A 144,179-nucleotide genomic window follows, 5' to 3' on the forward strand; every position below is an offset into this window, starting at 1 on the left:
TGCTAGCAACATGTTTCACTTGTTTTTAGATCCATTTGAAGGCCCTGGTTCTAATCTTTGAAATCCTTATAGCTATTTTGGAGACTACCTCTCCCATTACACATACTCTGAGGTAGCTGAACTCAACGGGATGTTGCAGTTGATGGAATAAAACTTTCAGGAGTTGATTGTTTTCAGAAGAGGGTGTCCAGTTGTGGAATTCCTTATTTAGCGTATGTATAATTCACTTGTGTGGTGCTAATCGGCCTTACATTATGGAAATCAAAATCACCCCCAGCCTGACTGTTTGAATGAATGGGGTTTCACAGTGTACTCTCATACATCCTTCTCTAATGAATGCTCAAAAATATCCTCGCATTGTTAGCACACTAGAACCACCACTACTGTAATTAAAACATTTTCAGAAAGCATTGAGTCCTCCATCCCTTTCACAATCAGGTCCCTTTAAAGGTGCCTCTCACTAAACGCCTAAAGATTGAGGCATCCAAAACACTAGTTTCTCAACAATCTTGGCTGACATATTTCTTCTAACACACACAACTCTCTTTAAATATTTCCTTTTAAAAAAAATGGCAGCCCATCACAGATCTGCCTTACCCCTTTCCAACACCAGCTCTGACTAAATAAAATGAAATAGTGGAGATAAAAAGCCAATGTCCAAAAAGCTTCATTAAAATATTATCTTCAGCATACTTATTGCAGGAAAAATACTTCATCTTCTGCCTGCCAGGACTATGCTTGCTCTAAATATCATTTTTAGTCCAAAGACTTGTCTCCCTCCTCTACACTTAACCCCTTTAATTCAGAGCTTACAGCAACCAATTTTAGAGGTTTATGTAACTCAGCAACTGTAAAACTATATAGTTCAGCCTTGGAAAAAGACGACAATCTTAATTGATCTACTTTTCAATTATTGCTTTTTTGCAGTCACTTTCAACCTAGCTTTCGGACCATTTTAACTCTATTTAAAAATGATTTAAACAATCTCATTGAACTACATAGAAGGCATTATAAATGAACTTGTAATTATATCAATTTCACAAGCCTTCAAAAAAGCATAATTGGCATTTGTTATTAGCAGTTTATAAAGGCAAGATAGCATCTTCCCTAACTTTCAAAATTATTTTTCTTAACAGCATGAAAATTTTTATATTCGGCAAGAGCCCTGGATCTCTGGAGAACATAAGTCTGTTGAATAATCTTTAAAAACTTACTAGAGAACACTGCATGCTAAGGAAATGCTGGTTGCTTCCCTATAACTGGAGGTTTTTCGAGATGAACCTCCGCATATTGACATTTGTGGGATCAAGACGCCTACGCCACAAGCTTCTGGAACCTTCTGGAAAGTGGTGTCCATTGTGCCCACTCACCCTCCTTCCCCTTCCCATCCTGGAGGGTTCTGGTGTATGAATTTAGATGGAGTGTATGTGCCCAGAGAGTAAAAGATGTTAACATGACTGTGTCATTGTCCAACATTAAGCAGTTTTAAACAAGGGTCAGGGTCAAGAAACTTCAACCTACTTAATAACATGGCAAACACACCATTAAATACCTTTTTAACCTTTTACTAAACATACAAAAAAGGAAAAACAGTCAAAGCATTTGAAATGTAAAGTATCAAGTAATGTTTTAATTTTAACAACATCCCTTGCTCCCCCTTTCCTGGAGTTTTTAAGAAGGGAAAAATACCCTTTGTCTGACAGTCTCTAACATGGCATTAAAGATGGCAATAACTGTCCTTTGGGGGGCGGGGGTGAGGGGTGGGGGAGAGAAGTTAGCTGAGATGGGTTGGAGCCGTCGATATTGCTGTTAAAAGCCCAATCCCATTTCCTAGAAGACAAAACAAGACCAACAAGGGAAAGAAAAGAACAGCAAAGACAGAAAATGAAGCTTCTGTCTCTGGCGTTGACTCTCACTTACAATCCCAAAAAGAAAAGGAGTACTTGTGGCACCTTAGAGACTAACCAATTTATTTGAGCATGAGCTTTCGTGAGCTACAGCTCACTTCATCGGATGCATACCGTGGAAACTGCAGCAGACTTTATATTCACACAGAGATCATAAAACAATACCTCCTCCCACCCCACTGTCCTGCTGGTAATAGCTTATCTAAAGTGATCATCAAGTTGGGCCATTTCCAGCACAAATCCAGGTTTTCTCACCCTCCACCCCCCCACACAAATTCACTCTCCTGCTGGTAATAGCCCATCCAAAGTGACAACTCTCAATGTGCATGATAATCAAGGTGGGCCATTTCCTGCACAAATCCAGGTTCTCTCACCCCCTCCAAAAAACACACACACAAACTCACTATCCTGCTGGTAACTCTGAAACTTACAATCCCACTGCTTGAGAAACAGAGGCATAGCTCAGGATTTTATCACCACCCTGAAACCTGGCAAACTTGTACCAGCATCAGGCTGCTTAGGGCACTGACATTTTAATGAAAGGGTTTCACAAGTTGTTGAAGTTTGGGAACCACTGGGTTAGACATCAGTAAAAACTCTTAACTGTAAGAGTAGTTAAGCACTGTAACAACTTACCTCTGCCAAAGACATTTGATTGTCATCTCCATTTCAACTTCTGATACACAGATTGACATCCTTTCATCCATTCAGCTGCCTCTTTCTGGTCACAGGCTTACAACAGTTTTGCAAAATATGCAGTCTTCTCTAATTACACAGAAGGCAAAAGAAGAGGGAAAGAAAAGAAGAAATAAGCTGGGGAAGGAAAAGGGCACATGGTGGGTGGATAGAGAGATGGGAGGAGGGGGAGAGACATGTCACATGACAGGTGATGTTTAAGATTCAGCCAGAGCTGGCAGTATTAGCTGGGTCCTTCTCTCTGGCCTGGACTGGTCAGGACATCTTTCAGAATTAAGACAAAGATCCAGGGTCTCAGGAGATGATGGGGGTGGCAGCTAAGATCGTGACGCTTGCTCCCATGGCCAATATTTCTCCCCAAAGTCTTTCTTTAAAAAGACTCCAAAAAGTGGTGATAGGTGAAATAGCCCATCCGCTCATTATTTTGTCCACCAATTAGGCCTAATATCTGAAATGCCAATTTTGGTTTGTTAGTCCTCAACTCCTTTGGTTTATCAGGCATGGTTTTAAACACAGTCCTTGAGTTATATCAGTAGGCCTTTTTCTTTGGACTAATTCAGTCCCCCTTTCCCATCAATGTTTGTTATAGGTTATTGTGACATCTTGTGAACTTTCACTTACTTTTTACTGTTGAGCTCACAATTATGGTAAATGTGTAGCATCAATTGTTACAACACTTCCAAGGATATAAAAGAGGAAGTGGCCCCTACGACCCCTCAGTTCCTTCCACTAACTGAAGAATTCCTAACCTGAGACTCTGAAGTGGGGAAGGTGGACAGGGAGTGTAAACATGCAGAGGTTCATCTCAAAGAACTCTGTTTACAGATATATTTTAATGTTTTCCTTTGAATGGCCTTTGCATATTTCTACTTGTGGGAGTTTAATTGTGGGAATTTAATTAGTACAACTCCCAAAGAGATAGACTGAGAAGTTCTAGGTAAATAAGGACAGAACTCTGAAAAGAAGCATTGGTTCTGGATGCCAGGTCATGACTGAACGAAGGCAACTAAAAGTCTCATTCTCCCCAAATCAAATTTTAACAAGGAAGAATTTTTGCTAAAACCATATAGTTATTGTAACAGTACCACAATAATGCAATGAAGATAGCATGAGGGGATGCCACAGAACCTGAACGAGGAGTGACATTTCCAGGCAGCTGACCCTGTTGGGTCATAGTTGTAAAACATATAGTGCATTTTACATAGATAACCTTTAGACCATGACTGACTGACTCCTCTTGCATTAGCTCCATTTCTCCAAGAGCTTGGGGAAACTTATAGATATGCTTCAGACCCATATAGATATTCAAGCAAAAATTCAAAAATGCTAGTGAGGCTCAGGGACATTCAGACAGGCTACTGGCTGAAAGAGATGAAAATCAAGGCATCTTAGACAGTTGGGAGGCAGATACAGACAAGACCACCTGTTCTGTAAAAATGTAACTTAAAAGGAAATAGTCATTAGGCTTGTATCTCAGTAAATCTCTAAGCTATCAAGAATGGCATCTTCCTAGAGATATAGTACAGAGAACAACCTGACCAGTGTTTAATAGAAGCCTATGAGCTTGATGTGGATAAAAATTACAATCCCTTAGGTTCATGCGAGAAGGGAACACCCCTAGAGCGTGACCAATGCACCTATTCTGCCGTATTGGCAGTACATCTCAAGCGTTACACTCGTGAATTTGGTCTATTTTTTTTAAACTCTCAAAGAAAAGTAACTACCCCCAAACACTTTAGTTACACAGAACAATCCTGTCATTCATAAGGTGCAGAAAGGATGTCAAACAGAGATGACCATCAAATGTCTTTGGCAGAGGTAAATTGTTACAGTGCTTAACTACTCTTACAGTTAGGAGTTTTTACTAAGGTCTAACCCAGTGGTTCCCAAACTTTAACGACTTGTGAACCCCTTTCATTAAAATGTCAAGTTTTCCAAACCCCCTCCTAAAAATGAATATTTCCAGGGATTTTCTCCTTTACCTGAGTATAAATTATAAAAGCAGTGATCTTGGAAATGTAAAATTTGTTTTTAATGACATGCTTATTACACACTATTATTATGTATCATTACAGTATTTTTATTACATTAATAAAACAGCAACACCCTTCTAAGATCTCACTTTTGTAACATATATCACTTTGAATAAGCCTGTTATATGACAAGGCTCCTATGTTTCATCAAGGAGTATCAGATGTGAAACAGCATGAAGGTTTTTAAGAAGCCAACTCAGAGTTCCTCCGGCACAAGCATTCAGGCCTCGAGCAGTCCAGGCAAACAACGCAGGTTACAACCAAGCTTAAGCTTGTTCTTCATAATAATTTTAAAAACAAATACTAGTTACCTATTTAATTTTAAAAACAGAAAAAAATATCCACCTCCCTTTCTATTTCGTATAAGGAGTCTTGAAGTTTAAATCTCCTCAGTGTGATAGATATGCTTGCTTTGATCTGCTTAGCTCTTGGAAGTCCAGGGGATCCAGGCTGCAGACCCCATGCTGCCTGGGGACCCTAGAGACAGCTCTGTTCACCATTAGGGAATTTTTTCCCCCGAGAACACCGTAACATTTTGTGAACCCCAGTTTGGGAACCACTGGTCTAACCTAAATCTCCCTTAAATTGCAGCAAAAGAGATTTAGGATCTAATGAGGGATCCAAGGAAATCCGTGGTAAGGTAAGGATGGGCACCCCTCTTTGTTTGTACTACTCGTACAGGGTTGCTACCCAAGTCACTACCCAAACCTAAACATTGCATACTACATGGTGGACTGAGACCTGGACCTGAAAAGTTTGGAGCTAGTTATAATTAGAGACAGGTAGCCCACAGTGTCAATAAAATTAGCTCCTATGAGAGGAGTCACCTGGATCTGTCAGTGTATTTTTGATGTTGGATATCAGAATGGTTCTCAGTCCCACATATACAGTTCTAAATCTAAATAGGATCGTCAGCACTCTATTCTCTGAAGAACCTTAGCAATGTGCCTTTAATTCCCTGAAGAAACAGCAACCCTTGAATGCAAAAGCAAAAAAGAGGCTCTGAAGTCAATAGGCAGGACTTTCTGAAGCAGACTGATTCTATGACACAGGAACCTGTTTTTCCTATGGAGGCTGCATAGCAGAGAAATCTTTGGGTCCATGAGATCTCAGAACTGATAGAACTGTGGTGAGTATATGACCCTCAAATCCTAAGGGAGCCTCTGATCCAAGCACCAGTTCTCAGCAGCTGTATTCTCGTAAACCTGGTCCGGGGCAGCTGAATTTCTACTAGACTTACCCATCATGGACTTGCTGGAAACCCAAGAGAACCGGAAAATGTCCTACCCAGAACTAAGGGAACTGACAATTTCAGAACCAAGTAAACTGGTATCCAAGACTTCAGACAGTATGGGGCATGGTACTTCAGTCTGCATTAGAGGGGTGTAAATTTTAATCCATACCAATTAGCCTGCTTGGACCCTGCAGGTGTGCACTAAAAGTTCCCTAGGAGCATTAATGTAGTACTGGTTTGAAACTGGACTTACAAGAGTCTAAGAAGGGATCTAGACCTTTCTTTTTGCCTAGAAGGAAGGGCCAGACAGATGGGGCACCAGAAGGGGAAAATCCCTCTCCCAGACAAGCAGGGCATCTGACAATGGCCACAGAGGAAGCACAACATTAAAACTCTGCACTGTAACAGAATCTAGCATTCCAGGTCTGATCAGAAGCTTTTAACGTACTTTCCCTTATCCGTGTTGTGAGGACTGCCACAGAGGATCTGCTTCCTAACGCTGCTATGTTGGGCATAGAACCAGAAAGGCAAACAATTCTGCAAAGATTCTGGAACTTGCAGTAGCGGACCACACCAACCTGGGTAGATTCGAGGGGGGGTCTCAGTGATAAAGAATCACTAGACAAATTGCTCACAGAGATATCAGATCCTCACGATGTCTGGATCCTGGACAAACTGATTCATTCTTGGCAGTCCTTCAAGTTTGGCTGTTGAATCTGAACTCAAGCAATGACCCTGGATTCATGTTCACCTGCTAGATCCAAATGCAGGATTGCTCTTGGCTCTGAATGCAGATCCATACTCGGCAGCCAGATATCCATACTCAGCATTTTTGTTGTTTTTCCTCTGGATCCATATCTGGGTTTTGCATCCCTGTATCTATCCTCCGTAGCAGGATCCACTCTCTGCAGATCTAACTCCTTTGGAGCACAGATCTAACAGCCAAAGAATCACTTTCAGTGTATAGCTAGGTCTCAAAGTCAACATGGATAAACTCAGGGACCTGACAAAGCTTGTGCCAGAGGGGAATATTTTTTTAAATATTTTTTAATTTTGCCAGATTGACTAAGTGGAAACAAAATTTTCTCTAAAAAGCCAGAAAGATTTTAAAAAAAACAAACTAACAAAGAAAGCAACAAGGACACCGTTTGTATGTAATCCGAGCTCACTGCACCTTTGGTTGTTAGAAGCAACTGAGGAGTGGTCACTCCTCTTTTTACTACCGGGGAACCTTCCAGGATGGGAGGTAGAGAGAGGGGCGAGTGGCCCCACTGGCCCAGGTTCCAGATGCTCACAAGCCAGGAACAGTTATCCCTTAAGAGGGAAAATGCAGAGACTCATCTTGAAGAAGGAAGGGGGCTGTTACTGAAAACAACAGATATTTCCGATGTGCTCTGCACACTGGAGTTTAACAAAGGATAAAAAAAATTCTGTAGTCCGTGTGAAAACCAACTGTGGTGTAACATGCTGAGCAATGTATGTGTTTAGATCATCTGATGCACAAAAGAAACTGAAAGGTGTTTTTCAGTTCAACTTAGCAACAGCGTTGCCTGAGGAACTGCTTTAAAAGACAGTAAAGAAAAAAACCACTCAAACAATTAAGCACCCGCCAACAAGTGTGTTGCTAATAAAAGGTGTTTCTCTCCTCTTTTATTGTGTAATACTTTATCACAGAAACATGATATTTACATATATACAGACTGCTGATCATAAAATCTTACTGAAGAATTAGTCAAAAAAATCAATTTACAAAAACCAAAAGCTGTCAAGAGAGATTCTGGGTGCAAAAAGTCATTGAAGTTCCTAGGGAACAGTTCTGTACAGATAAGGTTTTTAGTTCTTCAGGTTTTGATAACTTTAGACAAAAGAGATCTGAACCAAAATGAGCTAAATTTGTCGGCTGTACATTTGAGATGAGGCAGTTTTTTAAAGTGTTCCTCTTCACACCGTTTTCTTGATGGTCAATTCAACAAGTCTCAGGAGGCACTAGTTTGTATGTTTTTGGAAGCCGCAAGCATCGCTCTCACTTTGGCCATTAGATCCTATAGGGAGTAGAGAGGAAAAATCGTCAGAAGTTTCCTTAGTTTTTAATCAAGAGTTTGAAATGGAGAACTGTCTGCACTAAAGTCAGCAGTCCTACTGGTAAGTTTCCCAGAGGGTGAATACACTCAGTCAGGACTTAAAAGCACTGGCCTCTTGATTTCACAAAACCACATACTATAATTTTAAACTAATATATATATATATATATATATATATATATATATAACAAAAGGAAACTTTTTAAATAGCTAAGAATTAAATCTCACTGTAAAAAATTTCAATAGGAAAGAGAAATGAAACAACAAATGATAGGGTAGAACATGTGTGAGCTGAGTAGGTGGAAAGAATGGAACTGAGGCAGTGGCTATACACAATACAACACAAGATGAAGGGCATACATTGCAGCATGAACTTTCATTTTCATGATACGCTGATTCCAATGGTACCAAGCCGCCCTCCCCCCCACCCCAAAAAAGAGAATTTGGAGAAGACTCTTGCTGCAGCAATTAAAATTCACCTTTAGAACACTAGTATACAGTATTTTAAACAAGTACTTCCACAAAGTCAGAATGAAATATAAGAGAGCTCCTGTCCAGAGTCACAGCACTTAATTCGGTCCTGCCAATATCCAGTAGAGGCAGTTCCTCACAAAAGAAATGTAATTTTATGTACGTTGAGCCTGATGGCTTCTGTGAAGCTTTATGACTACAAAATATTTTAAAAAAGCTTCTGAATACCAAATGCAAAATTACTAAAAATGTGTTTACTTTGAAAGAGTAATATCCATCTTCCATAATGCATGTCAGAAGATGACTTGCTATACATAGGCTAAAAGATAATATCTAGCACTTAGACTGCTTTTCATCTGTAGATCTAAAAACACTTTACAAAGTATGTCAATATCATTATTGTCACTTTATAGACGGGGAAACTGAGGCCAGGAAGGGCCACCACTTGCTCAAAGTTACCCAGCAGGTAACACAGCTTTTCCGAGTCCCAATAAAGTGCTCTATCCACTGGCAAAATTAATTTACTTGTGTTTCAGAAATCTGTGAGACCTGAATGTAAGTCTGATTTGGAGAAACAGCACAGAAATTCCACTAACAAAAGCACACTCCTCCTCTTTTTGCAAACAGTAACTGTTTTAACTACTATTGAAAATGTTGGAGCTGTCCTTCAGACATATTTTAACATTTACTGCGGCTGAGAAGCCGACATCAAAGGCTGCAGATAATACCTTTTCTCTTGTTACGATTGTGTTTTGAGCAAAAGCTCAAATACAAACTGCTTGTCACAGAAACAATTTAGTCTATCTAGGAGCTATTTGTAACAATAAAAACCTGTCTCAATTATGCTTTTCTAACTGATACTTAATTCACTCCAAGGACCCTAGCACCTCTTATAGCTAACTAATAATTAGTTACTTGGCAGATTACTAAGAGCTATGTACTAAGAAAACTGTCTCTATTTTCCCCCTCTGGTTGCTATATTTCTGATTCCTTTTCTTGGTTTTTCTTTCTGCAGCAAAAAGTAAAAAAGTATTTTGGAAGTGTGTTCCTTTGACAGAGCAATGGGTAAAGTACTAGCCACTTGTGTATAAAGGAATTACATTTAAGAACAGTTTTCATTTTCCGGAAGAATCATCAATTTCTACAAAATGGGAAAAACGAATAGCGTGCGCGCACACACACAAAAGTCATCAAGGGCCAAATTTCTCCATAGCAATTGTGCTTCTGAAAATGATAAAAACTGTAATTAAGGCATTATAACAGTCTTCCTCAAAACTGACATATACAAAGGAAGTTAAATACTCTCATTTAGAAACTAAGCTACTGAATCAAATTAAAATTTTATGTGGATTATCTTTTTTAAAAGAAATGGAATATAGTTTGAATATCAACTAAATATTTTCTTAATATTAATTGTGTTAAAGGAAATGAATGTATTAAATAGCTTTAAAACATCATTTTGATTAGCATAAGAAACAAGCCTTTGATGAAACCATTCATGATGTTAAAGTCATGAAGTGATCCACAGCAAAATAACGTACATCTATATTATGCCTAAATGGGAAATAAGTCTTACTACATCTGTTTAAAAAAAAAAAAGTGGTTCTTGTGGTACTATTATATTTAAGGGACTTCCTGTTACAAATAACCTATTTTTACATTTATAATTCAGTACCAGAAGAAAAACTTTAGAAAGTATTATTTGTCTATTTTCAGCCAAAATTTTAATAGGATGTGTAGCATCCACAGACACAGTAGTAAAAAAAAACAACCACCACCCTAATCTATAAAAATTAGAGATGCAAAGAGATAAGCATGCCCCTGCAGACATGAAGGCCCCATTACCTACTAGGACTTCTTGTTTTACATACCCCTCTGTATACACATCTCTCACACACACACGGAGAATGAAGTCTGTTAACACAAAACAAAACCCTACAGCAAACCGTGGGGTAAATGGGGCGAGGGAAGCATGGTCAGCTGAAAACTCCTCCCTAGAGCTCAGAATGAAATGTTTCCTATTTCCAAGCACCACACTCACATCTCTTACACCTCTACATTCCATCTATATTTCTTGTGAAATGCAGTACAGAATGCACTTCAATTGGAAGTCCATTTCAACTCTTTTTAACTCTTCCATTATGCCTACGCATTGCAATGATGATTTTCCAAAAACTGGGTGATCCTATTACTGTTGAAATTCACTCATCTGGATAGTACAGTATGATACTAGATCAGTGTCCCAGCATTCACTCAAATTTTCTAGCTGTAGCTGGCAGATATTTTTATGCAGAACAATATTGCCAATGACTGAACAGTTTCTAGAAATAGTCTTTTCTACTTTTATTTTATCACCCCTATGCCTGGTTAAGCCTTCCCCACCAATGACAACTGTTTAAGCAAAAGTAAAGAATATTTAATATAACAGAAGCAGTTCTGCTCTGAAAAAGGTCTCAGTAAAAATGGCATCCATGTTTATTAGGTCTCAGTGACATAAATATTAAATATTGACAGTTTACAAGAAAAATGATTTTGCCCCCACATGAGCTTTGCAAACTTAACCTGGTGTCAAGATAGGTTCTTCAATAAAAGATGCTGCATGGCAAATTAAGACTCTCAGTAATTTTTGCCACTGATGACTGAATTGCACAGTCTCATTCAAAGCATAATTCAGCCTGTTGTACTTTTATTACTGGTTATGGTGTAATATAAGGCCAGGTAAAGTTTGCAAGCATAGCAGTTGGAAAAACTATTTTATTGTACAATGAACTATTTTAATATTAAAACAAAGAGCATGGACTCCCACCATACTTAAAGTTCGACATCACACAATTATACAAAATACCTAAAGGAGCATGCTACAATGATGGTAATACACTTCATTAAATAATAAAGAACGTCTTAATTTATACCTGAGTTATTTTACTTTGCACTGAAGACACGATTGCTGAAGAGATCTGGCCATCTTTTTCCTGAGAAACGCCCCTAAAAATTAAAACTTAAGAATTAGAAATGTATATATTTTCTAGCTATATCTCAGGCAACAATTCTGTCTTGTATGTGCATAAGCCTCCCTCATATTGCTCAATAGTTTTTATGTTTCACTGGACTATAATCAATACAGGTCACTGTCACAGAGGTCATCTCTCACACACCTGTGGCCAATGCTATAGAGCTGGGGTTCTCAAACTGGGGGTTGGGACCCCTCAGGAGGTCGCGAGGTAATTACATTGGGGGGAGGGGAGGCAGGTTTTGCAAGCTGTCAGCCTCTACCCAAAACCCTGCTTTGCCTTCAGCATTTATAATGGTGTTAACTATATAAAAAAAGTGTTTTTAATTGGGGGGGAGGGGGTCCACACTCAAAGGCTTGCTGTGTGAAAGGGGTCACCAGCACAAAAGTTTGAGAACTACTGCTATAGAGAGCTCTGAGTATCAGTGCAGAAACTGTGAACAGACTCTACTCAATGGGTAATTCAGTTACGAATCCTCAACAACAATTACAATCAAAAGGAAAAACAAAGAAATCCATCCCAACAAAGTGTTATGATTTTTAGTAACTTTAACCACCTTTTAACTGTATGATTATGGCGGTCTCAGTAGCATCACTTTGGTTCAAGTTGCACTGAGATGTCTATATGGAAAAGGAGCGCTATTCCTGTTGTGTCTCCCTTAAATGACTGTTTCATCTCTCACATTTTACACTCACTCTTCCCTGGGCAATTGAGTTCTCTAGCATTTCCTCCCGCCTGAAATATTTTTTTAGAAAATTCACCCTTTTTGAAAGTTGGCCCTGAGAGTCTCATAGGGTTCCCCACAATCTCAGGTCCCCAGCACAGTTCTAGTACCCCCTCGCCCCCCGCAACCACACTGACTCACAGCCCTAACTTCTTGGAGCTCTGCATAACTTGTATTACAACTCTCCATGCACAAATCCAATCAAAAGGTACATTCATGGTCAAAAGCTGTCAGTATCACCATATGCCCTTGTGAAAGTGTTACCTGGAGCGTTCTTGGCTGGATTCCCTACTCTCCACAGGAGACACACTAGTTGAATGTACAGAGTTCTTCTGTGTGGACTGTTTGCCTGGTGACATGGATGGTGAATGAGACCTAGCTTTGGACTTGGTACATGATCTAGACCGTCGTTTCTTCTTCTTTTCATGTGGGCTTCTGAAAAAGGAAGCATTTTATTGGAGGAGATTTAAAATTATATGTTGTTAACCAGTTTAAGCAGAAATCATATTAGACATTTCTAACAGATTTTCTAGGCCTCCTGGATGAGGTGCTCCTTGTGCATCGAGTACGCACTGTAACCATCATACCATGGGTAGCTATAGTCCTATGATAGTAGGAAGGAAAAACTCACAGGAGTCCTCATACTTAACCTATACATTATGATTCCCAGACTTCAACCCAGTACCTGAGCATTAAGAGTACTTGCGCCTCAGCCCTTACTTGACCTTCACAGAAACACAGGAATTAACATACCAGTCAGGAATCAGATGTTTCAGAGGAAGGTGCAAGAAAATCCTGTAATGGACAATTATAAAATAACCTGGCTGTAGGGAAAGTTTGATTCTAACTCCCTAATGACCTGAAGCATGAGTGTTCACAGTCTTTATTTTTTAATTCATTCTAGAAGAACTATGGACAGTCTCATCTAAAAGTCAAACTGATACCTTATATTTTCCTTCTAAGCTAACGAATCTGCTTCTGTGACCAAACCTACTGCATGACAAACTTCAGTCCGAAACAAAATTACAACTGAGCTACTGTATATCTACAATAGTCCTACCCAAAGCAATATGCTTGGGATTGCTTTGAGTAGACAATATGACCGTTCGCTATAACTGACAATCACTACTATAAAAACAGGAACAAAGTAGACTTATGGATACATAAAATTATTTTTATTGTTGACAAAACAAGGGGACTACACAAATATTCTAAAACTATATCCAGCACTGAACTCTAGTGTTGAATTCTCCAGGTAAAACTGGAGACTGAGTAATCTAGATCTTTATAGCTGGCTATGAATTTACAGACTAACATCTCAGTTGTGTAATTAAGATTACTGAATCAACCTCCATGCAACAATTCATTGTATTCCTGTCCCCCTACTCTCCTACTTTACATTCTCTCTATTTTTAAAAGCTTAACAAAAAACAAACTATTAATGTCCACTAAGGAATCCACAAAGTTTTGCTATAACTTTTACAGTCTACCATTGGAAGTAGCTTATGAGTTGCTTGATGCTTCTACTGTGCCTTAACATTTCAAGCCACATTCTAAATGTCACAGTTATTAACTCACTCCAATTTCCGTGGAATTTTTCACCCCTGAATAGCCCAATTAATGTACTTTTTAGTGTATTTACTAGCCTAAAAGAGTATCTTTAATCAGAAAGTTATAATAATGTATGGAATGAAGTTCTTGAAAATTTATGATTTCCTAAAAAAGCCTAGCACATCTCTGGAAGATGAGAAAAGAAAAAAGTGTCTTACATTTCTGTGCTTAGTATTTTTCAGGATAAATGGTGGTAAAGTTGTAAAAGTACAGTCTTTAAAGCACTATATATACCCCACATCATTCTCTACATCTTATTCTTTTGGGTAAGATTTCCAGCGAGTTAACATTAGTAACCAAAAGGTATTGTTCAGAGCAGTCAGTGGAATAATTATTATGTTTTAGATGATTACTTTCGGACTGCACATAGTACTTAATACATTCTATAAAATGAAGAATTGATAACATTAAACACTAACTTGCTTAGGGAATAAAACTTCAATTTTGTTGTATCAATATAATATGAAAAATGGCAAACAAGTACTGTACACAGCTTAAGACTTAATCCAGGCAGATACTTCACCTTTGAAATATCAGTTAACATTCAGAAGTAAAAAAACCCCCAATCTTATAATTACAAAACTCTTACACTTTTACTTGCATTTTAAAACAGAAAACAATATTCATGACAAAAACAAATACATTAATTACTTATACTTACCAAGTGATACTGAACATCAGACAAGTTCACGGACCTATTTAAGCTCTCCATTACCATAAGGAGCAAAGCCATAGGAATCAGCTATCCCTTGACTAGTAAACTCTGTATTTTAATTGCTGTGTTTCTTAAGCAGCAAACTATAATTTTGTGCTATGAAAATATTTCATAGAGCATGAGTATTTATTAAGTTTTGAATAGTGCTTTTCTAAAAGTAAAAATATGTTTCACTGTAAGCTTTTTTATTTTATAAGTTTTTATTCTAACAACATGTAATGACACACTGGTAGTAAAATATCAAACAATATTATACTAATCACATCTCAATTTTCCATGGCTTATTTTTCAACAGCACATACCATAAACAGGATGTACTTATAAACAGTGTCCCAAATCTCTCTCTCTATCTGGAGTGGACGTACCATACACATTCTTAAACTAAGGCCATTTCTTGTTGTCACTTTTTGACTTGAACATACTCTACTTTTTTCACCAAGCTCTTTGTAGGTTGATTATTACATGCAATTTAGAAATACAGAAAGAGGACCTACACTGGAAAAGGCAATCAGATGTACTCTAGAAATATGTCCTACTATACTTAATGAACAAGAGGTCGCTAATTCATTGAAGTTGACACAAGGAAAGCTGGCTTCTGGGTCCTTGCAGGTAGTATGTTTTCCATTCATAAAAATCCTACAGGCCAGCTTCACTCATGATTTTTTGCCTAGAAATCCTTCGCTGAACCCTAGCAATATGACTAGCAAGCTCCCAGAACTGGCTGCATGTTTGTTTCTGTCTAATACTGTTTCCCCAGTTGTTTGAATTTTTGGCATTTACTGCCAGTTTTTATTATGCATTGTTCAGTGAACTATACCCATAAGACCTTAGTTTCAGCTTTGTGCTGGAGATCTGCTATATGGTTTCTAGCCATATTAAGAGTATAATGCTATTTAAAATAATTTTAAAGGATAAAAACAGATTTCCTTCTTGAATCATGGAGCCCTTCAAACCAAGCAGCCACAATTCAGCACCCCTAGTAGTGTAGCAACTGTAAGAATCCTCTATTCATTTAAACTACTGAATGGTCAGCCACTCATACCACTAAATACTGAACTTAAGTGTATACACACCTAGTGCATGACTTGGGGGAAAGGATTCATTTTACTTGACATTCTGGTTTTTCAGGGAAAGGGAGAAGATTAGACTTATGAATGTTGAGTCTTCTGATCTACTTGACCTAATCCACCAGGAGTCTGCAACAGGGTCTTTTGTTATTATGAGGCAATAAATATGGAAAACGAATTCACCGGATGAAGTAAACTGGTGAGGTTTCCTTTAAACCAGGGGTTCTCAACCTTTTTCTTTTTGAGCCCCCCTCCCGCTCCAACATGCTATAAAAACTCCAGGGTCCAGAGGAGAGGGGGTGTTGAGGGGGCCTCAGGGCTTTAGCCCTGTGGGGTGCCAGAGCTCTGGCCAGGCCCCATAGGCGTAGTTTGACTTTTATTTTGCTGGGGCAGGGCCCGGTGGGGCTTGGGCCAGCTCTGCACAGCAGAGCCAGGGGAGAGAGCACCACCTCCACCCTGACTCACCTCAGCAGGCCACGCAGGCGGTCTGAGTTGGGTTAGGGTGCAACCAAAAATTATAACTCAAAGGGAAGGGTGTGGTCAGCTCAAAAAGTATGAAAACTGCTCAGGGTGCAGGCAGGGTGCAGCTAGGAACGGTATGCACACAGGGGGGTAGCTCAGGGTGTAGAAAGCAGGGGTGGGGGTGGGGGTGGGAAGGGAATCTAGGGGCTGTGTGCCGGCAGGGGCACTCTGTGGTTCCTGCTCCCAGGGGCTCTGCTGGTCTCCCAGGTCCCCCCACCCAGGTGGCTCCTACTGGTTGCATAAGCAGTCAAAGGGGGCTGGGGAGCTTCGCGCACCAGCAGCAGGAGATGGGGGTGTGCTGCCCGCCCAATGGTACCAGCGAAAGCAGCAGCTGCCCTGCATTGCCTGGCTCCAAATTCCTGCTTCCAAGTTGGCCAGGAGGCAGGGGAGAGGAGGAGGTGGGGTATGCGTCTGTGCCTCCGGACTGCTCCACTTTGGTTAAGGAACTGCAACTTAACTCATGGGCTCAGGGCTTCTCCTCATGGATCCATACAGGCCCATGGACCCCTGGTTGAGAACCGCTGCTTTGAACTGTGCGATCACCCCCTTTATTAATAAGTTGCAGGAGTATGCAACTTGGATTCTACCAGGTTTTTAATTTTTGCTATCAGTACGAGAGTAAAAGGACGTATTATTCCTCAACTTGGATGCACTGCTGCTCTGCAATGGGATACATGATAGGAGGGAGGCAGGGAGGCATAGCTCAGTGGTTTGTGCATTGGCCTGTTAAACCCAGGGTTGTGAGTTCAATCCTTGAGGGGGCCATTTAGGGATCTGGGGCAAAAACTGGGGATTGGTCCTGCTTTCAGCAGGGGGTTGGACTAGATGACCTCCAGAGGTCCCTTCCACCCTGATATTCTATGATTCTATAGGGATTATTCTCATTTTTTAAAAAATAAGACAAGTGGAGACCAAGTACTTTTTTTTAACCAAACATGGACAACAATGAAAACAACTTGCTCCTTTCCCACCCCACAACAGAGGGGCAACCTAAATTTGGGACTGAATAGGATTCAGAGACAGGCATATGAAATTGTGACATGCACACTTTAGATGCAGTTACCCCAAAGAGCACATCTAATTTAGCTTTGTGAGTGCATATGCATGTGTGTGCTCCCAAGCTGATGACTACACACATTGCACAAATATCTGCACATCTAAACTGAGAGTGCATGGTCTCCCATGGGGGAAGGATGGTAGCCAGACACTGGGAATTCCAAGTACAAATCTGAACGGTTTCCAATATTTGCAGGAAGGAAAGCACAGCAAAGATGTTTCAGACTGGGAAAGGGTTAGAATACTCTAACTACAGTGCATCAAGCAGCAAGCATGAACTGTAAAATAACCTGTCACTGTACTAGATACATCCAAAGCATGTACATGCTCATCACTTTATGATGTAGACCTGTACATACATTCTATACAGGAGGGACCAGTGTTTCTACTGCAAACTGTTTTTTCACAGGTTGGCTTGTTACTCATTATATAATGCATGGCTGAACCAAAGCCTCAGCTCACAAAAGAAACAAGCTTTACATAAACAGTACACACAAAGCAACACACAATATTTAAAACTCCAAATAGGGCATTTGTCATGACTGGTGCACATACCTGGAACGTGTGCGTTTCCTACTCATTCCAGGACTGTTACTAATGCGATAAGCCGTTGGAACAGCCCTTTCCTCTCTTCGCCTTTCAGGTGAGTGGACCCTTCTCCGTGGAGATCTCGATCGTGACCTGACCGGGAGGGAAAAAAGTTTTATTTTTTGTTGTTGTTATTGCCGTAATTTGTTGTATTATTTTTATTTCAGTGGAATATGTTGTCATCAAACCCAACTATGGTGCCATTCAAATGCTTATTTGTTTTCATATCAACATGGGATATTCCCAGTCTCTAAGGCTTGCCAGGGTCACGAGGGTTTCTCACCATCAAAATATTTTATTTATATTTATGAGAATGAATTACTTGCTTTTCACTCTCAACAGGGGAAGAGGTGCCACGTGAACCACTCTCAACTCATATTAGCACTGGGATGTCAGTGCAGTTAGTCAGTTACCTCTCATGGGAGACAGTTTGCTAACTGTTATGCTTAAGTCCATTTTGGTTTAAAGCCTAGAATCTTAAAGTTAGACTTGACTTTGCCTTTCCAAATTAGCAGCATGCTCTAGTGTTGCTGCATCATGCAGGTAAATTGAAAACAAACAGTGAAGAGACTGAGTTAAAAAGATCATTTTGTTTTGAAATTTGTAAGTTTCCTCTGAATATTGACAAGTCAAAGAAATTCTGTTCCTTATGCTGCAGGAAAATCCTGATTATTCAATACTTTCAACCTATGCAACTGACTAACTCCTGACCAAGACTGTTTAGCATTAGCACTTCAACTTGAAATGTCTGCCCTACAGAGAGAAACAGAGCGCGCCCAGTTAAGATCAGAGATCAATGTAAGAGCGCACGCTTATCTCAAAGATTTAAGGCTAAATGTTTGTAAAAGTAAAACCTGAGCATTTCCCAGTAGAGAATACATACAATAAGAAAAAAGCAAAAATCTTTCCTTTATTTAGCTCTGTTCCCAATAAGATATGTAGATCTAATCATTTTGCTTAGGGATTTTGAATTTTTACTCCACTCTCCTTTATACAAGACACTTTACCCTATGTACCTCAAGCATTCATTTTCTTCAGAAAACCTAACTTTGCAATGACTAAGAGACAAGCCATTTGTAAATCATAGATCCTATTACAGTCAAACAGACCTACTGAAAGGAAAATCGCAACAGCAGTTAAGTACTGTATTGCTATTTAACTGCTTTTTCACTTAGAAATCTGACCTTTACCAGGCCTTTCAGAAGGATTAAAGGAAAAAACAGATTATAAAGTTTGAGGTCAGTCAGACACCTTGACGTTTTACCAGGATTTCCCTCTAAAGAGCTCCAGCAGTCAAATCTTTTCGTTGTCGAAGCTGCCTGATAATTTTCTCGCTCTGTTGCTGCTGCCATTGATGAGTTGCTGAGACTCGGCTCCATGCTCAGTGTCCCTGTGGATGCTGTGAGTCTGTGATATGGAGGCACACACTTCACATTGAGAATAAATGTGCTAGTTTTGGTATTAACTAGAATCCTGAAAAGACTTAATCCCTTAACCAAAGCTGAACCTTAGTGAAAGCATGCTTATATGGACCAGCCTACAAAAGTCCAAACAATCAGAAAAATGCATTAGCTTAAAATATTTATGAATTGGGTATGATTGTTTTGGTTCTATAACATTTTTGCAATCACTTCAACCTGAAGAGATTTAGCCACTAGCCTTCAAATGATTAAAAAATGGCTTAACTTTCTCATTGGAATATATGGAATTATTATTTTAACTAGAATTCATGAGACATTCATAAGGCATTGTACTCCTTTAAATAAAGTAAGTTAATACCAGTCATATTGTTTAATAGGCTCTCTTAGAAGTTCATTATTCTATAAAGTTGTCAAGTCACATTATATCTGAAGAAAGCGGAAGTATTTGAATAGATATTGCCTCCAAGATGAATAGATGAATTCTGGAGCAACAGGAAACACCCATTTTACAAATTAGGTGAGGGATTGCTATTTTGAGGTAAATTTTAGTTCCATTTTTGAAACCGGGCCAATGAAAAACATAGCACACATTTACCTATTCCATCCAACTTGGTTTACAAACTAACCCTTTAATGATGCATCCTGCTCCTAATTACTACCCATGGTTCATTAAGTGGATAAATGGAGTAGGTGGCTTAGCAGTAAGCTATTACTAAAGTACACCAGGAAAGTGATTAACATCAAATGGAAGTTTAGAGCTTCCAATTCTACTCACAAGTTCAAAATGCAGACTTACATTTTATCTGCAAAATCATTAAATCATTCACTACGTAATGAGTTGCTTTGCAGCCCCTTTTCTCCTCCCTTCTTCCCACTCATGCCCCATGCATTATCCTAGATTTTGTTCTATGATGATCTATTTCATACAAAATAGGGAGATTCAGACTCTCATTAATATGGTCATTATTTACATTTACTGGTCATCAACTGTGAAATCTGAAACTTCTCAGCCAGAATATCATGCGCAAAACTTCAGTGATTGACATTCTATGCTACTAAAACAGAGCACCACTATCAGACACAATTTACGTCAAATTTGTTATGGTGCTTTGAAGTTTATTAGAAAAAAAGGGCATTGATGGAGTGTTGACTACAGATAAACAAGAGGGTCCCAAAACTTACTTGTTTTCCAAAATAGTTCTAACAAATTCACCCACATCTGTTTGGATTGACTTTAATTATTAATTTGTGAATTTGAGGAAATATCTTTATGGAGCTAAAATGTCCACAGGAAGCAGGGCTGCAACACACTATGGGGCAATTGAGCATACTTTATTGCTTTCTAAAACTCTAGATGCATCTTCTTGGTCTGCAATCAAATCCTTGGTATATCAAGAGCTTTAGGAACTAGTTTCAGGATACACATTTGGGAAGCGTAATGGAAGGAATACATATTTATGTAGAAGAGTCATTGTTAACATGACAAGGCCTGCAATAAAATTGATACAGCTGGGTTCCTCACATATCTACAGTTTTTTACCTTGTCTAGGAGAATTGCTTTGATCACATGTTTAAGCAATACCTAGTTAAATATCTTACATCAGCCTGAATCAGTGATGTTATTTGAACAGGAAGTGAATTCTGCAACTTCAACTGTAAGGTACAAGATTAAATTAAGTAAACTATTTAAAAATTAAGCTGTATTAACATCAATGGTGCATCATGTATATTTACTAAGCTGTGACTCTAGTATGTTAACAGTGTAAGAACAAAAAAATATATTGCACTCTTAGTCTCATTTATACCAAATAGCAAATTGCACTGACAAATTGCTATCCTTCTAAAAATAAAATACCACACAAGGATTTTTTTAAAGTTATGTAAAAGCCTCTAAAAATCACTTGCTTGTGAGGCAAATTTGGCCTATCACTCGTACAAGAAAAAAGGCAAAACAAAAATTAAATATGCTCTGAAAAGTTAAACAAACATATTTTTAGCTTCACTTCCCACAGCTCATCCCCTATTAACTTGCTCCAACAAATTAACTACAATTATTATGCTGTACCAAATTATCCCTTGAGGATGTTATGCCCCAATGTATTTTTACAACTACATAAGCAATAGCAACCCAGGAGCCTGTAATTCAAATATCAAGGTACATGGAAAGTCAAATCAACCCCTATACACACATTCTTTAACATCTGAAAAGATCTAAACCAAAACAAATAATAGTTTTCCAAATGAAGTGAAATGTGTGCCAATAGGTCATTATTTGTTTACACATTTCACAACATAGAGTTCATTACTGTCCAATTAAAACATATCCTAATCAGTAATTTTGGAAAAAGTACAGCTTCTCTTTTGGCTGTCACAATTAATTTAAACTACTAATTTAAACAGCTTCAGACCCAAGACACAAATCTCTCCTGTGTAGATACATCAAGTTTAATGTGCTGGTCTGTCAAAAAGCTATGAAATTTTGGTAATTCTGAAAAGATATCCGCATTCTGGAGTGCTTTATTGAACAGGCTCATAAGTCAAACTTAAAAAAAAAAGTTAAACAGGAAGTCTCTCTCTCCGTAATTACTATCATTCTAATCTGCTCCAAGTGCAAAGTAATCACTGACAACTGCTGTTAAAATCTGAAGGTTAGGAACTGCTGCCTGCACAGCACAAAATAAGATTACAAAAGCATAACACACCTGTTTAAAATAGTTTTAAGGTTGACACAGACAAATAAAGCAACTGAGGGTATGGCTACACTATGGACCTTACAGCAGCACAGCTGTGCCACTGTAAGGTCTCCTGTGTGGCGGATCTATCCTGGAGGGAGAGAGTTCTCCCACCAGCATAATTAAACCACCCCCAACGAGCGGCGGTAGGTAAGTTGGTGGGAGAGCATCTCCCACTGACATAGCCCTGTCCACACCAGCACTTTTGTCAGCGAAACTTATGTCAGTTGGGGTGTGTTTTTTTCACACCTCTGACGAATAAAAGTTTTGTTGACAAATCTGCTAGTGTAGACAGAGCCTAAGGCTGTTAGAATTTATGTAATTTAATACCAGTGTCCAGGCATTATACGAAAGCCCTTTATCCCAGGTCACTGAGTGGGGCTACTCATCATAGATCAATCTTTACAAATAGTTTTGAGTAATGGATTACAAGTGGGAAACAATATACTTCTAATTAGTCTCTACATCTAAATAAGGTATGGTATGGTAGGAAGTCATAACACTGGGTCTTGTGGGAATCTAAAGACTGAGCAACATGCTTATTGCTACAAAACAAGGCATACAAAACAAGAAAGATGTGTGAGAAGCCACATTTTGTATGCAACATGACAATGCAATGCTTTAACAGCTCAATTGAAATGATTCCGACTTATCTACCAATTCAATTGCAAAGGTGTTAAACTTGCTTTAGTATTAGGTCACAGACCGTGAGTTACTTCAATTTAATTTTTTTCCATTTCACATTGGTGTCGAAGCTCATATTTAACATTTTGACACAGGAACATCTCCATAAACTTACGCTGAAATCATTTTGTAGTATTGTCCATTGTAATATTGTCTTGAGAAACTTTCAGCTAAATTGTTTTACCAGTGTGGTCATGTCATCATTATCTTTACAGGCTTGCATTGATAACGATTTGCCATTGTCCTGATACTGTAAAATTGTAGCCACAAGCATTCCAACATGACACAAAAGCCTTGGTTTTTACCCAGATTTCTGGGGAGTGATGAACATCAGGGCAATCTGATAGGTCTGGATTGGATTGCCATTTCTGACTGGTTATTCTGTTCTAGGGAGCTGTTATTTTTGTCAGTGTACTTTTACAGTTACGTCAAGGGTACAAAGACCTAAAGTAGGCACTTCCCTCTTTTTGTTGTGTATCTAAATCATTGTCTTCCCAACATATTGGGATCACAGCATCTATAAACACACAATTACAGTTACGGTTGAAATGTTTTGTTTCAACATTGCAGTGTCATGCATGCAGAGCCTATCCGCATGTTATGGGAGCTATTTTTACAAAAAAGATTTTATGAAGGTGACAAGTACCAAGCATATTCAACAAGATTTATAAAATTTTGATGTCAGTTGGTTCTAAACTTAAACGAAAAAAAACCAGCAATGCCTACTTAAAGGATTCTTGTCTTTCAATTAATCCTTTTCTGTCTAGAACTTGGCAAAGAAAGGGAAGACACTGTACCCAGAAGATTTTTTTTTAAAAAATATCTTCTTACTAAATACTCTGTAAAGATAAATGAATTCCTCTTTGTAAGCAAACGAGCCTGGAAAAATAAACCTTATGCTTATATTAGCCTGAAAGTGACAAGGAAAGCAAGCCAAGGCCTGTTCAGAGTTGCATGAGGAAAGCTGAAGTTATGTACACTCATATGTGCGTTTAAATAGGTACATAGCATACATGTAAAACCCTACGATCAACATTAGAAAATACATGAGACACAGCAAAACACTGTTTTGAGACCCATTCACTTGAGATCAGATTCTTCTATGTTCACTGGAGCTGCATCTGTACCCTCTGTCCCAAAGATACAAGGGATGAAGTGGGGCCAACTGCCACAGTTCCTTTGCCAATACTGTTTCCTACAGGAGTAGGTCTCCACATTAGCAGGGAAGGATGGTGAACCAGGGGACCCGTGTGGGCAACACATTTTGAAGAATCAGTTACTGTAGGATAAGTAACTGTTCTTTTTTCTTCAAGTGATTGTCTACACAGATTCCACTGTTGGTGACTAACAAGTACTTGTCTACTTGCTTGGCAGTGGGTATGTAGAGTCCAGCCTAAAGGCCAATGCAGGACTGATCTACTGAAATTGGCAACCAGTTTGGAGGCCTGTACTAGGGAATGCATAGTAAATGTGTGGATCAAGTTCCATTCTTCTGTTCTATACACCTCAGGTATGGGTATATTACCCGAACAGGCACCTAAGTCTGAGCCCTTGTGGAATGAGCTCTAATATGGCTGATGGCTCTTTCCTGGTTAACTTGTAGTAAGTTCTTATACTGTCTGAGACCCACTAGGATAACAGTCGAGGATATAGGTTGCCCTGGGCCCATCAGCAAATGCAACACAAAGTTTATGGGTGTTCCTAAATTTCTTAATACTATCTGAATAAAAAGATAATGTTGTCACTACATCAAGCTTCCCACAGGGTAGGGAGAGACTGAGGAAAGAATACCAGAAGATGAAAACTCATTTACGTGGAATTCCAAGACCACCGTGGGGAGAAACTTAGGGTAAGGTCTAAGAGTAACCATCTCTTTATGAAATGTATATGGAGAACCTGGCATAACAGTCTGACTCTCCCAGCTTTACTTCCTTACCCTGGCTACAATTGAGAGGGTAGGGAGGGAGTGCACAACCCATCAGCCTTGGGTTCCAAGGATATGGGGCTTTTGAACTGGGGGAAAGACATATATGAGCTGCTTCAGGAATTCTGTCACTGTAATGTGGGAAGATACAGTGTGGCCCTTAATAGAGAGATGATACTGCTGCCAGATGGATTCTTATTAATGGATGGAGTCCAGACTGCTTCAAGGTGACAGTCCAAAACTGACACTGGTGCTGTGAGGGAAGAAAACTGGTGCTGAGATTCCCAAATAGAAAACCTTCTCCATTTAGCTCTGCAAATAAGTCTAGTTGAAGGTTTCCTGCTCTGGAGCACAATGTTCTGAACTGCAGCAAAATAGCTTTGCTTTATAGGTAGGGTCCTACCAAATTCAGTGTCAATTTTCATAAATTTCACGGTCACAGCATTTAAAAAATCCTGAATTACACAGTTTCAGATATTTAAATCTTAAATTTCACGGTGTTGTAACAAAACATGAGCGTGTATTTAAAAACGGTAAAATACAAACCCCAAAGGGGGGTTGCAAGGCTAGCCTTACTTCTGCACAGCTGCTGGCTGGGTGCCCAGCTCTAAAGGCAGCGCTGCTGCCAGCAGCACAGACGTATGGGTGGCAATACCGTGACCGCCTTCTATAATAGTCTTGCAACACCCTTTTTGGATCAGGACCCCCAGTTTGAGAAACACTGTGTACTTTTGTACACTTTTACACTATAATATAGGATAAAAGTACACAAAAGATCAAATTTCACGGTCCATTACACATTTTTCACAGCCACAAATATGGTAGGGTCCTATTTATGGGATTCATTCAACCAGCATCCAGGCTGTCTAGTGCCAGGATGCTGGGTGTGGGTGCAGGATCTAACCATTGTTCTAGGAGACCTGAATAGAACAGGTAAGATGGTTGTGCTAACAGTCACCTAATCTGAATCTGAAGAACAGCTTGGCCCATGCTGAGGCTACTATGATTATGCATCTTGCGTTCTGCCTCAATTTCTTCACGGAACTTGATATCATGGGGTTTGGTGAAAGGCATATTATCCTCAGGGATTAAGAAATGAAGCCGCCATCTGACAGGGAACTTGGGACTTGTGCCTCCTCTGAAGCAGAAATGCTGACACTTCTTGTGGTTTGTTGCGAACAGATCTACTACCTGCAAAAGACACTGTGCAGAACTGACTCCTTGACAGACCATTTTTATTTCTTGGAAAAGTCCCTGCTAAGCGGGTCTGCTAGAGTATTTGAAGACCCAGAAGGTGCAGAGCTACTGGCATTATCTGGTGCTGAATGCACCACTCCAACAGGCATACAGCATATTGACACGGTAGGGATGATCATGTTGCCCCTTGCCTGTTGATACAGTGAATTGCTGCAGAGTTGTCCACCAGCACTCTGAAGGTAGGATTTCACTGATCTGGAGTCTAACAATGCTTCTGTTAGTGCTATGGTGTCAGAGAATTTCTCCCTGTTTATATTGAGAACTACCAAGGTGAAAATTTTCAGGACTGTCTGTACTGAATTAATTACCTGTAGTGATCACCCTTGAATTAGACAGTCATCTAGGTAAGAGTATTGCTGGATTCCCTGTCTCCTTGGATGACTTGCCACAACCAAAAGGTATGTGATAAAAACTTGGCAAGGTAAAGAAGATGAAGGGCAGAACTCTATTAGCGGTAGGATGTTCCTAGAAGGAATTTGTTACTTCCTGTGAGCTGGATATATGGTGATATGGAAACTAGGTACCTTGGTGGTCAAGAACTGTGGGAATCAGTCCATAGGATCTAATGAAGGAATTTATAAAAAAAAAGTCAGAAATAAGTCACCATTCTAAATTTGAAAATTGCAGATGAAGGTGTTGAGATGTTGAGGATTGAGGATGAGCCTTCAGAAGCCTTGTTCTTCTTTGAGAGTAAGAGGTAGTGGGAATAAAAGCCATTGCTCCTTGTTAGCAGATGAATCAGACTCCCAGAGGCCTTTATAGATTAAGCAAAGTCCCACAATGCTTTGCATCTAAATCTTAGTGTTGTTGTTGACTGACAGATTGTGCGTCCTCTTGCTTTGACCTGTTGACACTTAGAAAATTGTGTCCAGATGTCCAGAAAACCAAGAAAGGGAATACCTATTGTTAGAGATCCCTTCTGTGATACTGTCTTTAGCTTATATATTATGTAAATTAACAGGCCATGAAGGGAATTCCATGGCTCAACAGAACATGAGAATGGAATTCTGTCTCTTTCGTAGACATATATGTTATATACAAGGATAAATTTCTGAACACTAGTTGGAATAGACCAGGCAGCAGGACTGCTTCCCCAGATCAGTATTGTATTTGCTTTTCTTCATCATGCTGATTAACCTTTGACTAATAAACTTTGATTAATAAATTGATTGGGCCTGGATTATCTGACATCTCATCAATAATCTAAATTGAATTTTAACACATTGAACTCCAAGGGGATCCTCTTACATTGTTCCCAGTTGTAAGAGGCAGTTTACCTCTTGCTTCTTGTGGGGGTGGGGGGAAGGTAAGGGAGTTTCTTGTGAGAGGTTAAAAAAAGAAAACAGATCCCATGCTGGTCCAAGCAGGCTCCTAACAATAGCATTGACTCTTCGGCCTATTTGAAGCCCCAAACTGTGGAGCAGCTGAGGAGAGCAGAGGGTTGCCTCCACTTTAATATCTGCCTCTTCCTTTGAGGCTGTGAGGATCCTAGTGATAAATGTATCAAAGAACGCTGCCTGAAGCATGGCTTGTCTTGGCAGCTTTCTTTTTGGAGCAGAGACAGAACCCCACGTTGCACAAAGCTGCCCTGAAATCTGAGCGCCTCATCAGTGCCACTATTAAAGGGACTGTTGCCCTCAAATGAGGAGGTCTTGACAACTTGAGCCCTGACAATCTCCTCATAGCAGCTGCAGTGGCCTTTGTTCAGATGAGTGACAGACACATCCAGCACAGTCTGCAGAGATGTTCTGGCAGTTAGGCAGCCCTCAGTCATAAGAGATTTCAGTTGGTGCTCATTGGATAATTTATCCACCGCATTGGATAGTTTGCACCAATTCAAAAAATCATATTTTGAGGGTATCACATGGCAGTCTGCTTCCCTCCTTTATAGGTTCGCAGACAAATACACCTTTTGACCAGAAAATTCTAGTTTTTTGGGGTCTGTCTCACGAGCTGTAGACTAGTTCTTTTATCCTCTCCTGTAAGCTTCTACCTGCAGAGAGCCAGATATAGGATATTTGGTACAAGTATTCAAACCCCTTAGCAGGAATCCAACATCTTCTCTGTGCTTTTTTGAGATAGCAGCATCCATCTTTGCTGTGGGCCAAACTGATTTGGTGGGTTCCAACAGATCGAATGGCATGGCCAATCTCTCTGGAGTTGCACATCAGAGATCATCAAAGCAAAGCATTTATGCTCCTTCTCTTGTATAATGATGATTCTGCTTAGGAGATTGCTGTTTTTTTCCACTCTCCTCTTGACTTTGCAGCAGCCATGGATGGAGTTGCCTATGGAGGCTAAATTTGCTTCTTCAGTGAGACGACCTTTCTCTAAACACAGTGGAAGACACTAGTTTTCTATAGTAGGGTTGAAAACCCCAGAAAGCAGGGGATAGTGGCACAGTGAAGGATGCTAAGTGGAGTGCTCTTCCTAGCTCCCCTTATTGTTTTCTGGATTCTCTCCCTGATTCATAGAATCATAGAATATCAGGGTTGGAAGGGACCTCAGGAGGTCATCTAGTCCAACCCCCTGCTCAAAGCAGGACCAATCCCAATTAAATCATCTCAGCCAGGGCTTTGTCAAGCCTGACCTTAAAAACTCCTAAGGAAGGAGATTCTACCACCTCCCTAGGTAACGCATTCCAGTGTTTCACCACCCTCCTAGTGAAAAAGTTTTTCCTAATATCCAACCTAAACCTCCCCCCACTGCAACTTGAGACCATTACTCCTTGTCCTGTCCTCTTCTACCACTGAGAATAGTCTAGAACCATCCTCTCTGGAACCACCTCTCAGGTAGTTGAAAGCAGCTATCAAATCCCCCCTCATTCTTCTCTTCTGCAGACTAAACAATCCCAGTTCCCTCAGCCTCTCCTCATAAGTTACGTGTTCCAGACCCCTAATCATTTTTGTTGCCCTTCGCTGGACTCTCTCCAATTTATCCACATCCTTCTTGTAGTGTGGGGCCCAAAACTGGACACAGTACTCCAGATGAGGCCTCACCAATGTCGAATAGAGGGGGACGATCACGTCCCTCGATCTGCTCGCTATGCCCCTACTTATACATCCCCAAATGCCATTGGCCTTCTTGGCAACAAGGGCACACTGCTGACTCATATCCAGCTTCTCGTCCACTGTCACCCCTAGGTCCTTTTCCGCAGAACTGCTGCCTAGCCATTCGGTCCCTAGTCTGTAGCTGTGCATTGGGTTCTTCCGTCCTAAGTGCAGGACCCTGCACTTATCCTTATTGAACCTCATCAGATTTCTTTTGGGCCAATCCTCCAATTTGTCTAGGTCCCTCTGTATCCTATCCCTGCCCTCCAGCGTATCTACCATTCCTCCCAGTTTAGATTCCCATTGAGCTACTTGGGAGGAGATGAAGGATAGATACGGGATATTTCATTGGTATGTTCATAGAAGGAGGAGAAGGAACATATCTCCTCTAAGAAAGGGGCAGTCCTATGAGGAGTGCCTATGAACCAGTGGGTTAGAATACAGAACACTTCACTGGCCAGGTGTGGAAACTCTACAGTAGGCAGGTTTGTAATAACCTCCCCAAATCTTTCTGGAACTCCAGAACTGAGCCAACCAACACATCACTTGGCAGCTTATATTGCTTCAGTGCCAAATAAGTTGATACTAATGCCTCAGGTCCCAAGGAGATAGTCTGTACTGATGTACTGGATACAGTCACCACCAAGAATGTGGGAGTCAATGAGGACATGCTGGGTACCGAAGTCTGTGCTGAGGCGCCAGTACTGGAGGCAGTGCAATCTTTAGCTTTCAACAGTCTCACGTGAGCTGCCATAGATGTCACTACTGACCTAGTGGCAAAGGTATTCTCTTACTTATGACTCTTGACTGAGCCTGGGGCCAAGTCATGACGACTCATGTGCCTCCTGCTAGGTCCTGAGAAAGGCAACCTGTACTTTGGGGCTGGTCACTTCTTGCCTCTACTGGATGTCATTGCTGATGTAGTCGGGGATGAATAAGGGCTAAGAAGTGGCCTGTGAGTTCAGAATGGAGTCATGGCTCACCAGGACACTGACCAATCCACAGATTGAGGCTTCTCCCAAGACTTCTCAGAGTCTGAGAAGATCTGCACTGACTTCTCCACAAGGAGAAGTTTTATTCTCAACTCCCTCACTCTCTGGATACACCTGGAGAAGAAATGATACATGGAACAATGCTGCAGAATGTGTCCTTCCCCAAGGCATATCAGGCACCAAGAATGTCCACTGTTGACTGGCCCAGCAGAGTTAGATGGGGGACATGTCTGACAGACATGTTTAATACCCTAGTGATTTAGCCTCTGCCGTGGTCATAGCACCGCTATATAGAGTGCAGGGGGACTGTCCTCAACAAAATGAAACTCAAGTGACTGAAAGAGGATCAAATTCAGGGTTTTATATACATGTCAACAAGCAACGGAAACTTAACTACACTAACACTATCCGAAATCTAAGGTGAACTGCAGAGTGAGCAATGATGCCAGGAGTTCCACCTCACAGCCAGAGGCAGTAAAGAAGGGCCTGAGAGGTTGTTGGGCCTGCTCTGCCCTTTATGCCCTCAGACGAGTGAGTTGAGAGGGCATGGCATCAGGGCACCTAGGATGCAAGCATCCCCCAAGGTAAACAGCTAGCCAAGAGAATCCGATGAAGTGCATAGGACACATGAGCACTAAGAGTGGAATCTGCGTGGAAAATCACCCAAAGAACTCTAAGGTACTAAAAGGGTTTGGGGACTTTTTCACAGTGTGGACCACATCTCAAGTGTCTCATGGACACGCCTCTCCCATTTGCAATCACGCAACTTTCCTGTGTTGACTGCAATATTTGCTTATGTGGTAATATAACAGGAATGTAGTTCTGTATTTTTAACTGACTGTAATGGGCTTTTTTAACCAAGTTAGTTACACAGTTTTTTTGCTCCCTTTCCAGTCTAATCTGTTTCTCTCCCTTTCTCTGATCCCCTGCCCAACTGCTTAGTTTCATTCTCTACTCTCCTGAGTGTGTTGCTCAACCACCTGTTCCTCTCTTTTCCACTGCTTATCTGGACATGACACCTTGTTTCCTTACTCTGCTCTACTTCTCTATCCCAGTACTAGCTGCAAAGCCATGGGTAGCTCCTGACACTCTTGCTTGCAGTTTGTCCTGCTGGTGGCCCTGGTCACGGAGGACAGCTCATACTTCTTCCTCTGCCGATGTAGCTGCAGACGCCCCTCCCCATTGGCTCCCCACCTTTGTTCCCAGCTATTTTACAGGTGTCCAGGCTCCTCTTTGAAATGAATAAAAACACCTGTAGAAATAGTTGGAAATAGAGGGAGTCATCGCCCTATGACTTAACACAACCACAGACCATCAACAAGTGTTTAATGGACCAGTTAGAATCATTTAGTAGATTCACTCTAAAATTGTGCTTAGAAACTATCTTGGAAATACTTAAATGAAATTTTTCATAACATTATCAAATATAAAGATTATATATTGACTCAAATGTTTTCCAGTTCTCTTATCTACATTATACAAGCGGATTTTCTTTCTAATGTGTATAGAAAAAGGTGCAGAGGCAAATTAAATACTAGCCCAAATAGAATAGTAAAGCATACTTTCCACTTCCAAACCCACCTTGAGTGCCTGACAGTTCTATAGGCAGTGGGAAGTGAATGCTTTGCTTTTGAATGTGATCTAGACCTGGACTTAGACGACGAATGATATTTGGAAGGTGACCGAGATCTCGTCCGAGATCTTTTCTTGTGTTTCTTTTTTTTCTTTTCCTTTTCTTCATCTTTGGGAGGATCTTTGTTTTGGATTGAAGGCCTTTCTGATGATTTCACTTCTACGGTGGGTAAAGTTCTGACTCCAGTCAATAAAGGATATGGCATGTTACTGACAGCCTGAAATAAGAAATAAATCAATTATTAACATGACTTTCAGTTTTCAGCAAAGATTACGAAGATTTTCAATGTGAGGAAATCTATCAGATCTCACACATATGCATGTTAGAAACAGACTGGCCTAGAGTACACTGAGCAAAGAGCTAGGAGCCAGATATTCAGGTCTAATCCTGGGACTGCCACTTACTTGCAGTGTAGCCTTGATAAAGTCACTTAGCATCTCCGTGTAATGGTTTTGCTATATGTACTTTACTGATCTTTGAGGGAAGGAATACTGGAGGAGTCTATCAGCAATCATATTAAAAATTAACACTCATTTATTTTACTAAATATTTCTTTTGAGTTATGAAAATATAAACTGAAGCATCAAGCAAAAGCCCTGGGCACCCCAACATAAATTAGATCAAAATTAGCTGCTAACTCCACAAGAGCTACCAAAACATAACCCCATCAACACTTTACATTTTCAAATGCTGCAGAAACATTATATAAAACAGTCTGGAGAGGTAAGGCTGAAATCTTTCAAAATGTATGCATGCTTCGGCCAGAGCTTAACATAGGCCGACATTGCCCCCCATACTCTCATGCAAACAGGTTTGTGCGAGCCTAATCTGGGCACAATTTTGAAGATTTCAACCTCGGTTTTAAAAGATTAATGATGGTTCTGAAGAATCTGGTAGTATCAGATAGACAGGTTCTCCTCAGTTTATGCCCTCAATTTAAAGGGATAAACTGGACACATATACTCTAAAAAAGGAATCCCTGTATACATTCAACATTCAGTATTAATGCAACAAGGCAACCTTTCATCCAACACTGTATTAGTTTGATTGCAATGTACACAAAAGTAGCAAAACGAAGAAAAAATACCATTACAAATCACTTCTCTAGTTTGTAAAGTAAACATTTTGTATAAAAAGGGTTCTAAGTCCATAAAACTACCTTTACCCTAAGGATCAAAAGGGTGATTGCTGAATTCATGCTAAATTAATAATTTAGTCTGCAGTCAATTAAACACTGCACACTCCAAGAAAATTTCAATTGATCATTTTTTGCCTCAGAACTCTGCTGAAATGGCTTGTTGACAACAAATCAAGTCAGACACTGTACGTTTGCTCCTTATTTCAAATTCTGTCAATCCTCAAACTGCTGTTTCAAGGCACCTGGAGAAATCAGATTAATCCCACCGTAATTTCCACTCTGCTTGGTCTGACAACTCCACCATTTGATACTGTGATACCTGCTGTGACTTGAACAGCAACTAATATGTTAAAACTTAGAATAAGCAAATCAGAAATTGGTAATCTTTTTTGCTCTCCTCCTTTCTCTACTGTGATTATGTCAAGTCAACACTTCAAGACATTTGGACGCTCTGTTTCAGGTCAAATATTACGCCAAAGTCAGTTTCCTCTCTGAACTTTAATTGACAGTAGCTATTTTACAACGATATTTACAAAAAACATGGCAATAAAGCTGTATTGTAGTAGTATGCTTCAAAGACCATAAAGACGACAGCATCAACACTTGAACTAAAATGAGACTGCTCCTCTTATTTCAAGATGATTAGTTTACTAGAAACCTGTTTCAAATAAAGCTACCCTTACAATTTATGCGCTACTTCAGACAGCTTTATCATCTCTAATCTTTAAGGTTTCCAAGCAGACTACTATGGCCTATTTTTGTTCTCCGGACATGTTTCATACATCAGCAAGTGCAGTACCCCAATTTTCTTTTTGAACATAAACCATTATGTAAGAGACTCTCCTAGCGTCTCTCCCTCCTACAATGTCACCTTTCTTCATTTCAGCTTCCCAAGGCTTATGTCTAAGCTCTCTAAAGCACCAAATCAATAAGCAATTGTGATCTATAAACTGTAGGAGTGCATGAGAATTGCTGTGTGTATTAAACAAAACCAACTGACTCTGCCAAGGTTTTAATCCCAGACTAAAACAACCCCAAAAAACCAGCGCAGCAAATAAGCATTAAAAACATAAGATACAAAACGCCTTTCCAAAAGGAGGGATGAGAAAAACTTTGGGAAACTAACAGAAGCTGAAAAAAGTGAAGAAAACCTGAGAAAAAGAACAGCAGAAAATAGCTTAATATCCCCTTAATAATGGGTACAATTCAACTGTACAACTCCGAATTACTAAAAAAAGTTCTTGTAAACTAAAAATATAAACACAGCTCAGTTAATCATTTAAACACTTAAACTATCTGCTTCATTTTGATGCTATCAGGCACATAACATTGTTATGCAATCTTTTACTAGCTTTATGCAAGAGTCATTTCAGTGTTTATGAGAAAGCTCCCCTGGTCTGAGAATAATGGGCGGCTCCTCGCTCTCCTTCATGGTTTTAGAATACATTATAATTTCCAATATTGTAATATATTTCACAAAGGCATTTTCAGAACGTTGTATCATAATTTTAAATAGGAGCTGAGTGAGAAAGCAGATGCCAAAAGGACGAAGCAACCAAGATTGTAACTGTAATTAAACAGGATGTGAATGCAGGTATTAGTATTAAATACTATGTCATTATTCCAAATGGCCCTATCACTAGTATGGCTTAAATTAATTTACCTTGCTACAGTACTCATGGCAGAGCCTTCTGACTCTTTTCCCTGGTTGATGACACTTCCCCTCTTGGCATTTCTGAAATAAAGAATTCCAAGTTTTTGGCTGACAATCCAGGAGGGCAATTGTTCCCCTCTTGTGACAAGGAACACCACTTACTTATGATCACCATGGCTGCCTCAGGTCTGGGTGACATGTTCTGGTGGTTTGCATGAGGTAGATATCCACAGACTAAGCAATCAACACCAACAACTCATTTCACAGAATGGAAATAGAGTAGCTGTCCGATGGCATATCAAAGCAGTGACATGTGGGCAAAAAAGCCGCGAACCAAACACTACCCAGAGCAACAAAATCCTAGATGCAGTTTAAATTTAGCTATTGAAAAAGGCAATGTATCTTGGGAACAAAATGTACATATAAACTTAAACATTAAAAACCAGACAATGTTAAGTAGCTCCTCATGTTACAAAAAAGAAAAAGAAAAAGAAGCAGCAAATGACATGCATCAGGTAAACCCTTAAAAGTAATTTTCAGGTGAGTGAATTAGTTTTCAAACAACATTAATGTAGCACCCCCTTTGCTGAGATTCTACAGATTTAAGTTTGACAGTCTGTGTAAGTTTTATACATTTGCGATAGTGGGGAAATCCTGTTGGAAGTTAAAAGCATTCACAACTCAAAACACTGTTTGAAGAATAGTTGGGAGAAACAGCTCTAATGTAATTTGCCACAAGAACTTAAACTTGTCTTTTATTGTATCAAGAGGAGTATGACTATGCTATTTAATGCAGTTCCCTTGTAGACAAGAACTGCTGAATTTTTAAGGCTAATTTCTTTAGTCATTTTTCAGAACAGAGAGAATGTCTTTCATATATATGAGCTTATGCACACTATGGACCTGAATATCCAGAACAGTTATCACTGTTTATATATCAGTTACACTAGCATAATACTGGTGTAGAAGAAAGGAAATTCAGGCCCTATATTATATAATTAAAGCTTTTCATTTAATACTTGCACACTCAGTAGAAAGCTTGCTGGTGTGTGATGGCTGGTCAGAAACATTTATGACAAATTATGTTTTTAAATGTATTATTTAAGCAACCCTGAAAAATTAGAGAATTTTAAAGAATCACCTTTCCAACTACCTAAAGTTATACACAGAAATCCCAAATCTAATATATATATGAACCAAAAAACAAGAGTAAGCTCTGCATAATACCATAATAAAACACCATTCAACAATGTAACAAACAGCCTGTTATTCTTAAACAGAGATAACTTTGAAATTAAATTTACATTTGCAGAAAATGTTTAACATAAAACAAGTTGAAACTGTGATACCCACACTTAACACCTAGCACAGCCCTAGTAATCTGTTAGAGCTTGAGGGGTGTATCTAATTTACATATCAATTCTCATTCACCACAAATTAATGCACACAACCATGATATATACTCGATTTATCTTTCGCCTTAATAGATTAACTCAAGCAACCAATTTTTGTTGATCAGCAATAAACCCACAATTTATCAACTCTCTACAACAGCAAAATAAGAACAAAAAGGGTTAACACTTGCTACATTTCAAGGCAACACAGATCATAATTTGGATATTTAAAAAACAAAATATTTCCAGAGAAAATAGGACCAATTAGCTGGCCTCTCACTACTCTGTAGATGATATTTTACACAGCAGATGAGTAGGATTATACAACTAGGCAACTTGACATGCCTTTGCCTTAAATTATACACAAATTTAAAAATATATAAACAAGCACTGCAGCTGGAACAGAAAAATCAAACAATACACTTATTAACTACAGTATCGAAACATCCAACTCATGAAGAAATGCTGTCATAAGCAAACATTTTCCATCAGTGCAACTCAGACATCTCTTTGGATCACTTAATTTTTTCATGCAGCTACCACAATTCAGAGGTGTAAACACAACACTGCTCTAAAAATCTATGTAACAAGATTTTAGCTGTCAGAGGCAGGTGGGAAAATGAATGTATTACTTATTGCACACCTTAGGTCTGCACAGTACATCATATGCAGGATTAATGGTCTGAAGTCAACCTTTCATTGGAAGTGTAAATGAAACTGCTAAATTCAAAATAATCCAGAGAGTAGACCAAACTGCTGTACAGAGATTCAAATGTGGCTGTGGGTTGAGGTTATTAAAATGGAGATATGAAAAGTGACTAACATTATATTGGCACATTCCCTGGTTACAATATCCTGGTCCAAAGCCATTAACAGTAAAAAGTTTGGAATTATAAATTATATATCTTGTACATAAAGATGCATCAACTGAGTTTAACCGTCCTGTTTATTTCATTAAAGAGCAAAGATCTACAGTGGTAGTTGTAGTAAATTTCCCCTCCAGTAAATATTTGTAGAGACCACTTTAAAGTATTCCTAAATTCAATAATTATATGATATGATGATCACTATGCAGCTGACAACTTTCACTGGTTTCATTAGAGCCTTAAAACAGGTTTCACTACACAGTACACTATGCACCGTCTAAATTTAGATCTTCATAGGGTGGAGATGAGTATCGTCATGTTCAACAGAGCTATCTTGTAGCAAGTACATTTTATGGTGTTTTTTAAAGAGAACCTTTTGTCGTCAATAAATTCCATAATATGGCATTATCTGAAGTTTCATCTCCATCCAATAAACAAAAGTAAAACACCTGAAGAAAACTATCATGATGGGTTTTCGGGGGGAAACTTTATCAAGGCAAAGTTTTGTGTATTTTGTATATGTAATTGTATGTGTTTGTATTTTGACATCCTCTAGCAAAATGAGTGAGGTTTCACTGAAGTGCTGTTTTAACTATATATAAAGACAAAAAATACTACTGATGAATGAGTGCTTCTGTTTTTTAAAGTATCATTTACCTAATTTCATGTTTCCTCACCATTGAATTATTGTATAAATACAAGCCAGTAGCCAAACATGTGGGAAAAAAAATCTGAAATCCATGAAAACAAAATCTGAAAGATATTCTAGCACAAAAAAATCCAAAAAACACAGCAGCTTGAGAAAGAGCACACACTTGACTTCAGTACTGACCGTTCAGCAAAACTGTCAAGCAATTTTTTTTGCCATAAGGCCCCAAATTACAGCCATTTCTTACAGTGAGAACAAACATGTGGGATCTTCTCAGAAGGACAGACTATGAGACAAATTAACTTTGAAATGAAGGGACAAAATACTGGTCATAAGTATATGACCACAACTGGAATGACATATTGGAAATCACAAAGGGCAGAAGGGTGTCAAAAACAGGAATCAGAGACAAAGCAGTTAAGTTACAGGATTTATGAAAGGAATAGAAAGACTGACCCTCATTTTGAACAGTAGCTTCTGATGTTTTACAGCTAAATTCCAAGAAGGGCTAGGATAAAACCAATGAATCCCCATGGGAGCCTCATCTAGCAGACTAGATGAGAGCTCTTCGTAATAAACAGTCAAACGTTTTCCCAAGGTGCAGATAATCAAGGCTATACAAAAGTTGTGGTTTTGATACAGTCACACCAAAACCACAAAACTGCCCCACATCCAGTCCTACTCCCCACCACTAGGGTCCCCAGAAAAGAGTTGCTATCACAGCCCAGAATGGGCAGCGGCACACGGACCGGGCACTGCTACCACAGTGACAGCTCAGGTTCTCCCTCCACAGTGCCTCCCCGGCGCCTCTGCTCCCTAATGGCGGCTCATTTCAGCATGGTCATCCCTTGGATGCTACTGCCAGTGGCAAGGACCAGACTCTCCACAGTTGGCTCTGTGTGCCTCTGCTCCCCACCAATAAGGAGAACCACCTGGCTTGAAACAGCATCTCACCTCATGTGCCAGGTCAGAATGCCACTTACTCAAATTTGGCGCGGCCTCTCCTCCGTCATGTGGTTACCACAACAAAACTGCTGTGTGTGACTTTCTTACAGCTCTACAGTTGATGGAATCACAGAGGAGACATGTCATCGCAGAAGGAACAGAGAAAGGTTTTGGAACTGAAGAGAAGGCTACCAAAAAACGTTTAACATCTGGGTACATTGTGAAGCTTTTGAACTATTACTAGGGCCAAAAGACCACGACTCAAAATGTTAATTTGTAGATTTTATTTACATTTTTTCTCCACAGAAACCTGTCACTAAGTAAGTAAATATATTTTATGCTTTTCATTTTTTTTTTTTTTAAAAGAATGGCTGAGGATTAAGTCCCTGATACTGCTTGTATGGCAAAACTTTAATGGACTTCCACAGGATGGAATCAGTGCTTAAAGAAGAATGTTTTGAAAAATGCATTAGTTACAAGGTGAAACAGAAGACCCTGAAAAGACTCACATTTTACCTGAGGCGATGGATATTATGTGATCAGTTATGACACTAAAGTCCATTCCACAACCAAAGCAGGTGACAACATCTAATTTATGTTTTTTAAATTATCCATTTAATAAAAAACTGAAATGAATAGCAGCATACAAAAATCCAAGCAACCCCCAACTGTATATTATTTAATTGTCATACTCCTGACTATATTAGTAAATATGAAAAATGTGTGCAAGACATTGATTTAGATCTCCCTCTTAGGCTTGACAAATTTTGAATAGCTTTCTACTTTTAGACTGCATTATGAATTTTCATTTCAATTGTTAACATGTTACCCTCCATAGAGTTAAAAATATTGTCATACACAGCACAAAAACAACAAACATCTAAAAGAAAAGAACAAAGAACAGATCTTCAAGCCTAAGACAATGAAAGACCAAAAGAGATATTGCTTTTGCTATAGAACCCTTTATTCCCACTGGCTACCAGCGTCACTCAGAGCTCTCGGTAACTTTTGGTACTGGGTCTCTACTCACAAAGTCCTAAATTGTTTCTGGTGTTAATTGCCTCAAGAGATGTGCATGTATATTGTAGTCATAAGTCAAGATAAAACTTTTTAAAAAAATTACACTGCTTTGCATTCCACCTGTAAGGTTCAGTTTTCTGTTTCTCTTATTTTTATAGCTGTTAGAGGCTACAAGAGAACCATACAAACAGGAGTAAAAATGCAACTACAGCAGAAACCAATTTGACTATTTTCAAGGTACAGTTTAATGCAAAAAAGCTTAAAAACATCAGTTAGATTTGATAGCGTCACACATCCTACACATGTGGTACTAGAGGAATCAATTTTGAAGGTATAAAATAAAATGCAGCACTAGCATTACTTCAAAAACCATTTGATAGAGGTAAAATGGGTTTGCTCATTCTTTGAATCTATCTACATAGTCAGCCAGCATGATCAGGGACACAACTCCATGGTCTGGGAGTGCCCAAACCTCTGACTGCCAGAAGCTGGGAGTAGACAACAGGGATGGATAACTTGATAAATTGTCTGTTTATTCCCTCTGAAGCATCTGGCACTAGCCACTGTCGGAAGACAGGACACTGGGCTAGACGAACCATAGGTCTGACCCAGTATGGCCATCCTTATGTACTTCTCCAGCTTTTCCCCTAAGGCTTTAGCTTTCACTTTCAATCACAGTTCATCAACAAGGTAGATAGGTCTATATCTAGACACTAGAGGATTGTTGCCTATGTCAGGAACTAAAGCAAAGCAGTGTTGTTGTAGCCGGGTCGGTCCCAGGATATTAGAGCGACAAGGTGAGTGAGGCAATATGATATTCTGTTTTATTACCTATCCCTTCCCTAATGGTTCCTAACATTATGTTAGCTTTCTTGATGGCTGCTGCACATTGAACAGATGTTTTCAGAGAACTATCCACAATGACTCTACGATCTCTTTCTTGAGAGGTAACAGCTAATTTAGACCTCAACATTTTGTATGTATAACTGGGATTATTTTTGCAAATGTGCATTACTTTGTATTTTTCAACACTGAATTTCATCAGCCATTTTGTTGCCCAGTCACCCAATTTTTTAACTCTTTGCCGACATCTTTGGACTTAACTATTTTGAGTAATTTTGTATTGACTGCAAATTTTGCACCTAACTGTTCACTACCATTTCCAGATTATTTATGACTGTTGAACAGCACTGGTCCCAGGACAGATCCTTGGGGACCCTACTGTGAAAACTGACCATTTACTCTTGCCCTTTGTTTCCTATCTTTTAAGCAGTTACTGATCCTTGCCTACTTTGCTCAACAGCCTTTGGTGAAGGACCTTGTCAAAGCCTTTCTGAAACTCCAAGTACGCTATGTTCACTGGCTCACCTTTGTCCACATGTTTGTTGACCAGCCCCCAAAGAATTCTAATAGATTGGTGAGGCATGATTTTTCTTTACAAAAGCCATGCTGACTCTTTCACAACATGTCATGTTCATCTATGTGTCTGATAATTCTGCTCTTTACTACAGTTTCAACCAGTTTGCCCGGTAGTGATGTTAAGCCTACTGGCCTGTAATTGCCAGGATCGCCTCTGGAGTCTTTTTTGAAAAAATCAGCATTACCTTAGCTATCCACCAGTTATCTGGTGGAGAGGCTGATTTAAGCAATAGGTTTCATACCACAGTTGTTAGTTCTGCACTTTCATATCTGAGCTCCTTCAGAACTCTTAGGTGAATACCATATGGTCCTGGTCACTTATTACTGTTGATTTGTTCCAAAACCACCTCTATTGACACCTCAATCTGGGACAGTTCCTCAGCTTTGGCACCAAAAAAGAATGGCTCAGGTGTGGGAATCTCCCTCACATCCCCTGCAACGAAGACCGATGCAAAATATTCATTTAGCTTCTCTACAATGGAATGGTCTTCCCTGAGTACTCCTTTAGCTTCTCGATTATCCAGTGCCATCACTGATGGTTTGGCAGGCTTCCTACTTCTGATGTACTTAAAAAAAAAATGTTGCTGTTAGTTTGTGTCTCTTTTGCTAATTGCTCTTCAAGTTATTTTTTAGCCTGTCTAAATATACTCCTACACTTGACTTGCCAAACATTATGTTCCCTTCTATTTTACTCAGTTGGATTTGACTTCCAATTTTTAAAATACATGTTTTTTGTCTCTAACTGCCTTTTTTACTCTGTTTAGCCATCATGGCATTTTTTCAGTCCTGTTATTCTTTTTTATTTGGACTATACATGTACTTTAAGCCTGTATTATTGCGTAGAAATGAAAATCAATTAAAAATTAAATTAAAGATACTCCTAGAGTAAAAAGAAAGCTACAGTTAGCCTGGTAAAATTTTAGCTGTCATTTATGTTATAAGATGTAACATACATTGTGATCAGTATTTCATGATTTAATTATGAACCAAAGATTGATGACTACTGTTGTCTATGATAATTATACCATGCAGTGACAGAGCAAATACATTTTCACTCAAAAGACAGTTACATGGCTGTAATAAAAATGCAAGATTCTGTAAAATGAGAGAGATTCCTGTTATTTAATTTAGTCCATTTCCTTAAAAAAAAAGGAAATCAATCGGCTAGTCTCCTGATAATTAAAAACAAATATACTTTTAGAACGTGTTAACATTTAACTTCTTTTGATCTATGCTGCTTCTTTAAAAGCTTGGCTACTTAAAATGCAAATCTTATAAAAAAGGATTTATATAATTCTTAAAGCTACAGGCTTTAAGAAGCCAGTAAGATACTGTTATGCTCATCTGTTATCAGTAGACTAACGTGTAATAGTTTTATACTAGTGATAAATTAGTTGGCCGTTCTACTGTCTGCTGAAAAAAACTGGTTAATGATTCAGTAATCTTTAATCCAGATATAGTTAATTCCAGTAACCTGCTCACACTTACAAGACAATTGCCCTTAATTTCTTTGGTGACAATGATCCAGAGAGGCATTTAGGGCAGTGAGGGGACACTACTGCTAGTTCTATTATTCCCCAGAACCAGATCTTAAATTATCAACATTCAAGCAACTTTCAGCCTTTACCTGTATGAGAACAATACTGTACAGACTCAAACAAAGATTTTTGAAAACTCCCCAACTGATTCTTGCCTTGTATTAGATCTAGTGAGGTTGACAACCATATCAGCAGACAAGTATTTTAGTGGTACGAGAGAGAGGCGGGAAAGCAGCCTCTCACAGGTCACATGTCTAAGGCTATGTCTACATTTAAAACACTACTATGGAATATCTACAGCTACTATGCTGTAGCACTTCAGTGTAGACACCACAGCAATGGGAGGGATTCTCCAGTTGCTGTATGTAATCCACCTCCATGAGAGGCAACAGCAAGGTTGACCAAAGAATTCTTCTGTTGACCAAGTGTCTATCCCAGGGGTTAGGTCGGCTTAACTATGTCTCTTTTTCACACCCATGAGATGTAGCTATGCTGATTAACTTTTCAGCGTAGACCAACCATAATCTTCTTGCTGGCATTCTAGACAGGCAGTAAGAGGTAATCATCCCCACCGATCAAAGACTGAGCATTATAAGAAATATGCAACCTGATACTCCAAACCAACTTGTTACAGATATGTAGCTGCTTTAAAGTTCCTCCAGTACCAAAAATACAGGTTCCTTACACTATATAAAGACTCAGTGGAAAAGAGAAAGCAAAAATAAAACACAAGGGACCATGTGATCCCATTAGATCCCATTAGTTGTGCTTGTGCAACTTCCACTGAAGTCAACCGATACACAACTGACAGCATGATTAGACCCCTGGGTTCTCTCACTGTTAGCCTTTCACTATAACTCAGTGTCCAATTGCCCGTGGCTTATTGTGCACACACCTTGTTTGGGTCTTGTATTAGAATTTCCAGCAGCGTAGTTTTACACTAAATTTAACTCAATTTTCAGTTCAGTTCAGTTCTCTAAATAAACCACATATATGCAAACCACAGGTGAAACCTCAAAATGCCTCTTCTAAAACCCAAATATAGATTAATAAGCAATAAAGTGAAAATGAAAAATACTATAATATTGTACTTCAATCTTGAGTGGGTCGGATACTGATCCATGGATTTTCAATGCGTTAGATTTAAATCACACCATGCTTTTTTTTTTATTTGATTGTATAGAACATACAAACTGACAAATCTGAGAAATATTATTACCAATATCTACCAATTGTGATCAATAAATTTCTGTTGATCTAAAAAATATACAAGACATCTGAAAAGACTAACACATCTAAACTGAGGTGCCTGTTATCCAGGAAGAGCTCGTAACTTCTAAGTCAGCTTAATTAAAAAATAACGTAGTCAAAGAATTTCTGTGCATAGGTTCTCTCGATTAACTACTACGGTACATGGAATTTACTTTTAATTTACCTCCATATTAAAGGAATTCTCCTCAATTTTCTCAACTTCTGCTTCTGCCAGAGGATTCTTCAGGGTCTGCAAGAACAATGCAGCTTTCCGTTTGCGTTCCGCTTGAAGCTGCTTTTCTTTTGATTCCTTGGAGGCCTGTGCTAGCTTCTCTCTTGCTGCAGCTGCCAGTCTGTCCTCTAGTTTTTGCTTTGCTGATGGGGGGAACATACAAAGATGCAAGGAATTTACAAAAAATTACTGTGTCTAACTCAAGTATCTTCACATTTCTTTTGGGAACGATGTATTGGTACACAATATGAAGCCACATTAGTCTGTGAAACTGTTAGCCTATAGAAAGAATGGCTGTTTTTCTTCAAACATTATTTATTGTGGATTATTAGGGTCTTCTCAACAAGGACAGAGGTCGACCTAAAACCACCAAACCTGCATAGGGATACTAATCCTTTTCCTGCCCCTCACTCCATTAACATACATATTCAGTGACAGCACAAGGCTTTGTGTTGCTGCTACCATTTTCAATGTAGACTGCTTTTTATACTAAATGGTTAAACTCAGATAAAAACCCTTCCCACACTTCCAAATGCAAGATTTGCAGAGTTGTCCTAGGGAGTGAAAGCCTACCATTTCCTTCCTTCCCCAAAGCGACTCAAGCTGGAGACAGAAGGGGTACTGATGCTCACAGCCCAGCACAGCCACCTTGGGGAAGGGAGAGCGGGAAAGAGGGAATTTTTCTTCTTGTGCATGAAGTTTTTATTAGATTTTTTTTTCTTTTTAAGAAGTGTGTTTCTTATCTACTCAGAAGATATTCCCAGGAGTTCAACTTCATTCTCATTTACATCATTTCCTGTCCTGAAAGATCCCCAACAGCACTTCTCTGAGGTACAACCATTGTAACTGTGCAGTTTAGGACATGACCCCAGAGAATAATTTTTCTGTAGCATTATGAAAGTGGCTCCCTTTGACGATCAACTAGTTACACACTCTTAATATAGAATGCCACTAAATATGATGTGTTTCACACCTAACAAAATACAGACATGTCCCCACATTTAACTGCAAATATACCATCAATTTACTTTCAAGTGCAGATGTATCATCTTTAATATTCTAGGAGTGAAGGGCAAGATATATATTCTTTCAATTGTTTTTTGGATAAACTTTTGGATAAAAGGAAAATCTGAACAGCATTTTTTCATCTACAATAGATTAATTATTGTATAAAAACACTCTCCTCTACATCAAGATATTTTCAAATGTTGTCCTATAAATGAACTGGATTATTTCAACTCTGTACAGTATTTTGTCAAGTTTCTGACTAGACATTAAAAACACAAAGAAACGAGCTAATTTCACAATAACTGAACATTTAAATAAAATCTCTTCAGTAGACCTGAAGACCACAGGGAATTCCTAGAGAAAAAAATACTTTGAGAGTTAAAACTGGAAATGTATACATGTTAAACAACTAGAAGATAGTATTTTCTGAATTAACATTTAGTGTTCTGACAGTTAATTTCAAACTAATGTTCCAAAACAAAATTAATTCAACTTGTATTCCTGCTCATTGTCAACCTAACTGGGATATGTATAGCTACAACTTTCAGAAACTTTTGATATCACTGATGTTTGAAAGAAATGAAAATCTAACATTCTACACATATGCTGCCATCCATGGGGAAGAAGCAAGGTCCCAAACCTGTTCCAACAGATGTAGTATTCTCACATTTGCACCAAGTATATGAAGAGCGAATGGAGTAAAGATGTGTATATCTGGCACGTATATGGAGAGAAAAAAAAATCTCTGAACCTTATCAGGTGCATGTGAGATTTCTAGTCTGTATAAAGAAGGTAGATAAGGATATGTAAGTTATCCAATTTATAGAATGGTAAAAGGGGTGTTTTTTCTCCTCAGGACTTTATCTAAAGGTTGAGGTACAAGAATGGCATCATGATCTTTACATCACAGCAGTAAGATGAGCAATGGGAAGACGTTACCTCTAATCTCTGTGGAGACAAAGATGTGAGAAGAAATTGATATCTCTGGCTCTTGATGGCCTGTAAGTCCAAAAGGAATTGGGTCTGTAGCCAATATGTGAAAGTTGATTATTAGTCACAGCAAGCGAAGAGACAGGGAAATGTACATGGCGTAAAGTCGATATGTAGGTTAATCAGGTCAGAACTGAATTTACCATTGAACTTTAAATATTTGGATCTCAGAAGATTTAGAATTAAGTGTTTTTGTTCAACTAAAAAGAAAAGGAGTACTTGTGGCACCTTAGAGACTAACCATGCTCTTATGAGGATCTTTTTGTTTATAATATATTTATCTTGAAAGAGAACTCTAGTTTAATGATCTCTGCTGGTGAAGGTACTTAAGACTTTTTTAGTGGATACATTATTATGAAGGCAATATATAAAATATTTTGTCAATACGCAACTAAATGTTGTTTCTATTTTATATTATAAATTAGTGATGCAAGGTAGTTCATATTGTAGTGTATACGTGTTTTCTGAACGATTCTCTGCAGGTTTATTCTTGCATAAAAAGTTCTGTCCAGCTATTTGATGTTGTAATTCCTAAATTAAGCATAAGCATAATTAAGCATTAAAATAAGCAGCTATTTGATGTTGTAATTCCTAAATTAATCAGGAAAACATGAGAGTTCTTCCGAGCAGACACAGTGATGACTTTACAAGCTCCACCAGGAGTGTCAGCAGTCCCTCTAAATCCCTTGAACCAGAGCTATATGGCATTTGGCCCTTTCAAGCTCCATTGACTTGACCAGTCAAGCTATAAATATCAGCCAAGACCTGATGGAGCTTCTAAGAAATTTAGCTTCTAATGCTAGATGTTTCTGCCTACCTTTATAGCTGTTTTCAATATGCAGTAGTTCCTATTGATGCTTGGTGAGAAAAAAAATATTTTAAATAATTTTTTTTCCTTTAGATTAGCTTTTTAAATACTACTTTGAAAAAAAAAGAGTTTTTTGAAAACTACTTTGAAAACTACTTTGAAAAAAAAGTAGTTAAATACTACTTTGAAAAAAAAAGAGAAAATGGGAAAAGCATAACTTTTTTTTTAATAAAATCTCGTATCTCCAAAATACCTTTTCAAAATAGCATCAGTTTGCCATAAAACTGTCTTTTGGCTAGAGACCATAGGAGAAATTTCACGTCCATATGCCCATGAGGAAATTAAATTGGAGAGAGGAAGGGGGAAAGACATCACAAAAGAGGTTTTTTAATGAAAATTAAGTTACAATGTTTACTACAGAATTGATACTTTCACTAAGAATTCTTAAGTATTATTGAGCAACTATTCTTCAAAGAACTCTTGTTTACTACCTTCAGGAAAACAAAGTACTTCTGACTATTAGGAATTATAGATTATTATTATTTCTTCAAGGAAATTAAGCAAAGCATACTATGATAATGTGCTATGATTACAAAAGCATCCTGAGTAAAAAAACAGATTTATTTGGTTAATTCTGTTTAAGTAACCTTAAAATTATTAAATACATACTTTTAAACTGGATAATAGACAAATTGCAAATGACAACTAATTAAAACCTGCAATGTAATTTATATTGCCACTACCTCTTTAGTGAGGTTTGAGTGATACATTTCTCTATTTCACATTTTATAAACATGGATATCCCAGCTATAAATTTCACTGTCTCAAAATATGAAAGTCAGATACCTTCAAACTCTGGCAAAATTAATTCTACAGGATTCAGAACAATTAGTTTTTATTAGCAGAAAAACCGATTTAGGTATTTAAACCAAAAACTCGTACTGATTTAGAAATCTTACAAAAAACCCTCTTTATAATGTAACACGTAACCAGCAGAGTTTGAGCACATAGGCTGCTTCTAACAAAATATCAATACCTATTAGCTGTAGAATAATTCCCGTTTTAAAATTTGTTTCAATTAAAAAATACTAGCTAGAGGGTCCCAAGAAAGATGATCATAATTCCTTAAATTCAGACTGCTGCTCCTTTAAATGAAATTTACTCTCTCCAAACTTATATGTTTACTAATGTTAGTAAATATATTAAAAATATATTTTATCTGTCCAAAAGATAGGCAAAGAAAAACTCCCCTGGAATATGACAACGTCTTGCAACTTTCCCTCACCTAAAAGTAGGAAATAGTTTAGCCTCTACTCATTTCATTAACGTGCCACTCCAAAAATATTCACCTGGAGTTTAATTGGGAAGATTTCATATAAATACTTCTGATAAATAATTTTACTGAAAACAATAAGTTTTTTTCAAAAATACTTAGGTTGAGCCTTTGCATCTCACTGCCATAGTAACAAAGCACGTTCAGGCAAAGGGAAAGCAACACACATATTCTATAGTTTCTAGTGTTATGCATTTAAGATACAGTCTTTGGCAAATTACAATTCCAGATTTCACTGTATTATGGAAATATGTAAGTTTTAAATTGATTAAACTGTTAACATGTATTTATATAAGTGGTCTATATTTTTTTCATGTTGTGACAAAGCTCTGTCCTTGCCTCCGTGGGTCCCGCGTTTCCTGGCGGATTTCGCTAGCCTCAGAGGCTCACTGTGACCCTCCATGTAACCCTTCTCTCTCTAGAGACAAGGGTCACAGTCTACTGAGCCATTTTCATCATAAGCCAGCAAGGGAAGTGAGGAGAAGTTATCCTTCCTTGCACAGTCTCTTGTCTCCCAGTCTCAGTGATTAATCAGGGGCCAAAGGTGGTGGTGGGGGAGCCTGGACCCACCCTCTACTCCGGGCTCCAGCCCAGGGACCCTAATAGTATCAGCTATGGTAGCTGACTTTTTAGAAACATGACATGTACAATTCCCTGGGCCACTTCCTCCACAGCAGCCCTCACTTCCTCAAGCTCCACTTCACCCTTACCTCAGGGCCGCCTTCCTTGTGCCTGATATGGTGTGTACTACTCAATCTCTCCAACAGCACAACTTCCTCCCACAGCTCCTGACATGCACCCCCACCTGACTGACTGGGAGGCTTTTAACTAGTTTCAGCCAGCCCCTGATTGGCTTCAGGTGTCCCAATCAACCTAGCCTTCTGGAAAGTTCTTAATTGGCCCCAGGTGTCTTAATTGACCTGGAGCAGCTTCCATTTCACTTAACCTGGTACCAGGGATTTGTTTAGCCTGGAGCTAATATATCTATCTCCCACTACTTTTCTATAGCCATCTGGCCTTGCCCCATCATAATATATATACACATGGTTTTTATGTATATGGCTGTCAGAAGTTTAGTAACATCCTCCTTTCCAACCCTCCCCAACTCCTTTCAACCATCCAAAATAATGTTAATTTCACGGCCCTGACCATGTCACACCCCTATTGTGTCTGTTCACTGACTTTTGGTATAGAGTTCCAACCCTTCACCTTCACTTTTAAAGGCCTTAATAAGACTGCATCTGCTTACAATTCTTCCCTTGTTTCTTCCTAGTCCCTGTCTTGTGGTCTGTTGACTCTTCTAGGCTTTTTGTTCCCTTTGTCTTTCTTCTGCTATCCCATGCTTTCCCCAGAGGTCTCTCTGCTTGTAACAGCCTCCCTCTTCTCACCAAGCATACCCACTCTCTTTGTAATATAGCCTCAAAACTCACCCTCTTGCACAGCCAGTGACCTCCACTAGTGAAATATGGCTTTACCTTTCTAGTCTTACCAAAAAGCAAACTTCCCATGCACACCTTTACTGTTGTAATATTTATCCCGCTCCTTTTTTATTTCCTATGTTTTTCTCATTTATATTATAAATTTTGTGGTTTGTACTATAAATCACAAAGAATTTCTGTAAATCACAATGCAAAATCATACTGAGGTATACATAGAGAAAATGTAGTGACACTTTTCAAATTTTTCTTCATGGGGAATAATTTATAATTTTTATTTAATGTTAGTTTAGATCAGGAATATTGTCTATAAAGTGTGTGGGATCAAAGTGCACAATATAGCTGTAGTTTGAAAAAAACAAAAACAAATTATATATCCGGGGTGGCCAAACTGTAGCTTGTGAGCCACATGCAGCTCTTTTACTGTTAAAGTGTGGCTCGCGGAGCCCTGCCTTCCTCCCTCCACCCCCTCTCCACTTACTAGATTGGGGGGAGCTTGGGACCTCGGCCTTGCAGCGGGGTGGTGGCGTTGGGGCTTCTGCCCAGCAAGGAGGGGGGTCTCAAGGCAGGCATGCTCCAGCTCTCGAACTTCTGAAGATTGTCATATGTGGCTCAGAGGGCCAGTAAAGTTTGGTCACCCGTTATATACTTAAATCAAAGTTGGTCTGGACGAAAGTTTTATTTACATTTACTGATAAGCAGTTGAAAAAGAACAGCAGGAAAACTATTCACTTGTATACACTGCTCTCATATTGTCAATATCTCAAAAAGGATCAATTTAATAAGGTCAGCACCATAAAAAATTCCAAACTATTTAATTCTGTTAATTTTGAGCATTATTAAGTGCACTCCACAGTTTGTTCATTTTCAGATATTTTTGATTTAAAAATATGTTAGAGTAGCCCTTTAACGTGCACTGTATAACAAAAGGCATGATAGTTTTTCAAATGATTGTCATAATAACTTGAGGGCAAAACACAAAAACGGTCAAAATGCAAATAATCCTCTCAGAAGGAGAAGTCTACTTGTCTAAAGTCTTTCTGAAATTTTATTTTTAATGAACAAGTATATTTTGTATTTTCATGCTACAAATGACTTCCTAATAAGATTTATATCCCCACTGGAAATATAATGACAACAGACCTCTGCTCTGATGGACGTATTAATTAAAACCTCTTCCAGTGTAGCCTAGCACAGGGATTTTGCCCATATTTTTATGTTGGAAAAGAAAAAGGTAGTAATCCCTTAATATTTAAATTGTTTTGCCTTTGCTGCAGGAATCAATGCCGCACTGTTGCCATTTAACTGATATTCAATTGGACATGTAAGCGAAGAAGCTATAATGTTTGTTTTCTATAGCTGTAGCTATGAAGGGAAGGCAATACTGCACTCTATACTAGCAAGTGCAAAAAGCAGTTCTAACTCCAAGTCAGCGAAGCTATATACTCACATCTAAAAGCAGATTTTTAGAAGTTAACTCGTGCAAGTGAGTGTGTTATGTTCTTCTCCTAACCAAGGGTTCAAAACTTCTAAAGCACTATGAAGGGCATCAGTCCTAGCCCTGAAAAGAGAACCTGGCTTTGAGAGAGAAAAGGGTATAAATGAATTTCCTTCCCTCCTAACACAGGGACAAATTTTATGTGCAAATGTACAAGTACAATGCATATGCATATTGCAGGGCAAATATTAGCCCAAAGCTCAGCTGTCTGCTTGTAATACCTTCAAATGCAAAGGCATTGAATTCTCAAGCAGATCGTCAAATAACTCCTTATTCAACTGGGTGCTTCTGCAGTAGTTAGCTTTTTCCTGATGGATAACAGACTTGTAGACTTTAACGTCAGAAGGAACTAACATGATCATCTATCTGACCTCCTGCACATCACAGCCCACAGAATCTCACCCATCCACTCTTGTAGCAGGCCCATAACCTTTGGCTGAGGTACTGAAGTCCTCAAATCTTGAGGACGTGATGGCTGGAAATGTCAAATATACCAGTAATAAACCTGAGTTCTGTATTTGTAACCTACCACATTATGAAGTTTTTACTCTTGCAATAATTCTCCTTTAATAGTCACTCATTTTTATGAGAGTTGAACTAGGCTAACTCAGTAATATTTTTATTGTTTAATCCTTTACTTAACTTGATCTGATTACACACAGTCTTCACAAAAACGACAAATTATTTTGTAAAATACTGTATGTTCCAATACTTTTAGCTCAAAAGACCAATCTCTAAGTCAATTTTGCTTCCATCATTTGTACACTAAGATCTCACTTCTTACAATAAGAATAAATTCAGCACTTCTGTAATCCAAATTCCCCTGTGGTACAGGAATGGAAGGGAGGAGGAATCAAATAGTCTCAATGCATGCCTCAAAGATGAAAATAGTTACAAAATGTAAATACAATGGGTTAAAATATTAATTTTTATATTATTTTTGGCTAAATTTAAAGTGGGGAGGGGATTTCAGGAAAGAGATTAGGCAGAAGGAAAAAAAGAAAATGTGGTATCATCATTCTTTAGCGGAAAGTCCTCCATATAATGCATATACAGGAACGCCAAATGGTGTCTGGGAATATCCTGTACACTTGAAATGTTTAATTGAAAAGCTTTATATTAATATGTTCTGACAAGCTTTTAAAGTAGCCAAATGCAAGTCTGAGCTATCATCTTCATTACTATTATATATTCAAGGATATTCTACAAATGAAATGGTAATTTAACTGCATTTGTCCATTATGAGATTACAAAATAGAAGTGATTTTTAGTTTAGAAATGTAGTTGCTTAATCACTAATAATAGATACTTTGAAACTTTTTATAAGGGGCGAAACCCATTTCTTGAAAGACTTTACAGTCCTTTGCTTCTACGGAGACATTTTCCTTAGATCAAAACCTAATAAGCCTTGGTAGAAAGAAAAAAGCTAGATGAAAAGAATTCATTCCTATAAGTGAAAATAGTCTTCATATCCACAAAAAGTAAATACCCTTTTTCTCATGCACATTAAAGCTGATCACTGACTTTTTTCAATTAAAATTAAATACATTCAAAGATAAGGATTAGACTACTGCAGATTCAACAACAGAAGATGCATTGAAATAGGTTGTTGAAATAGAGACAAACTTTGTTTGTACAAAAGCAAATTAAGATTTAAAATATATATTTTAAATATCATGACCTGTAACATATGGCATAAATATTTACATGCTGGGGGTTTGTACTAGAAGCCACAGCAGTTAGACCACCTGCCATAAGAAACTTTTCTCTTTCAGATTGCACCATATCTTCTGGAGTTTATGCTGGGGAAAGATACATCATTCCATAACACTATTTTAAATTATATTTTTGCAGTTACAAATACAGAATTTATAAAAGAACACCTATCACATTCTCCAACTACCTTTGCCAGCCATGAAAAATGAAACATGCCAATATAAATACAGTAGTTTATTCTCAGATAAAAGTAATAATCCAAGCAAAAAACAAAAGCAAACCACACTCCATGTTACTCTCACAGCACTGACTCTCACCCCTCTTTATACCCAACACTCCTCAAAGTTTGTGTAAACATATGTTCTGCAGCTTGCCACTTTTTTTTTTAAACATACGACTGTTACAAGCAACATTCACTGATGATGAGAGAAAAAAGTTTTAATGTATTGTGTGAATCTGATAACTGTTTGTATAGTTATTTTCAGTTTCCACTATCATTTCCTGCATTCTACACAGATGCTGGATGGATATTTTTGCTGTGCCAAGTTTTTGGTATGCATTTTCTTTTAATGGCTGACTAACATTTTCTATGTGGTACACAATTCTTGTTGTTAAACAACTGTATTCCACGTTTATATTTATTAGTTACTATATCAAAAGCCTAGTATCTGTGACAGATATGCATCATTGCAGTAGAGTATAATGCATACTGCAAAAAGGACACGCTATTAAGCGATTCCAGGATACATTTTCTGAAGCAACAATATTCATTTGCATGATAAAAAGATGAGACACCACGAATACTGACATGTATATAAAAGCAAGGTTTTAAAAACAAGCTTCATCAGTGTTTTGTTCATACACATTGTCAGCATTCACTTGTTAAAATTAACATCTAATGTGAAATAGCTTGAGGGTGGCTGATCCCCTTAAACGATCACTTCATTCAAATCTTCTCTGCCCCCAAACACACAAAATAAACAGAGCAACAGACAAAAGCTTATAGCAATGCACTACACCAGTAAGAAAAGAGCAACACATTGTCTTTAGAGACTATGAGTATGATACATAACTGAAAGAAAGCTGGAAGCATTAAGGGTTCTACAGAGAAAGCCTACAAAGAAAGGCATGTCCATACATGTTAATACAGCCTTAAAACTAAAAGTTTAACATTTCACTCAGGAGCTGTAACCAAAACAAAGAAATATCATATGGACTAATAAAGTCACTCTGCTCCAGTGTATTAATTTGTGGCTGGTAGGGATGCCAGCTTGATTCCTTACATTCTAAACTGACAACAGCAATGTATGGGAAGTCTATGTGAGGAGATTAGCAGGGAAGTGGAGAGAACAGTGATTCAAAACATTTTCAAAAACAGAAAACATAGTTAAGATCTAAAATAAGTAAAACCAAGTCTTGTTTACAATGCTTTTGAGGTCTGAAAAATTCAGACTCCTTTCGGCAATTTATCATTTTCAGTATTATACAGCATACCTTGTTTGGCTTCCAACTCCTCTTGGGTAAGCTGAGGTTTTTTCTCTTCAGCAGCAGTACAGGGAGTGGCGAGTGTTGGATTATTATTTGAAGAGTTGCTAGCATTCTCTTGGCCTTCCTTGCCCTCTTCCTCCTCCTCATCACTGTCATCATCTAGTTTAACACGGTTTTTCTCCAAGGGAAGGAGGTCATTTTCTTTGGCCTTGATTGCAAAGCTTATTGGAGCAAATGATGCTGTTGGATAAAGGAACAACAACACTTTTACATATCACTAGCACTACTGTGGAAAGCAGGTTAAATTCTTCTGCTTAGTTAATTACCACCTCTGCAGATTAACTTCTGAAAGATGAAACATGACTCCCCAATTTTTACAATCCTCTCGCTCAAAACACAGTGTGCTGTTCGCAGTACACTCTACTCTGGGGAAAGGGAAAATAGCTGATCATTCTCCCCCCACCAATGTTTTCTAGCTGCTTCTATAAATTGCTCAGCCTTCTCATTAGAGATGCATTTACATTTTGTTTTCAGTATTCATCACAAAAAAAGTTAAATAGAACTAAAATTAATTTTTATATCTGGTCCAAAATAAAAAGACCTCATTGTTTATATAATCTCTTCCTCACAAAACTTAGTATGCAGCATTTGAGTGCTTAAGACCAGCACATGCTAACGTTTTCTACACTCATATAATGCTATTGTTTAAGGTTAGGCATGATTTATACATTGTGTGCTACAGTTGAAATAAGGAGAACTTTAAGAATACATTCATGAAGTTTGCAGTCTGGAAATGGACATCTAGATTTGTAGTATTAAGCTGTGCTTTTTTACTTTACATCTTAAAACCCTTGCTGCGTGGGGTAAAAATACATTCCTCCTCCGCCTTTCATACAACTTGACACTTTAAAACTGAAGCAAATAAGTGGTTACCAAAATTTCAATCTCATTACAAAAATAGCCTGTATAAGGCAATAACTACACTACACCACTGTTAAATCATTATGAAAGCAGATTAAAAAGACTGGGACTTTTCAGCTTGGAAAAGCGACAACTAAGACGTCTGTACAATCATGAATGGTGTAGAGAAAATGAGCAAGAGTAATTTACTCCTTCACACAAGAAATAAATAGGCAGCATGTTTAAAACAAACATAAGGAAGTAATCCTTCACACAGGGCACAGTCAAGTTGTGGAACTCATTTCCAGAGGAAGATGTGAAGGCCAAAACTATAATAGGGTTCAAAAAAGAATTAGATAAGTTCTTGGAGAACAGGTCCATCAATGGCCATTAGCAAAGATAGTCAGGGATACACCCCTAAACTCTGGGTGTCCCTAGCCTATAACTGCCAGAAGCTGGGAGTTGACAACAGAGGATGGATCACTCAATGATTGCCTGTTCTATTCATTTCCTCTAAAGCACCTGGCACTGACCACTGTCAGAAGACAGGATACTGGGCTAGATGAAACATGGGTTTGAACCAACATGGCCTGTCTTATGTTCATTTAGCTCAAACTTCAATGAAAAGACATCAGTTTAGTATTTATCTGCTAGTTGTTGAGCTGCCTTTTCTGACCTGCCACCAGGTTTGACAGAAAGACCACGCTCAGTCCATTGGATCAATTGTATAAAAACAGTTACAAGTCACAGGTTGAAAAAATATGATAAAATCACATGGACATGAGGCCAATGGAACACACAAGCTTTTAATAACCCTTTGGTATCAGCTGCTGGAATTTCCCAATGAAAATTACTGAGAAATAAACAAGCAAGTTATAAACAGAAAACTCTTTTTTCTAAAAGATAAGGCAAAGTTTTTCAGATGCTTAGATTTGTTATAAAAAGAATCTAACTGATGAGCTGAAAAAGGATGAAATTCCAAGGCAAATGAAAAAGTTCACATGAAATAGTTGTTTCCATAACAGTATAGCACTCTACAAATAGAATAATACTGAAAATACCTTTAGTATACTCAAAATACTGAAATGGAAATAGCATGCAATTTCTACTTGTCATTTGGACAAAACAGGACATTTTATAAAACAGAATGCTGAAGTTTAGAATGGTATCGATAATGGGACAGAAATATCTGCCAAATAGGGTCAGTCTTAACATCAGATCTGGAAGACCCTGATTCTTCAGAAACATGAGCTGACCTTACCACAATCTGAACTTTTCTTACCCTTCCAAGAAATGTAAGTAGAGTTCTGCGCAGGTCATTCTGTGGGTCTTTTGGATCAGACATTATTTAGGTCCTATCTTCTCTATGTGTTTTTGTTTTAAACAAGAGTTTACCCCAGACGGGGAATGAGTTACAGTTGCTCACACAATCCTAACTGTAACAGTCCCTGATTTAAATCCTTAATTGTACAACCTTAATATTAAGATGTAGATGTCCTAGGGGGAAAAAAAACTTATTTATTGATATCTGTGTGTGTATTTTATATATAAAAATAAAATATATATATATATATAAAAATAAAATAAATCTGCGTGTGTATATACAAATAGGTAAAATAAATAAAAGGACTGGGAAAAATACAAAAAAAGCTACATTCTGGAATAAATGGCTAGATACCACTAGAATGCACCTTGTGAAGACCCCAGGGGAAAAAACCTCCCACTCCTGTCTGAATGTCCATGAGAGCAGTATTGCCTCTTACTAAGCAAACAGCCTTAGTCACTTCCAACCTGTGCATTTTTCACCTGGCTAAATAAGCAATGCACACATTTGTAATACAGCCTTCATTAGCTGTATACCTTACAAACTTAGCAAAAAGCTGTGCAAAATTTATTATCTATGCGTAAGGCTGCACATTTATCACAGAGGCCACGGATTCTGTGACTTCTGCAGCAGCCCAGTGCGGCTGGCCCGGGAACCACCTGAGCAACTTGGGCAGCCTCTGCGCCAGTCACACTAGCTGCTGCTGTTGCAGTCTCAGCCCTCCCCACCCCCCAGTATCAGGAGTTTGGGTGTGGGGGAGCTCAGGGCGGAGGACTGGGGTGCAAGGCGGCGCTTACCGGGGCTGGGGAGCGGGGGGGAGAGAGTCTCATCTCCCTGGAAGGGCAACAGCAACTCCCCTCCCTCAGCTCCTAGCTCCTTGTGCTGCCTCTGCCCGCAGGCACCAGGGCTTGATATTTTGTGCATGAATCAAAGTATTTTGTATCTATAAGTCTACTTATTAGGTCTACAATTCTAGGGACTCTATACTTAGGTTAAATTTAGTGTGTGACCAAATGGTGGAATGTACTGGTACAGCTGTGCCACTGTAAAATTGTAAGCGTAGACATAGCCTTAGTTTTCCTAAGGGGGTATGTAGTCCAGTCCAGGACTCTCTCTTGGAATATGTCTATACTGCAATTGGGAGCATGCTTCCCAGCATGGGGAGGCAGACACAGTTTAGCTGTGCTCAAGCTAGTGCATTAAAAATAGCAGTGTGGCCACAGCAGCTCAGGTGGTGGATTGGGCTAGTCATCCGAGTATGTACCAGATAGTCTGCCTGAGCTACTATCTGTGCTGCCATGGCTACGCTGCTATTTTTAGTGCACTAACTCAAGCACAGCTAACCTGTGTCTGTCTACCCATGCTGGGAAGCACACTCCCAGCTGTTCTGTAGACATACTCCAAAATAAATTCCTGGACTAGGCTACAGCTGGCAGTAAGTACCATCTCTTGCAGAATGGCAGAGGCTTTAACAATGACAAATAACTGTGCAGACCATAGGCTGAAGTTTGAGAACCACTTCTCTGTTAGTCTGTGATCTATGCTATAAAACAGTTTCAGAATGTCTAGTTTGGAAAAATCTGCTAGACTTGGCTCTGAATGGAAAAGGGAAACAGCTGCTGATTGAAAGGACAGGACCTAGATAAAGGGGGTGGGTTGGTCCCGTCAGTGGGGTAGGAGAGGCTAGTCATTCCTCACTGGAGGGAACGGGGCCAAATGATGGTCTTTGGACCACATGGACATCTTTTTGTCTTTTTCCTGAAGCCACTTTCGGTCTTAAGTGGATCTGCTAAGGGAGGCAGACAGTGGCAGAGGTGCTCTCTGGGTAGTTGGACAGGAACTCAGCCATACTTGGGGTCTGGGGTAAAAGACCCAGACCTGAATTAGTTAGTTCTGGGGCAGGCCTGGAGTGGAGGTGACTGTGGCTCCTTGAAAAGACCAAGGGATCTAGGATCCCAATGGGAGCTCAAAAAGCTCTGGGAGTGAAGCAGCGCTAGAAGAGGAAGGGCACAGGTCAATAGGAATAATTACCTGGAGCCTCTGAAAGAAAGGGGGTTGTCTGCATGGGTCCATTGCTCACTACCTGTTAAAAGACCGTGGTATGGAGATGGAAGGTGTTCACTGCCATACAGTGCTTCTATTCCCTCTAGCCCCCAGAAGGTTCTATGGTTTGGGTCTGATATCTGCCCTTTGGCATCTAGTGGAAGAGAAATTTTCAAAAGCCCAGGTCTTCCAAATACAATTGTGTAAGGCCTTCAATTATCCCAATAAAAAAAGGACTTCAGATTTCTGAAGACACCTGTGGTTCATGATCTGCTCTCTACTCTCGGATTAACATTTTTTCTTTAAGGATACTAGATGTCATTGACAGAAATTTAGTTGTTCTATTTGCCCATTTGTTTAGCATAAATCATGCGGAGGCTCAAGGATCCTGTCTAAACAAGATTACTAAATTGTACATTAGAAATAATTCATATGTTAAACAATTTAAGAGTCATGTCAACAAAACAAGAACAATTATGACCTAATGTGTTTTTATCACTGCAGCAAGCTGTAAAAAGAGGGGGGAAATAATTTTTTGTTTCCTTTCCCAATAAATCAAGGAAATAGATGGCAACAGCACAGGAAACAGGCCCTTCAAAGGAAATATGTCTACCACACAGACTTGGTGCATTTCAACTCCATTAGCTGACTTTGCAAGGTTGGTCTTAAACATATTTTCCCCATTGTTCTCAAACTGCTAAAATTTCACATGCAGAAAATTCATCTAGCATTAAATAGACCTCTCCTTCAGCAAGGCTTTTTCTTCCAGCAAAGGAAGAGATAAGTTATTGTGGAAAGTGACCTCTATATACTTCAAATATTTGCAGTTTGAACTAGACTACAGCATTTTCCAGATGAAATAATCAAGCAGAAGTCTTAAAGATTCCATTTTATCCACAACCCTATTTTGCCCAATGTTTTCAATTATTAGTTTAAACAAAACAGACTTATGTCCTGATATTTTAAAATTAGTTAGCAATGGCAAAAATAAGGTTCCACTAAGTTAAAACACTTACCATATAAAAATATGGTCTAGTGCTCAATAACTCAATTTACTAAAAATTCTATGCTATTTATGGTCAAAGAGTAGACATCTGAAATAGACTAATCCTGAGAGATACAAACTGTTTCAATCACTAGAAATTTTGAGGCTAGTTGTAGTTTCTTATTGTTCATAAAACAATACAGCACAGTTTCTTGACCAGAAGACAAGGGAGACAAACAGGCTTTCTGATTCTGCCCCACAAACATGCCGCTTTTATGAGGAGCTGCATGTGAATCTTGGTGGCAACCCCACCACTACCCCAAAATGCTCTGTGGATATCTCCCAGGAGCCTTAGTGACTTGCTCAGCTTATGGTTGAATGGGTCCTTACTGCAGTTCAGGCTGCCTGCGTACAGCTTCATGAACCACGGAAGCAAGGAGTAGGCTGGGTTCCCAAGATAGCGACTGGCATTTCAACATCACCAATGGTTATTTTGCAGTCTGGAAAGAAAGTACCTGCTTGCAGCTTTTTGAATAGACCGGTGTTCCTAAAGATGTACACGTCCTGTCCTGCACCTTTCACCGACATCAACATTGGATGGTCAGGAAACGGCCCGTGATACACTAGCGCTTGCAACATCATTGAGAAGTACCCCTTTTGGCTTATGTACTCTTTGGCAAGGGGATCTTGATCCCAAGATAGACAGAATGGATATCACTATTGCCCCACCACAGTGGGGCGATATCCATGGCAAAACCATCCACTATGTCCTGCAGGTTACCTGGAGTCACTACCCTTCTTAGCAGAAGTCTGTTGATGGCCCTGCAAACTTGGATCACAACAGATCCCACGATAGATCTACCCACTCCAAATAGATGCCCCACTGACTGGCAGCAGTCTGGCGTTGCAAGCTTCCACAGAGCTATTGCCACTCACTTCTTCACTGTCAGAACAGCTCTAATTTTAGTACTGCTGCACTTCAAAGCTGGGGAAAGCTTCACAGTTCCTGGAAAGTGGCCTTAAGAATTCAAAAATTCTGCAGCCATTGCTCATCATCCCATAACTGCATAACGATGTCCCACCAGTCAGTGCTTGTTCCACTGTTTCAAGGTGATGCATGACTGTCGCCAGCAACTGTGAATTGCTCTGTTCTGTGTCTTCCAGCAGGGCTGCTTGCGTGGCATCACATTGTTCTGTGTGGCAGCTCCTGTGTTGGCTGTGTAGATAGTGCAGGATAAGGCGCAAGGTGTTTGTAATGCTCACAAACAGTGTACAGCTGAGCGGGGTCCATGCTTATCATGCTGTGGTGTCTGCGCGGGTAACTCAGGCTTACGAAAAAGGCTTGGGTTGTTTGCTGTTGATTTCAGGGAGGTAAGTGCATCATGGGAGACTAACTCCATGTTCCCATAACCACCCGTGCCAATGTTTTGGTCCCATAAGGCATTGCAAGCCCAACCCAAAATTCCTCTTGGCTCTGTACACTCTGGGATAGCTACCCACGGTGCAGTGCTTCGTGCGTCAATGCAAGCCCTACTAGTGAGGATAAACTCCGCCGACACGAAGAGTGTAGTGTGGACACGCAAGATCAACTTGCTTAAATCAGAGACTCGATGTTGACTTACATGAAGTCGACTTAACTTTGTAGCGTAGACATGGCCTTAAACCTAGCATTAGTTTTGAAAACAAAGAAGGCCTACAAATATGGAGGCTAGGACTTTGCCCATCTGAAAATTTATACCATGATTTCTAAATGTAAGAGTGAGCCAGAACATACCATTTGTTAACATTTAGAAATTATACTTTATGGAAGTGCAGTATAGATATGTAAAATTATGAAGATCCACAAATATTAAGTAACTGGTCTATAGATATCAGTTCATTTTACATACTACTTTTCAGCCATATAAAAGTCTGCTTTCTTCTAACTTTTTGACATTCAAGTTATTATCCTCTTGGGTTTCAAACTCAAAGTTTGACACACTGAAATATGAAAGTAATCAAATTATTCAGTTTGGTGCTTTTGGATGCCTTTACACCGAAGTCCTTTCCTTGCTAATTATAGATTTGTTTTTAATGTATGCCTACAAAGACTTCATCTTCCAACTGTCTCAACATACCTTTCACCAATTTACCATCGCTGATAGTTTTATTGACAGGTGAATCCTTTATAATTCCAGGAGCACTCATCTCAGATGCATCTTCAGAAGTGTCATCATCCAGAAACTGAGTTTCACCCTGTGTGTCAGAAGCAGCATCTGCTGGAACATCTTCTGGTAAAGATACACCCTTTTCAAAGAGAAATTCAAAATGTTAATGACCACAGTTAATTGCTGAAAGTAACAATGTCTGACATGCAATCCATTTACAATAAAGTTGACTTTCCAAATGGCTTCATCCTCTGATACAACATTTTAAAGACAAGTTCAGTGTTTTCTAGAAAACAACAAGAAAGTGTTGCAAGAGGAACAGAATATACTCTTTCGTTTGACCTTATGTACAGCTTTCATGACTCCAGCATCTTTCCTCTGGGTAAGGACACACGCAACTACTTTTACTATTGTTGCTTTATTTATTTCTTTGAAAGATCTATTAAAATGAACTATTTTATTTTAGTCTTCTTCCTCAATCCACTCCCACCCTATTAACTAACCCGCACAGGAAAAGCCGAGGAAATCAGTGCTCAGGATTGTTGGTCTTCAGAGCACTTGTTTAAAGAGGGAGAGAAGTGCAAGTTCTAGCACATCCATCACTAAAAATGCTCTACCACAAGTTGGCTGTGATGGTAAAAAGATCCAATTTGGAAACCCCAAGGTTAGAAATATTTTGAGGAATTGCGAATCCACCTCCTATTTACAACTCTAGGAGACACGTCTGCTGAGGTCATCAGTCATGGTGTTCTGTATATGCAGAACATAAGAAGCTGAAATGACTATCTGGTCAGCTATGTCTCAATTCCAGGGAGAGAGAGAGAGAGAGAGAGAGAGAGAGACCGAGCGCACCCCACTCTGACTACTGATGAAAAACAAAGGCCACATTGTCATGATCTTGACAGATTTGGCTGTGATCAGGGGAAGAAAGTGGAAGGGAGCATAGAAGGGAGGTGACTTCTTGTCTCAGCAACTGATCGTGAGATGGGTCCCTGAACAGGGAATATGAGAAAGGAATGGAGATGAAAGACAGAATAACCAGATATTATGACCTCCAATATCCATATATCAGATGCTGTTCTTCCCCATGAAGACTGAAAACAAGGAAGCGTCCCGGGGAGGGGAGGCAGGTTGAAGAATGGTATCAAGCAGAGAGTTCAGACTCTCGACCAAACCATCAAATGCAAAACGTTTAGATAACATGGGTGGCTGAGATGAATTGGTGGTGGCAGCAGCTTTTTTGAATAGCTTGTCGCTTAGCTGGTGTTTCAGGTGGTCTACAGAAATCAGGAAAGGGAACTGGGTGAGATCGCTGTGCTGTTTGAGACCTGCTACATTCTCTTTTATCTACAGGTGTAAAAAATCTGAGGGACCAATGTATGGCCCTCAAATCCTTCAAGATGTCAAGTGAGCCATCTGTACATTCTGAAAACTAGTGACCATCAAAGGGAAGGTCCTCTACAGTTCTCTGTACACCTCCCTAATGCAGATGGACAACTGGAGCCAAGATGCTTTCGCATCATGATCGCAGTGGAAACGGTCCAGGCTGCAGTCCAGGCTACATCTAAGGAGGCCTGCAATAGTGTTTTCGCTAATAGTTGCACATCATGGTCTTTAATTGTTCATGCTGATTCTCTAGCAAAAGTTCAATAAAGCTGTTAAACTCATTGTAATTCAGAGAGTCATATTTTGACATAAGCGCTTAATGATTCACTGTTCTGAACTGTAACGTTGCAGAGGAATAACTCTTATGACCAAAGAAGTCAAGCTTAATATTGGGTCATCTACCATGTTCATTAACCTGCATCGACTACCTGGGAATTCGATGTTGGATGTGAAAATAAAACTCTAAATCCTGAGCTGACACTGTTTTTTGCCAGCAAGTTTACAAGTCGGAGGTAATGTAGGTAGAATCTGCTCGATGGTATTGGCAGGCTCTAGCAAAAGTTTTATTGACAGGGAGGGCCATATGTACAGAAGTATGGAAAACATCCAGTTTACGAAATGAATCCTGGACCTCTACTAAGGGATCTGAAGCATATCAGCTATGTGTTTCATCAGCTTCTGTAACTGCCTGAAGTCTCAGAAGATGACAAGATATTAGTATGAGGTGTCACCTCCTTATAGGTAGGGCCCTACCAAATTCAGGGTCCATTTTCATCAATTTCAGGGCCAGAGGGCATTAAAATTAGTCAATTTAATGTTTTCAGATGTTTACACCTGAATATTCAGTGTTGTAACCATGGGGGTCCCCCACCCAAAGAAAGGTCATGGTGGGTCACAAAGCTGTTGTAGGGGGGCTGCGTGATTGCCACCCTCACTTCTGTGCTGCCTTCAGATCTGGACTCTGAAGGCAGCAGCTGCAGAGCTTCTGCAGCTGGGTCTGATCCCCCCCATGCTGCTGGGAGCGCCCCCGCCAGGAGCTCCTAGCTGCTCGTCCTGGTTGGTCTAGGAAGGGACAGGACTTCCGATGAACGGCCACTCTCAGGGGGAAATCAGACCCACCTCCAGCTACCTCCCCCAGTGCTCAGTGACCGGGACCCAGAGGTAGACAGGGCACGAAGTGTGCTCAGAAGCTGATGTACAAGGAAGTTCTTGGATCCAGGGTCAGAAGCTGGTCTTAGAGCTTGATTCGTCATCAAGAGCTCGAATTTTATTTCCTTGCTCTCACAAGATCTACTTTTGAATGAGGAGCAGATCTTATATTTTGCCGGTATATGGGATCTCCCAAACACTGAAGATCCAAAAATGTCCACCTCTAACTGGGATAGCTTCCCCATAGGAAAGACAACTTTTAAAGCCTGAGGATCTTGGCATACCCCAGATGACAAAAAGTCCAAAATAACCCCTCAAATGATGAAACACAAACAGACATGACAACCCCAAACTAAAACTATCTAAACTATGCTAAGTAAACGTGAAGCTGGCAGTCTCAACCCTCCGTATCAAGCTGAAGGCAGTTGAGAAGAAACCAAGGGTGGTTTGCCTGTGCAATCCTACATATCCATAGTATGGGTCACTTGGACAGGGGGAATGGATACTACCACCAAAAGACTCCGATCAAAAATGCAGGGGATGCATGCACCACTGAAGTAGAGCACCCATAGGGACAATATTCAGAAGAACATGAGCTTTTTGATTTGAGTCTCTCACTCTCTAGAATTCACCAGAGAGCTCTGAACCAAAAAAGCTTCCCAATGAAAATCACCACAACTAATACCTCTCAGCTTTGATGAAACAGCACATTTCAACAAAACTGAATTTAACTGAAATTATCCTCACCAGCTGTCTTAAATGTAAACAAATTATAGCAATTTGTCAATAGATATGCAGTAGCAGACCCGGTTCCTGATATGTACAAAAACTTAAACAGGTTGATGCCTGTTCTATTCCACTTATTTTTCATGCAGTTTCAGTTTATTTACCTTTATTAGTTATCAGATTTTCTCTCCAAGTAAAAGTGAGTTTTCCAGAAAATTATGGAAATATTTTATTCAAGTTACTGTTTACAATATTATAAAATGAAAGCTGAAGGTAAACATTTGACAGTGCCATAAAATAGCAGTGTTAACATTTTTATGATGACATAAAATAAATATAATTTTTCGTATTTTCTAAATATAAAGAAAGCTGAAGGATAAAAATCATTTGATTTTATATTGACATTTCAGAAATGAAAGATCTGCAAATTCAGTTTCTCTTTTATCTGATACCGTTAGTGACATTATTAGAATTTACGTTGGTTTATGGCATGCAGCTCCATGAGATAAATCAGGTGTAAATAACTTTATACCTGTTGCAAGAATAAAGAAAAACACAGCCAGAGATATGACCTTAGATTATTTGTTAAGAATGCCTTCCCATGAAGTAGAGAAGGGTAGAATTAATTATTCAGGGAAGACAACTGATTTGAGATAGAACTGATTGGTGAATGAAGAAATTTAAATACACATGGTCTTCAGGAAACCTGAGAACAAAGGTCATTTTAAATGTTAATGCTAACAGGCACTGGGGAAAGTTTCCAAGCTTTGGTTCCTCTCATCATACTGGAGTGATCTGGAAGACTTGACAAGCAGATGCTTGGTTTCCACCTTCCAATGAACTAGATCAATCCCTTTATCTCTAACTCTGATGGAATCTAGAGGCTGTTACTGCATTAAAACAGCTGCATAACTTAATATAGGGGGGAAAAGGCTTGGATTCATTCTTTGCTTATTTATGCATAAAAATCCCAAAAAAACACTCATGGAGGGGGAACTTCCATTATCTATCTTGTTGCCAATTACTTGTCCCTAGTGAATTTTGTGGACCTAACAGCTATTCAGTTTGCTTAACCACTGACAATGACTGGAATCAGATGCACCATCCTGAGACTGAGTTGGCATTACAGACAGTACATGCCAAGTTGACGGATTTAAGATAAGGGAGCCTACAGTCCACATTGTAGAACTGTGTTACATTTGGTGCTTAGGCCAATCCTTGGTTATTCCTGTTCTAGAGGACTATAAAGCCAAACCTAAAAACTGGTCAAGTTGACCAAGAAAGAAGTTATTTGTACCATTTTATTTTTAAATAGTAAAACTCAGTCAATATTTTTCACTCTAATACTAATCCTGTGAGAGTGTGAGAACTGAAAAAGCAACACAGTATAAGTTCATGTAACTTATTTAAAATCAAACACCTTTAATGTTTTCCCATTTCAGGTTCCCACGTTTGGTTTTAAGTTTAAACTAGAAAACAACTGTAAGGTAAACATTAGCAAAGAAAACCCAATAATTTTATATTCATTGATTTAAAAGTCTGATAATACACAGTTGTAGCATTGTCCAAGATACCTGAATAAACTTTGAAATTAATATAAATTTTGTTCTGTCATGACTATTGATATTCTGACTTGTAAATAAAAATATATTTCTCAAACGATATCTAAACTACTTAAAAAATTTGTTAAGCCTCACAATGCTAAACAGGCAGGTCAAGTCTTCATAATGTATCAGTTTGAATAGCAACATAAACTTTGTAATTTACTTTTGCCCACACCTTGAATGAAATTAATAGCAAGTATTTAGCATTCTCTTGTTGTCCCACTGCAATAACTAGAGTGAAAAATCAGGTCAACATATTTTTCTTCACCAGTTCCAGAGAAGCTACCCAGGAACACTAGAGAAATGGAAGAAAAAACCCAAATACACATAACCCCAAATGTCTCATAACCCCCACATGTATTTAGTTTCTTAGAATGACAGGCAAGGGCTTTATAACCCGTTTCCTTTAAATACAGATATTCAAAGATAGCAAATTAATGTGACTCATTAACTATGCAAGGTGGTCAAAAACGTTTCATATTAAGTCTCTTGTTGAAGCAGACTTATTCTGTTCATGTACATTGCCCCTTTCTTGACCCTTTCACTTAGACAGTGTGCTTTACTATATAATACAAGGATACAGGACAAATTATATATGAAAATCCACCTAACCTTTTGGAAAAAGGAAACAAACATTTTTGAGAGAGTTGAACTTTTCAATACAAAAATCAATTAAAGTGGAAAAAACGTGTTTTCTCTAAGTATTTCTTTGAAACAATGGATGCACGCTGTGTAAGATTTTCCCTCAACTAGAGAAACTGCACTCGAACATTTTATCTATTTTTTTTAAACATTTTATCAAGTACAACTGCTATAAAATATAAGCTCTTCGCTGATTTAACAGAACAAAAACTAGATTTCCGTGTCTTAATTGTAAGGTATTACCTAAAACCCATTCCTTCACTCTTCAATAAATATGTAAATTAGAATAACTATATAAGTCAATTCACCAACAATTTTGCATAGATGATACCCAACATATAACTTATTTGTTATACATATAACCCTTCATGCTGTCCAATAGACTGCATTTTATATTAACTCCTCCGCCCAAAACGGCTGTAATATGATGGAGCTCGAAATCTTCCAGCCATTTCAAGAGTAGTTTGATTAGCTGCACTATATATCAGTAACCCTGGTGGTAATAACCAGATCTAATGTCTCTTTTGCTTCTTTTGAATTTAAAGTAAATCTAAATAACTTAATAACCAAAAACAATGCATTAAAATGTATGAAAAAATATGAGTGAAAATAGAGGCAAGGCTGTCACAATTCTTAAATCATTCTGTTGTTCCTGATCAATTCTGAATATATCAGATATTAAATTACACATGTAAAGCCACAAATTACACATACAAATTGCCTGCAATGCCTAAGTAATATGGGATGATGTAAAAGAATAATGGTTTTCCATTAATTTGTTTTGCCAGTAGCATTACTTCAGCTATTTCTTTAAGGAGGTACAGTTTCAAAATTAATGCCCAAAGCTGCCCTCCCTCCAATTTGTATTATTCTTGGTCTCAAGCTCCTTGGGGGGCCTTCAGCAGAATCAATGAAGACTATTTACAGTGATCAGAATGAAAGATCATGCCACTTCTAACATACAATATCCTGTTTAGTAATTCTTAATTTGTCATTCTTTGACAAAGAGCAGGGTGGAGCTAATTAGTGACTTTAAACTACTCCAAGCTGCTCCTGCTGCTATAGGGAAAACAATTTATTTCCCTATCAGCAGCAGCACCACATCATTACCACTTCTTGCTCTGAAGCCCCCTGAAGGGAGAAGGAGAGAGGTGAGGTTGTTACTAACCAGAAGTGGGTTAAGGAGTGAACTCCTTGCTTTTAGCAATAATTGAGGGCAGACTGGAAGTATTCACAAACCATCTCTCAAGAAGAGGGCTGGTTTTCATGCACTCCTGGACCCTCTTCCATAATAGCAATGGCAGCATCAGAAGCACCTCTTCTTCATCCCATCACTGGCTTGAAACCTCCTTTGTTCATTACTTTTTGCCATAACTCCCACAAAAGTTACTGGGATGCAAAAAAGAGAAAAGGCAGGTAGGAGGGGAGATAAGGGATACCACCTGAGTGGCTTCTTGCTTGATTCAGGGAGGAGACATCTGTGTAGGGTCACAGCACATAAGCTGGGACTTTGCTTGTTGTCAGGCCTCCCGTCTGACAGCCTCCTGTCTGAGTCTCAAAGATCACCCAGCCCTTCCCCTCAATCAGAAAGTGAACACAGGGTTATTAAGAAACCAACTCAGGGTAAAAAGTAACTCATAAATGGAAATTAAAAACACAGATTGGGGCTTAATTATTTAAGAGCTTTCCACATTAGAGCACAATTGTTTTGGCTGTGTGCAACACTTTAAGCTAACGATGCATGTGAAATAATCAGCTACAGACTTCAATAAGGAGAGAGAAACAGGAATCCTCTTTCTTACTATGGATATTTTGAGCTGCCATTGGTATTTGTGAACTAAACTGTGAGAACGAAACTCCCTAGATGCTTTGAAATCCGCAACAGGGATGATACTATTAGAAGCATAAGTCATAAGATTCAATTATTCGGGTATGGGAAAATGCCAAGGTAAGAAATATATATTAAATGAAGGCTATTTGGAGTATTCTCCATAAAAAAAAAAGAGCTGAAAGACTTAAGGATCTGAAAATTACATAAGCAAAAACAAACTATTTCAATAACCCTTCCCTAATAGATTATTCTGAATATACTTCTTGTTTAAAGATTTTAGATGTTAAGGAGGGACCCATTCCATATTTTATATCTCAGTCATCAGAGGTTTTCATCCCTCCCTCCCTCTGCAGCCATTCATTGGCCAAGCATGAACTAATCTAACAGTTTAGAGTGATAAAATATAACAAAATAGCATTGAGGACTTGATCCTGTACCTACTGAAGTCAATGGTAAAAGCTGATTTAAAATGATGCAGAAGCAGGTATCAAAGGCTTTATATTTGGTTATATCAATAAACTATGCAAAGAAAACACTGTTATCCGTATTACTAAAAGCACAAATAGCTTTCATCTTTTAGAAAAGTAAGGGAATTATCTGTACAACTACACAGGGAAAAGTTCGCATAGTTACACAAAATCTCAAGGAACTTATTTAATCATGTTCTGTTGGCTTCTTCGCTATACTCATCACCAGGTCTGAAAGTTACAATACTTCAACTTTAAATGGGAATCCTTAATATCATTTTTCTTTGACACATCATTTCCTCAAAATTTTTTTTAATTAATGCTTATTAATCTAGGCAACTAATATAGAATGTAAGCCCACTGAAGAATAGCTGGATATTAAAAAAAAGAAACTTACATAAAAATTATTAGTTTCTATTGAAATCTTGTAGTTTTAATAGTCTATGAATAATTTACAAATAAATTGTTTTCAAAAGCACTTCATTACTGAAATCCAGTAGAAGTGAAAATACTACACAAAATAAAATCTTACTAAGTATAACAACTGATACAATTTCCTAGAAAATTGTTTCAATTTCACAAATTTTCTGGAGTACAGAAATTATGCCTTATAAATACTAGCACACAATAACTCAGGGATCAGCAACCTTTGGCATGCGACCCACCAGGAAAAGCCACCAGCGGGCCAGGCCGGTTTGTTTACCTGCCGTGTCCGCAGGTTCAGCCGATTGCAGCTCCCACTGACTATGGTTCACTACTCCAGGCCAATGGGGGCTGCGGGAAGTGGTGTGGGCTGAGGGATGTGCTGGCTGCCCTTCCCACAGACCCCAGTGGCCTAGGATGGCGAACCGTGGCCAGTGGGAGCCGCAATCGGCCGAACCTGTGGGATGCTGCAGGTAAACAAACCGGCCCGGCCAGCCAGCTACTTTCCCTGGCGTGCTGCGTGCCAAAGGTTGCCAATCCCTGAGCTAGCTAATAAATTAAACTGGACTAAGTTAGAACTATATTAAGAATTTGATCTATATCCATGAAAGGGAGGAAATTGCTAGTAAAGAGCAACACTGCCCATTACTCACCATTAGCGGCAGATCTTCAAACTGTGAATGGTTTTATGTACTAATGAACTAATTATATGCCAAAGTTAATTGTTTAAACCAGAACTACTGTGCAGCACATTCATTCCAACAAAGTCTACTAATTTAAGAGCAGCCTACACTGTGTAATGGAAAGTCTGTTAGTAAGAACAGTCCTTAGCTGCAATACAGCCACAGCTCACATACCCTTGAATTTGCACTGTAAACTCTCTAAAATAGTTTAAAATAGAAATGCATATATTTAATCCTTACATGTGCTTCACCGAGTTATGTACAAAGTTACTGTCACTTTAAGAGAAGCTTCTGGTTAGAAGATATCTGAAGACAAAGTTCTGAAAGATTCTATAGCAGTTGTAGATGGCTAATGAGAGGAAAAACCAGGCATCTGTTGAGAGCCATGAGACCAAACTGCTCGGCCAGATGCTCTAAAGAAAGGGTTTGGGTTTAATTACTGATCTGTAATTCATTTATATGGATGTCATCACTGCTTCTAAGAAGGGTCCTCCTGCTGCTGCCATTGCTCTACGGACAGCTTACTAAGAGCCTGACAGGCAAAGTTGTTTTTCACTGGGTAGTTCGGTAAGAGCAATTTAAAAGTCCTTTTTGGAAGCACTTTCAACATGCTGCTCTGTCCTATTATATCCACAGCCTGTGAGAATACTGAACCTGGTTATGGTGGCAATTTGCTACTTAGCCAAAAAGCTTCATAAATCCACAAAAACTGTAATTTTCTTGCCTTCTGCCACTTTGCTTCTCTATCTTCAATCATGTGGGTTCTGCGTTTTCTCCAAAAGCAGAAATTCAGTGGGACGCAGAAAGAAGTGCGTCTTCTCAATTCAGAACAGTCAGGACAGCTGCCGGATTACACTGACCTTCTCAGTTAAAGTTTCTCTGAAAGGCAGTGGATCAGAAAAACAAAGAGCTGCCTTAAGGACAGCAGGCTGAGACATGCAGGAGGTGGTAACTGCTACTGCCATGCTCCTAAGCCTCATGGGAGCAGAGCGCCACTCTGGGTTTTGGATCTCCACATAGCAGCTGCGTAATTTGTGAGGAAAATAGAAAGGAGCATAAACACTGGCAAATGAAGTGTAAAAATACAATTAGGAAGGCCAAAAAAGAATTTGAGGAACAGTTAACCAAAGACTCAAAAAGTAATAGCAAATTTTTTTTTTTTTTTGAAGTACATCAGAAGCAGGAAGCCTGCTAAACAACCAGTGGGGCCACTGGACGATCGAGGTGCTAAAGAAGCACTCAAGGACGATAAGGCCATTGCGGAGAAACTAAATGAATTCTTTGCATCGGACTTCACAGCTGAGGACGTGAGGGACATTCCCAAACCTGAGCCATTCTTTTTAGGTGACAGATCTGAGGAACTGTCCCAGATTGAGGTATCATCAGAGGAGATTTTGGAACAAATTGATAAATTAAACAACAATAAGTCACCAGGACCAGATGGTATTCACCCAAGAGTTCTGAAGGAACTCAAATGTGAAATTGCAGAACTGCTAACTGTAGTCTGTAACCTATCATTTAAATTAGCTTCTGTACCAAATGACTGGAGGATAGCTAGTGTGACTCCGATTTTTAAAAAGGGCTCCAGAGGTGATCCCGGCAATTACAGGCTGGTAAGCCTGACTTCAGTATTGGGCAAACTGGTTGAAACTATAATAAAGAACAATATTGTCAGACATATAGATGAACATAATTTGTTGAGGAAGAGTCAACATGGTTTTAGCAAAGGGAAATCATGCCTCACCAATCTACTAGAATTCTTTGAGGGGGGTCAACAAGCAAGTGGACCAAAGGGATCCAGTGAATATAGTGTACTTAGATTTTCAGAAAGCCTTTTGACAAGGTCCCTCACCAAAGGGTCTTACGCAAAGTAAGCTGTCACAGGATAAGAGGGAAGGTGGTCTCGTGGATTGGTAACTGGAGCTCCTGGCACTGGCCACTGTCAGAAGACAGGATACTGGGCTAGATGGACCCTTGGTCTGACCCAGTGGGGCCGTTCTTATGTTCTTGTTAGACTCCCATATGTGGAGCTCAAAAGGTTCTCAGAATGTTTAACTTTTCACATTGTCACCACAAACATTGTTTGTTTATGATATACTAGAGTAAAGGTACAAATCTGATGACACTTTCTGAATTTATGCTACATGAAATAAAAGGCATCCAAGTCCCTCCCCAGCACAAACGCTCTCTACAGGAATCAGTTTTACATATTCCTCTCTGAATGTAGAATACAAAAGAGAACAAAATGATCTACCTTCCCCACCACCTGTCCTAGCATAAACATACCTGAGAGTTGTCACTGTTCTCTTTTTGAAGGAAGAATTGTTTCTTAAATTCATAGTAGGGATTATATTGGTGCCATGGTTGCAGGAACTCAAACCTGTTAAGAGAGTAGGAAAAGTAATTTGTGAAATATACACATGAACACAACAAATGTCAACAATCATTTACCATCTCACTACCTCAGGCACAGGAACAATATTTGGTATTCTGAAATATAATAGCTTATGCCTAAATTCCCAGGGGATATATACATTCAGAAGCACAGCTTCTGGATTGCGAGTTTTAGTATTAATGTTTTAGCGTTAACTTTAAGTAGTCCCTTGAATTTTAACATAAAAAATTACCAAATACCTTCCTTAAAACACTTTTATTCAGAAATGCATGCATTGCCAATAAAACAAACAGTCAAGCTAATTTTTTTTTTTTTTTTTTAAAGAATATAAAATGAAAGTTAAGAGAAGACTTTCTCACCTCAGATCATTCTTGGCACGAACACTGGTTTCAAACTTAATTCCATTCCTAGCAACATATTCAGCCAGCTTGTCAATAACAGGCTGGATATCTGGAGGTGGGGGGATAATGGCAACCACTGGCGCAATAGTGCTGCAAACATCAGAAGTCCATTATTTATATATAGGCGATATGAACACATTTCTATTTAATTATTGTTTTACCAAAAATTTTATACAGAAGTCCACTCTTTGGGCTGCCCTGTACTTCTACAGATTAAATATTTGCTTTCAAGCAAAAAATTAATTACAATAAACCATAAATTACGAAAAACCATACATTCAATGGATCATTTTGGTTCACCAAGTCTCATAAAAATGAGATATTCTGCACCATGTTATCTGAGGAAACTCTGGAAACAATCACAAATACAGTGATTAATAAAAGTGTTACAAAACATTTTACATTGGTTTATACAGTAGTGGTGCACATAATCCAAGCTACTTTAAACAAAAACAGTTGTTACAAGTGTCTAAACTAATCACAAGCAATCTCACTTCATATGCTTTTAATGTCACACAGCTAAATTAAACATGCCTCAGATATGGATCAATTTTATGCAGGAAAAGAACACATTTAATATTTTAAATGGAATTTATGTGTGGTAATAATTATATTTCTAGGAATTTATAATGCATTTGTAGTGTGTCCCTGACCACATCTGAGTCCAAACTATAAACTAACCATCGCCCCTACATACTGTCAATAAGAGGCATTCCATTACATTGGTGAAACTAAAATTAAACCTTCATTGCTTAAAAAAAAATATTTTTTTACGCCGAATATAGGAAATATACATGTAACATGGAAGTATGGTACCTTGCAGCAGGTGTAGTAGATGTCAACCCACTATTGGAATCAGTTGTATCTGGGGGAGGTGGAGGCGTAGTACCAGGAGGTGGAGGCATTGATGTTACTCCTGTGGTGCTTGACACAGTCATCCCTGCAGGCAGTGCACTGTAATAGGTGGCAACATCTATTCCTGGTGGTGGAGGTGCCAGGCAATAGGTTCCATCGGGTAGCATATAGTAACTGTAATACATGGCTGCCACTGTTGCTATAAATAAATTAAAAAAAAAAACCCTCAAACATTTGTTTTAAGATCAACAGTTCAGGAAGTCTGAAGAAAAAACACATGGTAAAAAAAAATACATTTTCTGCACTGCTACCGTAACTAGAATGTCACTGATTCACATTTCAAATCAAGTAATGTTTTATTCCTTTTCTTACACCAGAAAATAGATATGGTTCACATCAACACAGCTAGGTTAAATGAGGCAGACATATTGAAGGTGGTATCGGAGCACATCCAAGGCCAAATAGAAACCAAATAGGCATGAGCAGTGAAGTGAACCACTAAAGGCACATGAAAAGAATGCTAACATGTAATTTTTCTTCATGGAAGTTAATACTTAAGGTATTAGCTAAATTAAAACCATGTGTACACTGTAAATATTAGGAAAAATAATTTGTATTTTATACTCAAAATCAGCTTCTTTAATTTGAGGAAAGATAATTAGAACATTAATCTGAGAGGTACTATGAGAGTAAAATTAATTTTAAATACAGAAAAGTTCTAGCAAAGGTTTACTTAATTCTAAATACTTTTAGAAAAAAGATTAATGAATCTTTCCAGGTTACCCAGGACAAGTAAAATGTCAGTTTACATAAATTGCCAAAAATCCAGGTTGCCTGGTTAAGCAATTTTCCCCTTTTTAATATTAAAGATATAGTTGCAGTACAAACGTTCGGACTTAAAGTTACAATTTAATCTGTATCCAGTCATGTAGAATAAGAAACAATTAGCCCAATTAATTAGCTTTAAAACTATACATTCATGCACAAAACCTGAAACATTAAAGTTTGCAAGGGTTTTTGGTTGTAGCTGGAACATGCCTTACAGAGGCATGTCTATTTAGAACACTTCAGCAGTAGCTGAGAGCCTCACTGTCATGGGCTGCAAAAGCCTGCATAATTCATAGGCGCTACTAGCTCAACAAAATTAAGATTTTACCCTCAAGAGACAAAAAATACAAAATTCACAGCTGTTAATGTGTTATTCTATTAATTATAGATGTACGAATCCCTCATTTATGAAACACCAGCTGAACATGCCACTGGTGTTCAGTTATGAGCAGCATAATTTTCAGTTGTGAAAATAAGTTGGTCTCATCCGATTGCCAGTGGATTTTTCTCTACAGCAGAGAGGACAAACTCCAAAAAGTTCAGAGATGTTTACACCTGGAGAGAGGGTTTAAGCTTATCTCAAGTCTCTATCCATAGCAAACTGCATGACGGCTTGGGTGAAGGGCAGGTCTCGAAAGGCTCAGGACTCAAAAAGCAGTGACACTGTACACTAAGCTTGACATGCATTGATAGACCTGTGTAGAAAGCCTGAATGGCCCATACTTGTAAAGCCAGGTCTTTAAATCCTTCACTTTCATGAGCCCTGTATTTCACCCATATTTAAAATCTAACAGTGGAATTACTACACCTGTCCCTTGCATTCTGTCTTGTACCAAGGAATAAACAAACGGGTATTGGGAAAGAAATGACATCCAGTGGAAGCCAAATATTCTCAAAAGAGAACTGCAGGGGTAAACATGGCAACTCAAGATGCAAGCTCCATAATGAAACAGCATAGGAATGGTAATAGATGAGCTAGACTTGTATCTCAGATCAAAGAGGTTATCTTCTAAGTAACAGAAGAGAGAACCAGGGCTTGAAGTTGAGTGAGATGCCTACAGGTAAATGCACATGGGATCAGAATGAGGAACCTTCAATTCAGCAGGCCTCCTGCAATTCCCATTTTTGACAACAGGAAACCCCCACACAGTTGATTTCACTTCCATGCACAGAGCGTATCAGGCTCCTCAAACACTGCCCCTTGCCTGTGAAGGAGAACTGCCCTGGTTCTTCTATAAAGTGGTATTCCAAAAATGCAGGAGAAAATGAACTACCTCCATCTAGCTCAACAGGGTTTTAATTCAGAGGTTCCTGTCATTCCGTGAGGTTCTTGATTTTAGCACAGAAAATTGCAATGTCTAGTTTTTGGAATTCTACAATCCTTCCCCTATCGTTTACCCCAAACTTTACTTATGATATGCGCAACATAGTAAGAACAATACACCTTTTAGCTAGTGATTTATCAAAGGCTGGTTACATTGCTCAACAGATTTAGAAACCAAGGAAATTCAGTGCAATGATTTCACATTCCCAAAGTTCAAAATTTTAGTTTAATCTTTATCTGACTTTAAACATGCATTCTATCAATTATTATGCAGCAGTGTTTGTATAATTTAAACAAGACTGGAACAGAAAAAAAAATCCATGCAACAATTTCAAATGCAACTTCAGTAAGAACTTTTCAAAATACAAATAGGATTGTGCATAAATTTTTAGAACTTGATACAGATTTGAAAATTATGACCAACCTTTAGCATCCAATACTCTGTATTTGGAAAGATTGGTGCATTTCTTGATTGTCTAATTATCTGACTTCTCCCAACCATGCTTAAGAGAATGGCTGATTTAGCAGAAAGCCTATCACATCTCCAGATATTCCCTTACAGTAAAAAACAGCATGAGGAAAAAGATTCACTTTCAGCATCTTAAATGCACTGAATTTATTAGCACTAAATCGCCACCGAAGAACTTCACTTCTATAGATGAGCAAAAGGGTGACTACCTGGCCACCGTGTTTAGAAGATTCTGAGACACCAACAATCTACAGGAAAATTTATCGCTGCTACTGCTTTGCTTCTGAGGGATGCGATTCTAAAATTTATCAAATTCATGAATATGTCTTGAAGAAAAACTCATTGCACCGCACTGCAATTTACTAAGCTAAATTACCGATACACAAGATAAAACCCGTCTGTACAGATATAGCCAAACAGATTCAATGCTCATACAAGAAAGGACATAACTGTAATAAAATCCCCCAATTAGTCCTATCGCCCCCTTTTTAACATATAACTTAAGCACAAGCATGTATAATATATTCTCCACCATAATAAAGATGTCATTTAGATGGAAAAAAATATAAACACAAAAATGTTCCTTTTTCCCCCCTCTACATTTACACAAAAGCCACTGCTATGTTCTGATTTTGTTAAGTAGCAATTATGACAGCTGGATCCTGGAAGTACCAAAAACCAATCATAGAAATTTTTTCAGTCTCCTCAAATCACTACCCACTCATGAGAATCTAGGCCACAAGGAATTGGCTCAAGGCAATGAATTTACCAAACACCTAGCTACGCTTGTATTAAAGACTTGAGCCTGACTGCTGCCATCAAAACGAATGTCCAGATTTGGATTCAAGTGTTTTGGATGCTGATTCAGTCCTCTCTAGAAACATCAAACACTAGTCACAGATACAACCCATCCTAAAATTACCATGATGTTACTGTGTAGATAGCATGAAACAATCATGTCATCCATGATATATTCAGATTTATGAAATGGATTGTAGAAGACATCCATAGATTATCTTGAATTATCACATAAATAACCACAAAGAATACTCAAGCTGGACACCATCTGAATTTCTAATGTTAAAAAAACCTCAATATTCCCTCCCCCTCACTTCCCCGATAAGAAAAATTTGCAAGGGCTTTTTTTATGCATCATAAAGGAGAAAGACAGGTGTTCAATTTCTTACCACTGAGTTGTGGAAGCAGACAAATTTCCCTCAAATTTCTAGCCTTTACTTTGCCCTACCTAAATATTTTATACCTCTCTACTTATTACAAAGCAAACATTTTAAATGAAGATTAGCACAACTCTACAATGGATCCTCTATACATGAAGGGGCACATCTCCCTTTCACTTCAGTGAAACCTGTATCCTCTTATGCCAGAGCTTAATTTGGTCCAATGACTGTGCCAATGAATACTGTACAAGAACTGTGGATGATTTTTATATAGGTTTTGTGGGAATCTGAATTTTTCCAACTATCACATGCGGCAAGGTCTCAGAATGTAACTAATTAGTAGCTAATGCCCCAAAAAATTATATATAAATTCATTAACAGCCTACAGATTCACTGTTTAAACGCCGTTTGTGTAGGACTGGCTCAGCTTGCTAAGACATTTATGCAAAAGGTTCTTTACTAAGTGATGGCATCAACAAGCTGAAGGTTTTTCAGCTTCCAAAAGCAGACAAAAATCTAGACAAAATACAACTCGTGAACTTTAAGCAATAAGATAGAAGTACACTGTTTGTGCCAAGTGGTTACAAAACACTTGAAACATTTTAAAGCAAAACACTTAAACGTCAATCCTTAACCGACTTAAATGAATGCTTTGCATGAGCGCAGGGCTGTTGAAAGTTGTCAACTCCAAGATCAGGGTCTGAAAGAATAACCACCAAGAGTTCACTATAAACCCCTTGAAAAAAAATGCACCACTACGGCTTTAGTTATAAAATCTTAATCAAGAAAACAGTCATGTCTTAACAGGCTTTAACATCAGTATGATGTTACAGTAACCCAAATAACCTGAGTTAACAGGACATCACCAGAATGTACTACTAGGATACTGCCAAAAACAGTGGTTAATGACAGTTAAGAAATAACTAACACACATAACTAAACAATACCATGCCATGAAGAGACACCCAAGAGATCATTTTATGGTCAGAATATGAAGATTAAGAGCCCTTTGTAATTTAATTCTAGGTAGTACAACAATTTATGCTATGCCTATTCTTATATGTAATCTTGTTTTCAGATTAAAACTATCCACTTCAACAATATCTTGCAACAGCAAGTTCCACAAGTTAATTTTATATTGCGTCAAACTATTATTCTGTTTTACATATTTTAATTTTGATGCTTTAGTTTCACCATATCCCTTCGTAGTCTTCTATTTATCACAGAAATGCATAATGCTTCCTCTTCAGTTATACAGTTTATACCATTCTGTTTTATCTCCTCCTACTGCTCTGCATTCTAACTTGACCTCACTTTTAAAGTCTCTCCTAGGAGAGAATCACCTTTTGTTGGATCTTTATTTCTGTGCTATTTTGAGATAGAGGAAAAAGCCATTTTGTAAGAAAAAGTTAATGAAGTGCAATCATCCAAAATTACTATTAAGACCTTGCTATTTTCTTTTTTTAATTGGTAGTTTTATTTCTTCCAAATTGCATGGAGATTTATAAATACAAATAATAAAATTATTTGTATCAATAGCTGCAATAAAAAAGCCTTATACTACTATTCAAATGTAAGCTTTATGCCCTTTTTGAACAATTTACCAGATAATTTTTACTACCAAGAAAGCCTAAGAGACATTATGATCACTAAAAAACACTTCAGAAATTATTTAACCCGGGTAAGTGCTTTACTTTGATAAAAGCTTGAAGCCATCTAGACAGCAACTTTGTGCATTTAGTCTATTGAAAAGTAGACTGGAAGATGGAGTCAATTCTCATATACAACCCATGGTTAGAGCTGCTTTCTTTAAATGTATACAATAAATCAAAGAGGGAAACCAAGGACAATGAGCTGAGTATTTAATGAGGCTTATTGGCAATAAAATGCTGCCCGACTGCATTTACAGTAAGTATTTCTTGTGGAGCTACCCTAAAAGAAGCTCAGAGTGAAAGCAAATTATTAACTAATTCTTCTCCAAAGCCATATTTTTGGAGGTTGGGGGTGGGGAGAACCAAGAAACCCCAAGCAAACCCCCAAACCCATAACCAAAATGAAAACAAAGAACCTTATGCAGTGTTTGACACTGGGATTCCTTCAGCAAAATCAATACTCAATCCTCTTCATAACAGTTCAAAAGCATAGCACAAACAACATGGTACACAATAACAAACAGTGTTTATGTGTAAGATAATTACACATGCTGCATGCTCAAAGGTAGACTATTTTGCAGTTTCACTCTAATACATTGAACAACCTTTCAAAAAAGTTTCCCACCTTGCAAACTTGGCAGATCCTAATGGCTGATAGTACACCAAAGGTTTATAAATAAATCATAGTAGCTGAAGATAGTTAACAAGCTGTGTCACATTCACAAATATCTGCACTATTCTGATAAAATGTGACTTCCATAAGGAAGGCCGTGAATGATCGTATTTGTCCTTTCCAAACTAGAATGTTTCTACAGGAGACGAGCAAGAGTTGTTTTTACGGTGGCAAATGAGCTGCACACTGGATAGGTTAAAACTTTACACAGTGCCGATTCTCTGGTTCTCAGCTGATGACATAAACTGGGACCGTATAGATCATTGTTGCAACCAAAGTCCTGTAGTGGCACCAAATCTTGTATAAAGGGGGTCAAATAAGGTGTCTAAGACAAGGTTATGGTTTGCTGGTTATGATTATGCTATCTGTATATGTGTATCATTTTTGTAGTTGAAATTATGAATATTGGCTCTATACTGTCTGTATTTCAAACTTATGCTATGCTTCTGGGTGACACCCCGAACAAGTTGGTGTCAGCTCTGCCTAGCCTGCTTGATGGCCATTAAGGACCATCAGCTATACAACTGACCCATTGAAAGAAGGCAGATGCACCTTGTGACTCAACTATGCAGGGACATGCCTATGGCTAGAACTCTGAGGTTTTTCCATGCCACGTGATGGACAGCTTGTCTTTGGGACTAAGAAAGCAGAGACCACATGGCAAGAACTATAAAAAGCTGCTGCAGCTCCTCCATCTGGTCTTCAATCCTGCTTCTTACCTCTGGAGGGACTTTGCTACTCCAGAGACTTGATTTGAACCTGCAGTTTATTCTATCACTGCTACAAGCCTGAACCAAGAACTTTGCCATTACTGTATGTAATTGATTCCATTTAACCAATTCTAGCTCTCATCTATATCTTTTTCCTTTTATGAATAAACCTTTAGATTTTAGATTCTAAAGGGTTGGCAACAGCATGATTTGTGGGTAATATCGAATTTGTATATTGACCTGGATCTGGGGCTTGGTCCTTTGGGATCGAGAGAACCGTTTTTCTTTTCCTGGGGTATTGGTTTTCATAACCATTTGTCCCCATAACAAGTGGCACTGGTGATGATACTGGGAAACTGGAGCGTCAAAGGGAATTGCTTGAGTGACTTATGGTTAGCTAGTGGTGGGAAAATGAAGTCTTCTCTGTTTGGCTAGTTTGGTTTACCTTGGTGTGCATAGGAACCCCAGCCTTGTGCTGTAACTGCTCAGCTTTAAGCAATTTGTCCTGAACTGGCACTCCCAGTTGGGTCCCACCAGAACCAGCATCGTTACATATCGTATAAAAGAAATTCCATTTTCTCTCAAAATAAAAACAAACTTAATCTCTTCAAGGCTTAATTAAGATACCAGAAAAATAATGTAATTGGTGTAAAACTTACACTGGAAAGTTACCAGTCCTTAGATACAAGGACTATCCATCTTGGAAAAATGGTCTACTGAGAGACCAATACTATCACCTCTCATTACTTTCATCTATAAAGAGGACAGTTCTCATATTTACAATAATCTTAGTATCACAATGTACTTACAATCTGCAGGATAGTCCACTTGTGACGTCTGTATGGCTGCACCATCTGCCGATTGTGGGGTAGATGAGTTATTGTCAGACTGAGCTTTGCGGACAAGTGCTGCAAGTGGATGATCAGGATCCACCACTTTTAAAGGCTGCAGAAATTGTGATGACATCAATTTAACACTTGAGCAACAATTTTAAGTAAGCATTTAGAATTTCTGAATTTGAGGAAGAGTAACAGCAATTTAACTACCCCTTTCCCCCACTGGATTCAGAATGTCTCATCATTGTGCTTTAGAGAAATACCAACAAATTGACACACCGTTTGGAACAGAAGTCTGAATGGATCTCTTACACATTAAAAGTCTATCCTTTATACCTCTCACGTCACCCTGGCTACCAACCCGCTGAAAAGTCTTATATTTATCACAAAAGCATACCTGAAGTGAGCAGTAAGAATGATAAAACAGCATATCTGTATATTTTTAAATAGATCTGTAAGATGAGGAATTCTGTAGTGCCCTACGAGTAACATTCCATCAAAGCTATCATTAAATATCAATGGTGGGTCTTGTGAAAATATGAGGTATCTTATTATAGAATATTAGGGTTGGAAGAGATCTCAGGAGGTCATCTAGTCCAATCCCCTGGTCAAAGCAGGACCAAGACCAACTAAATCATCCCAGCCAGGGCTTTTTATCATTGACCAGTTAGCATTTTTGCCATTCCCCTTGAACACCCTCAAAATATAAATGAAAGATTAGTCTTCATTATGTTCTTTTAGCTGTTTATGTCATTACCATCAGCAAGGTATCTTGAATAAATTCAGGAAACAAAAATGCTTAACAATCTTGTAAAAATAAGACAAATGGATAACATTTAATTGTCGAAATGTTATTCAATTAAACCATCATTAGATACTAGGATTCTATTAAATTGTAAAAAGAAAACTTGAAGTTGAGACAATGTATGAAGGGACAGGATCTCTTAAAGAACTGTTTACCGCTGATAAATAGTTAATATGGAAACAATCCTTTATTGTTATGCAACACAAAAAGGAGTATTCAAAGCCAGAACACCTCAAAGATAAAAGCAGAGTGCTAAAAATAATATGATTTACATGTCAGGGTTCACGTAGGATTTTTTATTCAAGTGATCAGGAAATAAATGTTAAACTATTTTCCTAATAGGGAAAACCTGACTTGAAAATAAAAAGCAAATTTTTCCCTCCAATAATTTTCTAAATCAACTGTGATACTGTAGCAGAGCTGCGATTGAGAAGTTTCTCCTTCACAACCCAGCTTCTTAAGCTTCTAGACCTTGTGCTTAGGACATAAGATTTTGGTCATTAAAAGTATGTCACAATTTCAACACAACTACTTCGCTATAAAGTAACAGAGGAGAAGGCTGGTTGTGAGGGAACAGAACTATTCAAACTACCAATCTTGGCAATTAGCAAGGGTGTCCAGGAAATTAAGAAAGCATAAGGCAGGGAAACTGAAGCACTGAAGTTAGATATTCCAAAGGTTTTACCAATATGTAAGCTCTATTTTTTCTGGTTGTGTCAACAAAGCAAGGGAAGTACGGCATTACAAAGATTGTACTATATACAAATCACAAGTTGCAATTTGAAGCATTACAACCTAGAACAGTAGTTTTAATATGGTCAAACACCTTTTATTATTATTATCATTATTTGTACTACAGTAGCACCTTGGAACCCAAGTCATGGACCAGGACCCCACTGTGATAGGTACACTACAAAGAGAGCAAAAAAGAGAGCCCATTCTCCAGAGGGCTTACCTTCATAAGCTCTTCAAGCCTATTGCACTTTTTTGAGGCAAAGAGACTCGGATGCAGGTAGTTGCCATCTTCATCATCCTCATCATCATCCTCTTCATCAGAATTAACTTTTGAATCTACATAAAAGCAAATGTTGGGGGGGGGGGGGGTTAGTTCGATTTCTCTCTCTCTTTCTCTTTTAAGAGGTGTCAGGTAGGGAGAAAGGAAGCAGGAATAAAGTTAATTTTGAACACCATTAGAAACTACGGCTTTAAGAAACTCAGTCATTCAAGGAATAAGCTACATAAATTCTAACGTGTGAATGAACTTTGACTTCTTTAAATCTGGTATTTTATATCTCCTTTTATTTTCCAACAACAGCTACAGAACAAAACTGAAAAGCCTAATGAATCCTGACAAACTGAACTATTACACAATAAAATTAAAATGTTCTCTTGTGACCATTTAAAAGTTGGCATTATTTACATAACGTCAGATACATACATACATATTTGAACCAAGCATAATTTATAGCAGTTCAAGTTTGAATGAAATTTATGTGTAAAGTAAATTTCCACTCTCACTTGTATACATGGTTGAAGGCTTTACAATGTTTTAAGTTGTTTCAGCAGTGTAGGCCAAGCCCCTGGCTACAGATAATTAAAAACCCTGAAAAAAGGGTTAAAACAGAAGAGTCACAGCAGCATTACTAGCTATCAAATTATTAATCAATCGGACAAACTGAAGCCTTAAAACCCTTTACTGTTTTACAGACAGACTAGTAAAAATAAGAGAGACAAACAAGCATGGTTAGCCATCAAATTAAGACTAATATTTAGTTGCATGGGGTAATTTTCCAATGGACTAATAGAATTTGTAAGCAAATAGAATTTATTATAGGTGCTCCAAGACCACAGCTGCTCTTAGATCTGAATAATATAAAATATTCTCCCTTTAGAGATTTTTTTTGGAATTCTTTTGCTGTAAAAATATACTTCCTTTGTTCTGAGGCACCTTATCAATCTCAATTATAGGATGACAGAGTATTATCATACTAACATGCCAACTCTCCAAAAAAATGAAATATGGTTGTTTTATTTCTTTTCTTCTTTGTAGAGTGTGCATTCCATATTAGAGCAAGGCGGTGTGTGTGTCCGGCAGATTTTTAAATTACTTTATTTTATTTTGACAGTACTAGTTACATATTTAAAATTTTACTTGCAAATATTGCAGCTCACACATACAGGTGCTACATATAAATTGAAGTTGTCAACATTAAGTAAGCCATTAGTTCCTGTGTACTAATTAGCTGAATGCTTTCTCAGTGATTGCCCTGCTCTCCCTCTACCCAATGTATTCCCCTTCTGGGAAACAAAAATCGGTAAATAATTTCAATGAAGACATCACTTCTTTTACATTTGTAAAATATTTATAAAACACAGTATCATGCAATTAATTCTACAAAAAGCAAATGCTACCAGAAGGGTGCAGAAAGAAAGCCAAACAATAGCACTTTTAAAATATGTGGCAACTTCCATCCAAAAGCAGGCTATACACAGTGATCACTTCATGTACCCATGATGTTCAGCCACTTCTGGGGTACAGCCACTGTTAAAGTACATAGCAGCAATGCACAACGGTTTAGGACAGGAAGTGATCACCACCTTACCCAAATGAACCTGCTGGGAGTAATTTACAGAGACAGAATGCAGTAACTTCCATGTGGCCCTGCCTTATTCCAGTTCAGATAATTGCCTCAGTTTTGCAAAATAAACCAGAGAACATTTATAAAACCACACATGATCAAGACACGCATTTTATATCAAACAATAACTTACTCTTTTTTTCTTCCATTTTGTTTTCGGAAGGAGCAGCATATCGTCCCTCCTTCATAGCCTTCTGAATGAGTTTGTAATAGGGGTTGAGGTAGTGATCGAATCGCAAGAAGTCAAACTGAGAATTGCGGGCTTGCTTGGCTTTCAGCATAATCTCAAACTGAACTCCCTGCTTGCACACAAAATTTGCAGTACGCTCTATAATTGCATGCATTTTTGCAGTTGGTGGCTATGGGAACAAAATAAAAATACTTATGAACACATTTTACCAATCAATCCATGAACAATTAAGTAAATTAGCGAGACACCTGGCTAGCGTTAAACAAAGGAAGAGCCTCCAAGCTTCCATATCTGAAGAAACCCTGAAGATTCACTATATTTCCTTCCTGTAAACTTCTCCCACTAGTCTCTCTCAATACAGTTACCATTATTTCTGCTAGGGGAAATTAACATCACTCTCAAAGTATGCAAATAGTGTCCTAGACTGGTAGAGAGATTGATAGTAAGTAGCAAGACTTCCTCCAGGAAACTGTATCTTAGCAGGTTTCAGAGTAGCAGCCGTGTTAGTCTGTATTCACAAAAATATCTTAGCAGTGTCCTCTGAATGGCAATTCCTCTGTGCTGCCACAATCAACCATATCAAAGTTTGAATGCTTTTTTCAAGCAAAAAAGCTAAACAGCACTACACCATTTTCACCCACTACTGGGGACTAATGAAAGCTGCCAACCACCCTTCCAAATAAAACCAAACCATCTGGAGAACAAGAACATAATTTAAGAATTGAAATGCTTCATAAACAATACTGCTCACTGTCTTTATTTAATTCGCTACTCAGCTCAGTCTATTTTTTCTTAACTGCACATGATGAATTTCTACAATTAAAATAATTGATACCCAAGAAGAACTAGATGCCACGATGGTTCATTCTATGTTTTTACATTTTTTGCACTGACAGATACAGAAGTCTGAGTAGAGCATAGCAAGATTCCATTTCAAAACAGCTAAGGCAAACCATATTAAGATTGGTGCCATTTGTTTAAATGTGGAAAAATATTTTTGTTTGAAGGTGATGTAAACACAAAGGACCTTTATTTTGGCAAGTTTATTTCTACTGAAGTCTCTATTAAAATATTAACTTGAAAAATAATCACACTTTTGTCTAATTTTTCCTCTCCCCAACTGTTCCAAGTAACACCTGAGGTTATTATAATTAAAAGTTAGCGAAGAAGTTCTCTCTATAGTATCAGTTTCTTTACTTGTGTATCTGACAGACTTTGTGCACAGCCAATTTCACAATGTAATCATTTAATCAGTTGGTCTCTGGTGGCCCTTTTGAGCAGCAACAGGGGAGAGAAACAGAACAGGAAAATATTACTGAAACCATAAATATCAGCAGGAGAACTCAAAAGGCAGAGGATGTATATGAAACTATTTTTAACTTTCTTCAAATACACTAGATTTAAAATTAATGGTATCCCTTTCATAACAAGCTCCTGAAAAATATATGCCGATCAATTACTCCTATGCTGACAGGGAAACTTATAACTAGATTATTAGTACTACTGGCCTATAAAATAAAATGTATTTTTAAAAATGGGGTTTGGGATTGACAATAACTGTCAAAAATAGAAAACTTGCATTTTGGATAGTAACTTTGGATTTTTTGATAAATGGACTGATGACACTTGGCGCATGTCACAAACTTAACAGAGGACCCTAGCAACTTCTAGAAGGTCCTTGGAGGCACACCATCAGCCATCTGTATGCCCTCATAAATGCAAAGAGCAGTATCACAACTGCAGTCTACCAGATGAGGAAAAAAAGATAATGAGAGGGGAGAGAAATGGAGAGCCCAGAATAAAGAGATTCCACTGTGATCAGAATGGTTCATCTGGATTTATTCTTAATGTACCAATGGGAAAATACAATTGAATAGGGTTCTACCATTGACAGCAACTCAACCTCCAACATTTATAACAAAGAAACCCTACTGCAAAGATAACTGCATTGAAGGAGTATATTTATGGCGCACTCTTATACGTCTACGATAGTTTCGTTACACAAACATTTCACAGAAACCTTTGGAAAAAACAAGAAATCAATAAAACAAAAAATTCAAAATTGTAAAACAAGGATATAAGATCTGTTAAATGAATAGCTCTGATATGTACCACATGATACCAACATTAAACAGGATGAAATCCTTCAATGAATACCTAATGAAGACAAAGCTATGGTATACTGTGTGTTCCAGTATTTACTGCACTAAGAATACAGTGTTTACTCAGAGTTCTCGTAATTTTTGCCAATTAAGAGATCATCAGCAAATTGCTAAGTAATCTGTTGCCTCTGAGATGAGGCAAGTCCACAGAAACATTTTCAAAACATTCTATAATACATTTTTATGATATAAAGAATCCCTGTGTCTTTATATAAAACGAAAGGGAGTACTTGTGGCACCTTAGAGACTAACCAATTAGCCTCTAAGGTGCCACAAGTACTCCTTTTCTTTTTGCGAATACAGACTAACACGGCTGTTACTCTGAAACCTGTCTTTATACAAAACGTGAAACATACTGAATTCCAAACATTCACAAATGGTACCTCACTTCAGTGAAATCAAACTTCCGTGAAGAAGGAAGAGTTGATTGAGCCTACGTTTTTATAGAAAATAGGTAAATTGTATCAAGTTCAAAAATTACATTGCATGGATTGTGGTGACAGCATGGAATGAAAAGAAAACTTCTGTGGTTCTGATATTCCCAAAATAAGGGGATATATTTCTTAGACTTTATTAATTTTTCATCACTCTTTCATAAAAGTCCTCTCTAACATGGCTATAGTTGCTGTTTGCTTACTTAGGGGAAAAAAATTAAAAATAGGGGTTGCACTCTTTTTTGTAAAAAGTTGAACTTTAATATATTTTTGCTCAAGGTTTTGTCTTTGTTCCAAATGAAAAGACAGATAATTATATTAATGTGGTTCTTTATGCTTTTATTTCAAAGAATTTGCAAAAGTTTGCCATTTTATCGGCACATAACCTAGTTTGTTGGCTGATGCGTTTTGGAATTTTAAAAATAAACACTACAAAAAAAATTACGTTTTCTTCCAGAGTACTTTAACCAATACTGTAAGTGATGCTAAAAGCACATTACACTAAAAATTATACCCTTTTCAATGGACCAAGTAAAATATGACAGTTCTAATTCTTTACCACCTTTGTCAGTTGAAATTAACCCACTAATTTTAAAATAGCTGGGTAGACAATGGAAAAATGCAGTTAAAACCTTATGACTGGCTATGAAAGTTTATAACAATAAAGGCAATATTAAATATACACACATACCAGTTCTACATCAGGAGGTACGCTCAATCCCAAGGGAGCAATGAAAGGTTCTTCATTTTCTTCAACATTTTCTGCCTGAGCTGCTTCTACAGTAAATGACAAAGTGAAATGCTACAGTACAGAACTAGTCAAAAAAAATGAGACATACAAAATATGTATTAATATTTTAAATAGAGAATTCTGATTCCTTGAACCACAGATCCTATCAGTATTCCTTAACTGCTGGGCCAGGACAAGTACTGAAAGTATTTGCACTACTCACCATGAAGGGTTTCTAAAGGCACTGGACCTTAAGAATCAAGTTATACTAATTACTATCTTGCTTTTCTCTGCAATATGGAACTTGCTTATATTCAGCACTGGACCAGTGCTTGATTTGTAGGATATTGTACCAATGGCTTATTAAAGGTCCAATATCTGACAAATCATCAACCCCTGACCCAGTAGTGAACAAACAAGTCTGATATTGCAGACAACTTCCATTATATCTTGAACTATTTTATGTCATGTCTATTTTTTTAAATAAGCTTTTCTCTTCCAAAATTAAGGGGCAATTTTTCAATGCAGTGGATAGAGATGTTCCTTTCTGCAACTAGGCAAGTTGTAGAGCTCCTACGTTCCCAATGCCACTAACATTTATTCATATGTGCAAATTACTCACATGAGTAGTCTCATTAACTTCAGTAAGGCTCAGTGTGGGCACAGGTGTCCACCCATATGCAATGCATTGCAGGATCAGTACAAGCATGAATGCGAAAAAAAGTGTTCGTTTTTTGTTTGTTTGTATTACACACAAAGGCGAGTTTCTATTGCTTTCCATTATGTGGAACAATATAAGTATATGTGACTAAAAACGTTTGCCCTCTACTAAATATTTATTTTATTAAAATGTAGTTACTGTTTGCACAGAAAATTTGTATTTTAACTAGTAGTTATTTTAGTAGGCTCCACTTTACTAGTTTAGACTTAAATAGCTTCAACACATGACTGAATCCACTCTCACCTTGACAAACTAGAGAATGCAAACAGTGAGAAAGACTGAATGAGAAAATGGACAACATACACAGCATTCTATTTTTGTACTTCCAAGCAGTTCAACCAGCACAGTGAGGTTCAATATTTTATTATTGGTGTTTAGCTTCAGTGACCTATGAAAAATGATGTGCAATACTGCTAATATGAAGAGATAAACAAAGCAGATATATATAAAAAAGCAACAGTTCTCCTCTGCTAGGGTATGTTAATGCTACACAGTTTCAGACATTAGAGAAAGATGCATGGAGACATGCAGATCTGATTTCAAACAGTTGTAGGCCACACTCGTAACGTTTCCCTCTAGCGGAACATACTTTAAGTGGAAGATTCAAGAAAAGGTATTTAATCTCTTACAATTCAGAGAGGGATGAGAATTGTAAAGGTCTCTTTCCCCTCCGCTCCTTTCATTTCATATCGAGTTTTGGAATAAAACTGTAGATATTTAATAGATTTACATTATACAAACTATTTTGCACAAATATAAAAAAGGAAGCAACAATACAGGAAATATTTATTTTTACTGTATATTTAATAAATGTTTTGTCCATTTGATTATTTTATGTATAATACCATTTTTGAAAATTAACTTCCTTTAAGAAATAAAAGTACAAAGAAGAGCATGACTGCAACATTACAATGCTATTCTATTTAGTAACCTTTAGAACTGAAGCAAGTGTTGCTCCTCCAGATTATCCTGCAGCACACGGGAATCCGTCATTTACTGTACTAGATGTACATCAAAAAAATCCAGAAAGTAAACTGTTGAGGTATTTCATTCTGAATAAAATAACCCTCTGATATAAACTTTAATCCCAATAAAAATAGATTACTTTATGGTGGAAATAACAAAGAAAGTAGGGGCGGGGGAAAAGCCAGAATAGGAAAGTATAACACTTCTGTGAAAATAAGAACCCTCCTTCAGAGGAGGCCCCGAAAGTCCACTTTGTTCAGGCCTCTTGGGAAGACATGTTTGATGGGATGCAGATATGATGGCTTTGACAACTACTTTATTATTTGTGTGGAAAGTCAGCAGGATCGGGGTCTAAGTCTGTTACAGGTTCGTCACCTATAAACTATTTGCTTTATTTGGCATCCATAGTTCAGAACGAGCAATTACCAAAAATCCAAAATAAATTACAGGTTTTTGTTGTTGTTTTTTTTTTAAAAAATCAAGTGGAAAAGTATAGGGGATTTTAGGTCAAATGTTCCACATAAGAAAAACAAGATCCTGAAAGTGGAAGCAAACTTATACTAAATAAGTTTAGGCTACATCTTGACACTAGCAGAGTTGTAAATTTGTAATTGTGATTAACTGGCTTTTTAAAGTAATGAGCATGTTATGTACTTTTCCAAAAGAGAACTACATTAAAATTGCTTTCTTTAAAGTGACTGCTAAAGTTCACATTAACAGGTTACACTGGTGAATACAGTCCAAATCCAATAACTAATTTCTGCTCCACACTGACTTGAAAATATGGCATGTTTACAATTCACAGATCAACATTAAGGGAAATCTTAACTGCACCATTCTGTTGAAAATTCATAGCATGGTAAAATACAGCAAATTACAGAAGATAGATCTTTTCATCTGCTGTAACAACTGTCAGCCCTTTTCCAAGTATAATCAAGCCTTACTAGAAAATCTACTTTGCTACCTCTGTCTGTTTCTACAAAAGCATTTCGTGCAAGGTACATTTAAACAAGTGATTTCACTGTCAGAATTCCATTTTAATGAACTGCCTTAAGAACATCCATTTCCCTTCAGTGGTACTGACTCTGAAAGTGCAGTACAAGATCTGATGCAATGTACTCTAGCATTATAAAATTTTAAAGGTATTTCAACTTAAGAAGAATTCTGGCAGGGGAGGAAGGGAAGTGTTATGTTTTCTTTTTGACAGAAATCATACCACTAGTAAAGAGGGCTTTTTAAAGACTTTAAAAAAAAACAAAAAAACAAAAAAAAACTTGAACACTGAGTAAGAGAATGTAATAGCTCTCTGATGTTTTTTCCATTAGAAAAAATACCAGTTTAAGAGTAAGCCAGATCAACAGCTTTAACCAGGCACAGCTTTTCTACCAAGCAAGATAGAGATTTCTGTTTGTTCCTTACACTAAAACGTCCTACTCAATTGTTGTCATGATGAACTGAAAGTATTCCAAAAAAAAAGTTCAGTTCTGAACAAGCTCAATTATACACTAAATGAAATTAGAGTAATTTGTCTACACGCAACTACAAAGACAAAAGTGTACACCATGAGGAAAAAGTGGATTTTAAGTCTTTATCTATATTAAAGATCAATTTACTGGTATTATGGAGAGAAAAAGAGAATCAAGCATGCTAGAAATAATATTTAGGAAAGCAGGAGTGGAGCTTAAGTGTTTTGTAAAATAGTAAAACATTTTCCAATGACACAGAGTCAACATGCTAAACCACAGTTCCTCGGTTAGAGCTGGGCTCCCTTGAAATACTTGAAAACTATCTATAGTAATTGAAAGTAAAATAAAATTCAGAGTGGCATGATATTAAAATACTAGGAGTTATTCAGAATGTGCACTGAGATTGTATTTGGATGTGCTGTTTTAAAAGTAAAGGATTGGGATTCAAAGGGCTACAAGAATGATTCAGTGATCATATGAAGTAACAATGAAAAGATAGGTAAATAAATCCCATAGAAAAAAGATAAAAGGAGGCAGGATAGAAGTGTACACAATAATGAACTGAACAGAGAAAGCAGATGAGGAGCTTCTGTGTTAACTTTGTCTCATAATACAAAACGAGGGGACATTCAATAAAATTAAAAGGCAGCAAATTCAAAACTGCTAAAAGGAAACACTTTCTCCAAACAATGTGACTGTGGAACTGATTGTCATCACAAGAACTTAGTAAGATTAAAAGAAGCACTGGATATTTTATGACTCTACACATTCTTGTTATCCATAACAGTTTAATATACTTTCCCGTATTATCTTAAATCACTATGGGGCTTCAGCAAATCTCCATTATACATCAGGATCAGATCTAATGTAGTGTGATTACGTCCCACCTGCTGACTGCAGGGTTCTTGCACCTCCCTCTAGAGCAGGGAACGGCAACCTTTGGCACGCAGCCCGCCAGGCCAGTGGGAGCCGTGATCGGCCGAACCTGCGGACATGGCAGGTAAACAAACTGGCCCGGCCCGCCAGGGGGCTTACCCTGGTGGGCCGCATGTCAAAGGTTGCCAATCCTTGCTCTAGAGCAAGGATTCCCTAACTGCAGTACATGTACTATGGTAATGAACTTCAAGTTCCATCCATTCACTTTTTTAAGGTGATATGTGAACCAATAAAGTTTGAGAGCTGCTGCTTTCAAGCATATGACACTGGCCATTGTCAGAGACGGAATACTGGACTAGATGGACCTCATTTCTGAATCAGCATGGCAATTCCTATGGATATTGCACCCCTTTAGTAAAAACAAACAAAGTTTTCATTCTAGCCCAACAACAGCAATGCTACAGCTATGACTGAAATAGCATTTCCATTCAAAACCTCTATTTTGAGGCACTTGCAACCCTAGAATTCATTAGTATTCTTCATGCTACACAGAGGCAACTGAAGCAGAAATGTCAATCAGGGCAGTGTCAGCAGAAACACCCCTTCATCTTCCCAACAGATGGCTAATTCCAAAACTCCAATGATTACTTAACAAAAGAACATTCCAGACTAAAGACTAATTCCAACCTTGGTGTGTTAAAATTGAATTTGCAGGAATGTGAATGTTAATGCAGGTCTATTTAACCTCAAAAAATATTTCAGAATGTGTGAGAGTAGCAAATAGTCCTTATGTGAGGAAAAGAACTTTTACTTTCTTGGGCTTAAGCCCATTTGCCAACAACTAAATGAAAATATTGTAGCTAGCAATGCAGCTAGCTACAGAGAGGCACAGAAGGAAACTGGCTAGTGAACTGATAAAACTTCAGAAATTAATATTATAAGCAGAGCTGGCAGCAAGACCTATTGAGATTGTCTGACATTTCCCATTATAAGACCTTGTTTTCAGTTATTTATAACTTTGCAAAACTAACCATTTGGGCTGAAATTTTTGATACAGGCTCAGGCTGTTTGTTTTTTTTAATTCAGCCAAAATGGTTCAGCCATTTCTGGGAATAAGGCTAGGGAAAAACACATTGTTTTACCCATGTTAAAAACTTCTGGCAACCTTTTCTTTGGAATGTTCTGGTGCCCTCACACTTTTGAGAAGGGACTTGAAATTAGATTCCAGGCCTGCTGGTGACCTATGTAGGTACATCCCCAGAGCAGGTCCACCCTATGCAGTGAATGAAACAAGGGTACTGTGGAAAAGACAGTATGTGAACATGTAATTAAAGACTAATATAATGCACCTGCAGAAAGCGGCCAAATTAATTTGCACCAGTAAGCGGTTTTATGACAAGTTGGCTGGCTTGTCATGGGGTGCAGGCTACAAGTCAAGTTAGTAAAACTTGACAGCTGCTAACATAATCACTCTGTGCAGCCACTGTTATTTTGTAATGTTGGATTTTGTCACTTGAGCTGAGTGAACTTTGCAGTGGAGACATAGCCAGAGATAGATCTCATAATGCTGCTCAGAAGTGAACCGATAATCATGTGGCTTCTTTACAGATTTAATCAAATTGCTGAGGCCTTTTCAGACCATAAAATGTCCACTAAACTTAAAGAATATGTCCTAATTCCCAAGGAGAGTCTAACCTTTTGCCTTTTTTTCCCCAAGATGCATTCATATCTACTTAACAGAATAGGAAGTGTTCCTCCCTGCATCTACAGAGAAAGAGAGAGAGAGAGAGAAAGAAAAGACAACAGCTGAAGATTTCAGATAGCCTGCGACTTCCTTTCTGATGTTCAGTGTAAGCCAGGAATTTTCATTTTTCTGAACACTGGCAAAAAGGATGAATATTTCCTAAGAGGAAATTAATTCCTTATCCACCTTCTGTGAAACTCTGGTCTGCACACACCTTCAAAATTGTCTCTGTGCAGCACATACATTCAATACAGCTACAATAGTTCAGCTAGTCTCTGTGCCGAGTTACATTGATCAGAAAGGCAACAACGTGAAAAATGAATGGAAATGATGGGCTCAAACTGATGTGATATCAGAGTACTGAAAAGCAAGTTACGCTTCAAAGAAGCATACCTTATTTCTACCTCAAAAGGTTCTACTTGATTCACAAGGGGACACTTGGTTAACTTTGGTGGTCCTGCTGACCAAAAGAAACCTGCAAGAGATAGCCTGCAGTGACTGACAGAACTTACATGGAGTACAACTGTGAATCTGTAAGAACTTCAAAATGACTGGTAATGTGACTTTGGTGGCATCTAGATTTCTGCCTTTCTATATATAGATATTCAAAAATATTTTTTTTAAAAAATCCAAATCCTTCTTGATGCTTCCATTACAGATTTTCCTGGTAGTCAAGATAACATCTTTTTCAGCGATTAAAATGACCTTATACTTTGTCTGACTCTCTCAAAAACTCCGCAGCCTACTTGAGAAAGACGGAGTTCTAATAAAGTATTGGATCTTGCACTGAACAATCTTTGCCATTAAGAGTTTGAATATCTAGAAAGGTCTTGAGTTTTCTTGGCCAGTGAGGTACCAGTGGTATCATCTCAGTTGCTTCATCATGGTTTCTCTCCAGGGTACACAGAATGAGTAGACACACAAAGCTGGAATTTCCGTTTGGCTAATTTTGGTTTCCATGTATTTTCCTTCCAATGAACTTCTTCGTTTCTGAACTCTCTTCTGACATAATTCTACCAGTAGTTTTTCCCATAGAACCACTGGCTGGCTAAATACCATTGAGGTTCCATTTCCTTGCATCATGTTGCACCAGCTCAGTCAGCACGTTATATTTCCCTCAGATGTGTATAGGCACTGGGAGACAACAGATGTTTTTCTTCCCATTTAACTGCCAGCCTCGCCCTTCTACTGTACTGGGCATGTTTTATTAAAGTTACTGGAATGAGAAAGCAGGATTGTATCATCATGCGTAAGAAACGTTCCCTGGCAAATGGAAAGGGTCCTAACAGTTGTGAACAAAAACTTTCAAACATGAATAAGTTGTAAATTGCAGTCCTGAAACATTCTGAATCTATACAAATCTCTGATTTAAGGCCTAAATCCTAGCCTCAGTGCACAATCAGCCAAGCTGTGCATCTTTCTGGCTCTGTTCCACCCAACTTGTGGCTGTCTTGTTGTTGACTGGGTTGAGAAACCTTACAAAATAGGACTCTTCTGTGCCAGTATTTTTCTCCTCCACAGTTGTCTATCTTGGTGACATGTTAAGATTCTGCATTTTCTGAATATCTGCTTCTCCATATGCTTTGCAATGGTTCTCACTGAAAAGTTACTTACCTTAAACTTAGCTGACACCATTAGCAGTTTTGAGGCTATCTGCATTCCACGTGTGCATCCTGTGACTGATGTCATAAGCCTTTGCAGAAAATTTTACTTAGTCTACATCTACCTGCTAGGGTAATCTTATATTAGTGAACCTTTGTGTCTGAACTGCTCTATCACATCAGGACATGAAGTCTACTTCAAGCGTATGGCAACTTATCACTGGCATCTGCAGATGATGTTTCAAAGTACTGACACTTTCTTCAGCTTGTTCTTTCAAAAAGAAATCCAAGTTTGAAAGGATTACAATACCTTCAGACAGAGAAGCAACAGCTGTATCCAGTTTAGGTAGCTGGAAAGTTTGCCTTTGGGGACTATAAACGCTTCCTGGGTCTGCCTGCTGATGGGTTCACTACCCCCCCTGCAGCCCTAATAAGCTTTCCAATACAGAAATGACAGCAAATCAAATATTCTTCTCAAATTGGTTGGGTAATATATGCCTTGCCTTTTATTTTGAGTTTCTTTTTGGGATCACGAATAGATCAAAGCAGCAAGTGTTTGTTTAGCATAATCTTATTTTTCAGGTTGCAACATGATCAGTTGCACGGATACCTCTTTTACCTAGAATCCCACTCATTATTTGAGCACGTGTAACAGATCTCCATAGATTTTCAGATAATGACCTTAAGTAGTTGCTGTTCACCTCACTAGGCTGTGCACAGTTCCCCCATGTGAGGCAGAGGATGCAGATGAACCTCAAACTTGCTCTTGATCACCTTGGATTTTTCAAGAGACTTAGGCATACATGTTTTCATCAAGTCACAGTATCACTACAAAGTGCTCACACTGAGAAAAAGTAAAGGTGCCTTTGGAAAAGAGCCTTACTTGAAGCTACTTTTTAACATATACACAAATTTTGATGCTATTTCCTTAGATAGCTGATAGCCCACTTGTCTCATAGTGATTAAAAACTAGTGCTAAATAGGCAGAAGAGTGAGAGAAAGCTCTTGCAGCCTCTGACTTGAAAAACAAAAGAAAAATTTATATTAGAAAATAAGGGGCAGGCAGGCCCTTCAGTGACACTGCCCTGGATTGAGAGTTCAGCCCCAGTCAAGTGTAAGAACATACACAACCTTCTACAGGGATCTGCAAAAAGGATTTAATAGGGGAAACTTTTAAAAACATTACAGACCGAAGTATAAACAGACAAATGACAGGAAATTTACAGATCAAGAGCTCTTTCTTCAGCCCTGATTAATTCTATCATCCCTTTCTATTGCTTGGGTCTCAGAACACCAGACTCTCTCACACGCTGCAATAAGAAATTATTTTTCAAATTGCTAAGTAATGTAGTTACATTCATAGATGCCCCAACAGATGACGGTAAAAATCAGGAGTGTTGAGACACTCAATACAGCAATATTTTTAAAGCACACAGTGGATTTTGTTATAAGTGCAAAGTATTTTTATTGAAAATGAAATAAAAGACTACAACTCTGAATTTTATGGAGTATGCCTGTTACAGGCTCCTGTAATGGCACTTTAAAGAAAAACTTAAAAAAAAAAGTAGGCTGACAAATTTTAAAAAACATTAATAGACTACAAATTATACATCTTAATTTTTCAAAATTCTTCTAATACAATTGTAGGAGGGTTTTTCAGCTGCCCTATTTATGTTTCTAGGGGTCTTTTCGGTTAGTCAGTTTCCTCCTACTGATTATAAACAAACTGCATAAAAAACTAAAATAAGATTTTTTTCTAATTTCTTGAATTCTTGTTCTTAGCTGTAACAATCATGTACAAACTTTTCAGATAAATATGATTTTCAAACTGAATGTAGCCCTTCAACATCATTTTATGTTTAGTTTACATAACTATTTTGCATTTAATTCAGTTGACGTGTTTTTAAAACAGTGAAACATTCTTCCAGCTTTCATATGAAACCCTTGCCAATTAAGGGGGTCTTTGAGGGCTCAATGACATTCCAACATGACAACCATCTTCCCTAAACTACTATCATAACATGAGAAAATGAATGCCAAACGATGACAACTATAGCCCACATTATTACAGTAATGTGCATAAAAGAACTGGGAGACCCATTGTGCATTACTGAATTTTGTGAATAAGAACACAATTAAAAAAAACAAAGATAAAGTATCACCAAATTTATTGTTTCCTTATCTTGACAATTATGGCTTTAATTATAATATTTTGCAGTAAATTGGGAAAAGTAATATTTTGAAAAAAATAATCTAATCTTTTTAAGGTGAGAACTCACTGAAGCATCTCCTATAAGAGCTTTGCTGAGACGTTACCAACTTTTAAAAAAAGCCCTCAAATTATGACATGTACATTGTAATGAAGTATGGATTCACAACTTGCAACTGTAAAAGTAGTAAGGGTAGGTGAAGGTGCTTTTACCTTTCCCTACCAATCCCCAATGTTTATTCTGATTCCTCACCTCTTTCTCTGGAGGCCTGCTGCTCCTCCTCCTCTGTGGGTTCTGAAGGATCATAATAATCACTGCCATAACTGAATCCCACGGCGTTATATGTACCATCTTCTGCTAAAGCTTCACTCAGTCTCTTATATTCTTCCTCTTGAAGAAAAATGAAAATTCTAATTACTACTATGAAATATAATTAAGCTACACTATTTCTAAAAAACAAAACAAAAACCAACCCCCCCCCCCCAGAACTATACCATTGTTTTCAACCTAACTTTTAGATAAAAATTGTATTCTTCACACTTTAGGCATAGTAACTTTTGCCAGCAAGTTTGTGAAAACCAAAGATAACAGAATGCATGTGCCTTTTGTTGACCATTTCCTCCTGCTGAGATAAAGATTTTAGTGGTTATACAGTCTAATATAATTAAGGAAAATGCAAGAGCGTTCAGTTATACAATACTGTTAAAGAAGAACAGTTAAAAGGATGGTGGGGGGTGTTTTGTTTTTTCAAATCCCAGTCTGCCCTCAAAATCTGGGCAATTTCTGTGTGGATCTATATATAAACTATCCTGAGGTCCTCTCAGACAGGCAAAGACTCCTGTTTTTCGAATCCACTGGGTACTGTCAAGATAATATCAGAAAGAATGAGTATAAAATGAGTGGGAGTAAATTTAATGTTTTAATTATTTAAATTTAATTAAATGTGTTCTAACTCAGGAAAGTTTCCTTGAGCAATACCTTGCCTCGCCTCCTCCTCAAGCAAGTCCGTATGCAAGGCTAAATACCTCTCTTCATCACAGAGGGCATCTATTCTAGCCTCCTCTTCAGACAATTGATAATCTCTGTTCCATGTGGAATATTCAGCGTCATATTCAGAGAGGTCATGGAGGTGACCACGTCCATCATACCTGCAAGATGAAAAAGCTGGTCAATGCAGAAAACTTAGGGTTTGGGTTTGTGTGACTACTTAAAAATACTTACCCATTAAAATGAAAAAAACACTAATATGTTAAAACATGCCTCATTTTAGAAGTTACATTTAATTTTGCTACTCACTTCACACCAACTATCAAAATGAAATATTTTAATAGTCTAAATTCCTCTCTAACAGAATAATAAAGAGTACAATTAAAGGCAAAAGTATCCTTTAATAGTTTAAATGGGATCCATTTCCTTAATAGTTCTTACCGTATATGGTTCAACCAACCATTCAATGTCACTTGCAAAATACTTTTTCTGGAAAGTCAAATAGCTTACATTCACACAAACCCGAATACATAAATACCTATCCGTAAGAACCAAACGGTCGAAATTTTCTCGCTTCTTTCTGCTAGTCCCGAACTCTCAGGAGAGATCTTCACCAAAGAAACTTGCGTCCATTGGAGGTAAAATCATGGCTAGGCTCGACCCCTAGCCATTTGGCTGAGGAAATAAGTTCTGGGTTATGTGATAGAGAGACAAACATACATAGGAACAGTAACATATACATGCAATTTAAGGAGGTTCACCATAAAAATGGCACCAATAACCAACGATGTGATTTCATCTCCTAAGCAGAAATGGTTTTGTGTGCAGAAAAAGTGCTGCATTAAGATAACGTTTGACATATTTCTCCTTTATGTGTCAATATTAGAAACCAATAGATAATAAAGAGATAGTAAACTTCACTCCGCTGGTTAGTCCTCACACACACAATTCTTGACTGAGCCATCTTGCTAAATCAAAAACAAAGAAAGTACATATAACTAATAGAAAATGTTATTGAGATATGTTGGTCTTGTTAATCAAAAGTGTTTATCCACAGGCAAATTTCTGCCCCAGTCTTCCCACAGTAATAGGCTTTCTTCAACTGGGGGAAAGGATTTCATGCTGTTGGGGATAAAAATCTGAATTTCCAAAGGAGCTGATAAGGTTAGTGCATAATGTTTCATCTGATTCTAACTTTTGTTCATAAATGCAAACCTCCTTAACTTACAAATGTAGATTGTTATTGGTTTTAAATGTTATGTATACATACATACACATACTTAGAGTTTGCTCCCAACAATTGCTGCAGCTGTTCTATCTCAGGCCATTACTGTATGAAACCACAACGACCTTAATTTACACCACAGAACTGGCTAATGAAATTTTTCATCACAAAAATAAACTACCATCAGATGACAGGCCCCAACACTAAGTTTAAACTTCCATATCAACAATAACGTACAACTATACACTAATTAATTTCTGATCTGTTTTCCAATTTAGGTGTTTGATTTCAATTAGTGAAATCATAAATGGGAAAGACCTGTTAACTACTCCAAACAAGGCATCTGTGAATCTTTTCTGCCAGTCCAGTCTCACATAATGGGGTTCCCCACCACCTCCCTTCAATGAATATTTATTCCAATCAAGTAGATATGGTTGCAAACCTAGGACCTGGAAATCACATGTAACCACTGAAAGAGGCCTAATGAAGTGGGAATTGAGGGAGCAAATGCCTACAGTATGTGATGTGATCCTTTTCAAACCAAAGCCCTTCAGGTTTTCCCATTTGAGTCTTCAGGTCCAACCACAACTGCTTAAAGCACTGTGCTTTTCAAGCCCCCACAAAACACTCCTGACCTGATTCTCCATTCCCCCCCCCACAAGAGCCACTGAAAAGCAGGTTTTGAACTAATATATTCCTCCATCTGATCCTGAGTTGCTGAATCTACTGCAGAGACCAGAGGAAAAAAAATCAAATAGCCAGATCCTGTTAATCCCTCAGACTGTGAACTGCAACAAATCACAAAAACAACCAAAAAAGCAACTCCTAATTGAGGTTAGAAGTCTGAAACTCCTGGGAAGGAAAGCTAAGTGGCCTAACTGCCACAACTCATGGCATGACAAGGGAGCAATCATGCCAGGAACTGCTTTTTAGGGGATCCCATCGGTACTTTATCGTCTGAATTAACTGGAGGAATTCAACTCAGCCTAATTTCCCTCTCTGTGCAAATAACCTCCCCCCTTCTTGTTTATGGACCCCACGATTTAAGTTTATAATTTAGCATTCCCTTATAGCAAGAGCCCCCCTTCTTTTGAGGTGAGAAGCTGCTTGGGGTTTGATTTGAAAAGGAGCAGATTATTCCCACCCCTCCCCACATACACCCACCCTGACAGGGGGAGGGGACCCCAATAAATACCATCTGCCAGAGGAAGGGGAGAGACTCCTAATCCTGCCAGAGAGGGAAACCCCCAATACTCCCTGCCAGAGGAAAGGGTTCCCCAACATCGCCACGGGGACACCCAAACCCACTGCCAGGGAGAAGGGCCTCCCTTAACGCTGCCAGAGACGAAGCACTCCCCCACTCCTCCTGCCAGAGGGAGGCCCCCACACACCCCGCAGCACTGGGGGAGGAGCAGAAAGAGGCTATCACAGGAGATCTCGCAGCAAAGGCTGGGGGTTGGGTTGCACCGACCTATCGATCATGATCTTGGGGTCTCCCATCCAGGGGATGAGGTGCCGGCCCTGCTCCTGGTACTGGGCCTTCTCGTCGTCCCGGAACAGCTTGCAGGCATAGCCGAACACCAGCAGCTCCACGCGGCTGCCCCCACCGCCTCCTCCGGGGGGTCCCGGGGCCGCGCCCCCGCCGGACAACAACATCAGCGGCGGCGGCCCTGCCTCCTCCACAGTCCGGCGCGGCCCGCCAGCGCCTCCGAACATCACGGGAGGGTGCGAGGAGAAGGCCAGGAGCGCGCTAACAGCGAACGAAGCGAGTCAGCCCGGCCACTAAACCCCCCACCCCCACAACGCCGCGGTCGCCATCGCCCGAGACAAAATGGTGGCCGTTCCGCTTCCGGTCACAGGCGGGGTAAACAAACGTCTGGCTTCCGGTAAGCAGCAGATTCGTCATAACGCACCAAGCAGTGGATTAATGTCTCTGCGCGCCCTGGGGCCGAGTGGGAGGAGATGCAGCCAGGCAACGGGCCCGGGGCGGGGAGCGACTGGAGCCAGGCAGGGTAGCTGCGACACGAGAGTGGCGAAACTGTCCACGGGAACTGCGGGGCTGGGCCGCGGGAGAGCCGAACGAAGGGCGGGCAGCTGGAGCGAGGGGTAGGCAGGGCCGCGGGTGCGGGGAGGGGCGCAGGCGGGGCTGTGGGGCGAGGGCATCAGAGGGAGCGATGGGTGGGGGCAGTGGTAGTGGGGGGCAGGTGGGGGCTCTGGAGAGGGGCATCAGAAGGAGCTGTGGGGAGGGGGCCAGTGGCAGGGGGAAACGGGGGGGGGCAGTGGCAGGAGGGGGGCAGACGGGGCTATGGGGGGTTGGGGCAGTGGCGGGGGGGGGCAGACGGGGCCATGGGGGGAGGGGCATCAGAGGGAGCAATGGGGGGTTGGGGCAGTGGCAGGAGGGGGGCAGACGGGGCTATGGGGGGAGGGGCATCAGAGGGAGCAATGGGGGGTTGGGGCAGTGGCAGGAGGGGGGCAGACGGGGCCATGGGGGGAGGGGCATCAGAGGGAACAATGGGGGGTGTGGGCAGTGGGGGGCAGGTGGGGGCTATGAAGAGAAGCATCAGAAGGAGTTGTGGGGAGGGGCGGTGGCGGGGCGGCCGGGGAGAGCTATGGGGAGGGGCATCAGAGGGAGGGGGCGGGACGGGGCAGTGGGGCTATGGGGAGCAGCATTAGTGGGAGCTGGGGGGCAGTGGCAATGAGAGAGACAAGTGAGGACTCTGTGGGGGCATCAGAGGGAGCGGTGGGAGGGTCAGTGACAGTGCGGTGGCAGCCAGAGCCATGGCGGGGGGGGGGGGGGCTGGGCCACATTGAGTGCTGGGTCCCTGGATGCAGTCAGGTGAGGGTGCAGTGGCCATTGGGAGGAAGCTATTTCCCTGTAGCAGAGCAGTGCCCGGGTTCCACTGTTTCTGGGGCATGTGTGATGCCTAGAGACTCCATGACCAGGCTGCTGTGGAAATTGCAAAGTCTAACACTCAATAGTTAGGAAATGCCAGTGGTTGCCCATGCAGCCTGTTTGTCCTCGTTCCTGCCCCAGCCCTGACACCTGTTCCTCTCCTCTGCCCCATATGCACCAGTTTGTCCCTGTCACAGCGCAGTCCTGTCTCTTTCCACCCATGTCCTCATCATAGTCTGCCTGATCTCAGGTTTCTTGTCCCAGTCTTCCTCCTCTATGTTGCCTGGCCCGAGCCCATGGGAACGCATTGAAAGCCCAGGAGAGAGAGTTTCTGTGGTCCCAATTCCTGTGCATAGCAGGGAATACAAACTGCAACAAAAGTCTTGCTCAGTCCTGTATCCCTGGGCAGGGTTATACTTAGTGTAGATGGAGACTGGAAAATTTAGATGCCAAATTCTGATATGTTTCTACTGAGCATATGTAAACTGAGATTTTTCAAAGGTTTGTAACTTGCCCAAATTTGGGTGAATTTTCTTGGATACACCACAAGGCATCCTGACTAGGGTTGCCAGGTATCCGATTTTTGACCGGAACGCCCGGTTGAAAAGGGACCCTGGTGGTTCCAGTCAGCATTGCTGACCGGGCCGTTAAAAGTCCGGTTGGCGGCGCAGCAGGGCAGGCAGGCTCCGTGTGCAGCTCCGGCGAAGCGGACTCATATCCGGCTCCTAGCAGGCAGTGCCCCGAGGGCCAGCTCCGCAGTTCCCATTGGCTGGGAACTGTGGCCTGCGGGCAGGGCTGGTGCAAGGATGTTTTGTGCCCTAGGTGAAACTTCCACCTTGTGCCTCCCCCCCTCTCCCGGAAGCCCTGCGGCAGCTCCCCGCCACCACTGTCCCCCTGCCTGGGGAGCCATGCAGCAGCTCCCCGCCCCAGCTCACCTTTGCTCTGCCTCCTCCCTGAGCACGATGCCACTGCTCCACTTCTCCCACTCCCAGGCTTGCGGCGCCAATCAGCTGTTCAGCGCCGCAAGCTTGGGAGGGAGAGAAGCAGAGTGGGGCGGAGTGCTCAGGGGAGGAGGCGGAGCAGAGGTGAGCTGGGGTGGGGAGCGGTTACTTGCTGCTGGCGGCCTTCCCCGTGCCCCCCCTTCCCTAGCTCACCTCCACTTCACTGCCTCCCCGGAGCGTACTTTTGGCCACCCCCAACCACTTGGCGCTCTAGGCGGCTTCCTAGTTTGTCTAGTGGTTGCACTGGCCCGGCCTGCAGGCAGGGGCAGTGCACGGAGCCCTTGGCTGCCCCTCCACCTAGGAGCCAGAGGGACATGTCGCCGCTTCCCGGCAGCCGCCTGAGGTCAGTGCCGCCCAGAGCCTGCACCCCTCACCACCTCCTGCACCCCAACCCGATACCCCAGTCCTTAGCCCCCTTCCACACCTTGAACCCCTCATTTTTGGCCACAACCCAGAGCCCACACCCACAAACCAGAGCCTGTACCCCCTCCCACACTCCAACCTCCTGCCCCGGTCGAGCCCTCTCCCACACACACAACCCCTCAGCCCCAGCCCGGAACCCTCTCCTGCACCGCAAACCCCTCATCCCTGGCCTGCACTCTCAGCTGGAGTCCTCACCCCCTCCCACACCCCAACCTCCTGCCCCAGCCCAGAGCCCTCTCCTGCACCCCTCATCCCTGTCTCCACCCCAGAGCCTTCACCCCCTCGCACACCCCAATCCCCTGCCCCAGCCTGGTGAAAATGAGTGAGTGAGCAAGGGTGGGGGAGAGCAAGCAACAGAGGGAGAGGGGATAGAGTGAGTGGGGGCAGGGCCTCTGGGCATTGGGACAGGGCAAGGGTGTTTGGTTTTCTGCAATTAGAAAGTTGGCAACCCTAACCCTGACACCAGGGCAATCCAGGCTGCCAAATTTCAAGTCCTTGCACCAAAGCATGTAGGCAGTAGAGCTTCTCAATGAAACAGTTATAAGAATTATTTTAGCATGGCAAAAACAATGTGTTTTTCCTTAATCTCATTTGTGGAAAGAGTTGAACTATTTTTGCTGAAACTTTCAAAAAAAAAAATTCACCTGAATTTTCGAAATGGAAAATGTCAGTCCCAATGATTAAATTTTGGTAAAGTTATAATGTCCTATAATGGGAAGTGTCAGGCAAACTTAATTATAGACGGTGCTACCAGTTCTGCCCATAATGACAACTCATTGACTTCCTTGTACTTACTGTAGCTAAAGGATTTAATATGTTGTTTAAAGATTATGTGGTGCACAAATATTGACACAGAGCTGAGTAGGGCTGCATCTTTGTGTCTGAAGGAAGCCTGCCAAAATGTGAATTTACTTAAGGAGAAATCTAGAAAATCCCTTGGGCATTTCATCTGCTTCTGTAGCTGTGAAATTGAATAATAATACATTGTGTCTCTGTAGTGCCTTTCAAAGTGCACTACAAAAGCTAATTAAGCTTCACAATCCTCCATTTAGTTAAGTAAGACGCGCATATAATTTTATATACACACATAATTTCACCCACCAGTGAAAAGCAGTCACATGGTCGAGTGAGCAGTCAGTCAAACTCCTCCTAACAGGAGCAGGTAGACAGGGATTTGCCAGGATGGCTATTGCCATCCTTAGCCTTGCAGTAGAGCAGGGGTCGGCAACGTTTCCGAAGTGGTGTGCCGAGTCTTCATTGATTCACTTAAATTTAAGGTTTCTCATGCCAGTAATACATTTTAACATTTTTAGAAGGTCTCTATAAGTCCATGTTTTTAGAAGGTCTCTCTCTATAAGTCTATATATTATTATAACTAAACTATTGTCGTATGTAAAGTAAACAAGGTTTTCAAAATGTTTAAGAAGCTTCATTTAAAATTAAATTAAAATGCTGATCTTAGGCCACCAGCCCACTTAGCCCACTGCTAAGGAAGAGACTTTGATACGCTCGGAAGGGGGGAAAACACAGTGACCTAGCCAGAGAGCCAAGCATAAAGACACAGCACCCTGGGTCGCAGAGAGCGACAGAGAGCACAGTGACAGGGCCTGCAGCAAGCAGCAGAGAGGGGTTTTGGACCAGAGTGGAACTTATCCCCAAATGTGGTCAGAAGGAGGTGCCCTAGTGGTGCGCGCACCCCATGACATGGTGATATTAGCATTATAAAATATTTGTATTAGAGTAGCACCCAGAGACCCCAGTCGGGGTAAATGATATTGTTCCCTTTCCCTATCCACCCACCTTTTCTGTCTTCATTCCAAAAACGTCTCCAGGCCTGCTCTTCCATAGCGTGCCTCCAACCCGTCCTCTCCCACCCTGCTGCTGTTTCCCATTTAAAGGCCACAGCTGAGAACCTTTCTAATGTCCAGACCCCTACTCAGAATCTGAATACCTGGGCTGTTCTTTCCAAATGCTGGAATAGACAAGAGCTACAAAGCTGCATTATAAGTCTGTGGCTGGAAGAGAGCCATAGTAGCAAGCTGTTGAAAACCAATGTGTGTTTTTTGTTTTTAACTGCAATTAATATCTTCACTGCTGACATATATGACATCATTCTATGGATGCATGTTTGAAAACAGTGAATTCTAGTTTACACATACCCCTGGGAGTTGATGTTTGGATTTGTTTCTGTGTTGCTTATAACACCAGTTTTCTTGTTTAGTTGTTTTTTCCAAACATGCTTCGCTACTGGACAATATATACTGTGATTAGAGAATTTTCTGTAACATTGCACACAGCACTGGAAATTAACAGTTTTATAATGTATTCAATTTATAATTAAACAAATACTTTATATTCAGCCTTCATCTTCTGGATCTGATTTTATGTTGTTACTATAGAAACACATGGCATTTACATTTTGGCAAAATATCCATCATGAATGTGGGTTTTTTGGTTGTTTTTTTTAAAGTGAGTTATCAATGGATTGCTGCTTACACTCTGACTTTTTTAAGTAATGTTTTGTCTTGCACATACACATTCGTTAATCAGAATTAACTGCCTCTGGTAGGTAACACAGCAATATGTTTAAGGGCACACTTTCAAAGTTGGTAACCCTGCTGTCTTGCCTCAAGGAAATTTTACGCTAAATTCTGTGTGCAACAGAACAGCCAGCCTTGTGTTACAATCTGGCAAACAGTATTTGTGTCTTCATAAACATTAAGAGGAACCCTGTTTGCAAGCGAAGAGAAAGTCGTAGCTCAGCAGGTTTTGTACATCCAGAAAACAAACTTTTTACCTTACGCGAGGCTTGCCCGCTGCCCATGTTAGTTGGTGAATAGTAGTGAGAATCACTGAGTTAGTGATATGACATTACTGAACTAACGAAGTAGGGTGAGATCAATTGTCAAGAAGAAAGTCACTCTTCATACATACAAATACTTGGCATTTATGTAGCACTTGACGACTGTAACAGAGTGTCCTGCCTTTAAGGGCAAGTTTTTTCAACAGTGACAAACCCTATTGGCTCTCTAAACAAACCACCGACAAGTCACTCCTTAACCAACCAATACCGAGCACTGCAGTTCTGTTTAACAGCTGTGGTAACGCACGATAGCAGCAGTGAACTTACTGATTACATATTGAAACGTTACAGAAGGGGAGGATGAACATAAGGACATATTTCACACACACTTTCTGTTGAAGTGGACTGAGATCCCGGGTGCCTTGTTGAACGCCGCAAGGCTCTAACCCTTGGAGCTTTGAACAGCCCAGCTGTTTGAAGACTCCAGGTGGTTAATTGCTTCCTGGTGGTGAGGGGCGGAGCTGAGCTAAGCAGGGAAGACTGGTATAAAAAGCCGACTGGTATAAAAAGCCGACTGGTAGACAAATTCAAGGGTTAGTGAAAAGAGGAGTTTTGGAGGGAGTGTGAGAGAGGCTTCCCTTCCAGGTGCAGCACTACATTGGGTATAAAGATGGTCAGAGATGGAATAGCGATTTGCCTGAAAATCGAAGGGATTTCATGTGCATGAAGTGCAAGTTGGTGGCTGTGCTGGAGGAAAAGATTGTTGGATCGCAGGGGCAAGTTAAGATGCTACTGAAAAGCTGAGGAGTTCGTAGGCAACCATGTTCGGAAAACACCAGTACCCCAGGTTCAAGGAAGAATGGAGCTGGCCACCAGGAATCTGAAAGAAAGCTAGTCAGAGGAGGCCTGATGGTTTGTAATCACCAGAGGCAGGAGGTCATGGCAGCGTTCTAGCTGGCTGGCGACAGATGCAGATGGGCAGGTTGTAGCCATCCGAAAGAAGACCAGGAGGAATTCCATGTCACTAGACTTTTCAAATCGATATCAGGTCCTCTGTGACAAATTTGGAAGATACCTCTCAAGATCCAGCAGGTCTAAGGGAACGGATAGATGTATGGGACACATGTGGATGGCAGCTCGCCCAACCCATAAGAGAATCAAGCTTGCCCACAAAGAATTCTCAAACTGTCCAAGGAGGATAGACAATCCTTGCTGGAGATTTTAGTATTCAGAAGATTGACAAGACTACACTGTAAAGGACAGGCGGACAAATAATCTATTTGTAGCTGAGCAAATAAATCGCTACAAATAAAAAAACTTGTTTTGCCTTTTCATTGTGTTTGCACGTTGTTAGCGAACAGATCACAATAAACAATACTCTCCAACATATTCATATTCATAACTTTCTTCAGATCTGCACATGGCTTGCAAACATTTAGCTGTGAATATTCACAGTTAGCAATTTATCCTGTGTTTGAGCCCCAGTTGTGTTTTCAACTGGAACATCTGGTCAGAAAGGGCCCTTACAAGTCTAGTTGGCAGCACAGGAAGGCTCCCTACTCGGCTCCACGCGACTCGTGAGAAGCCGCTGGTATCTCCCTCTGGAACCTAGGGGGAGGTTGGCCACAGGGGTTCTGCGCACTGCTCCCGTTGGCCAGGAATCACAGCCAATGGGAACTGAGGGGCCAGTGCCTGCAGGCACAGGCAGCACGCGGAGCCCCATGGTTGTGCCTCTGTTGGGAACACTGGGGCATGGCCACTAGGTAACTCGAGGGGATGGAAGACCACGAGTATCGATGAAGCCCCCTCGCACTAGGCCCCGGTGTCCTTGGCCCCCCCCCCCCTGCCTGGAGGCACTCGCAGCAGCTCTGCGTGCTAGGCCCAAGTGTCCTTGGCCCCCCCGCCTGGAGGCACACACAGCAGTTATGCTGAGAATCTGCAACAGTATGTTGCAGAGTCAGACTGCCTGAAACTAAGCAAGGCCAAACAGGGGAGATATGGAAGAACAATGCTGAATAAAGCAGCTTTATGTATAGTTTAACAAATGATACAGAGAATCAGGGAACTAGCTGGGAACTGGATTGGCTGGCTATATGGATACTTGGAGCAGCTTGCTATTGGATAAGTATGCTGGGAAAAAGGATGTATAAAAGCCTGTGTAACTTCCTGCTCTGTTGGGCAGGATTTGAGATTTTATTCTCCCTGTACCTTTTTGCAGCTGCAAATAAACTTTTCTGCTTCTCCACCCCGTTGTGATTATTGGGTGTAGCACACCGGGTAACGAACCACTCAAGCTGTTGTTCAGCCTCTCGGCACTGGGTGCCGGCAACACCTCCATCTAGGAGCCAGAGGGAGCTGTCACTGCTTCCCGGGGGCCACCTGAGGTAAGCGCCGCCCAGAGTCCACACCCCCTCCCATGCTCCTGCCCCAGCCCTAAGCCCCCTTGTGCACCCCAAACCCTCATCTCTGGCCCCACCCCAGAACCGCAGCCAGAGCCCTCACCCCCTCTCGCATCCCAACCCCCTTGCCCCAGTCCGATGAAAATGAGCGAGTGAGCAAGGGTGGGGGAGAGCGTGCGATAGAGGGAGGAGGGATGGAGTGAGCAGGGACATAGCCTCAGAGAAGTGGTGGGACAAGAGTGTTTGGTTTTTTGCAAGTAGAAATTTAGCAATCCTAGGTGCTAATAGGCCCAAAGTTCTGCCCATGTAGATTGGGGCCTAGAACATCACTATTGTTTGCTCTGTTTGGTGGATGGTTACCTAGGAGTTTAATGAATAGTTTAAAAATATGTAAGTCAAAACCTGTGGGGGAATAAATCTTTTTGTCTGTAAGTGCACTAACGCAGTCTTACACTATGTTGTAAACAACACTTATTGGTAGTTATATAAAATGGGTCTTTCTCTGTTATAGAAATGCATAATGAAATTATTTGCAATGCCTTTTTTGTGCCTACATTTATATACTAAATAAGTGCATACAGTTAGACGGATATATTAAAGATTATAGACTGCCTTTTATTACACAGTTGCCCTTGATCAGTGGGAGTTCCACCACAGGTAGATGGCAAATCCCCAGGTTGGACAAGGACAAAGAAGGGCAGGCTTTTGCCTTTGCCTTTTAAAATGTTTACTCTTCCCCATAAAACTACAAACCCGCTTTGCCATATTGTGGGGGTAAAGTTTTACAATGGGGTGCTTCATTACCAAGCAGTGAGACGTGTGTGTCCCTTAGCGTTGACCGAAGTATAATTGCTTGTCTCACGGATATCAGTATCAAAGTCTCACGTGTATGAGACATTTCTCTAACTGCCTTCAGGAAATCCTTAACAGCATCAGAGAAAGTGATGGTTTGGTAAATGGCTGGCCATTTAGAGCTGAGTTTTGGTTTGAGCTGTGCTAATTAAGTTGTGTCGCAATAAAAATGTGCTGTTTCCCAAGGGTCTCGATAGATACTATCGTGGCAAACGAGGTGATTATTATTGTCAGTTTCAGAATTAAGTGGATTTATAACACTGAGATATATCAGACTAGATATATCAGCTTGAGCATCTATATGTGTGTCTAACTGCGTTCAGGGTACCGGTGGTTTGTAGCGTGGAATAGATTTGCTTTAATTGTTGTTCAGAGACAGCTGCAGTTATGTGGAGTGTTAGGTTTATTTGAATTATCCAGGCAAGGCCACTTCCTATTCCAGCTCAAAAGGCCAAGTTATCTCCTCAGAGTTGTAGGTGCAGGTGTCATTGAAGTTACTGGGTCAGGCTCTGGCACCCTTGGGGAATTCCCTTCAGGGCAGGAACAGCATAGCATTTGCACAACAGCTTTACACTACCGAAATCATAACTCCTGCTGGAATCTGAGTGAGGTTGAGGGTGGGAGTGGCCAAAGTACAGAACTCTCTGGCTAGTCTGAGCTGTGGGGCAGCCCAAAGCTGTTATGAATTAGTGAAGCATTTAGGACTACTCTCCTTAGTGCTGGAGGTTGGCTGCTGGAGTAAGCTGAAGAAGAGGGGGACAAAGGTGGCTCAAAGCCTGAAAGATGCAGCAGAGAACCTGGCTCAGGGTGTATGTGTGTTGGAATAAGCTTTAGCTAGCCTTTTTTGGGTTATGTTGGGGAGAAGTCTCTTTGTGAAATATTGTTGCTACTTGGTTCACTGACTCCCTCTGAATTTGCGGGAAGAGGGCTGAGAGAGAGGGAAGGGGTCTATTATAAAAAGTAGAGATGCTGGTTAATGAATAAATCTGGACTTAACTCCCTTTTCATTTTTTCTTTGCTGTTCAGCTTTAATAGTCTGTATTTCAGCTGCTCAGTTTAGACTCTGGAGAAGGGCACAGTCTAAACTTTTCTGTAAAGTGCTCTCCACAACCATGCAAGTGTGAAATTCTCTTCTGTGCTCATGTTGATGGCAAAAGTGGTGCAAAAGCCTTTCGGAGGCTCATGCAGGGTGAATTTCCTTTAAATAAATAATTAAAACCACCAACACATTTTAGTTGATATCCACTTCAGCATGAATTTTCACAGATTTTGTGGTATGTCACTCAAAGACTTAATCTGGAAACAGATTGACCATTTGGTTAGCATCTTTAGAAGGAACAACTTTCAGAACCTGCCTTTGGGGTATGATCCAGACAAGGATCTCCCTGCTTCTGAATTATAACAAAGAAGGTCTGGTATATTGGAGGTATGGGAGTAAAACTCTATGTAAAATAGAAGTCATAAAAGCAGAATTCATGCTTTTGTGTATCATTTTGCAGCATGAATGCATTCAAAAATCATGAGTCAGGCTCCCAAAATTATGAGACTGGGTTAAAAATGATTTTTCAAATAACAAATTTTAGGGTTTTTTTTTGCTTACCTTGTAGTTTTTTTTGAACCTTTAGGATTCATATTGTGCAGCTTTTCTCCACTGCAGTGAGGGCTAGAAACTTCTTTTGTTCTTGTTTTCAATGTAAGCTGATATTCTCACATAATTACATTTCTCAGGAACTGGGGCTTTAAGTAAATCACCAACTATTGTAAGGCTCATGATTAGGGCCCTTCTAAATTCACAGTCCATTTTGGTCAATTTCACAGTAATAGGATCTTAAAAAGTCAATGTTATGGTTTCAGATGTTACATCTGATGTTGGAACGGTGGGATCCTGATCCAAAAGGCAGTTGTGTGTGTGTGTGGGGGGGGGGGGGGGGTTGCAAGGCTATTGTAGGGGGCTCGTGGGATTGCATCTCCTACTTCGGTGCTGCTGCTGGTAGGGCACTGTCTTCAGAGCTGGGCAGCCAGAGAGCAGCAGCTGCTGGCTGGGCACCAAGCTCTAAAGCCAGCGCCACCACCAGCGGCAGCATAGAAGTGAGTGTCACAGTGTTTGGGAGGAGGTAGGTTACCATATGTCCACATTCCCCTTGCAATCTCCCTGCCTGGATCGGGGGCTGACAGCTCGGGCATTAGCCTCGCCGCACAGGTCAGGGCCTGTCCCAGCCAGTAGCCATTGAGCTTTCTGCAGGCGGGGGAGGTTCATGGAGGTGACTCCTGGAGTGGCCCCTGTAGGGGAAGAGGAAGTCCTGTCCCTCCCCAATCCAGGCTGGGATTAGCAGCTGAAGCCCAGCCCATAGAAGGAGCCCCCGGCTGAGGCACCCCCAGCACTGCCCCTCCCTTACAGTGGCCAGATCTCATGGGGGAGAGCAGATTTCATAGTCTGTGATGTGTTTTTCATGACAATGAATTTGGTAGGGCCTTACTCATGACAAAATCAGGAAAATTGGCAACACTGGTGTTTTGGTGATCTCACAGAAACTACCAGATTCATGGTCTGCATTCATCACAACGTTAATGGGGAAAATTCACTTTCAATGATATTAGGAATAGACTAACTGTCATGAAGTCTTATGTGCCTCACCTTAAAAAATTCCAATGTATATGGAGCCTGCACATACTATACTTTGAGTAAAATCCTCACACAGTCAAGAAAACGAATAATAGAAAATACTTGGGTGCAACCTCGCTCTGGCTACTAGACTGCAATAGTTTTCCAGAGCATGAAACAAAACACCAAGAGCTGTACAACTTACTGTTGGATGACAGGAAGTAACAGGTGAGTAGTCTGGTGTGACAACTGAACAGAAAGATGTTTTTTAAAACAAACATTCAATAAAAAAAAAATCAACAAAAAAGGAAATCACTCAAGGGTTTGATTGATTGATTTGGTACTACAGAACTTAAACCACTACCAGAAATTCTTGTCTCTGGCCAGCCTGAAGTGTTTTGCCATCCAAGGTGGAAAAGGTTTTTGATACTCCTTAAGTAGCAGAGTTGTGTCTTTTTTTGTTTTTTTTTTTCAAGTGATATGGCACACTCCCCACCCTGGAATTGGGTGCCCCGGGTGACCATCCTTAAAGCTGTCTCTGCTTCTATCTGTAACTAACCTTTGTATTTGAGGCTCAAAGTACTGTACAAAGAGGATGCACTGGAAACTTGCAGAGCTGATGAGCTGCTTTCAGACTCAGAAATATTCCATGGCTGCTTTCTTCCAAGACCACACAACCTAACAGCGAGTGAATGACATATTATAACTATAACAATATCAGAAATATCTATGAAATTTTGAAGAGAGATTTTAATTTTTGAAGGAAGTAAAATATTTCCAATCCACTCAAAATTCAATGTGGTAAGTGTGCCTGTCTTAGTGATGACAGATCTTTCACTGGAGCCTGACCTGGGAAAATAGTCTTAAGTCATTTTTCATGCAGTTGACTGTGATTCTTTGTTTTTATCCTCATTGTAAATGAGAAATCTGATTTGCATGGATACAAGGACAAAAATGGGATGAATAATTTCAAGGTTTCTGCGACTAAGCATGGGTATTCCACCTTCAGAGACAGCCACCATCAGCTGAGTTCCTGGTCCAAGAAACTTAATTGCAGGGTCTTGTAAAAAAAAAGTTTTGTTTTATCAGTTTGTCTTCTAACAGCCTAATCAGTACTGCCAAAGCAAGATCACCTTGGATGAAAGGATTAGTTGTTTTTGAGGGTCTTTAGGAAAGTAATCTCACAACTGGGTCTGAAGTTCCTTCAGATGCTTGTCAGTCCGTGATTGCTCCCAACTGGCTCTCTGAAAGTATGAAATAAGAAAAATCCACCAAGGTTTCATCTTTGTACTTTGGAAGACCAATTTCCAAGTTTTATGATGAATGCTTCTATCTAGTTTTCCATGCTGAACGAGGACAAAAAGTCAAAATGTATGTTGAAAATTTGTATAAACTAAAAATCTGGGGGGAGGAGGAATTCAGTTTGGATCAATCAATACATTTTGTTTCAATTTCAATGATAAAAAACCCAATTTTTTAAAACTCCAATTTGCTTAAATTTTGAAATGAAAAGTCATTTCAAACCAGGAAATCAAATTTTTCATTTCAACAGGTTTTTTTAAAACTACTTTTCAACAATTTTTGAGTCAGGAAATTTTGTCAAAATGGCGCCTTTACTGCAAAAAGTTTGTTTCAACAAGTTGACATTTTTCAACAACAAAAAAGTTCATCAAATTCCCAGCTGTTTGGCTTGAAAAAAATATTCTGCTGTTTTGAGTCATGGTACAGCTTTTTAAAAGCAAATCTTCAGCACCTCAAACATACAGCACAAATTCTACAAGCTGGGCAGCACCACAGACATTAATTGACCCATTAACGTCACTAGTTAAGTAATCACTTCATGGGTTTTTGAAAGCAGTCACAGGTGGACATGCCCAACCACTGATAGAGTGCAAAAGAGTATTTGACAATGCTCTGTTTCATTCTGGTTGCTGCTTTAGGGCTCGTAACTCTTGAAATCATGTCACTAGTGGAAAGAAGGGATAAGATTTCCTGGAATGGCATGTGATTCACAGAGATACTAAAATGCCTCAAGGGCATCCGTGTTGAGACTGCTAGTTTGAGTAATCACGTCTAGTTGAGCTTTCACTTCGGGGGCATGATCTTATTCTTCCAAAGTCTTCGAGCCCCACCCTGGACACCCCCTTTTCCTAATATGAAATAGAAGTCTATATGGGAGGCCCAGAGTATCATTGTTCTGGTTAGGAAACTAAAATTTTCAGCTGTCAGGTACTGACAGAAGCAAAGTACTGTAGGGTATCTTGAGGGTGCACAAAGACAATCTTTGTCTGATGCAATATTTTTGTGCCTTACCAATTTGGAAGTGTCTGTTCATAAAAGCATTCCAGTTAGCACCATACTCTGGAACATGGTGGCGGGGAAGGAAACCCTTTAAAATGCTGGCCCAATGAGAAAAATCTGCCTTGGGCTGATAAGAGGAAATTTAAGTGAATTAGGTTTATTTTTGGCTTATCCTTTGTGCACGAAGCTTGAGGTATAACTTCATTTAAAAAAAAAAAACCCAAAAAACCTGTGGCTGCCCAGGGAAATACCAAACTGAATAAGGTATGTTCATTCAAGTAAGGTACATGTAGATTGTATGTGATTCTCTGATGATGGCTATTAGTGGGCAATAACATGAACAAATATGTGCTGGAGATATTCCATATATTTAAGACAGACACGCCCTCTTCCAAGGGGCTTACAATGGAAGGCTGATGAAGGAAGTTGTTCACTCAGGGTATACCTACATTGCACAGGAAGCCCAGGCTCTGACGCAGGCTTGAGTCCAAGCCCTGCTTCTGTCCATGCACAGATCAGTCTGACTCGGGTCAAGAAGCACTCAGTACCATGTCCTAGGACTTTGAGTGTCGTGGGTCAGAGCCTAATTCCTACTGATTTTCTGGTCCACATCCTGTCATTCAGCAGTGTGGACATAGTTCAAGCTGCAGACCTGAATTGGAAGGCCTCCATAGTGCAGTGTGGATTCATTAGCACAGCTGTGAGACCTGGGTCCAGCAACTGTAAATCCAGCTTTACAATGTAGTGTGAACACTCAAGCACAGGCTTGGAAACACAGAGTCCACAAGCCCAGGTCCCAGACTACGCTTAGTGTGCAGTGTAGGCATATCCTTAGGCACAGCACAGTGACTTAGGGCATGTCTACATTGCCCCGCAGTTCGGACTACAGCTGTTCTACAGTAACTAGGAACCTTTTAGTTCACACCTGCAGTATCCACAAGGGGGGAGTTAGAGCATGCCACTTTCATGTGTACTGTTATTCACACCCCCTGTTGCCCAAACTCCAAGGCCATGTAGACATGCCCTCAGTATAAACTTCATATGTTGCCTTTGTTCTCTTCTGTACAATCTTGTTCATATGGAAGTACAGTAAATTTTACTGGGGGATAAATAGTTGTCATACTGAAGGAGAGTACGTCCAAATGCTATTAAAACAAAACCAAAATGAATGCTCTTCAGCAGGCAGTCATTCACTCCTTAAGTTCCTTTCAGCAGAAGTAATCTACATCTAATACTTTAGCATCATTTGGTTAAGAACGTAGAGTTAGGCATATTGGATCTGACAGCTGGTCCATGCTCCAGAGGAAAATGAAACGCTCCCATCATACACCATGGGTGTTTTGTGCATTTGGGGGAGTTTCATTAGTTTCTGTGAGATGATGCTTGATTTGTGGGATAAACAGTAACACTTGGCTACTTGGACCAGGTTTCCAAGTATTTTCATTGTAGTATATGTGTGTGTGTAACGGCCTATATTGCTGATTAATTTTATGCATGTAATCCTTCTTTAGAGGAGAGTTTCTCTCATTGATCTTTCTCTTCTCCATGCCTCCCTTTTTTAGAACAGTTTGGGATGGTTGATCAGATATCGTAATGATTCCCATTTCTGGAGAGGAGGGTGTCTTCCTGGAATTGCAGTGGACAAAAATAGCTCAAAGGCTTTGACAGGATGTCCAGTTCTAGGATTTCATGTGGACTGGCGGAACTGACTTGTGCTGGAAATCAGATTAGGTGGCTCCCATTTACTCTGGTCCAAGAATGTGTGTGTGTATGTCTGATGCAAAGGGAAATTAAAGAGTGAGACAAGAGGCCTTGCAGGAAAAGCCCTAGAAACAACCAGTTCAGGAGGAAGCTTAGGCCAAAGTTTGTGTTTTTCCTTAGCTCTAAGATTAAAGGAAAAGCCCAGGTTGAGGTGGGGGAGGGAATTCTAGAGTGTGTGTGTGTATGTGAGAGAGAGAGAGAGAGAGAGAGAGAGATGGGGAAGGGACCATAGCCTTCATGAGATGAATTTTATTTATGGATTGATAATTTCTTTTGTAAGCCCTGTCATTGTGCTCAATAGTATACAAAACAAGGATGTGGTGCCTTGTCCCAGCTATTTTACAATCCATTTGGCACTCCCTTTCAGAGAAACTATAAAGCATGAGATATAAATTCATAAATCTTCGTGGGGATAGAAAATTTTAAAAGTGCTTGTGTCTGATGTGTATACACCATTTTATATTATTTACCATTTCGTGAGTTAACCTGATCAATGCTGAAGTGATATAATTGAAAGTCTTTAAGACTACATTCTGATGTCAATTACACTTGAGTAACCCTGAAATAATGTCAGTGAAGTCAGTTGCAGCTGAGATCAGAATCTATTCCAAAGACCCCAAATCACCTGGAGAAATTGACAGGAGTTGTCTAAAGCTACCATAAAGACAATGTGCATGCTTTTGTACATTTAAAAATACAAAATGGTGGCTTGAGATGCTTGCCAGGTGCTCACTGCAGTAGTCAGTGGTGTTCTTTGTTCCTCCTACAGGAAAATAAGCTCACCAGTACTTTTTAAATCCTTGGAGGGGCTTTAAAATCCAAATGATGGTGAAGTTTAGGAGAGATGGATAGAAAAACTAAAATTGACACAAATTAAAATGGGCTTTAAATTGTTCCAAAGAGGGCAAGGGACAGAACCTCTTATCTGGGCAGCTCAGTTGACTGTTACTCTAAGCAATTTCATATACAAACAAAAAACCTACAGCAGCAAAGAATGTCAGCCTGTAAAGCTGACTCGTTTACTGATAGGTGACAGAGAAGAAGCATTGCTCTGTCATTATATTACTTCACAATTGAGAGATGGCATCTCCAGTCCAGGAAATGCACTTGTGTCTTGGAGGGAATTCCACACTTCACAAATGGTTGAACTGTTGTTCAGTACCTTTGAGCTGGGGGCGTAGAAGTGTTGGTCATTCAGCAATGTCGTTAAGAGCTATGCAAAATGAGATAAGTGATGATACAGGCTCAAGATGTTTAGTGGTGAAACCAATGTGTCTTGAATTTCCTCCAGTGGGTATTCCATTAGAGCGCTTTGACAACTCTTACTAATTCTACTGCTTTTTTTTTTTTTTTTTTTTTGCCAGAGCTTCTTATGCTTCAAATGTGGATTGAGATAAGAAACTGCCAGTGCTGGAGGGGCCCATTTCTACTGCTTCTAAATAGAATTTGTTGCTCTTCCCCTGTTGCAGTTGCTGGGAGATCTGCAACTGCCAGCAGACAAGAATGAGAGGCTAGTCCTTGAAGAAGAGTGTTAATTTAGCAAGTTAGGCAATATGGAGCTGTGTTAACTACAACTGTGTGGTGTTTGGATTGTTGGGAAGCTTTTAATTTTAAACTGTGTGTGTTCCTAACGGGCAGAGAATAAAGAGCAATTCCTTGGAATTTCTGGCCCTGTTTTTGTTCAGAAGCCAAAACAGCCTGATAAAAGAGTTGTCTTGAATGGTCTCAACATGGAGCGTTCGAGGGAAAGGTGTAGAGATGATACCGGTCTTTCTGAATGGCTCTGAGCTGTGTTGTATTACAGACTATGCTGGAGGGCTCGGAGTCAGTCAGTGAGCTTCAGACTGAGAATATGGACTGGGGGAATGGGTAAAGCAAGTAAGTCTGAGCTTTGCAGTCAATTGAGCATCAGAGGCAGCCTTGGTGATTGACTGTATTTGGGCCTGACAACTCAGTACTGGAAGCAGTTTGTCCTTTTAAATGTGTGTTTCTCTAATCAGCTGGTCAGAAATCACAGAATGGTAGGTCGTGGAAGGGACCTCGAGAGGTCTTCTAGTCCAATCCCCTGCATTCATGGCAGGACTAATTATTAGCTAGACCATCCCTGACAGGTGTTTGTCTAACCTGCTCTTAAAAATCTCCAATGCCAGAGATTTTGCAACCTCCCTAGGCAATTTATTCGAGTGCTAAACCACCCTGACAGTTAGGAACTTTTTCCTAATTTCCAACCTAAATTACCATTGCTGCAATTTATGCCCATTGCTTCTTGTCCTAGCCTCAGAGGTTAAAGAGAACAATTTTTCTCCATCCTCTTTGTAACAAGCTTTTATGTACTTGTTATTATGCCCCCTTTCAGTCTTCTCTTCTCCAGACTAAAAAACCTAATTTATTAAATCTTTCCTCATAGGTCATGTTGTCTAGACCTTTACTCATTTTCGTTGCTCTTCTCTGGACTTTCTCCAATTTGTCCACACCTTTCTTGAAATGTGGTGTGCAAAACTGTACACATTACTGCAGTTGAGGCCTAATCAGCACAGAGTAGATCAGAAGAATTACTTCCTGTGTCTTGCTTCCAGCACTCCTGCTAGTACATCCCAGAATGATGTTTGCTTTTTTTGCAACAGTGTTGCACTGTTGACTCCTCCATAGCTTGTAATTCATTATGACCCTCAGGTCCCTTTCTGCAATAGTCCCTCCTAGGCACTTGTTTCCCATTTTGAGTGTGTACAACTGATTGTTCCTTCCTAAATGGAGTACTTTGCTTTTGTCCTTATTGAATTTCATCCTATTTTCTTCAGACCATTTCTTCAATTTGCCCAGAATCTTTTTGAATTTTAATCCTATCCGCCAAAGGACTTGCAACCCCTCCCAGCTTGGTATTGTCCGAAAACTTTATAAGTGTGTACTCTATGCCATTATCTAATAATTGATGAAGATATTGAACAGAACTGGACCCAGAACTGATCCCTGTGGGACCCCACTCGATATGCCTTTCCAGCTTGACTGTGGACCACTGATAACTACTCTCTGGGAATGGTTTTCCAAACAGTTGTGCACCCACCTTATAGTAGCTCCATCTAGGTTGTATTTCCCTAGCTTGTTTATGAGAAGGTCATGTGAGACAGTTTCAAAAGCCTTAATAAAGTCAAGATATACCACATCTACCACTCCTTCCCATCCCCCATCCACAAGGCTTGTTACCCTGTCAAAGAAAGCTGTTAAATTAGTTTGTCATGATTTGTTTTTGACAAATCCAAGCTGTTATTTATCACCTTATTATCCTCTAGGTTTTTGCAAATTGACTGATTAATTATTTGCTCCTTTATCGTTCCAGGTACTGAAGTTAAGCTGACTGATTTGTAATTCCCTGGGTAGTCCTGATTTCCCGTTTTATAGATGGGCACTGTATTTGCCCATGTTCCATGACTTCTTGAAGATAATCGCTAATGTCTCAGATACCTCCTCTGTCAGCTCCTTGAGTATTCTAGGATGTATTTCATCAGGCCCTGGTGACTTAAAGACATCTAACTTGTCTAAGTAATTTTTAACTTGTTTTTTCTCTATTTTAGCCTTTGATCCTACCTCATTTTCACTGGCATTCATTAAGTTAGATGTCCAATTACTACTAATGTTTTGGAGAAAATTAAAGCAAAAAGATCATTTAGCACTTCAGTCATTTCCACATTTTCGGTTATTGTTTTTTCCCCCTCATTAACGGGCCTATCTTGTCCTTGGTCTTTCTCTTGCTTCTAATGTATTTGTAAAATGTTTTCTTGTTACCCTTTATGTCTCTAACTAGTTTAATCTCGTTTTGTGCCTTGGTCTTTCTAAGTTTGTCTTTACATACTTATGTTATTTGTTTATATTCATCCTTTGCAATTTGACCTAGTTTCTCGTTTTTGTAGGACGCTTTTTTGATTTTTGGATCATTGAAGATCTCCTGGTTAAACCAGGGTGGTCTCTTGCCATATTTCCTATCTTTCCTACTCAGTGGGATAGTTTGCTCTTGTGCCCTTAATAATGTCTCTTTGAAAAACTGCCAACTCTCTTGAACTGTTTTCCCCTTAGACTTGCTTCTGAAGGGATTTTATGTACCAACTCCCTGAGTTTGCAAAAATCTGCGTTCTTGAAATCCATTTTCTTTATTGTGCTGTTTTCCCTCCTACCATTTCTTAAAATCATTAACTCATCATTTCATGATCATTTTCACCCCTGCTGCCTTCCACTTTCAAATTCTCAACCAGTTCCTCTCCTATTTGTCAAAATCAAATCTAGAACAGCCTCTCCCCAGTATCTTTCTCCATCTTCTGAAATAAAAAAATTGTCTCCAATACATTCCAAGAACTTGGATAATCTGTGCCCCACTGCATTGTTTTCCCAACAGATGCCTGAGTAGTTGAAGTCCCCCATGTCCAGCAAGTCCTGTGCTTTGGATGATTTTGTTAGTAGTTTATAAAAAGCCTCATCTACCGCCTCTTCCTGGTTAGGTGATTTGTAGTATACCCTGACCATGACATCACCCTTGTTTTTACCCCTTTTGTCTTTACCCAGAGACATTCAACAAGTCTGTCTCCTATTTCCATCTCCACCTCAGTCCAAGTGTATACATTTTTTATATATAAGGCAACATCTCCTCCCTTTTTTCCCTGCCTGTCCTTCCTGAGCAAGATGTACCCTTCTATACAAGTATTCCAGTCATGTGTATTATCCCACCAAATATTTTGCTTTAGCATATAGAGCCAATCCGGTGACGTACTGTGCACCCGGAACTCCACTGCCTGTGGAAGAGGCCCCGCACTTCAGAGAATTTTAGTAACTAGGGTCGCATTTTATGTTTCAAGTTATGGTCTTTGTTCCATTACAGTTGCTGCTGGGCAGAAAGTGAATGGATTTTAGTGCTGGGTTGTGGTGGAACTTTTGCTGCTCTCTGACTTGTCATACAGCTAACTCCAGGCAATTTGTCATCTTTACAAGCCCAGGTTTTGGAGCATGCCATTCTGAATCAATTAATGGTTTAATTGTCTAAGAACTTTATCTGAAAATTGCCAATATGGGTTTGGAATGGACTGCAGCAATAAAGTTGTGTCAAGCTGCAGTGTTAAGAATCTGCCTCAGTTCACTGATAAAGCCTCATCTGCCTTGTTCATTTTAGCAGCTGTTAATTCTCAGGACCATGGGATTATGTTGCTCTGGCTTACAGTCCTCCTGTAGTCAATAGGAGACTTTCCAGTGACTTCAGTGGGAACTGGATTGATTCCCTCTGTGTTGGAATTAGGAGTACCTCATTATATTGGTTTGAAGCCTGTTATTACTTTGTTAGCTATATTGGTTCCTTTTCGGTTCTTACAGTTGTTTAATATATCACCAAGGGCTTCTGTTTTGGTGCCAGTCTACCTTTGTTTATAGATACCTCCACTTTGTTCTGTCATTTGGTGGTCTGGATCTCTCTCTCCATTTTTGTGCCCATCATTATTTTCAAGTTTATTTTAAGATTGAGGCCAGCAATCTTCTGAGTATGTCTTCACTTTCACGTGGTCATTAATTTTAGCATGTCTGAGCTTTAGTTTATTGCTTCATGTCAGGAGACCCAATTACCTTTAGTAATGCACAGGAATTGGATTTATTCCTTTAAATTATTTGGGAGCACTTTAGTGGCCTTTGCTGTCTTCTGTATTTCAGAAGTCACCAGCACAGCAGTGAATATGTGTAGCTAGGCATAGCATGTTCTCCATAGTTAATAAACACAAGTGACTTGGACCACACTGTACCCATGTGTTTCTTATTACATGTGTTTGAGTAAAGAACAAAAGACAACGGTTTTGTCTGGCACTTGGTATCGCTTAAGTATTTCCCCTACTTTTAATAATCTGACTATTTTTTACCATCCCCATTTGTAGAGTGTTTCACACTTTTATCAGATTCTTGTCTTGCTCTTTAAAACCATACAGTATGAATCACAAGTTTGAACAGGGTTCTGTTTCTGACTCGGCCACGGATTCAGTGTGACCTGGGGGTGGCATCACAGGCCTACATTTTCAAAAGTTTCCTCTAATGCTGTCAGAGGATCTCAAAGCCTATGATAAAGGGGGACTGGATGTTGACTCCAATTGGAAAAGTACCTGATATTTGTTTACTCCAGTTATTGTTCCCATTTTATAGGCAGAGACAGAGAGAGGTGAAGAGCTAAATCTATCAAGATTGTCCACTTAATTTTGTGTTTCTTTAGTTTCTGGGTGCCCAGTTTGAGACCCCTGGTGATTGACTTTCAGAGAAGCTGAGTACAAATGCCTAGCTCCTGTAGTCTTCAATAGTAATTATGGATGTTCACCACTGCTGAAAACCTTTCATGTGGACAGTCTAGAAGAATTAGCCCAGGGGTGGGCAAACTTTTTGGCCTGACGGCCACATCAGGGTTCTGAAACTGTATGGAGGGCCAGGTAGGGAAGGCTGTGCCTCCCCAGATAGCCTGGCCCCTGCCCCCGTCCACCCCCTCCCACTTCCTGCCCCCTGACTGCCCTCTGCAGAGCCCTCGACCTATCCAACCCCCCCTGCTCCTTGTCCCCTGACCGTCCCCTCCCGGGACCCTACCACCTATCCAACTCGCCCTGTCCCCTGACTGCCCCGACTCCTGTCTACACCCCCGCTAGGCCCCCTGGGACTCCCCCACCTATCCAACCGCCCCCTGCTCCCTGTCCCCTGACTTCCCCTCGGGAGCTCAAGGATCAGGCAGGATGGTCCTGTGGGCCGGATGTGGCCCATGGGCCATAGTTTGCACACCTCTGCCTTAGCCTCTCTATGCCTCAGTCCCTCACCTGTAAAATGGAAATAATGAGCCATCTTTACCACATGTTTTGAGATCCTGAGATGAAAGCTGTGCTATACAATCCAAATGATTATTTCACTTACCCATAAAGTGAATATTTCACAATCTCAAGAAAAGTTACTTATTTCTGGGACTTTTAACATTGATTTATGCATCTGATTTACTGCTGGATTATTATGGTTTCTGTTGTCTTCCAAACTAACTTATTGCAGATTTCCAAGCAATTTGGATTCTGTTGCTCAAGGTCTCTGTTGGAAATTACCTCCAGGTCACATTACCGGGTTTTCATGACAATTGCATGGACTTCCAGCCAGAGCTCATTCTAAGGCTACTTTGCTTGGTTTCTATATTATAATGATTTCAGTCCCTCTTCCACAGATCTGATGACTATGTCTGAAAATGCTAGTTGCCCTCCTTTTATGAAAGCTAGTTAACTGCTATGTATATGAAGCTATAATTCTACTAGAGGACATGTCCTCGGGTTATTCTTGTGCTTTGTGGAATATGTTGTGTTGGAGATGCTGAAGTACCGTCTATTTCTGCCCACTCATTACAAGTGGCATTTAAACAGATCTGAGTAGGTAGGGTTGTATGAAATGTTCAGTGACCCACAAAAGCAGGTGAAACTTGCCTGGCTTTGACATGAAGCCAGAACTTGGCTTATGTTCACTGGAAACTGTGCTCTTCGTTCACTGTGCTCTTCGTAGCTGCCCTGTTCAGGATCTCCAGCCTCCGTTCCACGCTTACCATAAGGAGACATCATGTTGAGGGTTGACTAGCTCTGCAGCATTTTCATATTCCCGCAAATACTTTCCCAAAGATCTTCACACTTTCCCCCTTCAGAGAACATCTGGTTTGACTTCTCTCCTGTCAAGTTTTTGGATGCAGAAAATTGATTCTTTAAGTTGCTGCAGCAAAGGTTCCTGTTCCTATCTCTGGATAATTAAGAAGGATCTGAGATGTCCAGACTTCCCAGTAACTCCTCAGAATGTTTTCCGAAGTTACCACGTACGGGACTCTGAAATTTCTCAGCCCCTAGGCTCACATGGTGTGGGATTTGCATAGTTTCACTTTTTAGCTCCAGCTGGACCTGAACGTGTTCAAAGTTTCAGCACCCTCACAAACAGTGTTTTGTCAAGATGGCAAATCTCTCATGGCCCCAAACTGATAAAATTCACAATGTTCTACTGGATGGCTTAAGGGATTGGTAACGAAACATTAAATCTTTAACATCTAGGTTATATATTCAAATTGATCCTAGGTCAGTAACGAAAAAGGTTACCAATCTGATGGCTCTATGGCGTCCTGTGTGAAATAAGTTCAATGGGCTCAGTCTAGTTCCCTTTGGACTAGACTGTTTTTGCCGGTAGTCTGAACAAAGAGGCAAAGGTTTGGGGGCATGGTCACTCAAGATCAGCATTGGGGCACATTAGTTTGGAGAAGCTTGCACTGCCATTGACTGCCATTCTACCTGTTTTCTGGATAAGAGAGAACTTTGCTCTTCAGGTCTCTCAATCCAATATTTTCACAAATTCACTTATTTCCCCAGCTTTAAGTTCAAATTAGTTAGCAACATCTTGTTAGTAAAGATCAAAGTTTAGTACCCAAAATGCTTTTTGCGCCTCTCTTGTTCAAAAACCTCCCCTATAGCACGATTCATAAGTATCTGTTATTTAGGGTGACCAGATGTCCCGATTTTATTGGGACAGTCCCGATATTTGGGGCTTTTTTCTTATATAGATGCCTATTACCCTCCACCCACATCCCAGTTTTTCACACTTGCTGTCTGGTCACCCTACTGTTACTTTACATATTTGACTAAATGTCCAATCTGTAGGCTGCTGAATTAAAGAAGATGTTCCAAGTCCTGGAAAACTAATCCTGATATCAACATACCTTTAGGGCTGGTCTACACTAGAAAATTAGGTTGGCTTAACTCCATCGCTTGGGGTGTGAAAAATCCATAGCTTTGAGTGATGTAATTTAGCGGACCTAACCCCCAATGTAGATAGCGCTAGGTCAGTGGAAGAATTCTTCTGTTGCCTTAGCTACCGTCTCTCAAGGAGGTAGGCTTTAGTGTAGACATACCCTATGTTGGCACAACTTATGTCACTTAGGGGTGTGAAAAAACCACCCCACTGAGCGACACTGACATAAGCTCATGTGCACAGCACTATGTCAGCAGGAGAATGTCTCCCATTGACATAACTTCTGCTGCTCTTGGAGGTAGTTTTATTATGCTGATGGGAGAGCTCTCACCTGTCAGCCTAGAGTGTCTTCCCCAGATGCACTGCAGCAGTATCGGTACAGCTGCAGTGCTTTACATATCGACATGGCCATAGATGACCTATGCCAACAGGAGAACCCCTCCCATCAGGGTAGGTTGTGTCTACACTGAAGCGCTACAGCAGCACAGCTGCGGCTCTGCCTCTGTAGTTTTTCAAGTGTAGACAAGCCCTAAATGTGAGCTTGGGAGTTAATGTCTGGATAATTATGATAACTGAGTTCTGGCTAGGAGAAGCCTTAATTGTATTTGTTCCTAAGCAGTCCAAAACTCGGAGGCCACATCAAAAGGCTGTTGTAGAGTCCTGTGCTTTTTATTTCTCAATTCCATGTTCAATAGCCTTCTGGGCTGCTAGGTAGTTATTACAGTTCAGAACAATTAGGTGTATAGAAAGGTAAGCATAATATGTTTTTTCCCTAATGCAACAAGCAAATGTTGTCAGGTTCTCCTTATATAGATAGCTGTATGGACAAATATTTTTATCTGGAAAAGCAAGGAATTTGAGTTCCCATCAGCTAGGACCTGTCCCTGAAAACCATTTCTTAAATATATATATATATTCCTTATGTAAGTAGCTACATTAAAGTTGTCATCCTCATGAAAGATTTCTTGCTGTCTTGGCTCACATGTGAAGAATTGCTCTGCTAACCTCCACCTACAAAGTCTCTTGTTCTTGGTGCAGCTTTCCCCCAAGATCCATTCACTTCATTATTTTTACTGCCAATTCCATCAGTGTCTTTCAGTGAGCATAAAACTTTGGAAAATGCGTGTAGTTTTCCAAAAAGGAAGATCCTCTCAGTTATGAGTCTTAAAATTCAGGCTGCCAAAAATCTAATGACTCCACTCTGTGCTTTCCACTCCTATGGTAATTCCCGTTTGAGGTCTGATCAGTTTAGTCTTTCCTGGTGTTCTGTTAGACACAGAAAATCAGGAGCATTTCATCCCCTCAGCCATCAACTCCAATTTGCATTTTCAATTAGTCTTGTATAAGAAGATCCTTTTCTTTCTTGTTTTTAATGCATTGCAGAATTTTTTTTCATTTTCCCCTCACTAGTTGCCATATCTCTCTTGCATATGTTATGTATGCAGAGACCAAACCATTTACACAGAGAAAAACGTGCTTTTATATGCTGTAGAATATGGTCTCTTATACCAGTGAGTATTCACCAAATTACTCCATTAGTAAAATGCAGTGGAGTCCACTTAGAGTGAACTCAGACATAATTAAAATCCATTGATAGTGAACAGGCATGAAAGACCCAAATCAGATCAATCCATTTCAGGTGTGATTTTTGTTAGTGAAATTGTTCTAGGGGGGAAAAAATCCTACCCTCCTATGGGCTTAAATCCTGAAGTTCTTACTCAGGTTTCACGTAGTCCTTTACTCTTCGATTTCAATGAGGTTTTCTTCAGAGGAGGCTGAATAAAATTTGAGTAGGGGCTTCTAAATATGGCCCAAATTCCTAACACTCCTATTCATCCTAGGCAGATGGGGCTGTAATGCCTGTTATTGTGGGTTGCCTAATGCTTTCCATATTAAGAATGTTGTCAGTTGCTTATAACTTTGCCAAACTAACGACCTAGGTCGATTTTTTTTTCTTTAAAGCTTCAGCAAAAATTCTTCAGACACTTTTGAGAAAGGGCATAGAGAAAAATGTGCTCTCAGTGTTTTAAAAACCACGACCCTTTTCCTGAGAAGCTGTACTGCCTCTATGCTTTGGAATTAGGACTTAAAATTTGGCAAGGGCATCTCGCTGGAGTCCGGGAGGTGCCTTTTGTTGTGCCCACGAAAATTCACCCACATCGGGCATCATTAAAGGCTCTGAAAAGTGCTGTTTTCACATACTCAGAGGTTCATTACAAGCTGTCAGCAAAATAGACTGAACATTCCATCTGCACTGAGATGCTCCAACCCCACAGAGTTCCTTGCCCTGGGGGGGGGGAAACCTTCTTTAATCCCTTTCAGCTGATATCAGGAAAAGGGCAGTTGGGCTTAGTGGTGTCAATACAGGGACAGAACAGCCCCATGAAATCAAATAAATGGAATATGATGCACATGCAAATCTGTTACAGGGCCCTTCGGGTACGTCTACATAGCGAGTGTCCGCCTGCTGCAGTGAAGCGTACAGCCCAGGTCGACAGACTCGGGCTTGTGCTACAGTGCTAAAAATAGTTGCATAAACTCTTGAGCTCGAGCTCTGAAGCCCACCTCTCCCCCTAGCTGCAACATCTACACAGCAGGTTTTTTAATGCCTTAGTGTGAGTCCTGCAAGCCCCAAGTCTGTCGACCCAGCTTCTGAGAGTTCCTGCTGCAGGCTGTGTAGATCAACCCTTTGAAGCCGGATGCAATTCAGGTGCTAGAGGAACAGGTTGATAAAAAGATCTGTACTGCTGATGCCTTAATGTTCTTTCCAAAGGTATAGGAGAAAATCTACTAAAGACTAATGAAGCTCAGTTTCATCTGTAGCAAAAGGCTCACTTCTGCAGGGCGATATTGCCCAAGTACTCAAGAAGTCAGAAATCTCCATGCTAGTTTAGTTCCTTCTATGAGGCCTCTTTTTGCATACTAAAAACCCAAGATGTGAACAGATAAGCAATACATGTTCATTCATGAGGCTACGTGTGTGCTGCTTCTGTGGTGTACAATGGCATAGCAGGTAATATACAGCCTGTTTGGTAATTAGTTTGCTAGTTATAGCACAGAATGAATGAAGACTTTGCAACACCGTTTTTTTTTTCTACTCAGGTAGACCAGCAAGTGCCATTTTGCTTCCCTTCAGATTTGGAAATTTTGCAGATTTGGAGTAACATCCTAAAGTTCAAAACTCATGTTTTGTTCCCTGTGAAGTGCATTGGGAAACTTTACTATTTGTACTATTAGCAAAAGATCCAGTTTAGCAAACTGAGCCTCACGTTCATTATCCATATTCTGTATATCATTGGAAACAAGATGCTCACTTTTCAAAGGACAGAGCTTTGTTTAGTCTAGAATTACCAAGACTATTTCTTTTTCCCAGTTATTCACATACATATTCAATAACAAATCCTTTATAGTGAAATATTTTTAATTGGCTACATAAAAAACTTGGCTGGATTTCCAGAAATATGTGAAGCCAAATACTGTAGTTAATAACTAGTAACATCAGGGTTTGCAAGAGCATTGCTATGAGAAACACTGATGCAATTTAATGGAACTTTCTAGAACGTACAGAAAAAGACAGTATTTCCTCATCTTAGCCTGAATCAGTAGAGGTTCAAAAGACACAGTTTGCTGTGAGCTTCCCACGGGCAAAAACATTTTAGTTAAAAACTAACATATAACATAAACATTCAACCTCTTGTACTTTTTTGATAACATCCTTCCCAAGCCCCTGTCACAGAACAACTTCATTACAAGGGTAAGGCAAGGACGTATTTGCCAGCTTCCTATACGGAGGCAGGGAGGTTTATTTTAATAACTGTATGGATCAGCATTGTTACAGCATCTACAAAAATCCAGCACCTTAGAAAATATCTGAAGATTGTGGCTTTATTGAAGGAGGAAGACAGGCAGAAGATCTAGATAAAACTATGGATTACCCTTTTCTTTTTCTTCTTTAGGTGAAACATATTATCCTTAAATTACAGATTTTTAAAAACCCAGTTTCTGTGCACCAAAGGATTACATGTCATTGTAGTCTGCACTGTGGAGAAAATATTATTAGTCCAATATGTTTTCTCTGCATCAAGGGATCGGATACAACTTAGGTTTTTTAACTTTTTAAAAGAATAAAGCTCATTCTCCTTACTTGAGCTAGAATGCAATCAAAACCACAAAAGGAATAAAACCATTCAAGAAATGCTTTCTTCTTTGTCACAAGGTTATGCATTTAACAGCTTGCCACTGTTTTTCATTTCTGGTGGAGTGTCGTGCAGTCTATTTGTTTCCCCCCACGTTCAACATTTAAAATTAAAATGGCTTTGAAAAACAGTCTGACTGCTCCCTATTTCAGGACCACAGCTTTCCTCAGGTCAGAAACTGACTTAATTATGTGGGTGAATTAGGTTTCCTTGCTTGCTCGTCTACCACACCATTAACATTGATGGGGATGTGAAATGCTTTAATTCTAACCAACTTCCCTGTTCTCCTGTTGTTGAAATAGCATGCATATTCCAGGTAATCTTCTTTGTATTATAATGCACTCTTCAAAATATTTTTAAAGGCATAACAAAGTTCATAAGCAGAATGATGCAATTTAAAAAAAAATAAAACCCTCAACAGAGAAGTTCAGGAAAGAACAGCTTTTAGTATCCGAGGAATTTTTTTTCTCTGTACTTGTGGCACCTTAGAGTCTAACAAATTTATTTGAGCATAAGCTTTCGTGAGCTACAGCTCACGTCATCGGATGCCATTGTTTGAGCATAAGCTTTTGTGAGCTACAGCTCACTTCATCAGATGTGACTAACAGACTAACACGGCTGCTACTCTGAAACTTTTCTCTGTACATTGACTGGTTCTGATGTAATGCAAAGTTTTGAAGCTTTCAGGTGCATGTTCATCTACGTCTAACCAGTATGTTAGTATTAATGGATATACAGGGAAGTATGGCTGTCAATTCATCTGATCAACAATTTAGTCACATAAACAAAGGATTATTTATAGAGAGTTTTGTGCCTCTGTAAAAATGCAGGGATCCTTTATATTGGGGACACTGAAGCTCATGAAATTTGAGTTAGTCTAAAAAAACTGGGGCAGTTCAGAGATTAAAAAAATAGCATCTATTTAGAATATTTAAAATGTTGAAGTTTTGTCTGTATTGCAGTGTTTGCTTTTTAAACCAATAGATGAAGTTTCATTGATTGTTATAAACAAAACTTAACACTTTTTTTCTTTTGTGAAAAGTATGTTTTATGATTTCATCAGGAAAAATAATTTCCTTGATGGTTTGTTTGTTTGTTTTTTACAAAGTTTTGGATTTATATTCTGTCTTTTGTTATTGCTTGACCTCCTACTTGCCACCTCCATGTTTATTCTGCAATTAATAATGTCACACTTTGTGATCCATTGCTTTCAAAGTAGCACAAATTTAAGGACTGGAGTGAATATAAAAGTTCAACCAGCTTATGATTGTGTATTAAATCACCACTATAAAATATGTACTATGCAAATTCTGTAGCTAATTTTCTGTTAATCTCAGTGATGGCTTTCAAACTTACTTTAAGCCAAAAATTTACTCTTGAATTAATTATTTAAAATTCCTACCTTCTGCACAAAGAACAACAAAAAAGGGAGTTTAGTTAATTTTAGGGCCTGGTCCCATTCTCAAATGAAGTCAATAGGCCTTTTGGCCTAGAGTCTTTAGTGCAACTAATTTTAAAAATTAAAGCTATTTCACAGTTACATTTTTTCCCCTTAAGGCTCTTGCGTTGCTGAGAGCTTCTCTTTTTGATAACACAAAGTGAAAGGGATTCATTGCTAAGGAAAACTTGCCTTTTGCATGCAACATTTTGAAACATGGAATAAAATGTCGAGTATCAACAAGCCAGGCAAATGCTGTAATCATCGTGTTGATAAACTAAACAAATTAAACTCGCTAACAGCTCCAGCTACATTTGTAACCATAGCTACAGCATTTCAAACTTTTGGAGGGAAAAATACAGAAAAGTGTTCAGGGAACTAAAAAAAAATGAAATTGTGCTTTCAGCCAGCTAGTAAGTGTGCCAACAGAAGATCATATCTCAGTTCATTGATCCAAATGTGTGATTCATGCTTTTGCAGAGACCTGGCACAAGCCCTCAAAATAGAGTTTGAGAGAGATAAGTGGCCTTGCGCTGAACATGGGTGAATCTCTCCCCACCATTAATAATACAATAGCGGAGCTCAAACCATTCCTGTATCTAGCCCCTGTGATGATTTAACATGGAGAAGGTGTCCAATCTGCCATTGCCTATCGTGCACAACGTAGTTCCCTTCAAAGTTTCTTTGTGTGTAACGGTATTTATCCAAACTTTATCTTAAACAGTGGGATTTAACAATGAGAAACTGTTGACTATTTGAAGACCCACTCTGTGTGTCTGGATGACTGTTTACCTGTCTACAGAACTAATGGTCTCACTGAAATTGCTGCTAATGGTTGCATGTGCAGCTGGTTGCTGGTAAATGGCGCCAGCCCAACGTCGCTTTCTTGGAAGGATGGTTAATTAAAGTCTCAGATTCACAGTCTGTGAAAGAAAACTACCAGCTTTAGGCAGGATCTTTTCAATCACACTCTCCCCAGTTGGTACCTTTTCATTTCCAATAATGAAAGAAGCTGTGTTGGAAGGTTGCCCTGCACACTTGCTAGTTGGATGAATCACAGGTTTTTTTAATTCCCCAACTCTAGTACAGTCATCCTCCCCCCGCCCCCAATTTTGGAATTCTATAGCTAGGGTTCCACATGTAACAGGAGCTGTTAGGGTTCAGTCTGCTCAGCCTATCAGAAAAAAAAGATTCAGAAGTGACTTAATTATAGTGTTTAAATACCTTCCCAGGGGGAGCAAAATATGGGCAACTAAAGGACTCTCTTATCTAACAGAGAGAGCAGAATAAGAACCAGTGGCTGGAAGCTGAAATCAGACATTCAAATGAGAAGTTAGGCACAAATTTTTAACCGTGAGGTGGATTACCCACTGAACCAAACTACCAAGGGAAGTGGTGGATGCTCTATCTCTTGGTGCCTTCAGATCAAGCATGGATGCCTTTCTGGAAGACATACCTCATCCCCTCCGTGCAAATTATTGGGCTTAATTCCGGGCTAATTGGGTGACATTTAAAAGCCTGAGAGACAGAGGAGGACAGACTAGATGATCTAATGGTCCCTTCTGGCCTTAAACTTTGAAGAATGAAATATAGGGTATGAACTGGTGGTAGGTATAGGGTACATGCCACTATACAAGGATAGTTTCTCAATAGTTGAGGAATAATGTTTATTGCTCCTGGGTCAGTGTCACTTTGTGTGTGTGGGCAAACTCGGACTCTGCATGATTTTTCAGAAGAAATTAATTATGCCCCTGCAATAGAGGTTAAGCCCCGGTGAGAAATTTACTGGTATTTCTACAGAGGCGTAATATGCGTTTTAAATACACAAACATGCTTTCTTATAGAATAATTGCATCCTATTTAATTGTATTACCATAGCACCTACACAGGCTCCAAATGAGACTGGTGCCCCATTCTTCTAGGTGCTGTCCACGCACATTGCAATTCGAAGTGTGATTGCAACCTGGCTAGACTTGTCTATGCTATCACCACTGCCAAAGCAGTGTAGAAAAGCTGGTACTGGCTTCAGCAATACAGTGTACATGCTCATCCCATACCCCAGGTACTGACTTGCGTTGCTGAAGCCTGTGTTGCTACCTTGACACTTATTTTTAGCGGTGCTAGCATGGGCATGTCTACCCAAACTGCAATCACACCTTGGATTGCAGTGTAGATATACTCATAGCGTAAAACAGTCCTGACTGCAAGAAGTTTGCTATCTAAAGATACAGGACAAAGCCTAACTAGAGGAGAGGAAACTTTAGCCCCATTATACTGATGGGAAATTGAAGCATAGAGAGATTTTGAGTTGCTAGATGCCTGTGGTAGAACTGGGCATCAAACCCAAGTCCTAGTTCAGTGCTTTATCCACAAGACCATCCTTCCTGAATATTGCTCATGACATGGGGTGTTAGCTTCCTACTGATGAATCTGCTGCCTATACTGCAAAGACTTCAAAAGTTTTAAAGAGATTTTAAATAAGAGGCCAGATTAATTCTTGGCACAAGTTATGGATTGCAACTTCCTTGAAGCCAATGGAGCTGCTCCTGCTTAGGCGCAGCAGTGAATTTGTTCGAACAAATTTGGATTTAATTTGGGCATTCCCCACTGCGGGCTCTGGATTGATATGTTACCCACAGAGCCTGGGAAGTGCTTGATAACATCTTTCTTTTGAAATTTTAACCCAGTAACATGTGCCTGTCACTCTGAATTGGGATCAGCAGGTCACACAACACATCACATTTCCTTCCCTCTTGAGCTGAGAAAGTAATATTTCTGTGATAGACAGCTGGCACAAGTTTCTAGAAGAAATTGTCAGTAAGCAGTTCTTTGAAGCCCAAAGGAAATATTAATGTAACTCAGAGATGGGGCTAAGCAGCAAAGTTTGGATCAAGAGCTGAACATCCCCCAAAGTTTGAGGCTGTTTAGGCCTGACCCCTTATATGTATCAAGGCAAGACAGGAGTTTTGCTCCCCAGCTATACTTCACATGAAGAAGGGCAGTCTTGGGGTTAAAGTACAGGTGCAGGCTTCAGAAGGCCTGAGTTCAGTTCCCACCTCTGGGCAGACTCTGTGGGTGGCCTTGGGCAAATCACTTAATCTCTCAGTATCTCAGTTTCCTAGCTGTAAAATGGGGGTTAATGCTTCTCTGCCTCACAGAGTGTTGTGCAAACAATGATGGTGAGGTGTCCTGGAAGAGTGGGAGGAGCCTTCCATAGATAGATTTCGATAAAAATGTTACAGATAGAGGTATACAAACATATCTGTCCAGGAATTATTAATTTATTTGTATGGCAGTAGCCCCTAGGCGCCCCAGTCACAGACCAGGACTCCATCGAGCTAGGCACTGTACAAACAGCAAACAAAAAGACACTAAGCTCTTTGCGGCAGCATCTATCTGCAATTTTAACATATATTCTTAATAACTTTAGCAAAAGCAATAACAGGAAAAACAGCTCTCAACATTATGTAATAACACCTTTAAAAAATCACCAAAAGAGGGGAGTGCGGGGCCGGGGACATAGGTGCTGAGTTTCTAACCTACCAGGGGGCTCCCCCTGGCTCTGCCCAGACCCCGCCCACACTCCACCTCTTCCCCCAAGGCCCCACCCCTGTCCTGCTTCTTCCCAATCCCACCCCGCCTCTTCCCGCTCCGCCCCACCTCTTCCTGCCCTACTTCTTCCCCACCCAGTTCTGCCACCTCCCCCTACTGCACTGTGCCCTTGCTCCTCTCCCCTCCAGCCCAATGCCTCCTGATGCCACAAAACATCTGATTCGCAGCAGGCGAAGAAGCATAGGATTTTCCTCATCTCAAATGTTCAGCAATGAGTCTCGTTATTCTTCCTCCAAGCAGCTGCTGTGCTTACTAATTAGGGAGAGAAATGAAAAGCTTTTATTTCCGAGTTTTACGTTTTTAATGCGGCAGTGGAAGATGGGGGCTGCCAAAAACAAATGGGAAAAGGAGATGTGCTTGATCTTGAGGAAAACTTCTCTGCTGAGCTAGCTAACTCTCCTTGTAATAACAAAGGGTGTAAGCTTGCACACCTGGTGAGAACGGGCTTCCTCTTTAAATTATGCTGCTTTGGGTTGCTCCCAGCATGATAAATCAACAAGCTGATCACTTTTTTGATCTTCTCCTCCCAGCAGCAGATTCCTACCCCTAGTAAGAACAGTGGTGTATTGCACACCTTACAAAAATAAGTCCCGATCCTTATGCTTAAGCAAAGTGTGTGCTTAACTTCATTGTGACTACTTGACTTCAGTGCAACTACTAATTTTGTTAAGATTAAGCACATGCTGAATTAAATATTCTGCTGGACTGGGGCTAGCATGCTCAGGTTGCAGAATAAATCCTACCTGATGCCTTTTTTTCACAGACCTAATACTTGTCACTGGTGCTATACAGATAATTATATAATCTAGTGATAATGGCATTCTAGGATATCTGGGTGGTTACTCATCAAAAAATGTTCAGCTAGTTTAAAACAAGAAGTTACCCGTCAACAAATCCACAATGTGTCCGTTTTTAGTGCTGCTTGTATTAGACAGAGCTATTGGGCCAATTTCTTACCTGTGTCAAGATCTGCTTGGCTCCCCAGAGGCAGAAAAGGCCCTGAGGGAGCTGATTATGGTTCCCTAATTCTCAGTAAGTTAGAACTCCCTACCACAGCTGGCTGTGATCCCTAATGCAGGCACATGCCTTTACCACCCCAGCATATCCCCTCTGCCAGATTGGATGGAGAGGTTGGCACAGGAGGCCGCTCTGCTGCCTTTATGCCAGTTCAGAATACCATTCTCCTGGGAAGTGAATACCGACATACAAGCAGAGTGAAGTAAAACTCAAGGAAGGATCATTGTAGAAACTGGTATCTTTGAGTATTTCTCAGGGAAATAACATTCCTGAGTGGAGAGATCTGCTTTTTTGGTCAGGTCAACAAAATTGATTGTGTCTCTGTTATGTTTGTGAGGTGCATATGATAAATGCTTGTTATTTGGTTAGTACTTAAGTTTAATCTTTTCCATGCCCATCATAGTGTAGCATTGTTACTGGAGGGTAGGTTGTGGGAGACTTGGGAGCATGTTACTAATCATCAGAAGGTCTGAGTTTGGAACAAAATTACCCAAGAAAGTTCATTCCATTCTGCATCAACCCTTCCCCCCAGCAACAGCCTGAGTTCATCTCTGCAGGCCAGCAGGGAGTCCTTTGAGACCCAATAGCTCCTGAAGAAAATTGTATCACTTATTAGCCATGTTCCCCCTCCCTCCTTCTATTGAGTGCAATCTATTATTTGTGCTCCCTTCACCCCCCACAGGTCCGTATTACTACCATGTACCGTTCCCAAAGTTCAACTCCTGGTTGTGTGTGTCACAAAAAAGAAAGCAAAAAAACAAAAAAACCCTCAAACACACACACAAAAACACATATGAGGAAATGAACACGGCTGGGGTTTTTTTGTTTGTTTTGTGGTGGTGGTGGTGGTGTGGTTTTGTTCAGCAGAACTGAGAAATTTGGATTGCAATTAAAGCATCAGCTGAACTATAGGATTTTAAGTTGTCATAAAGAAAACCCTTCAGGATAATGTAACTCTACTATGTCTTTGTTGTATCAGTGTGCTGCTAGACATATAATAACAGGGGTTTTTCTGGGTCTGGTACACGAATTGCCTGGGGATGCACTAATTGCAGCAGCACATTTATCTCCTCCATAATTCTGTGCCCACAGGTCACATATCAAAGGGCACCACTGAAGTACCTTAGTTAGAGAAGACGGATTAACTAGGCCACTCACATGGATTCGGACCGTAATGTGGATGATTATATGGTGCAGGGAGTCATTTCAGCTCTCTGAACAGTTTTTAATCCCTCTTTAGATAGCTTCCTTTTGCACCTCCAGTACATTGATTGCATTAGTCACCTCCAACAGTGGCAAGACTGTGATATCCTTGTAATTCACTGGCATGAATGATCTCAACTATATACAGGAAGGGCCAAATCCTGATTTCATTTAAGTCAATGGCGAATTTTCTATTGACTTCAGTAGGACCAGGATTTTGTTTCCAATGGGATGATGCTTTGGCCTAAGTGTTTCTTCTATAAATATGCAGAATTGCAAATAAAACATTATTTTATAGGTTCAGATACAACTTGAATATATGTAATTTCTTTCCATTTTTGCCCCATATAATGTTAAATAACCTCCATATGATGACACAAATGTATTCACAATTCCTCCCAAGTAAGATACTTGAAAATACAACGTATTTAATCTCTTTATGGGTGGCCACATGGGAAAAAAATTAGCATCCCATGTAATGAAGCTGTCAGTGATTTTGTAGAGTGGATGAATACCACAAATCAGTACAAGTTGTTCTGCTTGACAACATTCAGGAAACAGGTGTGTTAAAACTTGGCAGTACAATCTTAAAATATGGATAGAAAGAAATTGAATTTTAAAGCTATTAATTTCCTGGTCTTATACTGACTTGATCTAGCCAGAACGGATTCTCACCAACCAGATTAGTAGCTGCTGGGAGGAGAATTATTGAATTGGCAGAAAGAGTTTTACAGACTAATCATGTGAATGTGACGAAGTCCAAAATTTCCTTAAGGGGGACCAAAAACCTTTACAAGTGTGGGCAAATTCAGCTTTAAAACAGCCATCATTAAGTAACTGCACCAGCTTCAGGCTCAGGATGGTCATTGGCAGGATGAATACCTTTCGCTCAAGAGCAGCTTTTTCCAGCTTGCAGCTGCAAGATAACTGACCAGATCTCTTTCCCCTGTCAAGGCCCAACTGTGGGATGCCAGGCATAATGAAGATCCAAACTGAGTGGCTTGAAAAAAATGTACACAGGAAACTTTTAAGTGATGTGAGATTCTGTCATTCAGTGTAAATCTTTCTCTCTCTCTAAACTTCAGTTTCATGGTTCTTTATGTAGATAATGTGGGGGGCACCAGATTTGTGTGCAGCGTAGGGAAATTTGGGACTTAAATGAACAACATCCCATGAAATGACATTTGAATGACTCAGCAGAAAAAGTGCAGATGCAGTCAGCACGAACTTTTCTTCCAAGGATGATATTTTTATTAAGAAAGAGAACCAAATTATATGCCCTGGGTGTCTCCAAAAAGCCAGTTTTGGTGAAGGAGTGAATTGAGCTGATGCTGGGGCTCAGGTAGTGCCTCCATCCCCCATCTCACTGTCAGCATTTGTTGAGTATAGTCGTATTCCAATGAACCACTTATGTTAATCTACTGTTTGGGATACAGGTTGACAAACTAGCTTTTGGGATGCTTTGTGACCCTTTGCCATACCTCAGCAATGTTTAGTTACATTCAGAGAAAGATGCAAACAGTAACCATAGAAGCTACCATTGAGAAAAAGGAGGAGCAAATAAGAAAATCAGTGAGGTGACTGTCACTTGCATAATCCAGCATACAAGACCACTGCCTCATAGTAAAGGTAGTTAAATTGGGACTCCAGCGGTCCCCACAGGTGAACATCAAATGTCTGTAGCCTGGCAAACTACAGCAAACAATAGCATCTGACCTTTTAATATGATGTGCAAACAAGGGACCCATTTTACGAATGCTTTGTTTGAGTTTGAACAGAAGCATTAGTAAATGGGTCCTTTATTTGCAGGAATGATTAACGAATTTTGTTTTGGAGTAGCTCCTTGCTAATGGCATATTATATCTACACTGACTGAAGATGTAGTGGTTTGATCCAGTCCTTATGCTCTGTTTTAGGGTTACATGGCTTCTGAAAGGTTTTAATGTGCATTTAAAAACATGGATTTTCTACAGAAAATAGCATATATCAACAGACGCTTCCTTATTTTAATGCCATGATGACGGGCAGGACTTCTGTACCACTGAAACAGGAGTTAAAAGAAGTTATTCTCAGTTATGTCTTAGGAATACTTAGTAAGCATTATGTAAGGCCTTGTCTACACACAGCTTGCACTGATTTAACTAAAGTCATGCTCACTCTTGGAACCAATGTATATTTAATTAGTTACACAAAGTGGAATGGCTTCAACAGGAGAGATCAACCCATCTTGGCATAGCCCAGAGCCTAGTGGTTAGGGCACTTACCTAAGAGATGGGAAACCCAAGTTCAAATCCCTTTTCATCAGTCAGAGAGGGGACTTGTACTGGGGTCTCCCCCATCCTGGGTGAGTGCGCTAACCCCTGAGATAAATGTTACAAGGGATGCCGCCACCTCCTGCCTGTGCCATCCTCCTAGGCTCTTTTGTTAGGCGTTAATGTGCTCTGAGCATGTCTGTCGGATCGGGATCCATGGGCAAGATAGGCAGGGGTCTACAAAAACACTACTTAGTTTGGGAGGAATAAAAGATTCATAGCACAGAATGGTAGGCTGCATGGTTTAGACAAATTAGATACTTTGCTTTGATAGGGGATTCCCCCCACCCTTGGCCTTGTGTGTTTAGGAGTTATATATAGTACTTTTTTTTAAATGGGCACAGCTGTGACAAAAGCAATTATCATTTTGTCAGTGCGTTCGTCTGAATTGAAAAGACAGTTGGAGAAAAATGACAAAAGCCGTCTGTACTTCACTACAGCTGAACCCAAACAGTAAACTCTTCATCTTGTAAACGTATCCATCTGTACCCGTCCCTTCCCGCCCCTGTCTTCAGAGCCACAACCGCAGACCAGCTGCTCTACCACAAGTGGAGGGCATATTATGTGACATCCAACTCATACTCAGATCTTGAGGTGACTTACCACCGACCATATAAAACGCCACCTATCCCGGCCTGTTAATACAAACTACTCTACAATGTATGCCACAGCTGATTGTGTAACTGGGAGATCTGCAGTGACGCAGCATTAATTATGAGTTTTTGGTGTTTTTGTAAGTCTGGGTAGTTGATTTACCCTCCTCCCCTCTTTATTCCTAAGTGGCAGCTTGCACTGATGGTAAAGATGCCATGAGCGAATCATAATCACGTAAGAAGCGAGGATGCTGAGAGTGCTCACTGAATAGCTAAGGTGCTCCCATCAAATGGCATTTAACTGAAGAGCCAAACTAGACATGCCATGTCCCCGTTAAGGGCTGAGACAATCCTGCCTGTAATCTGCTCAACCCTGCTCCAAGTGCTCTGCTTTTGTGGTGGAGAGAACAAAGGCTAATGAAGTGACATTCTGTTCCCCCGTCAGGATGTGGGCAGGGAGTGGGAGAAGTCTTCGCTTTGCTCCCCCTCCACCATTCAAAAGCGGCTGGCTGGACTCATGGAAGTGGGGGGGTAAGCTGCTCTATGAAAACGGAAGTAATTTACTTCTTACACAGAGCAAAGAAGGCATTGGGGAGGAATTGTGACTGAGTCACTTTTCGTTCTCTGGCTGGCTCCTGGGATGATGCAGTTATGTACTGTCCCTATTTACCGCCTGTCCTATAGGCATCTAAGGCCTTGTCTATATTGAGAATTTGCCTCAGTTTACAGCTGTAAGTAGCCAGCACCGATAAAACCTCCTAGCGTAGCCAGACTAAGTTGCAACTTGCACCAGCACCACTAATCCCTGCGTGAGCCTGGAGAAAGCTGCAATGGTGCCAATGGGGTTTATAGCCATCAAACTTGTCTACGTTCGAGTTTTCAGTGGGACAGCTACACCAGTGTGGGGGGTAATAGCTATTAGCAGGGTGAATCTGTGCTGACAAGTGCTAACCTTTCTCTGCCCATTCAGGGGGAGCTGTTGCTTGCTTTAATACAGTGGGAACATTGTGGATTGCTAGCTCCCCTTTCCTTTTATGCTACTAGCCAGGAATGTCAGTTTAGTTTCACATGTTTTTGGCAAAAATGGATGGATCTCTTGGATTTCACCAAAACCACTGGAGTACTTTTTCCAAAAAAGTTTGGGGTTTCATAACTGTCACAAAATATATGGTCCTTTTAATGTAACCAATGTTCTGCAAGGGAAAACTATCATTTAAAAGACATGTTCTTCCAGTTTATTGTTTGATTTTGCACGTTTCCATTTAACGTTACTTTTGAAAGTAATTCCTGGTCTGTTCCTAGGGTGATGGCCAAAGAAATATAATTAAGACCATTTGGATTAGGTGAAAAACTCATTGTTTGTAGGTTTCAGAGTAACAGCCATGTTAGTCTGTATCCGCAAAAAGAAAAGGAGTACTTGTGGCACCTTAGAGACTAACAAATTTATTTGAGCATAAACTTTTGTGAGCTACAGCTCACTTCATCGGATGCATGCATTGGATTATGCTCAAATAAATTTGTTAGTCTCTAAGGTGCCAGAAGTCCTCCTTTTCTTTTTTCATTGTTTGTAAGAGCTGAATAAATTTGGACTTCAGAAGTGCTGAGTTCTGTACTACATCTAAAATCAGTGATTTTTGGGGTAGATTCTAAATTGGGGAAAATGATGCTGCCCCTCTTCATTTTACATTAGATGTTTGACTGACACTGGCAGCAAGGAGTTAATCTCACCTGTGACATGTTGACTTTTATAGGGTTCTTTTGAGAGCTAAGACTCAAGCCCACAGAAACTGAATTTATTACGCACAGTGACAGTCATAAATCAGCTACCCAAGGCATGAGGTGTGCATAAATTAGTTCCCCGCTGTGCACATGTATTTTTTTAATTCTCTCTAATAAGAATTTTAGGAACTCTCAGGAGTTTCTTTCTGATGGTCAATGGCGAGGCGAGAGAAATTATATCCTTTTATGTTAAGAATAATTTTTTCTTGCTGAAAAATGCTTGTTGAATCCAGTTATTTGAATGTTACACTCTTAAAACCATGCAGCAAGTTACTGAGATTGGAAATGGGTTATTATGCAAGTGAAAAAAATCTCACTCTCAACATTACAACGTGACTTAATTAAGGGTAACCCAGCTTCCCAACCTTTCCCTGCAGTTTTGTGGAGAGTAGCTGGGATCTTGGATGGTTTCCTCATTTATCTGTGTTGTAATAGAAGAACGTAGGAGTTGCCAGGCTGGATCAGACCTGTTGCCCATTCAGTATCTTCTCTTCAACAGTTGCCAGCATCAGCTGCTACAGAGGATGGTGCAAGAAACCCTGCAATAGGTAATAATGGAATAACCAGCCCACAGAAAAAAAGTTTACTTCTTAACCCATACTAGTTATGTTTATTGTCTGAGGCATTTCTATTCATGTCCCTTCCAAAACTCTTGTGTTTTTTTTGTTTTTTTGTTTATTTCTAAATCCTTCTTGTTGTAGCTCTGGATGGACTGGTGACTTATATAAATGTCTGATCATTTCAGAATTCTGTTAAGCTCTGGGCCTCAATATATTGTAGCAATGAGTTCCACAGGGTGACTGTGTTATGAAATTTTTTTTCATTCAAGGGATGTGTCATGGTGCTCAGAATGGGTCACCACTGCGAGTGCCAATCTCAGGTCAGACTGTGAGAAACCAGGGCAGACTCATCCAAACTGGTGGTATAATATATAATTAGATTTACCCAAGCCAGTAACAAAAGTGTAGTCCTGGATTACTGTATTCGCCTGACCATGGAGACACAGACAGTCTCCCATAACCTCTCCAGCCCCTTTCACCACCCAGACAAACTGGACTTTATGATGAAATGGTATTACAACCAAAATCACCACACAAACACGTAGTAGGATGCAGTCTCTGTCCCAGAGAGTTTATAACCTAAATAAACAAGCCAAAGAGTAGGAAGAGAAATGGTGGCACAGAGAGGGGAACTTACTTGCTTAAGGTCAGCAACAGCGCTGGGAATAAATGCAGGATTCTGACTCCCAGTCCACTAGGCAATGTTGCCACATACTATGCTGGCATAATCTGGCCCCTAGAGAGTGTGAGCTTTGTACAGATGTTACAATGAGATCACTTTACCTAGTGGTTGGAATCGCTGCACATATATTTGATATGTTTGTTATGGAAACTCAGTAAAATTTTAATGATAACCCAACTGGTTCACCAGCAGATGATTATCTTGCTGCAAGCAGGTCATTCAGGAGCATTCACTGGCCCAGAATCTAAACAGCATCTACCCAAGATAAGCTTTTCTTCAAACATGAATCCTAGAATGAGCAGTTGCATTAAATCAGACCATATGAATTATTCATCAGCTCTGATTTAACATTCATCCTGACACCGAGGCAAAAGCAAGCCATATATTTGCTGGTTAAAAAAAACGATTTGCATTACAGTGCATAATAATGCAAATTGTTATTTTATCCTTAACCAACAATATTGTTACTACAATAAAATAACCTTACAGGCACATGGAAGTCTTTATCTCTTGGTACTTTTAGTTCCCCTGAGACCCAATGCTAATTCCCCATATACTAGTGTTTTATAATATATATATTTAAAATTCTACCTTTGCATTTAGAATAATATCAGAAAGGGAAAATAAGACAGTACACTCCAGATCATTAAAAGGGTGAATGTAGTTTTACATTTTCTGTTGCAAGTTGTGCAATCCTTCATGTTTGCTGTTCTTTCTGTTCCAATTCATTTTTTCAATAGGTTTTTCCTCCTATCACTCACTCACACACATACCACACACGCACACACGAACACACACACACACACACACTTCTTCCATATC

The 144,179-nt window shown here is 39.8% G+C and overlaps 1 protein-coding gene and 1 long non-coding RNA gene across 6 annotated transcripts; one reads left to right on the forward strand and one right to left on the reverse strand.

Moving 5' to 3' along the window:
• Positions 1–7,489: 7,489 nt before the first annotated feature.
• Positions 7,490–102,025, reverse strand: SFSWAP (splicing factor SWAP). 5 transcript variants are annotated; one of them, XM_073312290.1, is made up of 20 exons: positions 101,651–102,025; positions 98,946–99,115; positions 98,220–98,357; positions 88,345–88,430; positions 85,001–85,226; positions 83,184–83,299; positions 81,397–81,532; positions 73,715–73,952; positions 72,857–72,988; positions 72,389–72,482; positions 61,162–61,330; positions 53,799–54,032; positions 43,468–43,658; positions 34,211–34,282; positions 31,358–31,626; positions 18,968–19,123; positions 17,684–17,809; positions 12,422–12,592; positions 11,335–11,407; positions 7,490–7,912 (listed from the first exon to the last, which is right to left on the reverse strand). In XM_073312290.1, the coding sequence occupies exons 1-20, from the start codon at positions 101,893–101,895 to the stop codon at positions 7,847–7,849; spliced, it is 3,108 nt and encodes a 1,035-aa protein (XP_073168391.1). In that variant the 5' UTR covers positions 101,896–102,025; the 3' UTR covers positions 7,490–7,846. The 5 variants fall into 5 exon arrangements, with proteins under 5 accessions (XP_073168391.1, XP_073168392.1, XP_073168394.1 ...); XM_073312291.1 differs by lacking the exon at positions 34,211–34,282; XM_073312293.1 differs by lacking the exon at positions 18,968–19,123.
• On the forward strand, positions 101,508–119,303 carry LOC140898493 (uncharacterized). The gene is made up of 3 exons (XR_012154998.1): positions 101,508–102,285; positions 117,016–117,184; positions 118,579–119,303. It is a non-coding gene; the product is annotated as an uncharacterized LOC140898493 (long non-coding RNA).
• The last annotated feature ends 24,876 nt before the right edge of the window (positions 119,304–144,179 follow it).

Source organism: Lepidochelys kempii, chromosome 15, assembly GCF_965140285.1.
Source record: "Lepidochelys kempii isolate rLepKem1 chromosome 15, rLepKem1.hap1, whole genome shotgun sequence".
NCBI classification, from domain to species: Eukaryota; Metazoa; Chordata; order Testudines; family Cheloniidae; genus Lepidochelys; species Lepidochelys kempii.

Coding starts and splice junctions, on each gene's coding strand:
- SFSWAP (XM_073312290.1), bottom strand. CDS start 101,895: ATGTTCGGAGGCGCTGGCGGGCCGCGCCGGACTGTGGAGGAGGCAGGG. Junction 72,989..73,714: donor TCTACTACACCTGCTGCAAG/GTACCATACTTC, acceptor TGATGTTTGCAG/CACTATTGCGCCAGTGGTTG. Junction 7,913..11,334: donor TGCAAAGTAAAATAACTCAG/GTATAAATTAAG, acceptor TACTCCCTATAG/GATCTAATGGCCAAAGTGAG.